Source organism: Salvia splendens, chromosome 6 (assembly GCF_004379255.2).
Source record: "Salvia splendens isolate huo1 chromosome 6, SspV2, whole genome shotgun sequence".
Classification (NCBI taxonomy): domain Eukaryota; kingdom Viridiplantae; phylum Streptophyta; class Magnoliopsida; order Lamiales; family Lamiaceae; genus Salvia; species Salvia splendens.
Window position 1 is genome coordinate 35,049,023 of NC_056037.1, and position 142,677 is coordinate 35,191,699.

At 37.9% G+C, this 142,677-nt stretch overlaps 12 protein-coding genes, 1 long non-coding RNA gene and 1 pseudogene across 19 annotated transcripts; 6 read left to right on the forward strand and 8 right to left on the reverse strand.

The window, feature by feature from the left end:
- Positions 1-3,416: 3,416 nt before the first annotated feature.
- On the reverse strand, positions 3,417-8,009 carry LOC121807777. The gene is made up of 2 exons (XR_006052032.1): positions 7,823-8,009; positions 3,417-3,917 (listed from the first exon to the last, which is right to left on the reverse strand). It is a non-coding gene; the product is annotated as an uncharacterized LOC121807777 (long non-coding RNA).
- A 4,388-nt stretch (positions 8,010-12,397) lies between these two features.
- LOC121806965 (metallothiol transferase FosB-like) lies at positions 12,398-13,409 on the forward strand. Its single transcript, XM_042207145.1, has 3 exons — positions 12,398-12,739; positions 12,821-12,926; positions 13,042-13,409. The coding sequence occupies exons 1-3, from the start codon at positions 12,585-12,587 to the stop codon at positions 13,288-13,290; spliced, it is 510 nt and encodes a 169-aa protein (XP_042063079.1). The 5' UTR covers positions 12,398-12,584; the 3' UTR covers positions 13,291-13,409.
- Positions 13,410-15,167: 1,758 nt separating this feature from the next.
- Positions 15,168-18,031, forward strand: LOC121809424 (annotated as a pseudogene).
- Positions 18,032-27,257: 9,226 nt separating this feature from the next.
- Positions 27,258-29,949, forward strand: LOC121806306 (peptide deformylase 1A, chloroplastic-like). The gene is made up of 4 exons (XM_042206302.1): positions 27,258-27,637; positions 29,245-29,334; positions 29,415-29,482; positions 29,600-29,949. Exons 1-4 carry the CDS (start codon positions 27,290-27,292, stop codon positions 29,838-29,840), a joined length of 747 nt encoding a protein of 248 aa, XP_042062236.1. The 5' UTR covers positions 27,258-27,289; the 3' UTR covers positions 29,841-29,949.
- An 11,595-nt stretch (positions 29,950-41,544) lies between these two features.
- LOC121808439 lies at positions 41,545-50,915 on the forward strand. Of its 4 annotated transcripts, XM_042208934.1 has the most exons (20): positions 41,554-41,695; positions 41,811-41,871; positions 41,988-42,351; positions 42,530-42,772; positions 43,056-43,228; positions 43,333-43,504; positions 43,674-43,811; positions 43,886-44,075; positions 44,425-44,567; positions 44,982-45,158; positions 45,256-45,366; positions 45,728-45,847; positions 45,949-46,105; positions 46,921-47,084; positions 47,202-47,288; positions 48,059-48,387; positions 48,866-48,938; positions 49,192-49,331; positions 49,775-50,045; positions 50,306-50,915. In XM_042208934.1, exons 3-20 carry the CDS (start codon positions 42,037-42,039, stop codon positions 50,618-50,620), a joined length of 3,318 nt encoding a protein of 1,105 aa, XP_042064868.1. In that variant the 5' UTR covers positions 41,554-41,695; positions 41,811-41,871; positions 41,988-42,036; the 3' UTR covers positions 50,621-50,915. The 4 variants fall into 4 exon arrangements, 3 of the variants coding, with proteins under 3 accessions (XP_042064867.1, XP_042064869.1, XP_042064868.1); XR_006052193.1 differs by lacking the exon at positions 41,811-41,871 and having other exon boundaries at positions 41,545-41,695; positions 49,809-50,045; positions 50,306-50,447; XM_042208933.1 differs by lacking the exon at positions 41,811-41,871 and having other exon boundaries at positions 41,545-41,695.
- Positions 50,916-51,635: 720 nt separating this feature from the next.
- On the reverse strand, positions 51,636-54,127 carry LOC121806381 (TSET complex member tstD-like). Its single transcript, XM_042206399.1, has 6 exons — positions 53,990-54,127; positions 53,799-53,859; positions 53,604-53,717; positions 52,843-52,922; positions 52,430-52,554; positions 51,636-52,033 (listed from the first exon to the last, which is right to left on the reverse strand). Exons 2-6 carry the CDS (start codon positions 53,849-53,851, stop codon positions 51,962-51,964), a joined length of 444 nt encoding a protein of 147 aa, XP_042062333.1. The 5' UTR covers positions 53,852-53,859; positions 53,990-54,127; the 3' UTR covers positions 51,636-51,961.
- A 1,905-nt stretch (positions 54,128-56,032) lies between these two features.
- On the forward strand, positions 56,033-65,920 carry LOC121810034 (peptidyl serine alpha-galactosyltransferase-like). Its single transcript, XM_042210923.1, has 8 exons — positions 56,033-56,573; positions 56,933-57,103; positions 63,214-63,457; positions 63,558-63,758; positions 63,839-64,317; positions 64,412-64,576; positions 64,694-64,937; positions 65,023-65,920. The coding sequence occupies exons 1-8, from the start codon at positions 56,269-56,271 to the stop codon at positions 65,743-65,745; spliced, it is 2,532 nt and encodes an 843-aa protein (XP_042066857.1). The 5' UTR covers positions 56,033-56,268; the 3' UTR covers positions 65,746-65,920.
- A 1,540-nt stretch (positions 65,921-67,460) lies between these two features.
- Positions 67,461-80,105, forward strand: LOC121806170. Its single transcript, XM_042206113.1, has 3 exons — positions 67,461-67,556; positions 79,297-79,507; positions 79,605-80,105. The coding sequence occupies exons 1-3, from the start codon at positions 67,462-67,464 to the stop codon at positions 79,884-79,886; spliced, it is 588 nt and encodes a 195-aa protein (XP_042062047.1). The 5' UTR covers position 67,461; the 3' UTR covers positions 79,887-80,105.
- Positions 80,106-80,233: 128 nt separating this feature from the next.
- LOC121806169 (biotin carboxyl carrier protein of acetyl-CoA carboxylase-like) lies at positions 80,234-83,756 on the reverse strand. Of its 3 annotated transcripts, none has more exons than XM_042206112.1 (9): positions 83,628-83,756; positions 83,127-83,315; positions 82,428-82,507; positions 81,701-81,760; positions 81,352-81,579; positions 81,204-81,266; positions 80,780-80,848; positions 80,580-80,625; positions 80,234-80,464 (listed from the first exon to the last, which is right to left on the reverse strand). In XM_042206112.1, exons 1-9 carry the CDS (start codon positions 83,635-83,637, stop codon positions 80,394-80,396), a joined length of 816 nt encoding a protein of 271 aa, XP_042062046.1. In that variant the 5' UTR covers positions 83,638-83,756; the 3' UTR covers positions 80,234-80,393. The 3 variants fall into 3 exon arrangements, with proteins under 3 accessions (XP_042062046.1, XP_042062044.1, XP_042062043.1); XM_042206110.1 differs by having other exon boundaries at positions 82,428-82,510; XM_042206109.1 differs by having other exon boundaries at positions 82,428-82,528.
- Positions 83,757-89,669: 5,913 nt separating this feature from the next.
- LOC121809186 (late embryogenesis abundant protein Dc3-like) lies at positions 89,670-90,220 on the reverse strand. The gene is made up of 2 exons (XM_042209727.1): positions 90,098-90,220; positions 89,670-90,014 (listed from the first exon to the last, which is right to left on the reverse strand). The coding sequence occupies exons 1-2, from the start codon at positions 90,149-90,151 to the stop codon at positions 89,670-89,672; spliced, it is 399 nt and encodes a 132-aa protein (XP_042065661.1). The 5' UTR covers positions 90,152-90,220.
- A 3,675-nt stretch (positions 90,221-93,895) lies between these two features.
- Positions 93,896-97,631, reverse strand: LOC121810045 (putative cytochrome c oxidase subunit 5b-like). The gene is made up of 6 exons (XM_042210938.1): positions 97,254-97,631; positions 97,034-97,113; positions 96,909-96,959; positions 95,135-95,201; positions 94,939-95,018; positions 93,896-94,235 (listed from the first exon to the last, which is right to left on the reverse strand). Exons 1-6 carry the CDS (start codon positions 97,402-97,404, stop codon positions 94,167-94,169), a joined length of 498 nt encoding a protein of 165 aa, XP_042066872.1. The 5' UTR covers positions 97,405-97,631; the 3' UTR covers positions 93,896-94,166.
- A 972-nt stretch (positions 97,632-98,603) lies between these two features.
- Positions 98,604-102,829, reverse strand: LOC121810043 ((6-4)DNA photolyase-like). 2 transcript variants are annotated; one of them, XM_042210937.1, is made up of 15 exons: positions 102,408-102,829; positions 101,830-101,901; positions 101,600-101,680; positions 101,329-101,508; positions 101,184-101,255; positions 100,847-100,933; positions 100,671-100,769; positions 100,511-100,594; positions 100,133-100,219; positions 99,950-100,021; positions 99,757-99,870; positions 99,571-99,658; positions 99,393-99,488; positions 99,062-99,247; positions 98,604-98,979 (listed from the first exon to the last, which is right to left on the reverse strand). In XM_042210937.1, exons 1-14 carry the CDS (start codon positions 102,744-102,746, stop codon positions 99,069-99,071), a joined length of 1,650 nt encoding a protein of 549 aa, XP_042066871.1. In that variant the 5' UTR covers positions 102,747-102,829; the 3' UTR covers positions 98,604-98,979; positions 99,062-99,068. The 2 variants fall into 2 exon arrangements, with proteins under 2 accessions (XP_042066871.1, XP_042066870.1); XM_042210936.1 differs by having other exon boundaries at positions 98,604-99,247.
- Positions 102,830-115,255: 12,426 nt separating this feature from the next.
- On the reverse strand, positions 115,256-118,781 carry LOC121806565 (cytochrome P450 734A1-like). The gene is made up of 5 exons (XM_042206668.1): positions 118,330-118,781; positions 117,834-118,057; positions 117,521-117,765; positions 116,929-117,307; positions 115,256-115,948 (listed from the first exon to the last, which is right to left on the reverse strand). Exons 1-5 carry the CDS (start codon positions 118,610-118,612, stop codon positions 115,523-115,525), a joined length of 1,557 nt encoding a protein of 518 aa, XP_042062602.1. The 5' UTR covers positions 118,613-118,781; the 3' UTR covers positions 115,256-115,522.
- Positions 118,782-138,644: 19,863 nt separating this feature from the next.
- LOC121806982 lies at positions 138,645-140,078 on the reverse strand. The gene has a single exon (XM_042207164.1). The coding sequence runs from the start codon at positions 139,912-139,914 to the stop codon at positions 138,838-138,840; it is 1,077 nt and encodes a 358-aa protein (XP_042063098.1). The 5' UTR covers positions 139,915-140,078; the 3' UTR covers positions 138,645-138,837.
- Between the last annotated feature and the right edge of the window lie 2,599 nt (positions 140,079-142,677).

The following is a 142,677-nucleotide window of genomic DNA, read 5'->3' on the forward strand; positions in this document are numbered from 1 at the left end:
AAAAAGAAGCGGTTTTGCCATTTCGGCCACTTGGTTTTGCAGAATGCCCTAAAAGGCTGTAAGGGGATCAAGTAAAACCAAGATCCCTTCCTTTTAAATTGGAAAAAATTAAGGATTGCCCGCAGAGACAGATCCTTATCTAACCTACGGAGTTCGGCAGCAAAAGCCGACAAGTGCCTCCAAGAATTCGGAGTCACCTGACCTAAAGGGAGTTGAAAAAAATCAAGAAACTCTACAAAAGGTGGGGGAAGAGGGAAACGAAGCCCGCATTCTAAGCAGGCTTCGTAAACGGTGGCATAACCCTCCGGCGGATCGTTAGCCCTATGATCATCGTCGGGAACCACCGCCTTCCCCCCAGGAAAAGAGTATTTTTCGTAAAGGGATATCACAGTATCCTTACTCAAGATACTGTGAAAATACTCTACGGTCTTCTCCCCGGATTCTTTCCGGCTAGAAGACCCCTTACCCCCTTTTCTACCGCTACCAGACTCAGACGAAGAAGAAGCAGACATGGTTCTTACTCTTTGAAAGTTTGAAGAAATCCTGAGGAAATTTTTGAAAGCGGAAGGAAATTTTTCACGCAAAAGATAGAGAGTGCAGAAGAAGCCAATAGCAAAGGTGTTCAAATGATGAAGAAAGGCGGTATTTATCAGATTTGGAAAAGATTTCAAATCATCGCACCGTTTCATATCCCACCTTTTCAGGATTCGACGGCCAGATTTTACTGTCGCATTTAATGCCGCATTTAATGCAGTCACGCGCAGGGCACGTCCCCCGACTTCAGCCTCCCCCCGTATTCCAGAATGCCGAAGTGACTCGCTTCGCCGAAGTGATTCACTTCGCTTTTCGGGGGGGGTAGTGATGGGGTGCGTACTAAACAAGCCCAACAGCAATGACGGCCCATCAGCCCAAAGCCCAAGGAAGAGTATGAGTTCGGCATTACCAAAGAGTTCGGCCTCAGCCTACAGCTCGGTAAAAGCCAACCTATCAAGCTCTGCTCTCAGGTCGGCATCAAGCTCTACTCTCAGATCGGCAACCAAAGCAGGAGTATGAGTTCGGCATTACCAAAGAGTTCGGCCTCAGCCTACAGCTCGGTAAAAGCCAACCAATCAAGCTCTGCTCTCAGGTCGGCATCAAGCTCTACTCTCAGATCGGCAACCAAAGCAGTTCGGTCTCAGTATTCGACCGAACAAGGAGTTAGTGGACCCATACAGGATGTCCAACACACCCACTACCACGTGGTGTCAACTCAGGCCACGATCGTAGGCCATGACCTACGCTACATCCACGATCTTAGGCCATGACCTACACGACATCCACGACTTAGGGTGGTGATGCAAGCCACGATCTTAGTCCAAGATATAAATGGAACTTAGATCTGATATGAGGGGGTTAAGCTCTCTAGAGATAAAACACCATATAGCAAATAGCAAGTTTGTATTTGTAAGCTGTACAAAACAGATCAAGCAATACAATCTTGCCCTCCCTTTTTCCCGTGGACGTAGATTTACTTCAGTAAATCGAACCACGTAAATTCTTTGTGTCTGTATTTTCATTCTCTACCAGCATTTGCTAACATCAAAAATTCGCGGATCCATCAATAATAAAATAAAAAGAAGATATATAGAGATATTAGATATATAGAGACCCAAATATATCCAATGTGTGATAAATCAGTAATAAAAATATTAGAAAACTAAAAATATGGATAGAGTTGTATCAGGATGAGAGCACCTTCTTATATCAAAATCAACATAAATTTGGATAAACGATACAAAATTGTCGCAAGATTGATGTGATGTTTTAAAATACTTATAGTGGCGTAGCTTGCATATTGATACAATTTATAAAAGTATGATTAATTGTTATGTTATTAGTAGTAAAATTTAATACAAATTTGCGCCATCAACAATTCGAATATACTCCAATGAATCATATGTTTACACAACACAAAATCATGAATCAGCACAGATGAAACATGATATATAGTTGTTGTGCCGAACTATGATTTATTACATGTTGAAAAAGCAATTGGATTTTTTTTTGCACATTTGTTCATATGAATATTCAAATAAGATTTGTTTGAATGAATTTCGTTTGAATCTCATAGAACCTCGTAAGATTACATTTAGTGTGATGTGGTGTGTGGAAATTAATCGAAATAGAGAGAGTTAAATTTAATAAAGCCTTGAGATATTTTATGAGTAGGATAGTGGATGCAATAAAATCTCAGTTGTCTTCGAAAATGATTTAGAGTCATCAACAATTTGAAATATACTTTAGTGCAACAATAAATTACTATATTTCAGCATAACAATTATGCATATAGTGCAAGCCCCAAACGGATGGAGAAATCATTTATTTGTTACACAGATAAGGTAAACAAAAGTCATCAAATCATACAAAGGTCAATTTTCCGAGGTTGCAATTTTTCCAAAGCTGTCACAAATCTTTCTCTAAATAAAAAAAAAGTGGTTACAAATCTCTAACTGCCATATACACGATCGAGAATAAATTATGATGCAATTAATAACTATACAAAATACACATAAGACATAATCACAACACAGATATATAAAATATGTGATTGATATTTTAGTGCAAGTACTTTTTTTTTAAAAAAAAAACATGATAAAGTGTGGTGTCGCAATCAGCAAAATTAGCAGAAAGAAAGTGAGATTTTTGAATGTCTTGAATGCTAAGTACATTAAAATGGCAGGAATTAAAAGTAACGTGGTGCCTATCTGTATAATATAAGTCATTCACTAAGCTGAGAAAAATTGGTAATTGGAGCTATCAAAGTACTTGAAGAAAAGTTGCAGAATTAGGATAAGAAAGCCATGTGGTGTAGATGTCTCTGAATCAAATCCAGCCCCTTTCAACTAGCTTTACAATGGGCTAAATGTTATTTCAAGTGGGGAAGACCTAAAAAGTAGGTTAGATATGAATTTTATTGTTTCTATTTGCCAATTTTTTTATCTTTAATTGGTTGAAAAATCTTTATTTTGTGAAAATTGCTAGTTAATTACGAATACCATTTGTGTGTGTTGTGAATCCCATATATATTAATTAAAAATCTAATGGAAAACACTGTTATATTGAGCATCTATTCAATTAAGATGTACTACTACTACTACTTTAAAAATTTCATGAAGTTTTTCAATTCCATATAAGAATCCATTCCATATAATAAATTAATATAGTAGCTTATAAACTTATGCTCAATCAATTTACTTGATGACATTCAATTATTATGACTAATATCACTTTTTCACGACCTCTCAAAATTTACTTTGATTTTTATAATCAAAGCATCTTATTGCAAAACGTATTTAAGATCTCTATACCTATGTATTTCAATGTCATATTTGTAACTCAACAAAATTACAAATGCGCATTTGAAATATGAACATGAATTTTAATGAGAATTCGAATTCAATTCAAATTCATTTTTGGATTTTAAACTACTCCCCTGTTGCATTTACAGAGCAAACAAACATAGAAAAAAAAACAATTTCTTGTGTGCTGCATTTGTTTTCGTAAATTTCCAATGGGTTCATGAACTTTCTCCTCAAACTTGTCCTGCTTACATGACCACTTGCTATAGTTGAGATTGGCACCACATTTCAGACATAAACCTCCGCTGTTAGGTTCACCCACGGCGCTAATGGTGATCTCAATGTGTATGCGTCTCGTATGTTCTTTGAGATATCGATGACTTTCTCTTCCGGAGGAAAATACAACTGATCATCTATGTCAACTGAAGCATCATCATCTTCACCCATTTCAAAAGTTTTAAACTTCTCTTCCCTGAACATCATCATACCATGTTTATGGTCTCTGGTTCGGCTATATGCCCTTTGCACAGCAAAAGTGCGAAGTTTGAGTAGACATTCTGCGCAGCTGGATCGCCACACCTTCATTGTCCGAAAATTAATTACAATCACGCATTAGTAAGATCATGAATGGAAAACAAACGAGCACTCAGGGAATTGATCAGTTAAGATTTATTTAAGCTAATCCACCACTTATTTTGAGGATCGAACATTTTAAGCTTGTTTAATCGTGAATCCTTCATACATATACTCAATCTCCTATGTATTGTCAATCTAAGTAAAGCGCCCCCCCCTTGACGTAAAATCAAATAAATGCTGCTAAAGACAAGTCATGAAACCAGAAATAGTATGAGACATATCCCATCATGCTCACTAAATTTGAACTATCAAGAATGACACAGAAGGACTAAATCATATGAAAGCCAGAGAAAGATAGAGATGGGAGCATTTTGCAGTGGAAAAGACAGAAAATACCATCTTTCAAATTCTTTTCACCAATAAACTAATCTTTTCCAGTTAATCAAATCCTACTTTTTCTTCCAGAACTGATTTTATTTCCAACAATTATTCAGTATCACTATTACATTGATACCATTTGATATAAAACCAACAGTCAACTAGCTTCAATCTTCCTACCAATTGTGAAAAGTACAAAAATGCTTGTAGATGAAAAGTAGGTGGTTGTGAGAGAGGGAGGGGGATTATCAGGGTAAATCAAGTACGGGGGTCACGTCATTCATAAGCATTTATATTGTCAAAGAGCGATCTTTCAAGTAACGTCATGTTCATTGGAGTATACTGATAGGTTAGGAAACATAGCACCTCCATACACTTGACAACTGTACAATGAATATCCCTCACATCTGAACTCTCTATCGAAACCTCCCCATGTGGATTTTTAGTCAATAGTCATTCAACTTCAGTACTAGTAAAATTTATGAAAAGGATTGTAGTTAAGATAAAGCTTTAGTCGCCTAAAAAAAAACCTACAACCTCGAGGCCGACTCTAGATAAATTGTTGATTTGAACATGAATTTGCCAATCCAGTGCAGTTCAGACAATTTATCAGGTAGATATCAATGACGGGGACAATGACATAGGAGACATGGATAATTATAGAAGACTGGAACTTCCTGTCATCTAAAATTTACCGTATAGTATCATACTTCAATATGTTATACTTGAAATTTTACAGAAGGACCAGTGCCTATTGTCCATTTGCACATATACAAGTGATATGTGTGTTTCTCAATTATGATGGTGAATACTAACATTGAGTGCCCATCACCTAATGTATCATCAATAAAACCTTGTAAATCCTTAAAATATATTCTATATCTTGTATGTTATGCAGACTTAACTAACTCAATTTTACCAAAGTGACAAATTAAACAAATTGGTGAAATCATGAGGGACTTAAAAGGGTGTTAGGCACAAGCTCATTTAGAAGAGCTTATGAGCTTATCTCACAAGATATATTTAGAAGTATTCAGATGTTAAATGTCATTTTAAGATTAAGTTGTCAGAATAATTTAAAATAAAAGGGAGCATTTATGCCAAATCTGTAACAAAAATAATCAATTTTATATACTGCTATATTTCAATTGATAAAAGAGGGGTTACAACCTGCTTACTTCAAAACGAATTGGTCCAAATAGCAAATCACCACAAAGTTTTGGAGAATTTGTTTTGCTTTATTTTGCTATGGCCCAGCATATATTATACTAGTACTTCTGTCCAGCCTAGTAACACAAGGCTTGTTCCAGAATATTCAGTAGAGCAAGCTTCCACAGCCTCAAACTTTTTAAATTTTTTAGTGTATATTCACAATAGAAAGGAATGGGGTGGACCAAAACCTAGCCAAAACCAAAAGATCGGTTTGGTTCTGTTGTGCTAGGGAACCAGTTTTACTCAGCATCTAATGAGAAACCAAATTAGAATTCTGTTGATTCAGTTTTTTATAGTAAAAATTAGTGAAAAAAATAGAACTGACTGCATCTCATCAAATATTTTAGGTTGCTTATTAGACATTCTATCCACTGTTCTATGGAGCTTGTTTCTTTTAGGTTGCCTATTAGACTGGTAGTAATTTTTGCCTTCTCCCACCTTCAGAAAATACTGTCAAAACCTAACATAAATTTTAGTATGGTTCAGTTTTCAAAAAATAAAATTTTGATTTTTCAAGTTTTGCGGATTATATTGTGTACTGTATCAAACCACTCATATTCTCACTCCCAAATGGAGCCATGAGTAGGCTATGTTTCCCATCATTTTGGAGAACCAAATGACATGACACTGATATGGAATCGTTCAAATGCTAAATTATGTAGCATATCATTGAACGATTATGGGAATCAGATTTTCAAAATTGCGGAGACCATATTTTATTTGATAGAGGACAAACCTGATAAACATGTCAGGCTTTAGAAACATATAGCACAATGTTTGCATAATTTTATTACTTTTTTTATCCTCCAATCTTAGCAAAAAAAATGAAATGATACATACATCATATTCCCTAAGAACATTTTCTTCCAAAACAACTCTCTATCGACCCAAGGCACAAGATATTGTAGTCATATCTGTGCACAGTTATAAGAAAACCAATCACACAACATTTGTCCGATACACTCAATCAAAAACTCAAACATGGCCTAGGTCTGGCCGTCTGGATAAACCTTGATGTTAAGAGAACCTTGTTCTATAACATATAGTATGATGCAAATTGCAATGTAAGTTAAAATTTCAAATGGGGTGAGTCATGTCAAAGAAACATTGGAATCACAATTCACACTGCATCAATTCTTCCACTCATATCTGAAGATGTGAAGATCAGTACTTGACATTATAGGTTCACAAACTTCAAGAGTAAAATATTTCTAAATGTCTGAAAGCAAATAAAGAAGCATAACCATGAGATTATCAAATTCTACAGCAAGAGAAGCATATCTAGAGATTCTATACTAGTTAAAAAGTTGTCTATCACTACACAGTAGAAACCATTACTGAAAAGGGCCTAACTCAACAAATAGGTCTTTTAACTCTTTTCTTAAGATCACCATTACACAAACAGTGTCAAAATACATACTTGCGGCTTGGGAATACAATTACCTGTGCCAGTAAGCAGAAAAAGATTCAAATTGTAACAAATTCTGATTCAGTCAGAACAAAATTCAGTTCCATCTGGATTCCTCATCTATCAATAAAAAAAATATGCTCAACCTAGTGGTCCAAAACAACAAGACCATCTACTCTACCTCTCCGAACACACTGTATGTTCCTAATTCGAAAATTCACATGATTCGAAGTAGGGGTATGCATTCGGGTTTCGGTTCTGCTTTTTGCCAAAACCGAACCAAAACCGAATTTAGTTAAAAATCCAAACCAAACCGAACCCGAAAAACCGAACTTAAAAAACCGAAAAACCCAAACAAAACCCAAAAAACCGAAAAAAAAACATATAATATTAATATATATATATATACATAATTTATTTTATTTTATATATACTAATAGAATATATATATATAGTATAAAATTAATAATATATATAATATATTAAATTAATAGAATATATATATATATATATATATATATATAATTCGGTTTTTCGGTTTTTTTCTTCGCCCGAACCGAAAAACCGAAATTTTTGTATTTTCAAAACCGAATCGAATTTCAAAATTTCATTGGAATATTCGGTTTTCGATTTTTTTTTCTCAACCCTAATTCGAAGTGGTTTTGAACTATCATATAATCTATTCCTTGTAGAGTGTATATTTTAGGATGATTAGATTGGATGAACATAAGTTAGAAACCAATTCAAGACTTGAAAATCTGCAAACATGCTAGTGTTTCCGATCAATCCACTCATCTTAGCATCCTGTCTTCCCATCTTGTTGCATAGAAAAGACATCACACGAAAAAAACCTCACAAAAATCATGTATACCACAAAAGCAATCTAGAAAAACACCAAATAAAGGGTTACCTAATGCAATTGAGAGCAATGACGGTTCGAACGATTCCATCGAGTCTCAACTTCTCCTTCCCACGGGTTGGTGGTGATGGGGTGAATCGTTTCTTTAGGATAGCGTGATTCGTCATTTGGCGGTGGTGACTTGGAAGAGCATATCGGAACTTATCCTTCCTTGTTTCATTTATAATAGAATTGTTCGGCCAATTTTTATTAACCCACATTGAATTTTTAATGGATGATTTAAAAAGAAGGAAATAACTAGGAGAAGATAGGAACATGGGTGTTTGAGTTATTGGGCCAAAAATTAAAATAGAATTGTTTGGCCCAATTTTTACTAGTACATGTAACCCACATTGAATTTTGAATGGAATTTGGATTTGAAAGTTGCTTTAGTTTAACCTATGAAAGTTTCTTTATACTAAATTTTCTATATTGTAATCGAGTAAATTTTGATTAAATTAAAAATTGCTTTAATTATTTTTCATTACCTGGGATTCTTGCCAATTTTTAGATTAATAGATGAGCTTATTTTGAAAAATTCCAGAGTTTTAGTTTAGTGTCTCATCCCATGAATTCCATTTTCTGGATCCTTCATAGGCAAAACATTAATTTACTTAGGCGATACCCAATTTCATTTCAATAGATTTCTCGAGATATTTCTTATGAAGTTGTACTTGCGCTATGATTGGCCTCAATGGCGGATCCAGAAACTGGAATTCGGGGGGTCGGACATAGTAAACAATATTTTATTATTTCCAATTTTATGGCGTCTTTTCGTTGCTTCCTCCTTCGCCTTCGCCTTCGCCTTCGCCGTCGTCCTCATAAACCCTACTAAAGTAATCAAACAACGTGTTGTAAATATCATTGTCGTCGTAAATACATTTTCATGCTTGAATATGTTGTCTAAATAAGTAGCTTAGAAATCACAATTCGCCTTAAACAATATTCATCCTTTTTTTTTTAACTTCATTTACAAAAATTTAAATTGTCAAATTTCATAATTTAATAATAAGTCTTTTAGACAAAAAATAATAAAATGGATAAATATTTAGTTATTGAAAATAGATATTTGACATTTAATTAAAATTAGATAAAAAAAATACTAGTCCTGATGGTCTAATAATTAATTAAAAAGTTATGAAATTATTTAGCACAACTTTTTATATTTTGAAATTATCTATTTTAATTACTTTTTATTAAAATAAGATAGATATGTATATATAGTTACCAATCCATTATTTTTGAAAAAAATAGTTACAGTATTAAATTTTATAGGTATTAATTTAGTATTAGTAGCCATTACAGTTAATTAATTACTTTAATTAGTAGAAGTTTTCATTTATTAGTGATCTCAAAAGTTAATTAAATGAGTTATCAAAATTGAAAATTAAAATACGCAATCAAAAGATATAAAAGTGATTCAAATAACCAAATGTGTGGGTCCCACAATGAGTCATTTTTTCCTTTTCGGTTTCATCTTCTTCTTTCCCTCTTCTCGCCTGAAACTCTATTTTCATTCTCTGCATTTCAGTTTTTTCAAATTCTTCCGCTCATTTATTCAAACTTCCTACTATATAAGAACAGTGACAACTCTCTTTCCCGCTCCGGCGCACCGTGGGGTCGACGGCGACTTCAAAGGGCGGAACTAAATGGAGTTCGGTTGGCCGGCGGTGGGGTCGGCCGACCCCGCTCGACCCCACCTGGATCCGCCACTGATTGGCCTAGAGATGGAAGTGGGTCCCAAGCGTGCATGACAACATCATCGGTCGAAGAGCTGCGGCTGCGGCTCGAACCTCCGGCTCTCTCCCTCGTGACAGCGGTAGGTGAACGTCATATAGTTGCGAGCCTCCTTTATGCTCTTACTCTAGTCACTCATTCTTAAACGTTTTTTCTGCAAAATATTCGAGTATGTGAAATAAATGTATGTGTCTTTGTGTAGTGGATCAACGGCCCAATTGTTTACTTTTGTCACACACGTTTTTTCTAAACAATAACTACTTTAGTAATACTCCTATTTTGTAACGAATAATATAATGTTCATAAATCATATAGTTCCAACCAATACGCAACTGGATTAGGATAAATAAATAACTAACGGTTATAGACAACCGCAATCAACTTTTAAAAAAATTATGCATGATTTAATTAGTCCCTACCAAAAGATACGATTTGTCTAAGTGATGATGAATTTCGCTTGAAATTTAGTGATATTATATTACTAATGAGTAATGAGCAGGTTACTTAAGCGATTTTTTTCTTCTTTTTTAATATGTTGCCACTTCATAATGTATGTTGCCTCAGGAGAGGGTGAAACATTGTTAAAACTCTTAAATCTTGTCCCACGTCGACTTGGTGATAATCCTAACTCACCTATATAAGTATGGATAACTCTCCTCCTTATAAAGCCTTTTTAGGGGTGAGTGACTCATTTCTAATATGGTATCAGAGCGGACCCCAAGTCGATGATGAATTTATCTATTTATTACTTCTCTTGCCTACACACGTGATGGAAGTCCGATGTGTCGTTCCGGCCCACACGTGAGGGGGCGTGTTAAAACTCTTAAATCTTGTCTCACATTGACTTGGTGATAATCCTAGCTTGTCTATATAAATGTGGATAACCCGGCTTGTTACGTGCACTCTCACATTGCACACATACATCTTTTCCTCCCCCGAAAATCATAAGCTCATCGTGCACGCGCACACAATATATAGACCATTCTTAGGGCGTGTTCGATGCTCCTGTTTCCATTTTGCGTGTAATAAAACATGGTAGTATTAAACACGGTACTAATAAAACACGGTAGTATTAAACACAGTACCCTTCCATCTACTTGGACATAAGCACACAACACACCTTGAATCATTTCCAACGGGAGTCCATACAATCTGTCGGTACCGGCTCAGGTTTAGATAAAAAATTCCCATGTATGCTAAGAACGGCACCCAACACTTTGTTAACGTAATGCGAATTGGAACTTAACAACACGAATTTTTTGATGGTGTGCCAACACGGTGACGAACATCGCAACTTGCTCTTCAACCCCAACACACTTTCCAGTTGGCAACTCACCTTGGCTTGATAGAATGCGGCAGAGCCGACCAAAGGTGTTCCGGTCTGTGCGTAGATTAGCGACGCAATCAACGTCAGTGACATTAACTAACCGATCCATATGCTTCACTTGCATAGCCATTTTTAGCACATTGTACTGTCGTTCGTGTTCGAGAAGAACGCATCGCTTAGGCCTACTGTTAGAATTCAAATGTCGGTGGACTAAGGTCGTGGTTTCCATGCGAGACAGCTGCAGTATGTTCTCTAACATCATGTACACCCGTTGGTAGTTACTATGGGATTTTTTCATCTAAACGACCAACATATTCACCGCGTAACGTAACAACACATGACTCATAATTAATCAACACAATCTGGTAAAAACCCATATAAAACGACGGGAAACGGAATTTCAAAGCCGCATACCTTTTCGAATGGATCTTCACCGATTCGGCGCGTAATGGAGTCAGGAACGTCCGACTGCTACAACAAAACGGATTTGAAATTAAAATACGATTTCAACTAATTAGAACCAAAAAATTAGGCTGCCAGACACGAAAAATTACCGGATCCGACAAAAGAAATCGGATGTTGAGAATACCCGTTCCGTCGGAGAAATTATAGGCTGCCGATCTTCTTGCCGAAGCCGCTGTTTGGTCCGAAAAATAGAGAGAGAAAAAAGAGGCAGGTGGAAGGAGAGATAGAGTGAGAGAGAAGACAGAAGTCGAAAATGTTGAAATGGGAAAGTAGTCGACGAGGGGGGAATTCAAAATTTTCAGGGATAGCATGGTCATTTCATTTCCAAATCTTTTACATTGTAGCGGACCAGATTTCAATTATCAACCTCGAGGCGTGATTTAATTTTGCAGAAAAATGTGAGGAATAGTGTTGGCCGGAGAGTTTTTTGAGGGCCGACATGCAATATCTAGTGTACACCAAACAACCATAAATGCACAGATTTGACCCCTACTATGTCCAAATAATGGGGCGAACACGCCCTTAAAATAAATGGATCCGTTTTTTAAAACATATCAAATCTTTTAATACTTTCATCTTTGTTTATCCATGTGAGCAACTTTGCAGTTGAAATAAAAATGGAAATTGAAAGTAACATGAAACAAACTAGTATAATTAAAGATGAAACTAATTTCCGAACCCTCCCCCAAATCTATCCAAGTAAAATCAGGCAAGAACTAACTTTTGTGGTTCTGGAGCTTTCCATAACCAAAAAATATTTCTATTTTTTTCTTGAAAATGCTATCTCAGGTGAAACCATTTTATCTTTCTGACCCACCCACACGCCGACAAATTTGGAACCTAACCCAACAATTTGATAGGTGATTAGCTGTAATCACTGATAATCATCTCTTTACACTAATAACACTTAGAGAATAGTTTGATTTAATCCCAGTTGTTACCAGAAATACTATCCATTAATTCACAATCTCAGTCAGCAACGTGGGATGTACGTGTCACATTCAAGAAACACCCTACACTTGTCCAAACAGAGCTGCTCTATAAATTGCTTTGCATTCCTCCATTTCTACCGATCCATCGCTTCTCTCTTGTTCTTATCCATCTATTTTTCTCTCTACACACACAATCTCACTCTTCCGACTTTCTCGATTATTTCCCCCAAAATCTTCACGTAGTTCATTTGATTTAATAAAGATTTTGGGTTGAAAAATTAAGAATTTAGATTATTTAATATTTTTGTTGAAGATGAAGGATAACAAGGGAAATCCATTACGTCTCTCTTCTGTGAATCATATCTCACTTGTTTGCAAATCAGTTGAAGAATCAGCTTATTTTTACCAAAATGTTCTTGGCTTTGTACCGGTTAGAAGGCCTGGTTCATTTGATTTTCATGGAGTATGGTAATAAATAATTCAAATTAAAAAATAATTACTATCGTCAATTTTTTCTTGTTGATTAAATTAATCTCTCTTTCTTGGCAGGCTGTTTGGTCACGGGATTGGGATACATCTGCTGCGATCAGATGATCCAGAAAAAATGCCTAAGAAAACTGTGATTAATCCCAAAGATAATCATATTTCTTTTCAGGTAGCTACTCAATTTCTTGAAAATTCTTATAAAAATAATTAATTGAACAGAGCAATATCTATTTAGCAGTTTAAATCAGAATGGTAAGTTGAAAAGTTTGTAAAATTGATGACAGTGCGAGAACATGGCGATGGTGGAGAAGAAGCTAGTGGAAATGGGGATTGATCTGGTGCGGCAGAGAGTAGAGGAAGGAGGGGTGTACGTGGAGCAGCTGTTCTTCCACGATCCGGATGGGTTCATGATCGAGATATGCAACTGCGACAACATCCCGATAGTACCATTGGCTGGGGAAATTGTACGCTCGTGCTCGAGGTCGAGGATGAATCTGCCGCAGCAGATCCATCTCCCCGTGGTACAACCGTAGGAAGTTGTACGTCATAACAACACTACAAATCCGATTTGGCCAACCTTTTTTTTGTTTCTTCTTCACTTTGTTCTTGTCGTAATAACATGTTCGGGAATTCCATTTTAATTTTACGATTATGTCCTTCATAGCTTTTCAATTTGGCACAATTACTTTATCTAGTAACTCAACTTGATTACTGTATTTAATTGTGATTATAAGTTCTTACCTTTTGATCACTTTTTAGTTTATCTTTATTACTCTATGATGGGTTTTTGGAACACATTTTAAAAGAGAGGAAAAATATGTATTGTATATATGGATAGTAATGTATTTTCCCAGTCCCATAAGAGATCGCACACTTTTTTATACTCCATCTGTTCCATGTTACTTGCATTATTTCATTTCGATCAATCTCAAACTATTTACATTATTTCTAATTTTATTAAAATTAATTAATATGTTAGATTGAGTTAAGAGCTTCTTTATTAAGTTAGGTCTCAATTACACTTAAAATTTCAATTTAATTATACTAAAAAGGCAATTTTAAATTTACGGCCTACAAATAACATAGGACTGAGGGGAATACTATTTTACAAAAATATAATAAATAATTAAAAAAAAGCTATATATAAAGAATCCTCACACCAAATATGTTGCTCTAGTCAATCGGTCATGTATTTATGATAAGTTTTACACATACATATTAATTGAGAAAAACATTATATTCTACATGTGAATGGGTGTAACTAATCTGAGTTAAGAAAATAGTACCATCATATCAAGGTGGTGTTCGGTTTAATAGATTAAATAGTAGTGAGATATAATATGGGATAAAATAATATGGGTCTTGTCTAGGACTATATCAGTATTGACTTTATCATGTTGTTTGGTTGCTAGATTATATCTAAGATTATTCTAGTAATGTGTTTGCTTGAGGAGATTAATATTAATTTAGTTTATAAATTATAAAAATAGCAAGTTTAATTATTTTATTAACTAATGATATACATTTATTACAGTGGTATTTAATAAAATTAAATATTAATTAAAATTTAAATTATTGTAAAGAAAAAAAATTGGGCACCCCACTAAAGAAAAACGACATCCATTAGCCCAAAAATACTAATTTTACATATGTTAGTTTGTTTTGTTTGATCTTAGTAATGTTATTGGTGTACAGAATTTGCGATGATATCTTCAGAAACAAGTTTGCTATAATACTAATTTCATATTTTTATTTTACATATGCGCATTTTTGTTGGTTAGTTGGCTGGATTTTATTAAATTTGATATTGACAAAGATACAATACGTGGTGAATTTTAGAATCAATTATCGGAGATTTGGTTATAGTTGTCATTTGTCAATTGTTACGTGTGCTTTTATGCGCACACTATTTAGCTTCCATTTAAAATATTATGGTAGTTAAATCAAATTGATTACACACATTATTACAATATGGTGCGTATCAACTTTATTTCAAAAAAATGATTTTCGGTTCGAAATTAATGCGGCATTGGAAATCAAATCAAGTTCGATATGAATATTTAGGTTAGTCTAATTATTTTTTCCACTTTAACACACAAAAATAATTTAACCAATACTATATAAAATTTTGTATCAGAATAAAAATACTCCATTTAAATGGGACAAATGTAGTACTCCATAATTTATTGAGGTTGAATAATATACATCAATAATTTATGAAACTAAAATTACTATAAAAATCAAATTATAATACTACTGCACTAGACCACTATATTTACGTTTCCTTTTACCATTAAAAAAGTTTATGACCAACAATGTTGAAATTGGGCTACATCTAAAGCCCATATTAAAATATCAAAAATATATACTCCATATCCCATCAATTGGGCCCAATCGACTCATCTCAGCTTATCAAGAGACGCCTCGCTAGCAGAAATCCTAAGGTTAAAGCTCTCGGCTTCATTCAACGCAGAGACGCCTCGCTAGCAGAAATCGACGCATCTCAGCTTATCAAGAGCAGCGGCATTCGGCTATCTGCTTGAACATTTTCGAATTCTTTGTCGCTCAGATTTTTCTTTTAATATTGCATCGTTAAATACGTAGGATAGTCTTCTCCATTCAGTTCGAATTTCGAAATCAAATCGAGGTGAATTAGGTTAATATTTCCTCTTTGTTACAGCAAAATGGCGGATAAGGCAGTTACTATCATGACAAACTGTCTCCTCTCCAGGAAGCAATTTGTATGTATTACCAATTTTGATGAGGAATTGAAAGGCCTCCCTTACGAAGAGTACCGCCAGCTCAAGCGTCAAAAACTGAGAAAGTCGCTGAAAAATTGTATTTAGAATTGCACTCCTAGCCCCCCTAGGGGACCAGATGCAGATCCGGAAGAGGATTTTGGAGGTGAAGATGAGAAACATAGTTAGGTGTTGAAAGCGGAAGTTAAAAAACCGAGAGAGAGTCAATCTGAATCGGATGGTTCTGCATCTGAATCCGATGATTCTAGATCGAGGAAGGGTAGGAAATCTGTCTCGAGGAAGAAAAGCAGGAGATCACCATCGTTATCTGAGAGTGGAAGCCAGTCCGCATCCGAATCCGATGATTCTAGGTCGAGGAAGGGTAGGAAACGTGTATCTAGGAAGAAAAGCAAGAGATCGCCTTCATTATCCGAGAGTGGAAGCGAGTCCGAGGAAGAATCGAGCTCGGATGATTCTGAGGAAGAACGGAGAAGGAGAAGAAGAAAGAGTGGGAGAAGAAAAAGCAGTAAGAGAAGCAGCAGGAAGAAAGCCAAAACAAGTGAAAGTGAGAGCGGAGATGAGGATTCTGATATGAGTGATGATGTGAAGTTGAAGAAGCGCAGTCGGAGATCATCCTCGAAAGGAAGCTAGAAGAAGAAAGACACGGATATTGAGATTTCACATTCAAGTGAGGGTGCTCCTGATTTGGAAACTGATGCAGAGGACTTAACAGAGAAGAAGGCAAGTGAGGTCATAGTTGATGATGATGTTAATGAAGAGATACTTAAGTGTAAAGAAATGATGGAGTCACGAAAGAAACAAAACTTGGAAGATGAGGATGAAGTGGTTGGACCAATGCCTCTGCCGAGGGCGGAAGGGCACATTAGCTATGGTGGTGCGCTTAAGCCTGGTGAAGGTGATGCTATTGCTCAGTATGTTCAGCAAGGGAAACGTATCCCTCGTAGAGGAGAAGTGGGGCTTTCTGCTGATGAAATTTCCAAGTTTGAGACTTTGGGATATGTGATGAGTGGTAGTAGACACCAGAGGATGAATGTCATTCGTATAAGAAAAGAAAACCAGGTGTACAGTGCTGAGGACAAACGAGCCCTTGCAATGTTTAACTATGAGGAGAAGGCCAAACGCGAGCAGAAGGTTATGGCTGATCTGCAGCGGTTGGTGCAGCGTCATATTGGTCAGGACACTGGTCCTTCTCACGATCCCTTTGGTGGAAAGGTTGCCGAGGTTGATGAAGATTGATTCTGTCTACTATTATTACAATGTGAGTATCTGGCTTTTACCTTTTAGATTGGCATTTATATTTGACTTATGCATTGTATTCTTATACTTTGTTGAGTTTGGAATGTTTAATAGCAAATATTATGCAGAAATCTGGTTGATCTTGATTATGCTCGTATTAGAATGTCTTCGGTCTTCAATCTTGTGATTGCCTATCTATATAGATCATGTTATTCCTTTTTGTCATGATTTTAAATTTGAAGTGAACCAAAACTCAGATGCATTTGGGAGTAATGACTAATGCTAGTAGACTTTGTTTACTGATGCTTTGACCTTTTTGGTAGAGAGATGCAGTTCTGTTTAGTCATTAGTTATCATTCATTCCAATTTCCAAACAACATGATTAGATTAGCTTTAGGATGTGTATATGCATCTGCAAAAATTGTGTTCTGCTCTTAGAATAGAAGGATTTATTTCTTCGGTGAAGGTTATATTTTTCATTTCGATTTTTTGTAGTGTTATATCATTTTGTCATAATCCCAGTACATTAGTTGTAATAATGACAAGATAAGGTTTAGTGTCGAACACCTGCCTGTTGCATTGAATGAATAAGCTTTCAAGTCGGCCCTTGGAGAATTATTTGGTCTCAGTAGCTCGAGTAAATATAGATGCTGTCCCTAATACCCTGTTTCATTCATCACTTGGTGGAATCTCTATCTTATGCTTATATTCGATGAGCCCTGATTTACATGCCTAGATTTTTTACTTGCACATTTCCGTAATTTGTTGCATTGTCTGTCACTGGTGGTTGTGTTCTGTGGTGTTTTTAGGCTTTATATTGTGTGCACGGCTGTGGTAGATTTTATGCTTAGAGAATCGACAAACTTGTATAATTGGACTTTCAGAGTTGCTCTAAATATTTATGTTATCCTTTTTTGCCATTCTGATATCTGAGGCGACTTAACCTTATGAAGATTAGTAAGTATTTTGCATCTTTTACAGCAGGGTTGTTGACAATTAATTTTGAATGTTAGAAAGGGTGGAATGCATATATTTCCACTCATTTTCTTCGCCGGGCTCGTTGCTTGATTGGGTATGCTAGTTTGTTTGGGCTTATTGCTTGATTTGGTGATACATATACTGGTTGGATTTCAAGTTTTTAGTGTTGTTGGTTGGAGGCTTCTTTTGATTCGTAGTTGTTGTTTGATGACTGTGTTGTTTTTATTTTAGTCTTACCCGTTTCTGGCTTGAGCGACTATGTTTCTTGCACAAGAATAAAAGATAGTACATCCACCACTTATTTGATAGTAATAATTTTATTAATATTATCAACACAACAAGTAAGACTGGGAAAGAAAAAGCATTAATTAAGAATATTTCTGTGGTCCTATTAAGGATGTTTATTAACGTTTCTAATTATACTACCAACGCTTTATAATATGTTCTTATTGTTGGTTCCCACCTAAAATTAGATGACATAAGTAGAAGTGTTCTAAAAAAATAAAAAAACTAAGATAATTTACCCTCAACTTAGGGATGTTTTTTTGTCTTAAATTGCAATTATTTTTAAAAAATCAAATACTAATAATTGCGTCTCAATTTTTATATCCTTAAAAAATATTTCATGTATTTTGCAGTGAACACACGCTACATAATGATAAATAATTATTATTATTGATCAATTTTTTACATGGCTGAAAGTACTAATGAATAGACATCATATCGATGCTAAAAAAACTTACTGTATCTTTTAAGGACCCAAAAATCAAGACGCAATTACTAGCGTTAGAAAATTTTAAAAAATAAGAACAATTTTACGACGCAAAAGAAAGTTCTTAAATTAAGGACAAGTTAACTTAATCTTTTGTTTTTTAGTACGTTTTCATTTGCGTCTTCTAATTTTAGTTGGTATGCCAACAATAAAGACAACTTTTGAAACGTTAGTAATATATTTAGAAACACAAATTAACATTTTTAATTGCATTAAACAATGTCTGTAGCGGTTTTTTTTGTTGTTGTAGTGCGAATATGCCATACCTATGGCACTTGAAAAATAACACCATCTTATCAAATGGAGTAAGTACTCCCTCTGTTTCGCCTTAATAGAGACGTTTTATTTTCTGCACTTAGTTAGAGTTGGAAAGTGGGTCGGGTCAGTCCAGTCTAGCATAGGCCCATCTGGGGACGATAAGTTTGAGGTTTGGGTTGATCCAGACCCATTTCTGAAGCGGATTAAGTTGGGCTTTGTTTCCGTTGATAAATGTGAAATCAATTCAACCAGGCCCACTTGGTAATTGGGATGTAACAATAGTTATTAACATTGGGTTAAATTGTTGGTAAATAAAGACTTTTAACGATTAGAGAATGATAGATCTTGGAGTAATAATCTGTTTCTCTTGGTTTTGGGGTTTTAAAGCACGATGTCTTATTTTTGAACTTGGGCTGGGCTATTGATCCATAAAAATATATGGTTGAAATTTGGCCTTCCAACAAATTGGACGATAGAGACTGAACAATGAACAAATATAAATACTTTAATCTAGATGATCATAATATCAACAAAATATGCACATAATTTTTTTTGCCAAATTCATTAATCAATATATTTGTGTACATTTTTTATTTGGAGAGTTATTTGATTATATATTTATAATTTTAGAGTTCGTATGATGATATTGTTTATAGTTTGATAAAATTATTACACATTATAAAAGAGTGAAGAAAATAAAATGTTGTGCATTGCACAAGTGTGTCACTAGTATTATCATAACTCTTAAGGTTAAGACACTCGAATCAATTCAATTAATGTCCATTCTAAAGTAGGATAAATCCAGAAATTGGATCAACTCAAAAAAATAACACAATAGTACGACGATATCATTACATTCAACTTTTCCAATCTAATAAGTATATATCATGATAAAATGCAGATCAACAATAGTTGGCTAAGAAACCAACCACAGTCCAAAAATAAGTATTAAAACACATATAATTACATTACATAAGTAGAATAATAAATAAAAATTGAAGTAAATCTTAGGATGAAGCAATAATTAGGGGAAATTTAGAATTTAATTCTAAGCTCCTCTCTTAAGCATTTGCTCAAAATTTTCAAGAGACTCGAGCCTCTGAAGATGCAGCTGCTGCTTGAATTTCCTTATGAACGCTTCCGCGCTTGCGTTGATATCTTCCGTTGGCTTCCTCTCCAGCTTCTTTGGTGGCGGTGGCTGATACGATTCCCAGGCAACCACCGCATCAACACAACGCCGAGCTGCGCGACGCCGAGCTGCACGATGCCGAGCTGCGCGACGCCGAAGAGCACAATGCCGAGCTGCATGGCGACGCCGAAAATCTGCATGGCGACGTCGAGAGATCGGAGGGAAGATCAGCGAGAGCCGAGAACGACATGCAGACGTCGGTCGCGACAACAAGGGGAAGAAGAGTTCGGCGCGCGCCTCTCCGATTCGGCGATTACGTCGCGAAGTAGAATTAGGATTCTCTTTTTCCTTTTAGATTTTATTTCCTTTTTATGTCTTTCTTATTTTTGGTAACTTAGTTATTTTAATGAGTCGAGCATATCTATAAGCTCCGTTTCGGGTTTTCTTTGTTGGTTCTTTCCCGAGATGCATTAGGTTTAGGAGTCGAACCAACCCTAGGGTCCTTAGTCTATAAATAGGGCTTTGTTTATCAAGTTACGAATGAATAAGAATTACAATATTTGCCCACAAAATACGTGAGTTTATCTAAACCTAGTTCGCCGCTGCCCGACGGAGAATCCTCCGCGCACAGCCGCTGCTAGAAGACGCCGCCGATCCTGTGTAGGACGCCGGAGTTATCGTTGGATCGCCGCGCAACCCCGCCGCCGATCACGTTGAGGTAATAAGGCCTTAACATCTGGTGCTTTCATCCAGTACTCATGAAAGGTTTCGACAATAACGGCAAGGCCGTTTGGGGGGGGGACACAACGATTCCTACCCGCCATACAGATTCGGGGGTCGTCCGCCGAGGACGAACCGCCGCGACGGTGGGGGTTTCCACCGACAACATGGGGACGACGGCGAGGGGGAGATTCGCCAACCCGAGGAGTCGCGCAGGGAAGAGACCAACACTACTACCTTGGCTCAGGTTTTGGAGAGGTTGGAACGTTTGGAGAAATTCGATTCAGCGAGGGAAGATCCGGATCGCCGCGGCGGGAATCTTGGAAGTTCTTGGTCACGCGGAGCGGTGAATCCGCCAGAGTATGACGACGAAGACGATTGGGGATTTGATGAGACACGTCGCATGCGCAACGGAGGGACATTTGTTCGGGGTAAAAACCCTAATTGGGGTTTACGCGAGGGGCAACCCGACACGAGGCTGAGACGCGATCAATGGGGTCGCCATGGTCCGGGATGGACGATGCAGGGAACCCCCAACTCGAGGCTGGCGCCCGGAGGGTTCGATCAATCATACGACCGGCCTCCGACATGCTGGGACCCCCCCCAGCGATATCAGGGTACCGTGCCTGGTTTCGACAGACCACCGGGGGTAAAGATGGATCCGCCCAGGTTCGACGGGTCAGACGCGACTAATTGGATCGCAAGAGTCCAATATTATTTCAATCACCTTATGATGCCCGAGGCTCAACGATTACATTACGCGGTGATGCTGTTTGATCAACCTGCAGCTGAATGGGTCTTTAATTACTGCGCGAATAACGAATTCGTCACGTGGAATGAGTTTCTGGGGGACGTTCGCCACCGTTTCGATAGAAAGAGTTTTCAAAATTACTTTGGGTTGTTGGCCAAACTCACGCAAACGGGATCACTTTTGGAGTACCACAATACATTTGAAAAATATTTGAATCGGGTCCATGGAGTCCCGGAATCAGAGTTATTCACTTTGTTCGTAGCTGGCCTCAAACCGGACATTCAGGAGCGCGTGAAGTTGCACAGACCGGAATCATTGGCAGCCGCGATGGCCTTGATTTGGAGTGGACGGAGGAGATACATGACCGTGGGGCACAGGCAGCCTTTTCAACCGTGCCTCGTCGCGCTTGGCAGAATCGTGATGGACGGGGGCAGTCAAGTACCTCGGCAGCACCGACATCCGCATCGGTCACAACCGCCGTGGGCCAGACCACGGGTTCAGTGGGTCGCAGTGGGGAAAGGCCGCGACCCGGCATGATACGGGTATCCCAAGCGGAAAAGGCGGAGCGAGCTCGTCAGGGTTTGTGTTATTATTGCCCCGAGAAGTGGATTGTAGGGCACGTGTGCAAACAGCGATTGCTATGCTATGCGGAGGAGGACGATGAGAACGACGGTGTTGCGGAGGACCAAGCGGTTGATGAGTCTGTGCCAACAGATATTTCGCATATTCACGCGATGGACGGTGGTCGTCGTTCTCGTCCGATGAAGGTCGTGGGATGCATACAGGACCACGAGGTGTGTGTCTTAATTGACACGGGTAGCGACAGGGATTTTCTACACCCTAAGATTGCGGAATCGTTACACTTACCCCTCTCGCCGATAAGGCCGTTCAAGGTAGTTGTAGGCAACGGGGGGGCCTTACTGTGCACTCACGTGTCCAAACAGACGAAGTTGGAGGTACAAGGGTCGGTGTTCTTGGTGGATTTACATATACTGCCTATTCACGGCCCAGATGTAATTCTAGGAATGGATTGGCTGGAGTCGTTGGGCAAGGTGACCGCAGATTTCGCAGGAAAAACTTTGGAATTCACTCACAAGGAGCGACCTATTACTTTGAAGGGGGTGGTACCACCGCCCCGCAAGATAGACAGAACGTCCTTGGCTGCTTTGATGTCTCCATCGATCGGGTTAGAGGTTTTTGAGATCATGCTCTTGGAACCGGAAACCACTATTACCACACAAGATGTCCGGGAGGATTTTCCTGCTGATCTAACACCACCCATCACGACAGTGTTGGAGACCTTCCGACCGGTGTTCAACATGCCATCCGGGATGCCTCCGTCACGCCCCTATGATCACCGGGTACATTTGTTGCCAGGCACGAAGCCAATCAACGTCAGGCCGTATCGCTATCCCTACTTTCAGAAAAACGAGATAGAGCGGCAGGTCAAAGAGATGCTCGAGCAAGGTATCATCCAGAGAAGCAACAGTCCGTTTTCTTCACCGGTACTCCTTATTCGTAAGAAAGACGGCACCTTCCGCTTCTGCATCGACTATCGTGCGCTGAACACCGCCACAGTGCCGGATCATTTCCCTATCCCGACAGCGGACGAGCTTTTTGATGAATTGGGTAAAGCTCGTGTTTTCACCAAGCTTGACTTGCGATCAGGTTACCATCAGATAAGGATGCATGACGAAGATGTATTTAAGACGGCTTTTCGTACCCATGACGGACATTTCGAATTCTTGGTGATGCCTTTTGGGTTGACGAATGCCCCGTCTACATTCCAGGCGGCAATGAACGCGATTTTTCAACCTATGCTACGAAAGTTCGTCATTGTCTTTTTCGACGACATACTGGTTTACAGCCCGACTATGGAAGTTCATGAAGAACACTTGTCCGCAGTATTGATGGTTCTGCAGACCAATAGTTTCGTCGTCAAATTATCAAAGTGCTCTTTCTGCAAATCGACCGTGGAATATTTGGGACACTTGATCAGCAATGGATCCCTTAAAGCAGACCCAAATAAAATTAGTGCAATGACGGCTTGGCCGAAACCAAAGAATGTGAGACAGCTTCGCGGGTTTTTGGGATTAACCGGCTATTACCGCCGCTTCATAGCCGGATACGCCTTGATTGCGTCTCCCTTGACGGATCTGTTGAAAAAGGATGCCTTTGTATGGACCCCGGAAGCAGATTCGAGTTTCTTAGACCTGAAAGGAGCAATGACGACAGCCCCCGTACTTCGTCTGCCGGATTTTGATAAGACTTTCTGCGTCGAGACGGATGCCTCGAACACGGGCATTGGGGCAGTGCTACTCCAAGACAATCACCCAATTGCATTCTTCAGTAAGAAACTGGGTCCGCGACGACGGGTCGCGTCCACTTATCACAAGGAATTATATGCCATCGTCGAATCAGTGCAGAAATGGCGTCAGTATCTGTTAGGGAGGGAGTTTGTCATTCGGAGTGATCAGAGGAGCTTGAAAGAATTGCTCCATGCGATAGTGCAAACGCCGGATCAGCAGCTGTATGCGCGCAAACTCATGGGATATAAGTTCCGTATTGAGTACAAGAAGGGGAGCACAAACCGAGCAGCCGACGCGTTGTCCCGCCGCGAGGAAGCCGAGCAGCCTGACCTGCACGCAGACGCGTCCTCGACAGCCGAGGCGAACCTGGACACAGACACGACCTCGGACGCCGACGAGGGCGACGAAGCAGCGCACGCGTGCGCCCTCCTCACAGCAGCGTCCCATCCTATTCCGCACCTTGTGGACTTGCTTCGTCGGGAAACATCTTCGTCCCCGGAGATGCGGGAGATCACGAGGGACATAAAGGAGGGGCGGGCCCTACCGCATTTATCATTGGTGAACGGGCTGGTATACTACAATCGTCGAATATTTGTGAGCTCACGTTCATCGGCACGGACGCCTATATTGATCGAATACCACAGCTCGAAATCAGCGGGCCACCCTGGGTTCGAGCGTACGCTGCGTCGCGTGACTGCGGATTTTTACTGGCCGAATATGAAGAAGGAGGTAAAGCAGTTCGTCGAAGCTTGCGTGGTGTGCCAGACGACGAAGTACTCTACCCAGAAGCCTGCAGGGTTGTTACAACCGCTACCAATTCCGTCCCAAGTGTGGGAGGATGTCTCCATGGACTTTATTACGGGTTTGCCGCAATCACGGGGCTACACTGTAGTCATGGTGGCCGTGGACCGTTTGTCTAAATATGCACATTTTGCCCCATTGCCGACGAATTTTGATACGATAAAAGTGGCCAATGTGTTTATTGATACAGTTGTTCGCCATCACGGTTTTCCGAAGACGTTGGTCTCGGACAGGGACTCGGTGTTCTTAAACCAATGTTGGAAGGATTTGATGCGGCTTAGTGGCACGAAATTGAACTTCTCAACGGCTTACCACCCGCAATCGGACGGTCAGACGGAGGTACGGAACAGGGGATTGGAGCAGTATCTGCGAGCGTTCACTGCCGATCGCCCATCCAAGTGGTCAAATTTTCTACCTTGGGCGGAGCTGGCTTTGAATTGTTTCCATCATGCGGCCTTGGGAATGTCTCCGTACAAGGCCCTCTATGGCCGGGACCCACCGAGCTTGATTTTTGCGGAACCTTCGAGGTCGACGCCACCGGAGGCGGCGGAATTGATACGCCAACGAGGGGAGTTATTGGTGGAGTTAAGGCGAAATTTGGAACGCGCACAGCAGCGTATGCGCGAATCCGCTAACAAACATCGTCGCCACTTGGAGTTTAAGGTGGGTGACTTGGTCCTATTGAAGCTCCAACCATATAGGCAACACTCGGTGGCTCGTCCACGGTCGGCCAAGCTAGCTCGTCGCTACTATGGCCCGTTTGAGGTATTAGAGCGTATTGGACCAGTTGCATATCGATTGCGCTTGCCGGAAGGGAGTAGGATCCACAACGTATTTCATGTGAGCCTCCTTCGCGCGTTTGTGGCAGGCAACGACTCGGGAATGGGCATGGACCTGCCGTCTGAATTCTTTGGAGATCGGCCGGTTGTCTATCCGGTCCGGGTGTTGGACAGACGCATGTTATGGCACGATGATCGACCCTTGGAGCATGTGTTGGTTCGTTGGTCCGATGGAACTGAGTCGCCGACGTGGGAACCGCTGGAACTAGTGCAGCGCAAGTTTCCAAATGTGCTCCTTGAGGACAAGGAGGTTGCTATGGAGGGGGGAGTTGATACGATTCCCAGGCAACCACCGCATCAACACAACGCCGAGCTGCGCGACGCCGAGCTGCACGATGCCGAGCTGCGCGACGCCGAAGAGCACAATGCCGAGCTGCATGGCGACGCCGAAAATCTGCATGGCGACGTCGAGAGATCGGAGGGAAGATCAGCGAGAGCCGAGAACGACATGCAGACGTCGGTCGCGACAACAAGGGGAAGAAGAGTTCGGCGCGCGCCTCTCCGATTCGGCGATTACGTCGCGAAGTAGAATTAGGATTCTCTTTTTCCTTTTAGATTTTATTTCCTTTTTATGTCTTTCTTATTTTTGGTAACTTAGTTATTTTAATGAGTCGAGCATATCTATAAGCTCCGTTTCGGGTTTTCTTTGTTGGTTCTTTCCCGAGATGCATTAGGTTTAGGAGTCGAACCAACCCTAGGGTCCTTAGTCTATAAATAGGGCTTTGTTTATCAAGTTACGAATGAATAAGAATTACAATATTTGCCCACAAAATACGTGAGTTTATCTAAACCTAGTTCGCCGCTGCCCGACGGAGAATCCTCCGCGCACAGCCGCTGCTAGAAGACGCCGCCGATCCTGTGTAGGACGCCGGAGTTATCGTTGGATCGCCGCGCAACCCCGCCGCCGATCACGTTGAGGTAATAAGGCCTTAACAGTGGCGCCACTTTTTTCTCACCTTTCTCTCTCAACGCCATGGTTCTTGCAACGTTCACTTCTTCTCCATTTTCATTGATTTTTGGGTAGGGAAAGGGTGATTTGATGGAACTGTTCATTTTAGCTATTTTTGGTGCTTTCTTTCTTTGAAGATGATTTGTAATTGTTTTACTTAATTGGGATGGCTGTATTTATAGACGTGAAATTAAAACAAAAATTAAAAAAATGGAGTATTTCATTTTCAATTTATTTATATATGAAATCGTTTATTTTTCAAATCATGCATGCACGCATTTAATGTATCGCGATAGCTTTAAATTTGAAGGGATGGGCTTAAATCTCAAAGAAATGGCGTATTAAATGTAAATTGATGCCAATGCAATCAGTTCCATCAATTATTAGAAATGTAATTTTATTATATATTTATAGATCTTATCCATGCATATTCGTTGTATCGTTCACATTATTTATAGCAATGCCCATCATCCGGATCAGAATATTTTTTTCAAAATATATTAGTTGAATCATATTGATATAGTGATAAGCGAAAGTCAAAGAAGTTGACTTTGAAATATCTGATCATTAATCATGTTTTTTTAATCGTAAACGACTCGTCAATATCGTATGATTGGATCAAATTAAGTATCCATTAATTAAGACTTGAAAATTGTGAGCAGGTGTTAATAACTGTAATTTCACGAAAATAAAATTTTTTTAGATAACAAATTTTAATATTCTAGTAGTACTATATTGTATGGGTTACCAAATAAATGTGAGCATCGATAGTTTAGGTGGATATTGGACTGAATAATGAGAAATGAATTACCATCAATGGTAGTGGGAAAAACAAGATTTTCTAAGATAGAAACTCAAGATCAAAATGTAATTTCAAATTCAAGTGCGTAAACAAAATTTTCTAAAAAAGAAACTAAAGCCCACCAAAAATGGAATACTAATATCAGGATCAGGCCCAGTTGTTTATTTTCAACAATAAAATAAAATGCAAATGCAAATGCAAATGAAAGAGCTGCGAAATTGGCTTGGCAATGGAATTATCCATTCAAAGATTCACTCACCGCATTCTTCCCTCGACTCATCACTACTTCAAACCCATTTCGCGGACCCGACCCGGCGCATTCAGACCTCCTGTAAGAGACCGGAGCTCCGGTTCGGCAGCCCGAGCTGGGTGGTTCCTGGGCATGCGCGAGAAGAAGGATGTGCTGCCGGAGATAGTGAAAGCCGGCGACCCGGTCCTCCACGAACCGGCTCAGGAGGTTCGACCGGAGGAAATCGGGTCGAAGCGGATCCAGAAGATTATAGATGAGATGGTGAAGGTGATGAGAGCGGCGCCTGGGGTTGGCCTCGCTGCTCCGCAAATTGGCATCCCTTTGAAGGTTAGTTAGTATCCTCATTTTTCATCTGAATTAATTCAATCGCCTCTTCTATGAAATTGATAGTAGTACTTAATTTTTAGTAAACTGCGCTTCAGATTGGGGGAGAATTTCTGATTTGATTCGAATTGTTAAGCTAGGTAGTCACTATGGAATCATAGGTTTTGGAAAGGGAAGTAGGATTGGACGACTTCGATTGAATTGGAGCAGAAATTAGTTAGGGTTTACACTTTTGAACTGTTATAGTTCATCAATTACATTCACTTTTATTCTAATCTCTCTCATATTGTAGAAGAAATATGAAAAATCATGATTTTACTAATGGCTCATTTGGTAGCCCTGGTGAGCTAAAACCAAGATTTAAAAATTATGTTACTGGTTTTTAGGCTAAATTCCACGAATGTACGTCATGTGAGATGATATCTGCCATTTGTACCCGGAAAAAAAACATTTCCAGTGATAGGAAAGACGCGTGAGCCTCTCGCGTCTTTGGAGGCTCACTGATAACCAAACACGCGAGAGGCTCTTGCGTGTTTAATGATACACGCATTAGGCAAATGCGTGTTTGTTTTGGACACAAAACCCACTCCCATACCCATCTGTCAATTGCTGCTCCTTTTCCATAAAATAAGGGTTACTTTCTTGATTTGGTGTACTACCCAATGATGAAGATTCAGCCATTTTAATTAAACTTTCCTCACTCCCCATGCAAGTATAGGCAAGGATCTTGGCAGCTGAACACTTCTCGAGGATAGACTCCTCCATCATGATAGAGTCGGTGCATGCAGCACCATGCTGCGTTGGTGAGCAGCCTCCCTTTCCAAGATTGATGTGATGTTGTTCCTTCCCCATGAGGAGAGACATGGAAGCCTGCATGGTAGTGTCGGCGGCTGCGTAGGAATTTTGCTGAGGATGTGATAACCAAACACGCAGTTGCCTAATGTGTGTATCATTAAACACGCAAGAGCCTATCGCGTGTTTGGTATCAAAGACGCGAGAGGCTCACGCGTCTTTCCCATCACTGGAAATGTTTTTTTTCCGGGTACAAATGGCGGATATCATCTCCCATGACGTACATTCGTGGAATTTAGCCTGCTTTTTGATAGATAAAATTGAAAACAAAGATAGAATTAGTAAGGTGTTTTGTAGCCTTGATTGTTTCGTAGATTAAGCTGTATAATTACGTTTTTGTTCTTTCCGGACACTCGACCTATCCACCTGCCACTATTGCGAGTGCCGCCGTGCACACACACACACACACACAACCGCCAGCTGCGTGCGCACGTAGGCCGCCACTTCCCACCCCCCTTCCACTTCGCTTTAGCCTCTTCCCTTGCCAAACACACATCGAACATACAAATAGAAATCGAACCAAATACCAAAATCAAAATCTTACAGAAAGGCCAAGATTAATAAGCATTGGAGGAACAATGAACTAGAGACGGGCGGGAACGCCCGCGTCTTATCAGTCACTTCTACTGAACACTAAGATAACATTGTCTGGTCAAGATTAATAAGCTAATATTGGACTAACCTTTCCTCGTAATTGTGTGTGCATTTGTTGATGAATTGGTAGAGTTGAAAGTTCTTTTCTGTTTGTCTGCATACAGATAATTGTTCTGGAAGATACAATAGAGTACATGAGATATACGACAAAGGAAGAGATCAAGGCACAAAACAGACAACCTTTTGATCTTTTGGTATGTAAATATCAAATCGAGCATCTGATATGATTATGAGACTCAATTTTAGGGTGAAGTCCAAAGCTCTTTTAGTGCAGGTTGTGATCAACCCAAAGTTGAAAAGGAAGGGCAACCAAAGTGCTTTCTTCTTCGAAGGCTGTTTGAGGTAAGACGAAGGGAACATTGAATTAATTTATCTTTGATAGAAAGTCCACACCACATATTACTTGGAACATGCTAAAGTCATAGCTCCGTTTCTCGTTATGGATTCAATTATATGCAGCGTTGATGGGTTCAGAGCGATAGTGGAACGACACTCAGAGGTGGAGGTTACAGGTTTTGACCGATTTGGCCAAGCAATCAAAGTTGATGCTTCGGGGTGGCAAGCTAGGATTTTTCAACACGAATGCGATCATCTTGATGGAACACTCTACGTCGACAAGATGGTACCAAGAACATTCCGAACCGTAGAAAATTTGGATTTGCCACTCGCTGCTGGTTGCCCCAAATTGGGTGCTCGCTAACCATTTGCTTGAAGAAACTCACAATGATGTATGCCGAAGAGTAAAAACTAAGCACAATTTTACTATGACAAACATTTTCATTAGTGATATTTTTGAAATGTTATGTGAATTAGATTCTTGATATTGTTTACTCAAATTTTGAGTAGCATTGGTTGATCATGACATCGTTATTTGTAAACATGAAATGATTCCAACTGATCATGCAAATATGCCAACCATATGCAGCATCTTATCTCCACTACTTTTTATTCATGCTCAGATGTTATAATATAACTGTCGTATAAGCAAATCAAATTTCAAATTTTGAATCTAAACCTAAAAACATCATAAAAGATGCCTAACAATTTTTGGCTAATAATCAACACTTAATGCTAAATATATTTAGTCTGACCAAGCAACATCGATTTTTATTTTATATTTTTATGGAGTACTATGCTTTGGTAACTCAGCTTGGGAAATTGGAGAATAATAACATAGATCTGGTAATTCATCAAAACTTAGAAAATGTATTGATCTCTAAACAATTTCCTGAAAAGACTTTGATTATCGTTTTCTAAAAGTTATCAATATGAAATATACAAATCATATGCAATCGTAAATCATAAATATATAGGCAAAAGCCTCTAAAAAGTCAATGTGAGCAGAAATTGGAATTATCAACCAATCTCAGTCAAGTACTGTGTTTCATAATTTGATGCGTTGAGTATCAATTACATACGTAACAATAGTTTTTTAGCCTCGTTTTAAATTGATGTGTCTTTTTCAAATGTATATGTGATACATATATAAAAATATAAATCAAGTCTAAAGTTTCAAAGTAGTTGATAGGGTCCTCGATTTAGTGAATCTCGCTGATAGTCATCTCCATTATCTTTATCTTATTTGATTTAGTATCTTTTATTTTAGTTAGTTAATTTCCATATCTTTTGTAATCTTTTATTTTAATTATCTTGCTTGATTAGCAAGATAGGTTTAGAGTTTATAATTCTATAAATTATAGAATTCTCTAGTATTTTGATTCATTGAAAAATAAAGTTAAAACTTGTTCTCATTCTGATTCTGGCGGAAATCGCCCCCTAGCACCTCAACTAGAGTTTATCTTGTTCTTCGTAATCGTTCTTGTTCTTCGTTTTACTACAAATCGTTGGTGCTCTAGTCCGATAGATCAAGGGTCTATCAACTGGTGCTTCCATTGATTTACTCTTCTCCCACCACAAACCACTACCTCCAAAGTCCTCTCAAATTTTCGCAAAGGTTTCACGCCACTTTCTCTCAAATCTTAATCACCCACACGTCCGATGGCGCCGGAATTCGACCTCGAATCTTTCGCACGACGACAAGATTCTGTTCACAAAAGAATTGAGGAAAGCCTCGCCAAGCTCATAGCCGTTGTCACCGGGGCGCGAGCGAAGGAGCCACCCGACCCAGTCGCGACGCCCACGCAAGGTTGGTCGTTGCCACCATCGGTCACGAAAGCACCCCTGGGTGTCAGCCCCGAATCCCTACCATGGATCCGTCTCGAACCACCACGTTTCGATGGAGAGAACGCCCGAGATTGGATCTGTAAGATCCAGGAGTACTATACCACTACACACCGCAAGATGATCGTGTTTATCTTACGCAATATTTATTCGATGGGCCGTGATCAAGGGTCTATCAGTAGTCGTCTCGTTTGATTGGAGTTCTAAGAAGGTTTGTTAAAATAAAATAAATTAACAAATCGAGTTAGTGAATAAAATAAGATTCCATGACTTATACATCTATTTCTTTCAGCAAATTCATTTATTTGGAGTCAAAGTCGTCTCAGCAAGACCGGTTATTTAGTTTGATAATTTTTTTCCTGAAATTCTCTTATCAATAAAATCTATAGTAAGTTCGACAAGGGAAAGAAAAGCTCAATTGTTTTTGCGAGATCCATAAGTCATTTCAATTTGAGTTGGTGGATCTTAGGCCCATTTTGTAGAAAAATATATTTGGCCCAGCCCATTAAAGTTTTTACATCTCCCGCCAAAACTAGGCTTTGCGAACGTAAATCATCTCTCTGTTTCGGTCAGCTCTGAATATCACACTACGACATTTGTCAGAAATCTATCGCCTTCCACAATTTCAAAGCCCAGAAAACGGTAATTACTGATTGATGGATGGATGAAAGCCTTTCAATTTTCGATCTTAGCTAGTACTCTGATACTTATAATTTATTCTAGAAGTTTGAATTGCAACACGATTTCAAAAATCGAAAATCGTCTCGTGAACCTCTTCATCATGTTTAATTGTCTGTTTCGGTCTGTTGACTTTGTTTCACTTTCGTTTCCAGTTTCCTTATTTGATCCTGTTGATTGAAGGAGTTTTTGGCTGAGGAATTTCTGTACCTATTGTGTTTGATGAAATGACTGTGTTGCAGTTTGGCTGCAAAAAGTTGGAATCGTTTTTGAAATTTGAGGCAAAATGTACGGAAGGAAAGCTAGTGAGTTAGTGAAGGAATTTGCTAGTGTTGAACATGGCCAGATTTTTACCTTCAATGTAAGCAGCACAGATCTTCAGTTTACGTGGAGCTTGATTTGCATTTTTCATGGTCTTAGAGCATCCACGACGGCGGACGTCCGCGCAGGACATCCGCCATTAGGCGCTGGAGGGACGGATACGGACGTCCGCTGCGGACACAGGAGTTCCGCGGCATTCCGACGACGTCCGTATCCGTCCATCGTCGAACTATAGTACCCCGGGACCACATCGCTGCACACCGTCGGTTGTATGAGGACTACTTCGTTCCGGAGCCGCGGTTTGGGGAGAACATTTGGTGTGTTCCAGGCTCGATGGGCGGCAGTGAATGGTCCATCACGGTTGTGGTATATTGACAACATTGCTGATATCATGTACGCATGTATTATCATGCACAACATGATTGTCGAAGATGAAGGTCTAGCACTGACTGATTGGGCCAATGATGATGTTGATGCTGCCGGTCCAAGCCACGGCGTGGTCACCGCCAATGTAAGTATGGGATACCCCATGAAGAGGGCGATCGAGCACGTGCATTTGCCGACATGCGCCAACAACAAGCCCATATTCGACTACAGAACGATATTATTGAAGAGATATGGACGCGGAGGGGTAGTCGTTGATATTTAGAATGTAATTTGTTTAAACTTTTTTTTTGTTGAAATGTACTTTTTTTTATTTAATGAAATGTACTTTTTTATTTTTTTATTTAATTCCGTAAATTGTTTAATTTTGTGAATTTGTGAATTTTTATTATTGTGGGATGTCCGTCGGGATGTCCTTGAGGATGTCCGTCATTGTGCAGTAGGATGTCCTTATGACGTGGCAGTGCAGTGGGATGTCCTTATGATGTGCCAGGAGATGTTTTTGGGAAGTCCGTCGGGACATCCGTCCCACTGTGGATGCTCTTAGAGCATCCACTATAGGGGCGGCGCGCTGGCCGCCCCGGAACTGTGGCGGCGGCGGCGACTAACTATAGCGGGAGAAGCGTCCGCCCCGGTGCGGACGCTTTTTTTTGGGGCGATCGGCAACTAGGTGCCGAGGACGCGCCGGACGCGGTCAGGCGCGCCGGCCTATAGCGCGACGGTGAGTGGCACGCCGGTAGGGGCGGACAATTTTTTTTCATTTTTTTAAAAATCTATTTAATTTACCTATAAATACATTCATTTCCCTCATTATTTTCACACATCCAACTCTTTATTCATACTTTCTCTCACTAAAATTTGTGGATTCCACTGGTATTAAAAATGGACGATTTGTGGAATGACGCATGAAATTTTCTGATTCAAGAGGTGCAGAGGGAAGCCGACGAAGAGGATGCGGCGCGGGCGGCAGAATTAGTGGAGGCCGCGCTCCCTCGTGCGATTACTCATCGTTGGACCATCCAACGAGACCATAGCGGAGCGCACCAGCGGCTAATGGCAGACTACTTTGTGGATAACCCTCGTTACCCACTCGAGATTTCCCATCGACGTTTCAGATTGTCGCAACGGCTCTTCACCCATATAGCGACTAATTTGGAGGAGCGGTACAGGTGCTTCACCCTCCGGAGTGATAGCACTGGCAGGATCGGGTGTCTACTTTTCAGAAATGCACCGCTGCAATTAGGCAGTTTGCCTATGCCGGACCGGCTGATATGTTCGACGAATACTTACAGATGGGTGAGACGACTAGTCTAACGGTGCTCAGGCAGTTTTGTAAGGGGATCCGGAAATCTTTGGTCCGGAGTTCCTACGAAAGCCAACCTCTAATGAGTGCCAGAGACTACTAGATATGCACGGTTTCCCATGGATGTTAGGAAGCATCAATTGCATGCATTGGGAGTGGAAAAACTGTCCGGTGGCGTGGAAAGGCCAGTTCACTACTGGTTTCAAAAGCAAAGGTCCATCGATGATTCTGGAAGCCGTTGCTGACTACCGTTTGCGGATCTGACATGCGTATTTCGGTGTTGCAGGTTCGAACAACGATATCAACGTTCTGCAGTCATCGCCTCTCTTCAATGATGAGTGCCGGGGGGAGGGTCCAGAAATCAGCTTCGTAGCCAACGGAATGCAGTACCACATGGGATACTATTTGGCAGATGAGATATACCCTTGTTGACCCGTATTCATCAAGACAGTTCGCCAACCGGTTGGACCGAAAAACAATATTTTGCGCGAAAACAAGAGGCTGCTAGGAAGGATGTTGAGCGAGCTTTTGGTATGCTCCAAGCGCGATGGACCATTATACGGTGCCCGACACGAGTTTGGCACGAAAATGATGTCGCGAATATTATGTTAACATGTATCATATTGCACAATATGATAATAGAAGATAAGGATTTGCTGCAGAGCGCTGGGCACCGGAAGATGGTGCAAGTTCAAGTCACAGTGTTGCCTCCGTGCCGATACAGATGGGTGTACCACGTAGTAATGAATATTTGCTCCAACGTTTCACTGATATGCGCAGAAGGACAGCACATGTCACACTCCAGGCCGATTTGATTGAAGAGGTATGGGCACGTAGGCGAGGGGGCGCAGCGTGAAGAACATGTGTGATTTTCTATAGATTAAATTTTCGTTGTATAATTTTTCCATCACTTTAATACGACGAAAATTTAGTGTTCAATTTTAATTTATTTAATTGTAGCCGTTTTTTTCTAATTATGTGCAGTTTGATAATTTTAATTATAATTGAATTAAAATATAAAAATTTAAAATTAAAGTGAAAAGTGGCTAAAAAAAAGTATCCACTATTGCTGCGGACACTTTTTTTTGTGGGCGCGGACAAATACGAAGTGGTTGTGGACAAAAAAAGTGGCGGGGCTATTGGAAGTGTCCACCTTATGGTGGATGCTCTTATGACTTCAGATGTCTATGCTGGTTTCCTATTCAAACTATTGAATTTGATGATGCCAGGAAAATACAAGAGCATGAAAATAACTTGAAAGATAAAAGGAGATCGGAAGAGGAGATTGGAATTTCAGAAGATGATATGAGCAGCACTGAAGCTGAGAAGAAACTCATCCAAAGTGCTTTGATATCTGATCAGTTTGGGGCACTGGTTCGGAATAAGCGCTGTCTCATGACTTATGTGTGAGTAATCAGGCCTCACTCTCAGCCAACTTTTACATGTGAAGGCCATAACCTCATCATGTCCTATGATTATCAATGACGTTCTCTGGTTTTGTAGATATAAACGGGCAGAAGTCATCCGAAGCTTGGGATGGATGGTCGACACTGTTGAAATTTGGCAAAATTTTTGCCATCCCACATCGGTGGGGAGTAGACAGTTTGGGGGTGTGGCTTCCTATAAAAGGAGCTCACCTCCCATTTTGTAATCTATCCCAAATTTGTATTCTCTTCTCCGTCTATATATAAGCGGGCTCTGCAGAGGGTGCTCGGAGACGTAGGCAATTTGGCCGAACTCCGTTATCAAAGTTTCGGGTGTGTTCTTTCTTTATTATTTATTTTGTTCCGCATTTATTTCTGGCTTTATTCTCTGTTGGGATATTGTATTCAATATTATTTGCGGGTTTGGTAGTAGTGTTTTGTACGGTTCTTTTGAGTGTTTTTATATTGTGATAATTACACCGACTGATAAATTCTGTTAGGAATCTGGTATTTAAGAGGGACAGTGTCCTCGCTAGTCCTTCCAAAGAATTTATTTGGAGAAGTAATTTTATCGAGTAGACCCCATTGGGTTAACTCTGAAATTACTGAATCGGTTCATTTCACTATTTGAGAGAAAATTACCCGGTTTTCTCAACAAGTGGTATCAGAGCCAAGGTTCGTCCTTGGTTCTATTTGTTTGTAATATTGAATACTTTATTTTGAGTCTGTAATGGCGGGTAATGATCAAGAAAACAAGGCTAGTTCTTCGTCATCGTGGTCGAGGTTTCAACTGTCAAATATGAAATTGACGGTGGAGATATTTGACGGTACTGGCCATTTTGGTATGTGGCAGGGGGAGGTTCTAGACTCTCTTTTCCAGCAAGGTCTTAACATTGCCATTGAAGAAAAGAAACCAGAAGATATAGATGATAAAGATTGGAGTACCATAAATCGGTTAGCTTGTGGAACAATTCGGTCGTGTCTATCCAGGGAGCAGAAGTATGCTGTCAAGAATGAGACTTCTGCACATAGATTGTGGAAGACACTGGAGGACAAATTTCTGAAGAAGAGTGGTCAGAATAAGCTCCTTATGAAGAAAAGGTTGTTCCGATTTGAATACCGATCAGGTACCACTATGAATGAACACATTACTTTGTTTAACCAATTAGTAGCAGACCTGCTAAATTTAGATGTGAAATTTGAGGATGAGGATCTGGCATTGATGTTGTTGTCGTCTCTACCTGATGAATTTGAACATCTGGAGACCACATTACTCCACGGTAAAGAGAATGTGTCTTTAGATACTGTATGTTCTGCTTTGTATAGTCATGAATTGCGAAAGGCAGATAAAATGAAAGGCAAAGCAGTTACAGATGAAACATTAGTGGCAAGAGGTCGTCAACAAGGCCGATCAAAGGAGAGAAGAGGATGGTCCAAATCGAAAAGGCGAGTTGCCAAAGATGAGTGTGCTTTCTGTTATGAGAAAGGACATTGGAAGAAAGACTGCCCAAAGTTGAAGAAGAAAGAAAAGGCTTCGCAAGATGCAAATGTTGCTGAATGCAAAAATGATGCGGAGTCAGATTGTTCTTTGACGGTTTCACCTTCAACATCGCATCCAGACGAGTGGATATTGGATTCAGGTTGCACCTATCATATGTGTCCCATCAGGGATTGGTTCTTTGATTTCGAAGAACTCAATGGCGGACTTGTTTACATGGGGAATGACAGTCCATGTAAGACAGCCGGGATAGGCTCAATCAAGCTACGGAATCAGGATGGATCTACTAGAATTTTGAAGGATGTGCGGTACGTGCCCCAGTTGAAGAAGAATCTCATCTCATTGGGGGCCTTAGAATCTAAAGGCCTAGTTGTGATGATGCAAGATGGAATTCTTAAAGCAACTTCAGGAGCGTTGGTGATGCTGAAAGGTGTGAGGAAGAACAATTTGTATTACTACCAAGGTAGTACAGTTGTTGGGACAGTAGCAACTGCAACTTCGAGTAATAAGAAGGATGCAGAGGCAACGAAGCTTTGGCATTTGCGATTGGGACATGCTGGTGAGAGATCATTGCAAATTCTCGCCAAGCAAGGATTATTGAAAGGTACGAAGTCTTGCAAATTAGAGTTTTGCGAGCATTATGTTCTGGGAAAACAACGAAGAGTGAAATTTGGCACTGCAATCCATAATACGAAGGGAATTCTGGATTACGTGCACTCAGATGTGTGGGGACCTGCCAAGACTCCGTCACTTGGAGGTAGACACTATTTTGTCACTTTTGTTGATGATTTTTCCAGGAGAGTTTGGGTGTACACTATGAAGAGCAAAAATGAAGTCCTTGGGATTTTTCTGAAATGGAAAGCTCAAGTTGAAAATCAGATGGGGAGGAAGATCAAGGTTCTCCGATCTGACAACGGTGGAGAATACAAGAGTGATCATTTCCAAGATGTATGCCAAGAGTGTGGCATAGTTCGGCACTTCACAGTGAGAAATACACCACAGCAGAATGGAGTGTCAGAGCGTATGAATCGAACACTAGTGGAGAAAGTTCGTTGTATGCTGTCTAAGGCTGGGCTAGACAGAAAATTTTGGGCTGAGGCCATCACATACGCTCAACACATTGTCAATCGTTTGCCATGTTCTGCCATTGATGGCAAGACTCCTTTAGAGGTATAGTCCGGTAAACCTGCAACTGATTATGATTCTTTGCATATTTTTGGTTCTATTGCATATTATCATGTGACTGAATCAAAGTTGGATCCACGTGCAAAGAAGGCTTTGTTTATGGGTTTCAGTGCTGGTGTTAAAGGATATCGGTTATGGTGTTTGGAGTCTAAGAAGACGATTGTAAGTAGGGATGTTACCTTTGATGAATCTTCCATGTTGAATAAGGTAAATCCAAATAGTAGTGATACTTCGCAGCAGGTGGAGTATACACCGAAGCAGGTGGAGTTCGAAGAAGCAGTTGTGATCCCAACTACGAACACCACAAATGACTCTCCTACGTAAGAAGAAGAGTCAGATGATGAAGAGGTTCCACCCCAAGAACCTTCGCAGCAATCAGAGCCAATTGCAGTTAGGCGAACGAGGCGGGAAAATAAGAAACCTGCTCGATTTGCGGATATGGTAGCATATGCGCTTCCAGTTGTTGATGATGTTCCATGTATCTTTTCGAAAGCTATTGAAAGTTCAGAAAGCGATGGTTGGAAAGGTGCTTTGGAAGAAGAGATGCAATCTCTTCAGAAGAACAAGACATGGAAGCTGATGCCATTGCCGAAAGGCAGGAAGGCAATTGGATGTAAATGGGTTTTTGCAAAAAAGGAGGGATTTCCTAACAGAAATGATGTTCGCTACAAAGCAAGATTGGTAGCTAAAGGCTACGCCCAGAAGGAGGGAATTGATTACAATGAGGTATTTTCTCCTGTTGTTAAACATTCCTCCATTAGAATTTTGTTGGCTTTGGTAGCGCAGTTGAATTTGGAGCTAGCTCAACTTGATGTGAAGACCGCGTTTTTACACGGTGATCTGAAGGAGGAAATCTATATGACCCAACCGGAGGGATTCAAGGTTGCTGGTAAAGAAAATTGGGTTTGCAAGTTGAACAAATCGTTGTACGGATTGAAACAGTCTTCAAGACAGTAGTATAAACGGTTTGACAAGTTTATGAAGGATCAGATGTACACAAGAAGCAAATACGACCACTGTGTGTATTTGCACAGACTTCAAGATGGTTCCTACATCTACCTACTCTTATACGTTGATGATATGCTGATAGCATCAAAGAGCCAAGTTGAAATTGACAGATTGAAGGCTCAGTTGAGTAAAGAGTTCGAGATGAAGGATTTGGGGGAAGCCAAGATGATTCTCGGTATGGAGGTTACAAGGGATAGAGAAGGAGGCAAGCTTTGGCTGACACAGAAGCAGTATTTGACCAAAGTACTACAGCGTTTTGGTATAAATGATGATTCCAAACCTGTAAGTACCCCACTTGCTCCTCATTTGAAACTTAGTTCTCAGTTATCTCCAAATACGGAAGATGAGCGAGGATATATGGCAAAAGTTCCCTATGCTAACGCAGTTGGAAGCTTGATGTATGCAATGGTGTGTACAAGACCAGACATTTCACAGGCCGTTGGTACTGTGAGCAGATACATGCATGATCTAGGCAAGGGTCATTGGCAAGCTGTGAAATGGATTCTGCGGTATATTAAAGATACTGTAGATATTGGTTTGTTGTTTGAGCATGATAAATCACTTGGTCATTTTGCAGTTGGATATTGTGATTCCGACTATGCTGGTGATTTGGATAAGCGAAGATCTACTACTGACTATTTATTCACTTTAGCGAGTGCGCCAGTTAGTTGGAAGTCTACCTTGCAGTCAACGGTAGCTTTGTCTACAACAGAGGCAGAGTATATGGCCATTACTGAAGCTGTGAAGGAGGCGATTTGACTTCATGGGTTGCTGAAAGAATTGGGAGTTGGTCAGAAACAACTTGAAGTATATTCTGACAGCCAGAGTGCTATTCATTTAGCAAAGAATCAGGTCTTTCATGCAAGGACGAAGCACATTGATGTTCGCTATCATTTTGTGCGGGAAATTCTCGAAGAAGAGGAAATTGTCATCAGAAAGGTTCCGACTTTGGAGAATCCTGCAGATATGTTGACCAAGGTGGTGACAAGAGCCAAGTTTGAATATTGTTTAGACTTGGTTAATATTCTGCGATTTGGAGCTGGCGCTTGACTGCGCCAATATGGAGGCACCGTGAGTCGTTTGTTTAGATGGAGAAGATTCGTGTTCGGTGGAACTTGAAATTTTGCCAAGGTGGAGATTTGTTGAAACTTGGCAAAATTTTTGCCGAGTAGATAGTTTGGGGGTGTGGCTTCCTATAAAAGGAGATCACCCCCCATTTTGTAATCTACCTCAAATTTGTATTCTCTTCTCCGTCTATATATAAGCGGGCTCTGCAGAGGGTGCTCGGAGACGTAGGCAATTTGGCCGAACTCCGTTATCAAAGTTTCGGGTATGTTCTTTCTTTATTATTTATTTTGTTCCGCATTTATTTCTGGCTTTATTCTCTGTTGGGATATTGTATTCAATATTATTTGCGGGTTTGGTAGTAGTGTTTTGCACGGTTCTTTTGAGTGTTTTTATATTGTGATAATTACACCGACTGATAAATTCTGTTAGGAATCTGGTATTTAAGAGGGACAGTGTCCTCGCCAGTCCTTCCAAAGAATTTATTTGGAGAAGTAATTTTATCGAGTAGCTCCCATTGGGTTAACTCTGAAATTACTGAATCAGTTCATTTCACTATTTGAGAGAAAATTACCCGGTTTTCTCAACGGACACGACAGCGTGCTTCCTGAAGAAATCCAAGAGAAACTCAGTACTAGTGAAAAGGAGTATTTCAAAAATAATACTGCAACTCTGCAATCCTACCTGGCAGAGCTCGATCTTCATCTGACTGTGGTAACTAATTCTATGCACTCTACACAACCTTATGCAAGGGAGTATGCTCTTGTTAGTGGAGTACATGATTTGAACGATCATTTAGTCAAAATGACAACTCAGAATATTAATAGTATATCACTGTCGTTGTGTGATTCGATTTCCGTCAATCCTTCCGATGCGCGAAGAATCGTGGAATTCGTTATCTAATTTCTATTTCAAATGCCAAGCACTGGGATCGGATTGCACACTGCATTTTCCAAATCTATCCTTAACCATTGGCGTAGAGATGTCGCGGCGACTGCCATTCCTTCATTCATTCACATATCAATCCTCTTCGTCCATTTCCCTTCGTAATTTGGATTGGATTGATGATCACAAAATTGATAAAGTGAACTTGGGGTCTGAAACTGGGAAGAATTATACACAGTATTATCCGGTGGGTAGGAATTGCCGGAAGTTGGCGGTGATGTTGCAGTTTCCCGGCGGAGAATCTAAAGATTTAAAAGAACTGGATAAATCACTCTGAATACGCCATCACATCACCCACCAAAAAAGTAGTACGCGTGTCAATCCTCTATTGGACCAACTAATAATCCCTTTTCTTTATTTTTTTTTTGTTTTTTTTTTCAAATTTTCCTCTAGCCTCTTAATTCTTAAACATTTAATCTTTGAAACGCTGTTTTTCGATCTTTGTAACGATTCAAACTTAATTACTTCCATAACTGAGGAAAATCTCTTCATTTGGAAAATCTCCCATCCCCACTCAATTGTACTGTTCTCCAATACTTCTCAGCTGGATCTCACACGTTGAGGTAACTGACTCCCCCTGTTTTCCTTTTTCTTTCTTTAGTCATTTATTTTTGGGGGTAGAAAGTGTGTTCGAGCTGCGGATTTGTCTTCATTACGCTTGATTTGTTTAATTTCTAGGGTGCGAGCTTCAAATATAATGATTTTCAAAGTTTTGCAACTATTGGATTCGGAGTTTCTGGTTAGTTAGATTGTTTAGTAGCGATCTTTTGGATTGCTCGTTGGTAGCGTAATTTGATTGAATCTGCTATTTACTTCTGTCATAATGCTGTGTTTTATATCTGGTTATGGCTTCAGGATGGAAGCTTCTTACTGATGCTGGTGATTGGAGATCGGATTTTGGAGGATGGGGCTTAGAGATAGTGTAGACATGAAAGCGCTCAGGGAGAAGTTTAGAGTAGCAACTGTGGTTATAGTATCCATATGGATTGGGCTTCCGGGAGTGTATCATCTGCTGAAACCAGTAGAAAATGGTTGTGTCATGACGTATATGTATCCGACATACATTCCTCTTCCCACGCCAAAGAATGTGTCGACTAGTAAATATGGCTTATTTTTGTACCATGAAGGCTGGAGAAAGATTGATTATAATGATCACCTTAAGAATATAAATGGTGTGCCAGTTCTTTTTATCCCAGGCAATGGTGGAAGCTACAAACAGGCGAGCCTCTTATTTCAACTGGTGTTTCTTTTTGTACAATTGTACTATGCCATCCCGACATATCAGACATTTTTGTCATTTGGTTAGCTATAATACCATGACTTATGGTTTTCTTCTTATGCAGCATTATATACCTTATTGGCTTCTTACATATGGATGTTTTCCCGTGTCTTTACAGGTCAGATCCCTTGGTGCAGAGTCTGATAGGGCTTATCGAGGAGGTCCACTTGAATGGGACTCTAACCACGCTTATCCCATTTTTGGAGAGGGCATTGATATTGATTTGACTAACATTTTGTTACCTAGTCAATATACTTCCATGCTTGATTGGTATGCAGTGGATCTTGAAGGTGAACATTCTGCAATGGATGGTCGGATTCTTCAAGAACACGCAGTATATGTAGTATATGCCATTCACACGGTACCGCTTTCGTCGCTAATTGCATGAATTACGATTAGGAAGGCATGCTGAGTTCACTTCAACTTTAACTGGACATATTTCATACTGCTATTTTTGTGGTACTTGGTGGTTCTACTTCTCAAAACAGCTGCAGCCTGATGTAGAAAATAATTTACTTCTTGACTTAGGCTCAATAATCTCTTTTATTTTCTTTGCTGGCCATACTCTCTCTATTTATACAATTAACATATAGCATTAAGTTATCCTATACTTCCGTTAATAGCTATTTTGTTTATTATTGCAGATTTTGGATCTATATAAAAAATCGCATGCTGTGCATGCAAAAGGCGGTCTCCCTAAAAGCGTGATATTGGTTGGTCACTCTATGGGTGGTTTTGTTGCTAGGGCTGCAGTAGTGCACCCCCATTTGAGAAAGTTTGCTGTTGAAACTATTCTGACGCTCTCCACGCCCCATCAGTAAATTTATAATCTCTTTAATGTGTTCTCTGAAGTTCTTTTTGTATTTAAAAAAAATCTCAGATAGTTTATACAGTTGTCAGCAATGTATCAATTTTTTCCAGGTCTCCTCCTGTGGCATTACAGCCATCCTTGGGCCACTATTATGCACAAGTTAATCAGGAATGGAGGAAAGGATACGAGGTCCAAACCTCTCGAACTGGGCGCTACTTGTCAGATCCTTTGCTTTCCCATGTTGTCATCATCTCTGTATCTGGTGGTTATAATGATTACCAGGTAAATAAATGTGTCCTTGCACATATTATATTGGCCTACTTGAGGTTTGATTCATTGAAACGTGTGAACTCACAGTCAGACGAGAGCTTTTCTATTGTCGGATCACATAGACTTGTCTTAGTATTCCGTTACCCCACTTTCCCTGCATATTTTTATTCTCCAATTCCAGGTACGCTCGAAATTAGAGTCCCTTGATGGCATTGTTCCTCACACACATGGCTTTTTCATAAGTAGTACTGGCATGAGAAACGTATGGTTATCAATGGAGCACCAGGTTATCTTATGGTGTAATCAGCTAGTTGTGCAAGTAAGTCAAGTTGCTAATGATACTGGAGTACTATCACAGTGTATGGGGCCCTAAATTCCAAAATTGCTTTGTAGATGTCTCACACTCTCCTCAGTCTGATAGACATGAAGACAGGCCAACCTTTAAATCATGTACATCAAAGACTTGGAATATTCAAAAAAATGCTCGATAGTGGCATTCCGAAGAACTTCTTTGCATCGACACAACTGCAACAAGCACATAAATCTGATCATATTCATGATAAAAAGAAGAAAGTGAATCCTGGTACTTCCTTTTTCCCATGGTTTTATGCAGAAGCTGGTTGAATCACCCGGCTTGAATTTTTTTGCTTCATTAGTCAATTATACTTTGTGTCAGAAACAATAGATATTAACTATTTCATTGGCCCCAGACAGTTTTTATTTATCTTAACTACTTGTTTGGCATATAGGCACTCATGAAAAATTATATTATCTCCTAAAATAACCTAAGTTGCGTAAGTTATTTGGTATTAAGTCTATCCATTATCATTTTTTGATTTTTCTATGATACTTGCGCAAGGAATAAGCTCTTGGTAGTGTTATTCTTGGTCTTCTTGTGTAAATAATGCTTCTAAATGCTTTTGATGAATAAGGACTGAGTTCTGGAGTATCTGGTTGCCCAAGTAGTAGCCAATGGAGTGAAGATGGACTTGAAAGAGACCTCTACATCCAAACCAGTACTACCACTGTTTTAGCTATGGATGGGAGAAGACGATGGTTGGACATTCAAAAGCTGGTTAGCTTCAAAGGACTTTAGAAACTACTCCTATTTGGATTTTATGAGGAAGGTTATAGGGGTGAAAGGGTCTGAAATTGAGATAACTTGGATCTCCCCTGTTATATAGGGCTTTACTGTAGCTTCATAAATCTAGAACTCTGCCAGGGTTGTAAACTTCTCATATGTTTGTCATGTTACCCTGTATAAGTATAAGAAATTATATGGCTTGGTTCTTTAATATTCTCTTTAATTAATGGGTTCACCACTTACGAAAATTTGTACATAGTGGAGTGTATATTATTACAAATAGCTAGAGAGAGATACAGATAAGGAAAATTGGTAGCTATAGTAGGGATTGTTGATAAAATTGGTACCTCATTAAATGGTAATATAACTGTCGATCAGGATTGATAGAACTCTTTTGAATTTCAGGGTGAGGATGGTAAAAACCACTTTGTTTTCGTCACAAATCTTTCACCATGTTCTGGTGTGAGACTACATCTTTGGCGAGAGAAGGAAACTTCAGCTTCAGAAGTTTCCATGAACAAACGGGTTGTTGAAGTAACAGCTAAAATGGTGCATGTTCCATCTGGACCAGCTCCAAGGCAGGTATTATGTTGTCTTTATTTTAGCCAGAGCTTTTCTCATGAGCGGTGAACCCATATTTATATATTCCCTTTCTGAACATGTCCATTTGTCCTGTAAGATTGAGCCAGGAAGTCAAACTGAACAAGCTCCTCCATCTGCAATATTTTGGTTGGGTCCTCAAGATATGCATGGCTTTCGGTTTCTGACAGTTTCTGTGGCTCCCCGCCCGGTACGTACTCTATGACAACTTGTAATAAGTAGCAATAAGATCCCCCTTTATAATACTCCCTCTGTCCCCAATAAATAGACAAACTTATAAATGGCTCGGGTCTTAATGTGCAATTGGTAAAGTAAGAGAGAGGTGGGAAAAAGTAAGAGGGGGATCGGGAAAAAGTAGTGGAATGAGTGTTAGTAGATTGTGGGGTCCACATTATAAATTATGTGTAGGATTATTATTTGTTGAAAACTCCCATATTTAGACAGTCTAATTTTGGGGGATGGCCCAAAATGCTAAAACTAGTCTATTTTTTGGGACAGTGGGAGTATTTTTTTCTTTTGTATGTCTATATTGAGAAACTTCCTGTTCTCAGACTGTTTCTGGGAGACCCCCACCAGCTGCATCCATGGGAGTCGGACAATTTTTCAATCCAAAGGATGGAGAGAAAATTTTCTCCTCTTACCTGTTGATCAGTTCATTATACACAGAACAGGTTAAGATTCTGAGATATAGCTTAATAACCGAAGATGATAGGTAATTCAGCAAATCTTGGGTAGCAATTTTCTTGATATCCATAACTTGGTTGTTTAACAGGATATGATTTTGAAGGAAGATCATCCTCTTGCTCTCAGTCTTACATTCTCTGCTAGCTTAGGTCTTCTTCCTGTTTCTTTATCTATCAAAACAACTGGCTGTGGGATTAAAAAATCAGAATTTCCCATTGAAGAGTCTGGAGATGAGGAAACAAGTAGTAAGTGTTCTTTCACACCCCGTATCACGTATCACAATTTTCATAGGTTATTTCTTGAACCTAAGTCTGTTAAACTCTTATTACAGTCGCCCATCTGCCCTAATAACTGAGAGAAAGTGGATCCTCTGACTCAGCAGGGCCTTCACTTGCATCTTGTGTAATCTGTGCATTATTTAAATTGACTTTTTGGTTGCAAGACACATGTTGGATATCAGTTTCATTCTAAAATCCTCCATCTAGATTAATTACTTAGAATCTCTGTACTTGACAGCTTTGCTATATTCTTCAAAAAATATCTACACAACATTAAAACTTATCATGTATAGCATCATTGCGTGTAGCCTCATGAAATTTGTATTCTAGATTAGCCAACTTGAATTAGTTAGTTAGTTGGCAGCCAGCTGCCTAAGAAGTTTGTTAAATAGATCACACATTCTATGAAATGTGAATTTGCATTTTGCCAGCCAGGATTGATTTTTTTTAAGTTTCAATTGTAGCTCAAATACTTGATCACTTATTTACGTAAGGCAGCTTGTATATTCTAGTTTTGCAACCCCTCTTGATTCATTGTTTCACTCAAACTCTGGACTCTCTCTCTCCTCTTGAGTTGCAATCCTAAGAACTAAACCCTGGTTACATTTTTTGGGTTTTTATATATCTGTATAATCTTGTTTTGATTGTACAATAATAGATTGTCTGCTTAACACTTCTTAATTTTGATGCTATTAAAATATCTTACTGCCTTCTCTAGATAGAACTCAATCTTGTTGCTTCATCTGTTTATGTTCTTGTATTGAATTAATTCGTGAATGCAGGACTTTGTAAGAGACGCTGTTTCCCACCTGTGGCACTTGCTTGGGATGCGATATCTGGCCTGCACGTATTCCCTAATCTGTATTCTGAAACAATTGTTGTGGATTCTTCTCCAGCACTCTGGAGTTCTTCTCAAAATTCTGACAAGACAAATGTTTTGTTACTGGTATTGTGACTGAAAAATGATACTTATGGGAACTTGCTGTCTGAATTTTTTTTTGGTACTCTCGAGGTAATTCTTCATTTACTTTTGTTATTTAACGTTTTTTTATATTCTTTTCAGATAGACCCACATTGCTCTTACACAAGCACTATTGGTGTTTCCGTTACTGCTAGTGCTGGTAGATTCTTGCTTTTATACTTCTCTCAGGTACATTTGTTCTTAGCATCTATCTTTTTCGAACTCAAAACTTTTGGATGGTTTTGATGCATTTATGCATAAATTATCTTGAATAAATGCACATATTATGCCTAATGCAATAAATTCATAAAATTATTAGAAATATTAATATGAAATTAAGAAGACATATCACAATCAAATTTTTTATTTGGAAAATTATATACTTGTCTAATTTAATTTGGATAGTGTTAAAATGCAAACTCTAAATATTGTACAAATTTCAAACTATGATCTGGACAGTTAGAAAATGTCAACAAATGACAAAATAATAGCAACAAAAAATTTCAACATAGTGTCAACACAACATCAGCCGTTGACATTGTGTTGACATTTTTATTGCTGGTATTTTGTCATCTGTTGACATTTTCTAACGGTCCCGATCATAGTTTGGAGTTTGTACAATATTTAGAGTGTGCATTTGATCACATCCCTAATTTAATACTCCCCCGTCCCATTAAATATGCAACATTTGCTTTTCGGCACAGGATTTTATGTAGTGTTGTTTTGTGAGTTAATGAAGAGAGAGTAAAGTAAAAGAGAAGAAAAAGTAGAGAGAGTATTGTTTCCATTTTTAGAAACGTTTCATTTTTAATGGGACAGACCAAAAAGGAAAACGTTTCATTTCTAATGGGACAGAGGGAGTATTTATATTTATTAATATATATAGATATAATAATATCTTTATAATATATATAGACATAATAATATCTTTATTAATATTCCGGAACCTATTCATGCAGATCAGTGGTCTATGCTTTGCTGTTGCATTTTTTGCTCTGATGCGGCAAGCATATGCATGGGAACTTGACCAGCCTATACCATCACTGTTATCTGCTGTTGAATCAAACCTGCGAATCCCTAGGGCGTTTTTCTTCCTCGCCATATTACCTATTTGTTTTGCTGTACTCTTGTCTTGCCTAAGCTCTAAAGCCCTTCCTCCAATTATAAGTTTCACTGTTGTCGCAATCCTTTGTTATGTTTTTGCAAATGGCGCAATAGTTCTCTTGATATTACTTTCCCAAATGCTTTTTTATGTGGCCGGCATTCTACATGTAGCTGTCAAGAAATGGTTAGTAATTCTTTTCATATACATTCTCTCACTTGCATGCAGATGATGTGCTTACCCATAAACACTTTATTTAAAGTTTTAGTTTTATAGATAGTCATATTTAATTTTGTTATGGAGTCCCTATATAATCGTTAGCAATTTCATCTCAAACCTTCTGTTCTAGAAGCAACTAATATGGGGACAATGTTATACTCCCTCCGTCCCATAAAAATATGTGCACTTTCCATTTTTCGTCCGTCCCCCAAAAATATGTGCGTTCCATTTTTGGAAAGTTAAATCAATTTAATAATGTAGGCCCCACTATCCACTAACTCTACTTTAACTACAATTCTCCTCCTCTCTCTTACATTACCATACCATTCTCCTCCTCTCTCTTACTTTACCAATTTTATCTTAATTCCCGTGCCATCTCATCTGCCTATATTTTTATGTGACGGAGGGAGTATTTACCATAAGCTAAACCAAAATAATATTTCAGGTGGCAAGTTTGTGAAAGGAACTTCTCCTTTCATTTTCTCCAACGGATCTCCTCCAGCTTTGCATCTACCAGGGTAAAATTTGATATTTCACTTCTTATATTCTGTAATTTGTGATTTGAATTTGAGTTGCCTCCTCCCCACCCCTGAAATTTCTTAAACTGTTAAAATAGTTAAACAATTGGCCAAATAACCTGTAACCACATCGTTTATTAGTCTTGACAATTGGTACTGTTTTCTTTTTAAAACCCAAACATCTTTAGTTTGATCCGAGATAGAACTATTAAGCGTTACTTTTGTATTCCTTGTTCAATCTTCCACGGGGCAGGTGGTAAGGATTTTGATGACGAATCCTCTGCTTATCACGTCATTGCTTGCTATTACGTTGGTATGTCTTGTGCATCCAGCACTAGGCCTGTTTGTATTGCTCTTATCACACGTTCCGGGTTGCCACAGCGCTCTATCCAGGTTTCTAAACTGTCCTTATTTTCATATAACAGTAATACTTTATTTTGAAATTTTCTTGTAGTAGTGCATACATGATGAGGACATGTAATACTAGTACAAGAAAGTTGCTTGCTACGTGGAATGATTGTCCTGCAAGCTCTTTACTTCCATGTTAATACTTAATAGCCTAAGAGAAATCTCACATATCGAGAATGTTAACACAAGTTTTCGAGTGTTTAATGGGTAAAGTTTTTAGTGCTAGAGAAATCATGAACATACAACACACGTTATTTTTCGGTGTTTAGTGGCTAAAATAGTGCCCCAAATATTTTAGCCATTGATTATTATGTTTGGATATATCCTTATTTTCTTCTAGTGGCGTAATGGCAGCCGAGATCATGTGTATTATTACATTTATCCATTACTAATACAATATAAGTTTTGTTTTGCGTCTTTGTAAACAGTTTTTTGATGACTTCATTTCGCAGCCATGTCCAGACCAAGGAATTTTACGAATCTGGGAGTGAAGGTGAAGGTACTGAAATGCTACATAACTCCAGTTACGATAACAATAGCAAGCTGTTCCCGACAAATGAGACACGTAGAGGTAGCCCCAAATACACAAAAAGCTATGGTGATGCACAATTAGAGATTTTCCACCACCGGCATGGGTTGCTTGTTTTACATTTGCTTGCAGTATTGATGTTTGTCCCTTCACTTGTGGCCTGGCTTCAGGTATGATAATCAACACAAGATCTTCAGCTGAGAAATATATACATCGCTTGCTCATATTTAAATCCTAGTTCCTGGTGTCTGTGATTTGGACTTCAAGCTTAAGTTTTAGACTTTTAGCTGTCTGAAGACAGACACCTCTTATTTTACGATAATGGAGGAAATTATTAAGATAAAGCCTTTAGAACAATCTTTCTATATACGAGCTTTCAAAAATCACATTCTAGTCTATACTGCTGACCCATCGCTTTTTACATATGCAGCGGGTTGGTATTGGTCAAAATCTTCCGTGGTTCTGGGACTCTGTACTCAGCATTGGGGTCGTACTGCATGGTTTATGCAATTCCAAGCCCGAATTCAGTTTCTATCTCTTTCCCATTGGATCCTGGGAAATCCGTCTGAGCTTTGCTTATCTTGTTGCTGGATATTTTTCCTATCTTTCAGCCTTGGCATTAGCTCCCTACAGAGTGTTTTACGCAATGGCTGGAATTGGAATCGTCTCCTTTGCTTTCAGAGTCATACAGAGGAAGAACGGCGAGGCATATCACCGCAACAGAAAACATTCCCACAGACATTGATTCATTTCTTCTGCGGTTGAGGGATTCTTTCTTGCCTGTTGTACGCAACTGAGAACTTGAGTTTGTGATGTTGTAGAAATGTGTATTTGTTGGTACATGATTAAATTTTGATAGAAATTAACTCCTTAGCCATTCTTGTCTCTAGTCTCTTATTGGCACAAAAGTTTTGAACTAATTTAGAAACTTTTTAGATGGTCACTAATTCTATAGTTTGATTTGTTTTCATTTGTCACTTATTTTCACATCGCCTGCTATGGCTATTTGTACGTCTATAAAAATTAGTTAATTTTCATTACCTATACTATTCAACGTACATCATTCTGCTCTCAATATATCACATAGGTAACGGTGGATCTAGAATTTTTTATTTGGGGTACTAATTGTATAGCAAATAATTATACATAAAACTATAAAATTAACTGAAAATTAAAACAATTAGAAATAGCAATATTTTTTTTATATACATAAATTCTACCGTCGCCAATAGAGGCCGAGCCTTGGATATTACCGTTCTGATGTTGAAAATTTGAATCACAAAATGCAATGTTGGGTTTGTTTGATTTTTCACATAAAATTAAATCATCCAAATCCAAGTCTGAAACGGTTAATGTGATTTTGGAGTAATTTTGTTTGTGGAAATTAAATAAGCGAAATCCAAATTTATTGTAATGGTTCAAAATTTTAAGTTTGTGAGAAATGTTAGAAATGACAAAATCAGTATATTCACATATAAATAACCCTTATAAATTTGATTAGTTAGACTGGGATAAAAACGGTGCTAATCCAAATTGTACGATACACTATACAAATCGATGTATAGCTATAGCTCGTCAGTTATCAAAGCATAAAAGTATCACGTAGTAATATTTTAGTAAAACTGTGATGCATATCTAAATTATCGAAAGGAACTAACTTAGAAGGAACAAATATATTACACCCTTCCTTTTACTTGGAATAGATTACCTGAATTTCTAAACAACGTATTTTCAAAAAAATTAAAATTGAAATACTGATATAACTGTTCAAGTGATATATCATTCAGGTCTTAAATCATAGATATATGTAACTGCGAAAAGATAAATGTAACAATGACAACACAATCAAAATCAAGGCCTAACACTTGAAATGACATGAGATTCTTCGAAGAAACTTGCAAGCTTCCACAAAATCTAAAGGTATGACACAAAATCTAATATGCAACAACAGCTACAACCACACGAATACAGACCGATAGCCAAATAAACAATCTGTAGAGAGCATTACGAGACAAACCCATGAGTGTGCATCCACGCAGCAACTGTAGCAAGAAGGCAGGCCCTTTTCCTTTGTACACACGGGGGATTAGAAGTCAGTTGGTGGTTTCAACCGTATAAGTCTCTTGATTCTGTCTTTATCCGTGTTCTCCAGCAGACCCTTTGAGAATGGAAAATATGTTAATTGCACCATTCATGACTGTCGCTCTTAATTTGCAAACTACGTGAATATTTGCAACACAGATCAAAGAATATATGAAGATTCAGTTACTGATAATCTTTGGATCATACCTTGGTAAAGTAAAAATATTTATGGTACACATATAGTTATCTACCATAGCTATCTTAAAAAGATAGAACCTCAAAAAAGATCTAAACAATGATCAAAGTTAGATATCAAGATTCAAGACCGCTTCAATAAAGTTTGTTTTCTCTGGAAAAAAGATAAAAAGTACCAGGTAACTGACAATAGTTCAGCATATAAATTTCCAAGTATTTCCACTAGAAAGTACTAACAAATGGTTGTAAACTAGAAAAAAAGGTCAAAGAGCCTCACCTTCCAGACAATCTCATCCAGGCACAAGCATATTTTACCATATTTGTCAAGGAAAAGGCGCTCAGTTGGAGGTTTTCCACATACATCCTTCAGGGCTGAGGTTATAACAAAGATAGCTTCTGACACTAGAAGAAGAAAAATACAATGTCAAGATAGAATTACAAGGAAATGGATATGCCTGACACTCTGAAAACTCTGTGGTGGGATGTATCGGACTGAGTGGCATATGAAAAATACACACAACATCCAGAAAAGTAGATGCATACACATATGGAGTATTGAATTGTTTAGTAAGGGTATATTTATCATAGAATAAAAAGGGAAATAGTGCATCTATAGTGTTCCCTAAAGAATGCCATGCCACCTTAATAGAACATTGTATGGAACCCTGCTTAGCAGAATGAATTACTTACAGGCAAGTTCGTCATATTCATCCTTCCCAACAACGAATATACTGACATCACCAAGCACTGTGTATACAATATACACCGACCTGTATAACAGAGCACTCAGAAATGACACAAATAGCAAAATAGTTGGAATATCCAAGTAATATAGATTCTAAATTGCACATTGTCTCAAATTAAATTACAAAAGCAACAGGATTTCCACTAAACAGATACTTGTTTAGCTGAGTAAAGTAGGCCCACTAGAATAATTTCATTATCCAACTTCTCATCTTCAATTAGATAGTAAATATCTAACCAAAGATAAGTCCAAACAGGGAACTTTTTTCTATAACCATAGCTACAAAAAGTAACTTGAGTTGAAATTTGGATGGGGAAATGAAGCACAATATAATTATGGGAGCAATAAAACTAAATAAAGCATACTTATTATAATATGGACATCATTTTCCTTCTCTACAAAAACAATAGTACAATACCATAACTTCAGGTCTTTTAGATGTTAATGACATACTAAAACAATAAACTGTACACTGTGCCAGGCATGAATGTTCAAATACAGGTTCTTTCAGGAACACGAGATACAAATTCAGGTTAATCTCAATGCCAATTAAAATCCATGCATAAGAAGTGCAGGCCAAAAATCAACAACAAAATTTTTAGCATGTAACGGTTAAGTTTGATAATAACTCCTAGCAGATTACGCTGTGCACAATGGGTAAAGTTAACAAGAAAAATGATGAGAAGATACATCACGTTTCACATACTTGTGATTAGCAACAAGGAGCTCCTCATTCTTGACTCCTCTAAGATTATCCACTCCCAGTTTCACTAAGAAAGATCTCCAATGCAAACGCTCCTCTGCTGGAACACCATTAAAACTAGGACATCCAACAATCCAAATAAACCAATCAAAAATCAAAGAGCAACAACAAACTGATCTAGTTTGTAGGTTTTCGTACCGCTCGACAAGAATATTGCCTTCCGAATTAGCGATCAGGACTGCGAGCAACATTTTCTTCTCTGCAGGTAGTCGATCAAATGATTAATTTCAAATTTCAAACTGTATAGTGCTGAATTCTGCTTGTGAATCAAGTTACGATTTGATTGCATCAAATAAAAATTGAAAAAAGCAGTGCGAGTACTGAATTACCGTATTGTGTGCGTGAGAAGATGAATCTAGTAGCAGAGGGGGACAAGATGAAAGGGGATCCCGCCGAAGCAAAGTGGATTGCTTGTATGTAACCAGGCTACGGATTCAAGCAAGTAAGCTGAGGAATGGTTTTTATTTTATTTTATATTTATACTGTATATCTATATTGGTCCCAAAAATCATAAGCTTTGGCCAAATTTTGGTATTTCCAATTAACTATAAAAAAATTTGGTCTTAAAATATATCATTCTATTGTTATTTTTCAACCTAACTCAAATAAGATATCTTCCGCGAAAAACTTATTCTACTCGCACAAATATGAAATATTTATGATATTTTAGACTATTAATTAAGTTCGTGACAAATAGGATAAAAAATCACATAGAAAACCACGTTGATTTAATAGTGCAAAGTAGAGTAAAAAAATGCACATAAATTAGTCGGTAATTAACCTCCTATGGGAAATGACAAACAAAATATAAACTCTGTGATATATTTGGCGAATTTTAAAGTTCGTGGGAAATACGAAAATTTGGCTAAAGTTTACGATTTTAGAGACCAATATCCTATTTTTTCATGTTTTCTTTTAGTAATATAGTTATTCTTTTTTTAGTCTTTTTTTAGTTATGTAATTATTTGATTGTTTTGATTTTTTAATATTATACTCTACGTAATGTCCTCAAATAAAAATATCCTTGGTATTTTAAATTGTTTTCATTTTTATTATCTTATCCTCATTGTTGTTTTACTATTTTAAAATTGTTTTAATTTTTTATATCATACTCTATCCTTTTATTGTTGTATGCAATATCCTCAAATAAAAAAAAATATTGCTATTTAGATTTTGTGTCATACCTTTAGATTTTGTGGAAGCTTGCAAGTTTCTTGCCATACCTTTAGATTTTGTGGAAGCTTGCAAGTGTCTTCGAAGAATCTCATGTCATTTCAAGTGTTAGGCCTTGCTTTTGATTGTGTTGTCATTGTTACATTTATCTTTTCGCAGTTACATATATCTATGATTTAAGACCCGAATGATACTTCCTCCGTCCCTGACTACTTGCACTTATTTCCTTTCTGGGCGTCCCAAGTTATTTGCACTCTTTCCATTTTTAGTATAAATTATCACCTACAGCCGCAATTGTTGACTTTGCTATACACTCATTCCTTAATCTTCGTGCCGAAAAGGAAATGTGCGAGTAGTCCGGGACGGAGGGAGTATATCACTTGAACAGTTATATCAGTATTTCAATTTAAATTTTTTTGAAAATACGTTGTTTAGAAATTCAGGTAATCTATTCTAAGTAAAAGGAAGGGTGTAATATATTTGTTCCTTCTAAGTTAGTTCCTTTCGATAATTTAGATATGCATCACAGTTTTACTAAAATATTACTACGTGATACTTTTATGCTTTGATAACTGACGAGCTATAGCTATTCATCGATTTGTATAGTGTATCGTACAATTTGGATTAGCACCGTTTTTATCCCAGTCTAACTAATCAAATTTATAAGGGTTATTTATATGTGAATATACTGATTTTGTCATTTCTAACATTTCTCACAAACTTAAAATTTTGAACCATTACAATAAATTTGGATTTCGCTTATTTAATTTCCACAAACAAAATTACTCCAAAATCACATTAACCGTTTCAGACTTGGATTTGGATGATTTAATTTTATGTGAAAAATCAAACAAACCCAACATTGCATTTTGTGATTCAAATTTTCAACATCGGAACGGAAATATCCAAGGCTCGGCCTCTATTGGCGATGGTAGAATTTAAAGGAAAAAATAATTGTTTGAACCATAAATATAAAAGAAAAAAAAGATGTCCCAATTTCGTTTCAGTTTCTTGTTAATAATATCATAGCATATGATCATCATATCATAATCACTCTGTAAGTCTGTAAGCTTATAGTTTGGATTAGTTTAGTATTTTCTGAATAAAATATGAGAAAATCATGTTTAGACCAGATATTTATTAGAAACAAATAGCAGGTAATAATAAGACAAAACGGCGTCGGTTCAATTAGTCAACGAAAATAATGCTCCCCTCTGCTTCATTTCACACTCTGTCAGCAAAAAACTAGATCACCTTAGCCACCAAAATTTGCATTTTCTTCAAACTATTGATCACTGCAAATTTCGTCCGAATTTAATCTCCCACATTAATTATACACAGAAAGAAATGATGAGAGAGATAGCTGACTTTTTCAAAAATTAAAAATTCAGATCCTTTTAAGAGAAAGCCCATTTCGATTCTCGGCAATGCGACAATGTCAGTCGTTAGATTTCTGTATTATGCGTTGGTCGCGGCGGCGATCGGAGGCGGAGCGGCGGAGGCGGTGGTGGCTGGGAGCGCGCCGTACAGAATCCACACTCTGTTCTCGGTGGAGTGCCAGAATTACTTCGATTGGCAGACGGTGGGGCTCATGCACAGCTTCCGCAAGGCCGGGCAGCCCGGCCCGATTACCCGGCTCCTGAGCTGCACTGAGCAAGAGAGGATGAATTACAAAGGCATGGACTTGGCTCCCACCTTTGAGGTCCCTTCCATGAGTTTGCACCCCAAGACTGGTGATTGGTCAGTTCCATTTTTTCCAATGTGTCTTTGCTTGCACACATATGTGTGTGACTTTGAGTCCATCAAAATGTCATCTTGTCTCTCATCATGATCATGAGTTTAATTTCTCCATCAGCTTGCATGATATGTTATCTGTTGTTGTTAAATTTTTTTAATGAGCATTCAATGCTATGGTTAGGGTTGAATTCTTGATATTGAGAAGTGGGATTTTGTTTCTTTTATTGCTCATGTTTGTAGATTTTATGTGGATTTCATTTTTATGTTGATAGATTCAAGAAATCAGAATTTTTAAGTGGAGGAATAGCTACACATACCGAGTAGAGAAAAGAACATAATGTAGCCATTGTCAATTATGGCAGGTATCCGGCGATCAATAAACCAGCCGGTGTAGCCCACTGGCTTAAACATAGCAAAGAAGCGGAAAACGTTGATTGGGTGGTTATATTAGATGCTGATATGATTGTTCGAGGTCCAATCTTGCCGTGGGAGCTTGGTGCTGAGAAAGGCAGACCAGTTGCTGCATATTATGGGTAATTGTAGTAACTCTGTGTTTCATGATCATTTAATGGAAAACATAGCATGATTGGATAGGAAGTTGTGAGTTTTGAGAGATTGGAGTGTTAATCCTCGGTTATTTTGTTTTCAATATAATTAAATAGGTGAAATGGTTAAACTTGCTAGGATGGAATTTTTTACCCTTCCTTTTCCATAACTCCTCCGTTAACTATGTTATATGTCTCCCGGCCCCGGGGCTGCTATTTGCTGTCGTACACAACTTGTATATTCCTAAATCATAGATTTCATCTGGTAGAAATATTGATGATGCAAGATCCCACGAATCAAAATTTCCATGACTGATTAGTTTCACTTTCTTGCCATCAAGTTACGATCTAAGCTTCTTTATCGTTGAAAAACCTTTCAGACTAACTCAAAATCTGCAATCAATTTAAATCTTGTTGGGATTCAATACGCACAAGACTTTCACACACTCAGGTGAATCACACACACACTCACAGTTGTATGATAACTCACAATGCAGAAGAACACACACTCACACTTAGAGTATCGAAGATGGTAATCTTGGAGAGAAAACTTGAAAACTCTTTATTGATTTTCACTACTAACTACGTACATGGTTTTGAGCTATTTAAAGCTCTACAATCAAGTAGCAACTGCTACTAACTAACTATAAGAAGAATCAAGAAAGCAAGAAGAATAACTGCTACATCTCGGCTAACTAACTGCTGCACCAACGGCTAGTTTCTCTAGGCCGAACTTCCTTCTCGGTTCGGGACCGAACTGTTGCTTCTTCTTTTTCGGTTCAAGACGAACTCTATTCTTGACTCAAGACCGAACTTTCTTTTCGGCTCACAACCGAGCACTCTCTTCGGCTCACAACCGAGCTCCCTTCTCGGTTCACAAACCGAACTCCTTTCTCGGTACACAAACCGAACTCCTTTGCTTCTCGGCTCAAGACCAACTGTCTTCTCGGCTCAAAGCCGAACTCAAAGCCGAGCTTCCTTCTTCTTCTGCTAGTTCCAAGCTAGTTCCAGCTCGGTAAGCCGAGCTTACCGAACTCCTTTCTGGCCGAGCTTCTTCCAACTGAAATGAGCACTCCATTATTACAATTCTCCACCTGAGGGCTCATCTCAGTTCTTGCACAAACATTGATCAACTTCTTGCAATGATCAAACTTGTCTCTACTTAGAGATTTAGTTAGCATATCTGCCGGATTGTGCAAGGTGTTAATCTTAACCACCTTCACCCTTCCCCTTTCAATCTCATCTCTAATAAAGTGCAACTTTATGTCTATATGCTTGCTCCTTTCATGAAAACCCGGATGTTTAGCCAAGCATATAGCTGAGCTGCTGTCACAATGAATCACCATTGTTTCTTGGTCAAAACCAAAATCAGAAATTACTCCCTGGATCCAAAAGCTCTCCTGTACAGCTGCAGTGAGAGCTATATACTCTGATTCTGTAGTTGAGAGAGCAACTACACTCTGCAGACCTGATTTCCAACTGATCACAGTTCCAAACATGGTGAACAAATAACCTGTTTGAGACTTTCTGGTGTCCAGATTTGCAGCATAGTCTGCATCACAATACCCCTGCACAACCTCCTCAGATCCACCTTCCCAGCCATTGAACACAATCCCCCAGTCCTTAGTTGACTTCATGTACCTCAATATCCATTTAAGAGCATTCCAATGCTCCTTCCCCGGGTCTGCCATGTATCTGCTAGTCACTGAGATAGCATGAGCAAGATCTGGTCTTGTACAAATCATAGTGTACATGATACTCCCAACAACACTAGCATAAGGGATAGCCTCCATCTCATCAGCCTCTTGCTTAGTTTTAGGCGCTTGTTCCTTTGATAATCTGAAACTCTGGGACAAGGGTGTTGAGGCAGGTTTAGCATTCTCCATTCTGAATCTCTGCATAACTTTGTCAATATAATCAGTTTGCAGCATCCACAGCTTCTTGCAGCCTCTATCTCTCTGAATATGTATGCCTAGGATCTTCCTTGACTCTCCTAGATCCTTCATTTCAAAGCTCGACTTCAGATCTTGTTTAACTTTCTGAATTTCTGTCATAGAAGGGCCTGCAAGTAGCATATCATCCACATAGAGTAATAGGTAGGCAATGGGAGTCCTGCCTGCCTTCTTGATGTAAATACAATCATCATATTCTGACTTGGAGAAGCCAATCTTCTTCATCTGTGCATCAAACTTCTTATTCCACTGTCTAGGACTTTGCTTAAGTCCATAAAGACTTTTCTGTAGCAGGCACACCTTGCCTTCTTCTCCAGTCTTCACATAGCCCTCTGGCTGTTCCATAAAGATAGTCTCCTCTAGATCCCCATTGAGGAAGGCTGTCTTCACATCAAGCTGTTGTAGCTCCCAGTCTAGCTGGTTCACAACTGCCAACAAGATCCTAATCGAAGTGTGCTTAACAACTGGAGCAAATACTTCATTGAAATCAATTCCTTCTTGCTGTGTGAAGCCCCTAGCCACCAGCCTTGCCTTGAATCTGATTCTATCTTTATCAGTGGTCTCAATCTTTTTCTTAAACAACCACTTACAACTGATCAGCCTCCTTTCCTTTCCATCTGTAGTCAGTCTGGATTTATCCACCAAAATCCATGTTTTGTTCTTGAGTAAAGATTCCATTTCCTCATTCATGGCTTCAATCCACCTTTCTCTGTCTTTACTCTTCATGGCTTCTTTATATGTGAGAGGATCTGCAATATCAATGCCCTCAGCAGCACAAAGTGCATAGTAGACCACATCAGAAAACCTTTCAGGTGGTCTTGTATTTCTTCTGCCTCTATCTCTTGCTATCTGGTACTCTCTGGCAGAATCTGCTGTAGGCTCATCAATTTTTCTACCTCGAGCTAGAGCACCATCATCCTCTGGTTCAGACTCACTTTCTGAGTCTGAGGCTCCACCTGCTCCTTGGCAAAGTCCCACTGGCTCCACCTTGAGGAAATCACTCTCAACTTCATTGGAGTCCAGCTTCCTCTTTAAGTATGGCATCTGATCCTCCAAGAACACAACATCCCTACTCACCACCACCTTCTGCCTACCAGGCTCAATGCACCAGAGCCTATACCCCTTAACACCCCTCTGATACCCCAGCAATATGCATTTCAGAGCCCTAGCCTCAAGCTTACTTTGCCTAGCATGAGCATAGGCTGCACACCCAAACACCTTGTATTTTGAGTAGTCACTATGGGCTCCATACCACATGTAATCAGGAGTCTCAGACTTAAGGGCAGTAGATGGATACTTATTTATGAGATAGGCTGCTGTATGCACAGCCTCTCCCCAAAATCTGTTGCTCAGACCAGAACTGAGTAACAAGCACCTTACTCTCTCTAGGATAGTCCTATTCATCCTCTCCACAACACCATTTTGCTGGGGGTTACCAGGAACAGTGCGGTGCCTCTTCATACCCTTCTCTTTGCAAAACAGATCAAACTCAGTAGACAGGAATTCCAAGCCATTGTCAGTTCTTAGGCATTTAACACTCCTTCCCTTCTCTAGCTCCACCTCTTTACACCATATCTTGAATTTTGTGAATGTCTCTGATTTTTCTTTCAATATATACACCCACAGTTTCCTAGTGTAGTCATCAATAATAGCAAGGTAGTATTTCCCACCACCAATTGAGCTTACAGGTGAAGGGCCCCAGAGATCACTATGTATGTAGTCTAATGGGGCTGTAGAAGAGTGAATACCTGTAGGATAGGGTGCCTTCTTTGCTTTTCCAAGTATACACTGCTCACAGGGGTCCATCTTGTTGAAATCTCCAGAGATCAGGCCCTTCTTGATGAGTTCTTTCAAGCTTCCTTCTGCTGGATGGCCCAATCTCTTGTGCCATAGCATTATGGAATCATCTGACACTGCATTGCTTTCTCCATCAACAGCCTTAGCCTTCAGATAATAGAGAATGTGCTCTCTGTCAGCCTCCATCATCACTGCATTCCCAGATTTCACAAGCATCTTTCCCTGACTCATCAATATGGTGAATCCTTTCTCCTCCAGCATTCCCAATGAGATGAGATTTCTTTTCACTTCCGGAATATACCTCACCCCAGTTAGGATCTTTATAGAGCCATCTTGCAAACTTAGCTTCACTTTCCCTATCCCTTTGATCTGACACACATGGTTATTTCCAAGAACTACAGTCCCTGATGCTTCCTGAAGTTCATGAAACCAAGATTTGTTGGGGCACATATGGAAGCTGCACCCTGAGTCCATTATCCACCTGTGACTGATCCCATTATCACTTACATTCATGAGTTGAGCGGGGGGATCAGTACTCTCTACACAATCAGAAGTGTTGTGGCCCTCAGAGGCTAGTTTTCTCTTCCAGGCATGGCAGTCCTTCTTCAAGTGCCCTGGTTTCTTGCACCAAAAACATGCTCTGGTTTCCTTCTGAGCATCAGAACTTGAGGGTTTAGAGCCCTCAAACTTTTTCTTGAAGTTCTGTTTTTTGAACTTCTTCACATTCAAGGCCTCTGCTGCTTGAACATTGGAGCTTGCAGAGCTTCTGCTGGTAGTCTTCTGGAGTTCCTTAGCCATCAAGGCCGAGTAGACTTCTGCATAGGTGATAGGCTTATCTCTGCCATAGATAATTGCATCACTCAACTGGTCATACGAGCTAGGCAAGGCATTCAATGTAAGAATGGCCTTGTCTTCATCTGAAATTTTAACATCCACAGAGCCCAGATCATCAATGATCTTATTGAACTCCTCCAACTGCTCTATGATAGATTTTTCACCAGAAAAACTATAGGCATAGAGCCTCTTCTTGAGATACAGCCGGTTAGCCAAAGATTTTGCCAGGTAAACTTCATCTAACCTGTTCAAGATCTCCACCGCAGTCTTGGCTTCTTGAACTTCCCTCAAGACCTTATCTCCAAGGCACAGAATCACTGCAGAATGTGCCTTGAGCTGCATCTCCTCCATCTTTGCCTGAGCTTTATCATCAAGCATTGGAGCCTTTCCTTTCTCTTCTGTATTTGCAAGAACTGCGGCCAAGCCTTGTTGAATCAAGACCGCCTTCATCTTCATCTTCCACAGGCTATAATCATTCTTGCCTGTGAACTTTTCTGCATCAAGCCTTGCTGCCATCTCTGAAACCGTTTGATCCTCTGCAAATCAGCTTCAATATCCCCTTCCCACAGACGGCGCCACTTGTTGGGATTCAATACGCACAAGACTTTCACACACTCAGGTGAATCACACACACACTCACAGTTGTATGATAACTCACAATGCAGAAGAACACACACTCACACTTAGAGTATCGAAGATGGTAATCTTGGAGAGAAAACTTGAAAACTCTTTATTGATTTTCACTACTAACTACGTACATGGTTTTGAGCTATTTAAAGCTCTACAATCAAGTAGCAACTGCTACTAACTAACTATAAGAAGAATCAAGAAAGCAAGAAGAATAACTGCTACATCTCGGCTAACTAACTGCTGCACCAACGGCTAGTTTCTCTAGGCCGAACTTCCTTCTCGGTTCGGGACCGAACTGTTGCTTCTTCTTTTTCGGTTCAAGACGAACTCTATTCTTGACTCAAGACCGAACTTTCTTTTCGGCTCACAACCGAGCACTCTCTTCGGCTCACAACCGAGCTCCCTTCTCGGTTCACAAACCGAACTCCTTTCTCGGTACACAAACCGAACTCCTTTGCTTCTCGGCTCAAGACCAACTGTCTTCTCGGCTCAAAGCCGAACTCAAAGCCGAGCTTCCTTCTTCTTCTGCTAGTTCCAAGCTAGTTCCAGCTCGGTAAGCCGAGCTTACCGAACTCCTTTCTGGCCGAGCTTCTTCCAACTGAAATGAGCACTCCATTATTACAAATCTGTTGTTACCTTTTAGATATTCATATGGTAATGGTTTATTCATTTCAACTTAATTACCGAAGGCCGTGCTTCCCTAAGTACAACCTCTCCATGGCAGTTTACATAGCTCATGGTGCGGCTAGTAATTGCAGTAATTTTTTAGTTTACATAGTTTGACGAACCATAAACAGATGACATTTTCTTTTGTTGTTCATTTCCCCACAAAAATTTCTTCAGAATAAACTTCTCCAGTTTTGACATGTGACATACCTTGAGCAGGTACTTAATTGGATGTGACAATATTCTTGCTAAGTTACACACAAAGCATCCTGAACTCTGTGACAAGGTTGGTGGGCTTCTAGCCTTTCACATTGATGATCTTCGAGTTTTTGCCCCCATGTGGTTATCGAAAACTGAAGATGTACGGGCAGATAAAGCTCATTGGTCTACCAATATCACCGGTGATATATATGGAACAGGGTGGATCAGTGAAATGTATGGATATTCATTTGGTGCTGCGGAGGTAACTTTTAATCCTATAGTTATCAATTATTGAAAGGCGTTTCCTTTATTTCGTCCTCACAGTTGCTAATATTAATCATCTTTGTGAATTGCTTCATCAGGTGGGACTTCGTCACAAGATAAATGATAACTTGATGATTTATCCAGGCTATGTTCCTAGAGAGGGTGTTGAGCCCATCCTCATGCACTATGGCTTACCTTTTAGCGTCGGGAATTGGTCGTTCAGTAAATTAGAACATCACGAAGACAGTATTGTGTACGACTGTGGGCGCCTCTTTCCTGAACCTCCTTATCCTAGAGAGGTATGCTCGCATTTCATAAACCAAGCTTCTTAACTTGATTTCTGCTCTGCGATGTCTAATTCATAATGTTTCTCTTGCAGGTGAAAGAAATGGAAAGGGATGCAAACAAACGACGGGCTCTATTTCTTAATTTAGAATGCATAAATACCATAAACGAGGGTCTATTGTTGAATCATGAAAAACATGGCTGTAAGAAGCCAAAGTGGTCGAAATATTTGAGTTTCTTGAAGAGCAAAACGTTCGCAGAACTAACACAACCAAAACAACTGACTCGGAAAAGCCTTCAGATGATGGAGGATGTTCACGAACAGAAGCAAGACATTAGTGAGCCGGAAAAGCCTCACCCAAAAATACATACTATTTTCTCAACTGAATGCACTCCTTACTTCGATTGGCAAACTTTGGGTCTTGTCCATAGTTTCAACCAGAGCGGCCAGCCAGGGGAAATTACGAGGCTTCTAGGTTGTACAGACGAGGACTTGAAGCAATACAAAGGACGCGATCTAGCTCCCACTCATTATGTCCCGTCTATGAGCCGGCATCCATTAACTGGCGACTGGTAATGCCTTCTTAAATATAACATTGGTTCGAAAATATGTTGAGAGCTACTGATGAATGAAGCCAAATATTTGATGTGTAAAATGCTCATGCAGGTATCCAGCAATCAATAAACCAGCTGCGGTCGTGCATTGGATTAACCATGTAAAGACCGATGCAGAATACATTGTGATCCTGGATGCCGACATGATAATGAGAGGACCAATCACGCCGTGGGAGTTCAAAGCAGCCAAGGGCAGACCAGTTTCAACTCCCTATGAGTAAGACTTCGTTTTTTGCATATTAGCCATGAATTGCTCGATCAACCTTTAAAAAAATTTCTATTGGAACGAAGGGTTACTCGATGTTTACTTGAATTTTGTTGGATGCAATAACAGCTACCTTATTGGCTGTGACAATGAGCTTGCCAAGGTCCACACTCGCAATCCTCAACTTTGTGACAAGGTCGGAGGTGTGATCATAATGCACATAGCGGATCTCAGAAAATTTGCGCTGCGTTGGTTGCACAAAACGGAGGAAGTCAGAGCTGATATGGCCCATTGGCCTAAAAAGTTCACCGGCGATATTTATGAAGCTGGTTGGATCAGTGAGATGTATGGTTACTCCTTTGCTGCAGCAGAGGTAATTCAAGCACTTCTTAAATTGTTAAAAGCAGATTTATTTTCCGATAATGTTTTAAACGTGTGTGGTTAATTTCTCGACACAGTGCAATCTACGGCATGTCATAAGCAACGACATCCTGATATACCCGGGATACGTTCCAGAACGTGGTGTGAGCTACAGAGTATTTCACTACGGCCTGGAGTTTAGGGTTGGTAACTGGAGCTTCGACAAAGGTAAATGGCGACATATGGATGTTGCTAACAAATGTTGGGCTACGTTTCCAGACCCTCCGGATGCATCAACCCTCGACCAGTCTAACGAGGATTCGTTTCAGCGCGACTTGCTTAGCATAGAGTGTGCAAATTCCTTAAACCAGGCTCTACGTGCTTATTATAGAAAGAAATGCCCCGATCCCAATTCCTTGCCCCCTCCAACACGAGAAGCACGCCGTCCTCCTTCCTTAACGATTACGACTCAGAAGGCCCCGGATCCTCCCACCCTGCGCACTCCGGATCATGAGACGGCCGGAGAAATAACAACCAGGGAGAAGATTGGGAATGTCGAGAAAATTGATGCCTCGAGGAAGGATTCGGAGGTGAATAACGAAACAAATGTGTTGTCTCCGCCAGCAGAGACGGACCAGGCCTTCACTTCGATGAGAGTCTGGATGATGTGCCTCTGGGCATTCTCCATCGCTGGTTTTGTAGTAGTGATGTATGTGATGGTATGGAGTCGAAGAGGGCAGAGGAAGCGTGGAAAACCGTACAAGATCAAGAGACGAAGCTCGTATATGGGACTGTGGGATCGGAATACTGACATGGCATAGCGTCTCTTGGTATATTGTGATCGACGACTCATTGCTTGCTAACGCGCACTTCCTGCTTGCAGAGAAGCTGAGTGGAGCAACGCGCTTGTATCTGTAGCGTGTTGGTTATTTTAGTGTAATTGGATTAACTTGATTGATCAATGTTATCATAATGAGACATCATATAAGTTTGGAAGTGCGGAGTGCACGCTTGTTTGAATTCACTATGATTAGACAGGGGTTCGGGGGCAGCGCCCCCGAGTAGCGGGGTCCAAAGGACAGAGCCACTGGCTGGGGTCGAGCTGTACAGAAAATTCATCCGGAAATATAATTTCCGATAATTGAAGAACTAATTTACAATTTGCGAAACCCGCCAAAAAACTGTTAAAAACAGTTATGAAAACGAAAACGAAGAGACGGGACGTTTCATTTTCAGCCTCTTCTTATTGATCATTTTCTGGTTCAAAGGATGATCGAAAAAATTAACATACGAATCTTCTACAAACATGAATTGTATCCGATCAAATATTGGTAGAACCACCAAATTGATTTGATCTGAAAGTGTATCACACCTTTCAGGATATCCAATTGTTCACATTTAGTAAATCTCCCTAATATAGCGTGGCAAAGGACGGGCGTCCATGGCTGGCTCGTCTCTCCGGTGGCTCGAAGGGTATGACTTGTGCTCCATTGTTATAATCGAAGTTTTAATGATCTTGAAACTACAGTATACCTGTAATTTAATTCTTTGCGGGAAAGATATTTATACAGAATGAATAAAATGTGAATGTGAGAAACTTTCTTGCTTTCTTTCCATTTGTCATTTATATCGAACTTTTTTTGTTGAGGATTTTGGAAATAAAATGTGAAAAAAATTGTGTGTCCAAACATATTTTTTGAAAAAAAGCTAAAAATTGGAGAGACAAACTATGATTTTTTTTTCATTAAAACCAGCAACAACTATCTTCAGTGAGCATTAGATAAATCCAGAGTCATATTCAATAGAATGGTATATTTAGTTTGATTGGTCTCATATTGTGAGCCTACTGAAAATTATTGTTATTATAATTTATATATTGAATGTTTTTCATTTAAGAGTTTGATTATAAGTGATATTTTCATAAGGTTAAAAAAGGGGTAAACATCTTACTATTGAGTGAAAATGAAAGATTAGTACTCCACCCAATTTAATAAATTAACCCTTGAAACTCCAAAACTAATGAAGTTTTTATTTATCTTTTACCAATGTTTTACATTTGGCCCATTTAATATAAATATTATAGATTGAAATTATGTCCAAACAGGGATACAAGAATTGGGATTTGGTACAACGTTTTTTTTTTCAAATATTTCACGTTATACTTCACTTTCTTTATTTAAATTATCATAAAAATCTTAGTTAGTTTACTAAATAATCTTGTTTAATATTTTGTGAAGTAAATATATACACAACAGATAAGAACAATGGCATATAATTATATTTTCCAAATTACATTAGGTATTTTTTTTATATATACACATAAGAATTGATCATGAACAATATGGAGTATTATATATTCACTTATGTATCTTGAAAATCCTCTAGAATAATTTTTTGTGCAATGGTGTGAAAGTAATGAGGATCGCATAATAGAATTATTTCCTTTTATAACGTATCAAACTATATAATCAATATTACTAGAACTGTCAAAAAAGGAAAAAAGTATTAGGTTTTATAAATTCCAATTCTTCTGCAACATGGGGTTCTCATCAAAAAAATGGGCACATATCATATCTAATTTCGCCTCCATTTTGTACTTTTTCATAATTATTGTTCAAGTCCCACTTTTCAGGTACGTTATTAATCTGTGTATTATTCAATGAAAGTTGATGGGGTACGAACTAAACCCTAATGGCAAGCCCAATAACAGTGACGGCCCATCAGCCCAGAGCCCAAGAAAGAGTATCTGTTCGGCACCAAAGAGTTCGGCACGACCAAAGAGTTCGGACTCAGCCTACAGCTCGGTAAAAGCCGACCAGTCAAGCTCTCCTCTCAGATCGGCAAGAGCTGATCGGTAAAGTCCAGCAGTTCGGTCTCAGCATTCGACCGAACTAGGAGTTAGTGGACTCATGAAAGGCCTCCACGACCTTCACTATACCCACGATCTATTTAGTGGTACGAAGCAGTTATTGAGCAGTTATTGCTCACCCACGATCTTGTTAGTGGGGCTGCAAACCACGATCCTAGTTCAATGTATAAATAGGACTTAGATCAGATAGACAGGGTTAAGCTCTCTAGAGATACAATATCATATAGCAAGTCTGTGTTGTAAGCTGTAATCCCAGATCAAGCAATACAATCTTGCCCTCCCTTCTTCCCGTGGACGTAGATTTACTTCAGTAAATCGAACCACGTAAATTCTTTGTGTCGTAGTCTTTATTCTCTACCAGCGTTTACTAACATCAGAAATTCGCGGATCCATCACTGGCGCCGTCTGTGGGAAACAGAGAACAAAATTTGTGATAAAGCGAATTTTTGATCCATTTTTTCCACCCAAAAAATGCATACCAGATCGCAGAGTACCCGTATTCCTGCCCGTGAGAACCAGGAGGAAGCCAATCCATCCCATAGATCTGGAAAACAGCCTAGGGATAAATCCACCACCAGTTCTCATGGCGAAGGAACAAGCCGCTCCAAAAATCGTCCCACTGAGTCTTCCCAGCAGCCCGATTTGAATGAGGCTGTCAAGCAGTTTTTGGCGGCGAAGCAGGAGGAATTCTTAACCTTCCTGCGAAAAAGCCAAAAGCAGCCGGAGACGAAAACGACGGATTCTCCTTCTCCCTCCGCACAAGAAAGTCACTACCGCAGTAGTGTCGCATCTCCCAGGAGAAAGAATCCCCGTCCCCAACATGTTCCAGTTCCTCCTCGGTACCGGAATCACAGGAGAACTCAATCTCCTCCATACCGACGAGATATCGGATTCGCCGTGTACGGAGCACTGAAGACTCCGTTCTCGGACGACATCACCCGAACTCCCCTACCACAGAACTACCGAACTCCGTCGATGACTTACGACGGGCTCGTGGACCCTCACGATTTCTTGGGGCGCTATCAATATAACATGGCGAACCAGGGTCTCAACGAGGTCCACATGTGCAAGCTGTTTCCCGAGCTGCTCATCGGGAACGCGAGAAGGTGGTTCGATAGCCTCCCCCAGGGCAGCATCAGATCTTACCGAGATCTAATGGATGCCTTCCACAGGAGGTTCTTTCAGAAAGCGGAAGCCCGAATCACTTCGGCTCAGCTGCTTTCCATCCGTCAGGGTCGCGACGAAAAAATCAGCGACTTTATGACAAGATTCCACAAGGAATGCCTGCAAGTAGACGATCTCAACGATCTGCTTGTCATCTCGGCATTCCAAAATGGAATCCTGCCCGGAGCTCTCTACAGGAAGCTCGTTGAGTGCGGTCCGCAGACAGCTCAGGAAATGTGGGACATTGCGGACCAGTACTCCCGGGCCGATGAGGCAGACCGTCGCAAACGGTCGTTAGACAGCTCATCGACCCGAGGAGACAGAAGGAAGCCTGGTCATAGCGATCAGGGGCATCCTCGCCGGACTCCATTTGAAAGAATTCAAAGGGCTCCGGTGCAAGACAGATTGGGACCCCGTCTCAATCCCGAGAAGCCGCCCGCTCAGTTCGTACCGCTGAACAAGCCGAGAGCGGAAATTTTCGAACTGCACTCTGACCTATTCGAAAAGCCAAAGCGGATGACGAAATCAGCCGCGCGCCGACCACAGGATAGCTACTGCTCCTACCATCAAGACCACGGTCACGATACTGAGGAGTGCAGAAACTTGGCTGCAGGTATCGATGTTCTTGTGAAGGCAGGGACATTGAAAAAATACCGAAGCAAGCAGCCAAAGAAGAATAAAAAGCAGAGTGGTGCGAACTGCGCTCCTCAGGATCCGAAAAGGCAGCCGGATCCCGAAGACGATGACGAGCCGCAATATGATGGAGTAATCCAGACTATTGACGCGCTCCATGCCGGGAAGACCAAGTCGTCCCTAAAGTCAGAACGCAGAGGCTCCAATCGAGAGGAGCCAACGCATAAAAGGCTGAAGCAGGACGAAGTGATTACGTTCTCGGCTGCTGATCCCGTCCCGGCCATCTCTCCTCACCAAGACGCCATTGTCATCCAAGCTGGAGTGGCAAACAAACTGATCCACAGGGTGTTTGTGGATACAGGAGCGTCGGTTAGCATTCTTTTTAAAGAGTGCTTCGACAAACTAGAAGTGGACCCAGCTCGGCTCAGTCCGGCTCCGCTTCCCCTGAAGAGCTTCACCCAGGAGGACACCCGCCCTGAAGGTATTATCAGCCTTCCGATCACGGTGGGGAAAGCGCCTACTAGCTCCAGTACGATGATTGAGTTTTTCGTGGTGAAAGCTCGGTCCCCGTACAACGTCATCCTGGGAAGAGACTGGCTCAACACAGTTCGGGCCGTTTGCTCCACCTATCACCTCACCATCAAGATCCCTACTAAAGGAGGGATAGCGGTCATCCGAGGTGACCAAAAGAGAGCAAAGGAATGTCTGCAAATTGCGCTTAGAAGTGCCGAGCAGTCAGATCGGCACCACCAAGCATAGCAATCACAGCAGCCGGAGTCAGAGGCGATGACCGAAGTCATACCGGAGCCGAACTCGATGACAGTTCAGCTGTACGAAGACGATCCATCTAGAACGGTTAAGATCGGCTTCGCGGGAACGCCCCTACTTCGGGAAAAAACCATCCAGCTCCTCAAGGAGTATAAAGACGTCTTTGCATGGTCTCCGTTGGACATGACCGGAGTGCCCCCCGAGGTAATCACTCATCGGTTAAATATTGATCCTTCAGTCCGGCCGATAAAACAGAAGCAAAGACTCTTTGCGGCAGAACGAAGTCAAGTCATCCATGACGAAGTCCGTCAATTATTGAAGGCGGATGTGTTATTCGAAGTGAAGTATCCTTCGTGGGTGGCCAATCCTGTCATGATCAAGAAAAAGGAAGGAGGATGGCGGATGTGCATAGATTTCACCGATCTAAATAAGCACTGTCCCAAAGATTGCTATCCCCTTCCGAACATAGATAAAAAAGTAGAAGCTTTGATAGGCTTTGAAATTTTTTGTTTTCTTGATCTGTACAAAGGATACCATCAAGTTTTAATGGATGAGATTGACGCTTCAAAAACGGCCTTCATTACTGATTTCGGCATTTTCGCTTATAAAAAGATGCCATTCGGTTTAAAGAATGCCGGAGCCACTTATCAAAGGATGGTAGACAAGCTTTTTCGGCACCTGATTGGAAAGGAGGTCGAAGTGTATGTTGACGATATAGTCGTCAAAAGCAAAAGCACTTCGGAGTACGAGCACAACCTCAAGTCCACTCTCAACGTGCTCAAGAAAGCCAACCTCAAACTTAATCCCCAAAAGTGTACCTTTTTGGTAGATTCGGGAAAGTTTCTGGGTTGTTGGGTTTCAAAGGACGGACTCAAAGCAAACCCCTCAAAAGTTCAAATCGTTCAGAACATGGCAATGCCGAAGTCCATACATGACGTGCAAAGGCTAACCGGATGTCTAGCCGCACTGAATCGATTCCTTTCCCAAGCAGCCGAAAAGCAACTGCCGTTCTTCAAGGTGTTGAAAAAGGCACCAAAGTTCGAGTGGGGAGCCGAGCAGAAAAAGGCCTTTGACGAGCTCAAAAGTTATCTAGCCGAGCTTCCTATTCTCTCTGCTCCAACCGAAGCCGAAGTAATATTCTTATACTTAGCGGCATCGGATCAAACCATCAGCGCGGTGCTTGTACGAGAAGAAGGCCTAAAGCAGCTTCCCATCTATTTTACAAGCCGAGCATTAAGAGGTCCAGAAACCAGGTATCAACCACTGGAAAAGATTGCTCTGGCATTAGTAAATGCAGCAAGGAGACTGCGGCCATACTTCTATGCTCACAAGGTATGCGTCTTAACTGATCTGCCACTTCGGCAAGTGTTGACCAAACCAGAAGCATCAGGCAGAATCGCCAAGTGGGCTATAGAGTTGGGAGAGCACACAATTGAATATCTACCTCGGAAAGCCATCAAGGGACAAGCCTTGGCAGATTTTCTTGCGGAAGCAAAGTTCGATCAAGCAATTCCTGTTATTGCCGAACAGAAGAATTCTGCCAATGCCGAACTAGCACAGCCCTTGGAATCCGAAGTAGAGCCGCCGGACTGCTGGAGCGGATTCGTAGATGGAGCTTCAAACAAGATGGGAAGTGGAGCTGGTATTCTACTTGTCGCTCCCGACGGACACGAGGTAACCTACTCACTTCGGTTCCTATTCCCCACTACTAATAATGAAGCCGAGTACGAAGCCCTCCTGGCCGGACTCCAGTTAGCGCAAAGTCTGCTCGTCAAATCTCTCAAAGTCCATTGTGATTCACAAGTCATAGTAAATCACATGTTGGGTACAAGTGAAGCTCGTGACGAGAGAATGAAGAAGTATTTGGACAAAGCGCGAAGCATCAGCCGAAGTTTCTCCTATTTTCGGATAATCCGCATTCCTAGAGCGGAAAATAGCCGAGCAGATACCTTAAGTAAGTTGGCCTCAGATCCGAGCTCAAAGGCGGAAGAATTAATGCATCGAAGCATTGATGAAGCCGAGGTACATTCAGTATCCAGCTCGCCGAACTGGATGACGCCGATCTTGCAGTATCTGGATCAAGGACAATTGCCCGAGGATAAGAGAGAGGCTCGGAAGATCACGTGCCGAGCACTTCGGTACGAACTTCATGAAGGAGTCCTCTTTAGAAAGTCTTACCTCCAGCCGTTATTGCGGTGCGTAGGACCAGAAGAGACGGACTACATCCTCAGAGAAGTTCATGAAGGGTCGTGCGGTAGCCACATCGGAGCCAGAGCTTTAGCTAAAAAAGTTCTGAGATGGGGATATTATTGGCCAACCATGGTACAAGAGGCAGTGCAGCTCGTCAAGAAGTGTACGAAGTGCCAAATTCATGCAAATGTCCCAAGGATGCCGCAGACCGATCTATACACTATGCAAAGCCCTTGGCCTTTCATGCAATGGGGCATAGACATAGTGGGACCACTTCCTCAAGCTCCTCGGCAAATGAAATTCCTTATCGTTGCCGTGGACTACTTCACGAAGTGGGTGGAGGCGGAACCATTAGCTACGATAACGAGCTCAAAGGCATTGGACTTCGTCTGGAAGAACATAGTGTGCCGATTTGGCATACCCCACATCCTCATCTCGGATAATGGGACTCAGTTCACCGACAAGACGTTCAAGAATTGGTGCCAAGAGCTGAACATTCAACAGCGGTTCACTTCGGTCTCCCATCCCCAAGCAAACGGACAAACGGAAGTAACGAACCGGATTCTGGTGAAAGGGTTAAAAGCTCGGTTAGAACAAGCCAAAGGACAATGGGTAGAAAATCTCCCTCAAGTCCTATGGTCCTACCGAACTACACCCAAAACCTCCAACGGTGAAACTCCGTATAGTCTGGTGTATGGCACTGAAGCCGTAATTCCGGTGGAGATCGGCGTACCCAGTCCCCGAACTCTAAATTTCTCCTCAGAAATGAATGACGACGGACTGAGAGCAGAACTAGATCTCGCCGAAGAAAGAAGAGAATTGGCGTGCATAAAAGCAGCCAAGTATAAGGAGCAAGTAGCCCGGTATTATAACCAAAGGGTGAAAAAGCTTCAATTTCAAGTGGGAGATCTCGTCTTGAGAAACAACGAAGTAAGCCGAGCAGAAAAGCTGGGCAAACTCGAACCCACATGGGAGGGTCCATATCGGGTGTCAGAAGTCCTCGGCAAAGGGTCTTATAAATTGACTCACATGTCAGGAGAACAAGTACCCCGAACATGGCACGTCTCCAACCTCAAGAAGTTCCACTTGTAAGAGACAAAGGTCCGGTCAGTCCGTCTCGTGTCTAGTTCGGTCATAGGGGTATATGTTTTTATTTGTTTGTTTTTTACTTGTACCTTTTACTTGTCGTTTTATAAAAAGTTTAAAGTTTTTTTTCTTTCATCTTTTTCATTTTTTCTCTATGTGTTTTGTCTCTATGTGCTTGTCGTCTCTTACAAATGGTACCAAGGTATATCGTTCTTTAAAGACTGATCCCCTTTTTAGATCGATTATTAAAGACTATTGTGAATCCAAGCTTCTAAGGAGGATATAAGACCACAATTCAGCTTAACAAGCAGTCCGTCTGAAACGAACTGCAATAAGCCAACGATTGTGAGTCCAAGCTTCCAAGGAGGATACAAGACCACAATTCAGCTTAACAAGCAGTCCGTCTGAAACGAACTGCAATAAGCCAACGATTGTGAGTCCAAGCTTCCAAGGAGGATACAAGACCGCAATTCAGCTTAACAAGCACTTCGTCTGAAACGAACTGCAATAAGCCAACGATTGTGAGTCCAAGCTTCTCAGGAAGATACAAGACCACAATTCGGCTTAAGAAATAAGCACTTCGTCTGAAACGAACTGCAATAAGCCAACGATTGTGAGTCCAAGCTTCCAAGGAGGATACAAGACCGCAATTCAGCTTAACAAGCACTTCGTCTGAAACGAACTGCAATAAGCCAACGATTGTGAGTCCAAGCTTCTCAGGAAGATACAAGACCACAATTCGGCTTAAGAAATAAGCACTTCGTCTGAAACGAACTGCAATAAGGGAAAGTCCGATCCACGCGATAAACCTCGCCGAATTAGGACGACCAAGTTCGGTCAAAGAAGTTTACCTCATAAGACCGGGGACGACCATGTCTAGTCAAAGAGGTTTACTGCATAAGACCACTTCGGTTAACTGGGAAAGTCCGATCCACGCGATAAAACTCGCCGAATTAGGACAAGGGAAAGTTCGATCCCGGCGACAAAAATCGCCAAATTAGAACACAAACCAAGTCCGGTCAAAGATGTTTATTTCATCAGACCAAAGACGAGTCCGGTCAAAGATGTTTATTTCATCAGGCCAAAGACGAGTCCGGTCAAAGATGTTTATTTCATCAGGCCAAAGACGAGTCCGGTAAAAGATGTTTATTTCATCAGACCAAGGACCAAGTCCGGTCAAAGAAGTTTACTTCATAAGACCGAGGACAAGTACGATGAAATTTTTTCGCTAAGCTGTAAATACAGTGTTAGAAGCGAAAACAAAATTTCATTTTTCAAATCTTGTTCGGCATACAACTCCGCTACCCTACAAAATGGCGTTACGCTATTACAAAGGACTATTCTACTGTCCAGGGTTGCTGAAGTTAAGCCACCTATCTGCAAAATCCTCTGGAAGCCGAGTTCGGTTGTTCCGAGCAGATGAAGAATAAGCAGGTCGACGAGATGCTATCCTCGACCCAACGCCTCTTCCCCGAGCCCGAGAAGTCCTAACACCTCGGCGATGAAGAGTCTCTGCAATAAGCATCTGCTGATCTTGCTCGCTCATAGTCACAACTCCTCGGCGAATTTCAGTCCGTCCCTGTCTTGACGATTCCGGTTGCTCCTGAGCCCGTTCTCGTCTTGACGTTTCCGGCTGTTCCGGAGTTCGTTGTTGACTGGTAGTAGGATTTTGAACAAGGGAACCAGAGGCTTGATCTGGAGTGCGAGCATCTGTTGGCGGGAAATGCCTAAGGAATCTCCCGATTGAGGGACGCCGGGAAAGAATGATGTCGTACCGAGAAGCCCAGCGCCGCAATGATTTCACAACTTGTTGGCAAGCCGAGCTCTCCAGCGCATTGTTCCTCCGGAGTACATGATATTCCTCCCACAGTTCGTCAACTCGACTCTGAACATCTGATATGGTCATTCCCCCGCGCACACGGATGTAATCCTCGTACGCAGTCCTCTCAGCAATGGTCGTATTCAGCTCGGCCTCCAGATCCTTCTTATCGGACTCTAAGTCCTTATTATCGGCCTCCAGCTTCACTAAACGAGCCAGAAGCTCGTCATTCTTCGTCTGATCGGCTATAGCTCTTTTCTCAGCTTCGTCTAAAGCCGAAGAGTACAGCCGTTTCCAGTGAAGTATCTCCATCTCCTTGAGTACAAAGCAGCTATATTAGTTCGGCAGCTGTACCGAGCAGATAGTAAAATACAACAGGAATAAAGGCGAGTACGAAAAGCTATACGAAGACAAGTGTAGAGAATTTTTCATTCACAAGGAAAATTTTTTACACTAGGAGGGCTTCAAGGCCATTTTACAAGGAAGAAACTAGACTAAGAGAAGGGAGACGAAATCATACTCCACCAGCTTCGTCTCCGGCTCCTTGGTCTGGTTCAGCTTCTTTCTCCTGAGCTACCTCAGCCTCGGCCTCGCATCCTGCCGGCCTCGCCTCCGCCTCCTGATCGGCTTCCTTCTCCGGATGCCCGGCCCGCTCGACTTCGGCCTCCAGCTCCAGCGGCTCGGCCTCACCCTCTCCGTTGTAAGTCGAGGCGGGTGAAACGGGTCCCACGGAGGCAAAGATAGCCTCCAGGTTCTCGTCCCGATCAGCTCGACAACTCCGGACTCGGTCTGCAGAAAGCAGGACCGAGGATGAAGCGAGCTCCTCAAGGAGCGGCAGATTCTGAAGCCGAGCTGCTATCTCTCGGCTGTACAGAGGCAGCACGACGTCGGCCCCCTGCTCGCCCTTATCGGTAATTAGCCTTACCAGACTACCGACAAAGGCCGAGAACTGGCTGCTCAAAAAGAGTTTCTCCGTGTAAACACGGAGAGCCTCCCCCTGGCCAGCCACGGCGGCAGCCTCCTTCTGGGCCTCCCGGTGCTTCGTCTGCTCTTGCAGGATGATGAGCTGGTTTTTGGCTGACCGGGCTTCATCCTGAGCCGAGATCCTAGCAGCTCGGGCCCTCTCAAATTTGGCCTCAGCCTGTTCGGCCAGACTACGAGCAAGATGCATCTTCTTCTGCATCTCCTCGTAGTCGTGGGATGCTTTGGAGAGCTCCACGGAGACGAGCTTGGCTCTCTGAAGATGAACAAGGAAAAAACTCAACAGGATGGCCATCAAAAAATGTAGAAAAGAAGCCAAGTCAGAAAGCTTACCTCCACAAAATTCGTCGGCCATTGAAAAGGCTCAGGGACGTGTTCCGGGATGTCGGCAACCACCTCGGAGATGACCAGGTCTTTCCCCGGCACTCTTGGGGACTCATGAAATTTCCCCTTCCCTTTAGCCGAACACGACTCCGGCTCTTTCGGATCCGAAGAAGAGGTTTTTTGCCTCTTCGGATTCTTTTCGGCTTCAGACGCCGAGCTAGGGGCCCACTGCCTCTCCGGCTCCACAAGCTCGGGGGACTTTCGGATAGCCTTATTCAGCATGTACACTGCCAAAAAGCAAGAAAGCAAAGTCAGATTTTCTTCGTTAAAGCAGTAGAGCATAAAGATAAAGAGAAATCCTCACCCTCGGCCTCTTCGTCCGAAGACGAGATGTCGAACACGACGTCGCCCTTGACGAGCTCAGACTCCGTGTATTGTTTCCTAACTATGGGAATCTTGTTGAGCTCGCCATCGAGCTCGTCCAACGGTTCAGGCCGAGGATGACGGATAACGGACTTCGGCCCTCTCCAAGGAAAACTAGGAGCCGCGGTCCTATCATAATAGAAGAAGCGGTTTTGCCACTTCGGCCACTTCGTTTTACAAAAGGCCCTAAAGGGCTGTACAGGGATCAAGTAAAACCAAGACCCCTTCCTCTTAAATTGAAAGAATTTAAGGATCGCCTTCAAAGACAAATCCCTTCCTAACCTACGGAGTTCGGCAGCGAAGGCCGACAAGTGCCTCCAAGAGTTCGGAGTCACCTGGCCCAAAGGAAGCTGAAAAAAATCTAGTAAATCTATAAAGGCAGAAGGGAGGGGGAAACGAAGCCCGCATTCTAAGCAGGCCTCGTACACGGTGGCGTAACCCTCCGGCGGGGAGTCAGCCCTATGATCACCGTCAGGTACCACCGCCCTCCCCCCAGGAAAAAAGTATTTTTCGGGTAGGGATACCACAGTATCCTTACTCAAAATACTATGGAAATACTCTACGGTCTTCTCCCCGGACTCTTTCCGGCCAGAAGACCCCTTACCGCCTCTCCTACCGCTACCCGACTCCGAAGAAGAAGAAGAAGACATTTTTCTTACTTTTTGAAGGTGAAGAAAGTCTGAAGAAGCTCTTGAAAGCGGAAGAAAATTTCTCGAGAAAGAGAGAGTATAGAAGACGCAACAGCAAAGGTGTTCAAATGAGGAAGAAAGAGCATATTTATCAGATTCGGGAAAGATTTCGAGATCGTTGCGCTGTTTCGAATCCCACCTTTTCAGGATTCAACGGCCGGATTTTACTGTCGCATTTAATGCAGGCACGCGCAAGGCACGTCCCCTGACGTCAGCCTCCCCCTTACCGTTATCCAGAATGCCGAAGTGACTCACCTCGCCGAAGTGATTCACTTCGCTTTTCGGGGGGGGGGGGGGGGTAGTGATGGGGTACGAACTAAACCCTAATGGCAAGCCCAATAACAGTGACGGCCCATCAGCCCAGAGCCCAAGAAAGAGTATCTGTTCGGCACCAAAGAGTTCGGCACGACCAAAGAGTTCGGACTCAGCCTACAGCTCGGTAAAAGCCGACCAGTCAAGCTCTCCTCTCAGATCGGCAAGAGCTGATCGGTAAAGTCCAGCAGTTCGGTCTCAGCATTCGACCGAACTAGGAGTTAGTGGACTCATGAAAGGCCTCCACGACCTTCACTATACCCACGATCTATTTAGTGGTACGAAGCAGTTATTGAGCAGTTATTGCTCACCCACGATCTTGTTAGTGGGGCTGCAAACCACGATCCTAGTTCAATGTATAAATAGGACTTAGATCAGATAGACAGGGTTAAGCTCTCTAGAGATACAATATCATATAGCAAGTCTGTGTTGTAAGCTGTAATCCCAGATCAAGCAATACAATCTTGCCCTCCCTTCTTCCCGTGGACGTAGATTTACTTCAGTAAATCGAACCACGTAAATTCTTTGTGTCGTAGTCTTTATTCTCTACCAGCGTTTACTAACATCAGAAATTCGCGGATCCATCAAAAGTGCTCATGAATGTTATGATATGAAATCTAAAGAGGATTAAAAGATCTTCCAAGATAAAAAAAAATTCAGTATCTATAGATTAGGGTTCTGAATTTGGCAATGTGGCTCATTGATTATGATTCTAACGTTGAAATTTCTTAATTAATCCCTTGAAGCATATGTTTTCTATCATTATTATGATTCATTTTTTATTACTAGTATAATTTTTTAATAATCTTCACCTTGGAAATAGCTGGGAATTGGTAGAATCTTCATTTTCAATTTTGTGGCATTTATCACTCTTGATGATAATGTACTCCAATGTTTAAGATGGATTGACAAATTTATATGATGTTAAACTGTTTAATTGACTAAGGCTGGGAAGAAAATGATGCATTTTGAGTTACTATTGTGAAGATTTTATACATGATGTCAGAAATTCAAATGTACATCTACATTCTTGATGAATTTGTGATGAAAATTTTCAGCTTATTGAGTAGTATGATTGAAGCATGGTTGATAGTTATGTTTTATGGATTCTCAGAGTTCCATGTAGAATAGGCACTTGCCAAACACCGGTGGAGGTGATGGCCTGTGCGGGTGGATTCCTCCCTGAATTTGTGGTGAAGGCCCTTCTCTACCCCGGAGCAATTAAACGGTCTGTGATGAAGGGCGCAGCCGTTCCAAGCCCTGAACAACTGCTGCATCCTTACATGTTTAAGAAGGGTAAACCAACTGATCTCAAACAGTTGGAGGTTTGTGTACATTATATCATATTTTGTTCAATCCTGGAAATTTGAGATTATGATTAAATGTTTTGTGATGTGTGGATTCATTTCACTTTCACCACAGGTTATTGCAGGTAGCTACCTCTCAGTCACGGGGGCCTTTCTAGGGCTGCTGAGGCACGGGAGAATGAGTTACTCCGGCCTAATCCTCGTCGTATGGGGCATTGCGAAGGAAATGTTTGGCGGTAAACATGCATCGGGTGCTTGCCTATTTCCGGAGATGGTTATGACTATGGTTATCGCGTTCTTGTCTATGAGACGGGACGTGAGGAAGCTTCTCAAATGTTGCAAGCCCGGCCGCATTGCTAGACGTCTCAAGAATCGGTCCAAAGCCAAATATAGTTGAGTCTTGTGTTTTGGTTAAAACTCCTCACTTTTTGTAGTGATGCACTTCTCTGCTTTGAGCAAAATATGCATATTTTTTGTTGTTGCAGTTTCTGTATTTCAGCCTGAGTTAGAGGTAGTTGAGAGTTAGTACTATATGATATCAGAAAATTATTGAAATTGTGAAATACAATGATCTTATTTGCCATCACTAGGCAAAGAGCATGCCAAAATTTTGGGATCCCTAAATGTGTTGTCAGTTTTATTTTTGGATTCTTGAATTTTAATCATAAGTGGGACAGTTGAAACTTGAATAAAGCCCATGCTTCAACAAGCTAACAAAAATGAAGGCAACAGGCAGCATGAGAAAGCAAGACAGAAAATAAATATTCTATTTCATTTCCAAGTTCAAATAATCTGAGATTCTACCAAAATGATTTCTCAGCAATATCCACATCACGCATAGAACAAAGAGAGAGAATGGAACGGAACAAGTGAAGTACTGCTGCAAGGACCGTATGTCAACAACCTATTGAAGCTTTTTTATTCCGGGGAAGGAAGGAAGGACAGCGATAAGGGCATCACCGTACCCAACTGGTTCTGCAAATGTCAAGGGTTACACTCAGATTATTATCATATGTCATCTGTGAAGTAGTAATAAAAACGCCCAACTCTTTCATCAACTAAAGCAAAAAGGAAGGAAGAAGATGCATACCGCCATCCCTTTTAAGTATCTTGACCACCTCTCCAGATATGTCCGACTGATAAAAAATAAGAGAGAAAGAATCGAAACAGCTCAGCTCTTAACATCTTAGCATAGTGCATTAACCATAACTAATGGTGTTGAAAAAACAAAATGGACATAATGGTGCTTGAACTCAACCGTGTGAGTAAAGATGAAAGGCGGACACAAACCTCAATGGGGATCTCTCCGCCTAGCTGCTCAATATAGCAGAGCACCTGTCCCTCCTTTACCTCGTCTTTCTGTTATGCAACAACAGTGACAACCGATCAACTCAATACTCAATAGGGAATGCAAGTATCTCCGACTACAGATTAGATCTTCTTTGTGAAACCGATTCCATATCATTGAGTTCAAACACAACAGTAAGACTATTTTACGTAAATAGTCTCAAGAGAAAGTTTTAAAAAACGACATATGTAAGCTACAAATGATTAAAATAGTGAAATTATTTTGAGAAAAGGAAATAAATTGCACACTTTCTAGAAGCAAGAGTCACAAAATCATTATAAAACCCACCATTCCATAAACACATGAGACGAATACTACCAACTCCAACATAAAGGAAAACACACACACACACACACACACAGCTACCTCTTTGCAAGAAGGAGGAGCCTTCTTCCCTTTAATAGTCCTGGATCTTTTAAAATTCCCAACCTGCATCCAATATAAAGTTAGTGATGCAAACACCGAGGAAATTCCCTCATTCTTCACAGAGAATAAATAACCATTGGATATTTACCCTAGGAGATTGAAGTATCACCAAGCCCTCATCTGCTGCCTTATCAAGCAGAGATTGGCCTCCACCTTGGGCAGAAGCTGGTACGGAGAGTGCCAACGATGGTGATGAGGCTGAGCCATTTGCAGCAGAGGTCTCAACGACTGCATGAGCAGTAACAGAAGCAGGAATCTGTGTAGGTGCACTTTGTTCGGCCAAGTCTCTTGAGACGTATAACCGAAATCCTCCAAGCTGAACATTAAAGTACAGGATAAATCAAATCAGTAAGGGTAAACTACAAGGCTAAAGGATTTGCCGAGCTAACCATAGACAACAACAAATTAGCATGTGAGAAATAGGACAAATAGCTTACTTTAAGCTCAAATTCCACAATTGATGTTGTGTCACATAGTATCGTCAAAAGAGATTCCACCTGAAAAATGAGATTTCAATAAGATGGCTGCAACCAACCAGTGATGAGGACTAATGGCCAGCCATTACAAATTTTCATGAGCAGCATACAAAAAACTGTCATTTATGTATGCATAACAGTCATTTCATCCAGTATGTACTTTGGAAAGAACTAAAGGTTAGTTGACTTCAATGAGCCTTAACAATAGCATATGAAATTTAGACGATATAAATCCACCATTAGCTCTGTTAAAATAGAAAAGTAAAATAAAAGATGCAGAAAAGGTTGATAAAATTGACCTTATTCACCTAGCAGATGAGTTAGCTGGTTTACCTAGCTGATTCAATGTTATTAGCTTACTACCAATTAGATATGCAATGAATCGTGAATCAGTTAGAAGCTGGTTTTCCTATTTCACTTAACTTACTCCTCCTATGGGGCTGCTTCCATATTAAAAATGTTTGAGAAAATACATAGTAACTGACTTCTTAGATATTTCTTCAGAAGGCTACAAAATGCGGATGGCTGATTGTATTCACAGCAGATGGTACAGACAAATTATTAAAATCTCTCTTTCAATGATATCAGATCTTAGTAATCAATAAAGCCACAGCATGGAAAATACCCCAATATTAGTAAAAGGCTAAATAAAGCAGATGTATATAATTATAAATATTGAGCAACTTACCTCAAATGCATTCGGAATAAGAGGGCTGACTGCATCAGTTGCTACAGTTTCTTTAGAATCATCTTCCACACTGGATTTTGCTGCTGTCAATGAAAGAGAAGCTGCATTAGAAAGAGAAGCTGCATTAGAAAGAGAAGCTGCAGGGTGCAACATATGTAGTGCTGTGCAACAAAATGTTTATTTGGACCAGCAGATGTCAAATGAATACAGAAGGATTTTACTTTATTTCTTCCAAACATATGCATTACTACTTCTAGTTATGCTTTCAATCAACTGAACTTAAATCTGAGTTCTCTTACTTTAAATATGTCACTCCATTTGATTATAGTGTACTTGATAGGCTAAAATATCAAGTTGGTAATTGTGTTGGTGTAATATATAACTAGTAAATTCACAAGAAGAAAAGAACATAATTCCATAAATCCTTATGATAAAAGCATGTCCAAGAAACAATCAACAGATATGAGATGATTGCCTGAGTTTATGGAGTAATCATTCATCAATGACAAGCCCTTTCCAATTCACAAAAAAACAACCTATTATTTAAACTGATTACGTTACAATTAGTAAATTCTCCTACTATTGTAAACATGAGGCCATACATAACAAAGATGCATCAACAATGGACCTTAATTTCAAATCAGAGAGGCTAATGCCACCACAAATAGAGCTTGAGAGACCCAAAGAAAATGTACTCACAACCATCCTTAGTAGCTGAAGTTCGAAATGCAACGATCGACTTCTTTGGTCTATTCAACAACACTAAACCATCAAATTGAAGAACTCTGGGCGTTCTTAAACCATGCAAAGGTTGCAGAGTTGTCAATTTCGGCCTTCCACGGCCAAAATCCAAGTTCTTTATTTTAATGCCTGAAGGCCCAATACCACCTGCAACAATTAACCACCACAAAATTCAGCAAAAAATTAAATCTTTTTTCTCCCCAATGCACCATGATAATCAAATTCAACAATTAACACGAAAAACACACACTAACTGCCGGAAAAAAATCAAAATTCATGGAAGTTATTAAATGCACGACAATAGAGAAAACCTAATCGCACAAATTCCACAATAACACGATCCATAAACGAAGGAATGACATAGCTGGAAAGGAATCAGCACGGATCGCATTTTCATGAGATGTAAACAGCATTAAGATAGAGAAGTGGTGGGAGTTGAGAGAGGGAGAGAGAGCTTACACGCGGCCATTGGAAAATTGAGAAAAGAGAGAGAATCGTGGTGGCGGAGAAACAGTATGTGAGCAGTGGACGACGTTAACGAAGAAGAGAGTCATAGCTTAGCTGCAATATATAGTGGCCCAATTTCTTGATTTGGTTATCTGTTTTCTAATGAATTCTTTCCCTTCCCGGCTTTTAATTATTAAAACCCTTTTTGCTTTTATTCAGTTTAACAACAAAGTAGAGTGATATTTTTCTAATTAAAAAAAAATATTAATATGACTTGCTATCTATTTCCATGATTAGATGTCCGATGTTTTATGTTTTAAGAAATTGTTTAATTTTAAAAAAAAATAGTAAAAGTTAGTGGATCATGAGTCTTATTTTTAAATACTCTTCCCATCCCACTTAATATGATACGGTTTCTTTTTAGTTTATCTCAAATAAAATGACACATTTCTATTTTTGAAAACTTTCTCTGTTCAATTAATATGCTTAGCTATTTTTTCTTTTTACAATTCAATTATCTTTCTCTCTTCATTTAATACATACACCTACATTTTCTTCCTCCAATTAAATATATTAACCAACAACTTATTTAATAATGGACAGATGGAAAAGAGAAATGCTCGTTATTTTCTTGGTTGAAAAAATTGGTAGCAAATGGGCGGTTTTTTTTTAGGGAAAAACAACTTCTTGGGCATATTATTCAGCAAGTTGTTTTTGTGATTGTATTATAATCTATTTTAAATGAGGTTAAAGATGAATTAAACAGTGAATACGACAACATAAGAGTAATAAATACAGATGGGAATACTCAAAAAGTTGGTTCGAGTTTTCCTTGAACAAAGGAAAATAATAGACATATAGTCATTTATACTAGAACAAACCAAATATTAAAAAATAATTTTCAATCGTATTAGAATTTAGACATATGATAAATCAAAATTAAAATCAAAATCAAGAATAAATAGTCTTATAAACTAATTAGATATATTTACTTGGTTAAGATGTCGAATTTGTTAGACAGGCGAGTTTAGTACGTTAAATATCGACAAATAATTAAATCTAGAAAGATAAAAAAAAATGATGTCTGACTCATTGGAGATGAGATTCGACAAATAATTAAATCTAGAAAGATAAAAAAAATGATGTCTGACTCATTGGAGATGAGATTCGACAGATAATTAAATTTAGAAAGATAAAAAAAAATGTCCGTTTCATTGGAGATGAGATTCTAGAAGTTAGGCCATCCAGAATAGCTCAACAATAGCCCAGCCATAGCCTAGCCACAAACTCCTCCTGCCATATCATCAACACTACAAATCCTCCTGCCACATCATAAATAGCTCAGCCATAGCCTAGCCACATCATAAATAGCCCAGCCACATCAATAGTCACATCAATAGCCACATCACTCAAAATTATATAAAACAAATAATTAACAATCACACAAAATACGCAATTTAATTTACGAGACATATACGAGAAAATTCAATAATATTATTAAAATTTTAAAAGTACATTAATTAAAAAAAATTACATAATTAATAAAAAAACTACTGTCGTGCAGTCCTCCGCGCCCATAACTCTTCAATTAAATCCTTTTGGAGTCGAATATGAGCCTCCGTTTGGCGCATGTCGGCATGTGCTTGGAGGCAGCCGTCTTCATCGTGAGGTACCCCACTCCGTACGTTGGGGGCGGCCACGCCGTGGCTTGGACCGGCTTCATTATCATCGTTGGCCCAAGTGGTGCGAATGAAAATGACGGGCAAGTCGCGTATATATAGTGTTTCGGAAATAAAAAAAAATTTAAAAATTCGCGCTAGGCGATCCGGACGCTGCAATAGCGCCTAGCGCACCGCCTAGCGCTACGGAACCGCCGAGCGCTAGGCGGTTTTTTTTCGCGAAAATCGCTGGGCGGCTGCAATAGACCGCCTAGCGCCGGCGCTCGGCTAGGCGGTGCACTAGGCGCTATTGTGGATGCTCTTACTGTTAAATCTAGGAAGGAAAATGATTACCCACTTATTGAGTGAGATGTGAGATGAGATGAGATGAGATGAGATGAGATTCTAAAAGTATATATTTAAATACACAGTAATAATAAAATTTTTAGTGATGGCTCTTTTAACAAAAATGAAGTGTGACATAGCGACACATCTTTATTGGATGTACTCGGCGGCGGATCTAGGTAAGGTCGGGCGGGGTCGGCTGACCCCACCACCTGCCCTGCAGTGCCACCGGAAAGCTACTTTCTTCGGCTTCCAACCCTACGGCGTTCACGTCTCCACCCCCACCTCACGTCCTCACGCGCCGTGTGAGTGGGAGATGATGAGGAGACTGAGCAGAGAGAAAGTAGGAAGTTCGGCATCACGGCAGCCGGCAGGGGAGACTGTTGTCGAGAACGAAGGAGTTGGAGGGGAAGAGTCCTTCCGCGGTGTTTGTTTTCAAAGAGAAAGAGGAATAGCATTGGAGATGTCATTATTGATTTCTCATCCCTATATTCACGTCAACTAGAATAAACTGACATCAATAAATATATATGCCCACACAATTTGACAAAATTTAAAAGATTAAATATCTTAAATATGTTATCTAATTGTAAAATAGGCTTTGAAATTTCTTTCTTTATTTGCATTCATTCTTAGAAGTCCATTAAAAATGTATTCTCATCTTAAAATATCAATTAATGTTAAATAGTAGTAGCACAGTATATCAAAATCAACTTATCTTAATTAAACACGTACTTATATAAAGTAAATATTTCTTAATTTCTTCTAATTTTAGTTTTATAATTTGAATTTTCAACCTTATTATTCATATTCAATTTTTTAAATCTTTAAAAATTTGGTATGTTACAAAAAAATCATGCTATGTCCCACCATAAGCGACTCGTATTATTTTTAGTATGTCCCAACTCAGGGATGCCATTTTTTTGTCAAAATACATACTCCATAACATAATTGTTCGTTCTTACTTTATTAGTTATTTGCACCTTTGTTTTATCTAACATTCTATTTTATTCTTTCTTCACTTAACTCCGTAAACGTCTTTTTTTTAAATTATGTAGCGTCTCACTTATGACGGAACGAAGAAAGTGGAGTATGTTGTTTTAAGAATATCGATACTCGCATGAATTATTTATATTAAAATAGTATATATTTATAAAAAATCATTATTTTAAATAATTATTTTTACATAAATATTTACTATCTTGTTCGACCCGACATTTTGTTCCTGGATCCGCCATTGGATGTACTAAAAGTGATAACGAGACATGTGGGAGGACTCAAGAGTCGGGGTGAGAAAAAAATTCGGAAACCTAATATTTGAACCGAACTAAACCAAAGTTTGAAATTCGGTTCGATTTTTTGGTTTGGTTCGGTTGGTTTTTGAAAATATAAAAATTTCAGTTTTTCAATTCGGTTCGGGCGAAGAAAAAAAATCGAAAAACCGAATTATATATATATATTCTATTAATTTAATATATATATATATATTAGTATTATACATGTTTTTTTTTCGGTTTTCAGAGTTTTTCGGTTTTTTCAGTTTTGTTCAGTTTTAATTTTTCGATTTTTTCGGTTTTGTTCAGTTTTAATTTTTCGGGTTTGGTTCGATTTGGATTTTGAACTAAATTCAGTTTTTTAATTTTTCGATTTTGGCAAAAAAATTAAACCAAAACCCAAATGCTCACCCCTACTCGGAGAAGTATTATATGTGTGCTCGAACTCATTGTAGTAGCATAATTTTGGATAGATTAAACGATTTTGTCATCTTCTTTATTGGGTAGAGATGATCCGCGACTTTTGACGGTCGTCAAATCAAGAAAGGAACTTCATATTGAAGAAACAAATTTCACGAACCAAGTTAATATATATATATATATATATATATATATAGGGTAGTGATCAAGATATAACTAATCTTAAGTGTATAACTAGAGAACAAATCTCAGCCACACATCTTAATACTTCAAATTAATCTTATGGCTTAAATAATCTTGTAGATTTTTATAAAAAATAATAGCCAAAGGGCATTTTTGGAATTCAATATCTCAAATGTATCAACGTGAATTGTGTTCTGTGCATTTGTAGAATCTGAATCTGAATTGTCTCCGGCCACCGCCATGGCCGGCCTCTCCGCCGCCGCCGCCGCCGCACATGCGCCGGTTCTTCCCCTGAAGGCGTCCTCCGCCGGGTAGTTCGCGGCGATGACGGCTGCGGTGAACACCATTTTAGATGACGGCAATAACTTGATAATTACTTAGTTATTGCATTTGGATTGGGTGACTTCATTATTCCAGATAAAGAAATGAAAATAAAAGTTGAGATTAAGATTCTAAGTGATGACATGCCATCGCAATTTTTGAAATTCTCTTGACCCGAAAGTCGGGAATTCCATTTTGCATTATATATTTTCTAAGTGGAGATAACATTTTTACTTCACTCTTACTCAGATTTTACTTCACTCTTGTTCACAAAACACATCACTCTTACTCAGGTTTTACTTCACTCTTGTTTACAAACACACATCACTCTTACTCAGATTTTACTTCACTCTTGTTCACAAAACACATCACTCTTAGCATGATTTTACTTCACTCTTGTTCATAAAACACATCACTCTTACTCAGGTTTTACTTCACTCTTGTTTACAAACACACATCACTCTTACTCAGATTTTCTTACTCAGATTTTACTATTTTACTTCACTCTTGTTCACAAAACACATCACTCTTATTACGATTTTACTTCACTCTTGTTTACAAAATACATCACTCTTAGCATGATTTTACTTCACTCTTGTTACTCTTGTTTACAAAACACATCACTCCTAATAAAAATTACACTTTAAGAATTGTTTTATATTTATAATTACTCACTAACTACTCCATATTAATTCACCATCGCCATTTTTTTGTTAATAACAAATTCAGCGACGCTATTTAGATTATTCCAATAGCTCCAAGCCTTCTACGTCTCCATCTCCGGCAAATTCGCCGCCGCATTTCTCGCCGCACAATGCTACATCTCCGATCACCCCAGTCCAACAGCTCCAAGCCTTCCTCCAGCTCAAATACCAGTGGATTCACGATCCCAGCCAGTCCCCATTCGCCACGCATCCAATCGCAAATCGCGTTGCCGTCGGCACCTCCGCCCTGCTCTACCTCGGATGCGCCGCTGCGCTCAGTTTCCCCCCTCTCCACCGCCTCGCGCACCATCTGATCGTCTCCTCCGGCTACGATGCGGTCGCAGCTCTGTTGTCGGTTATCCTCCCGGATTCCGCCGCCCAATGCGTCTACGTTGTTTTCGGATTGCTCTAGGCCGCTGAATTTGCAGAAGAGATCGAGAGATAAGAATTTAGGGAACCTATTTTTTTCTATGCAATGACCATAATACCCCCGCCTTGTTATTATGGACTAAATTTGTGATTGAGGGAACTAATTTCTCCTTAAATTCAAAAATTAATACCAGCCCTTGATTTTTTTGATCTTGTGGCTATTATTTGTTCTCTAGTTATTTGGTTAAGAGGTGTTTGCCATAGATCACTACCCTATATATATATATATATATGGATTTCTTTATTCCACTTTCGCTGTCTCCTTCAATATTTCAATTTCATATATTTTTAAAATTTCCTCAGTCAAATATCTTATACTCAGGTATTATAGAAATAGTTAATAAATATTTAATCATTCAAATTTATTTTTCAATTAACCACTTACTATGAATTTAATTATTAAGAAAAATATTATGCATCAATAACATAATAAAATTAATGATAACACGCATTGCAACATGCCAACATCAACTTCCATTTTAACATGACTACGTACCAATTGATTCAACTGTTACGTGACATGCCGTTCACTTAAAAGTTAAATATACTACAACTTAAACCAGAACAAAAACAAAAGAGAAGTACATATCAAGTTTTATTTCAAAATAAACCTCCCATTAAACACCCCCTAAGACTAAGAGTAGTGAGAGGGAGAGAGATTTCCAAAGTCGGTTTCTAACTAAAAAAAGCAAGAAAACCCCATAAAAACAAACAAAACACTTAATAATTAGTGGTATCTCTCTTCTTAAACACATCTTCTTTATCCTCCTCCTCCGCCATCCCGAAAGTGTGCTTCGCCGCCTCGGCGGCGCCCTGCGCCATCCCCTTCACCTGATCCCCGGTCTTCTGCAAAAACCCTCCCGTCTTCTCCTTCCCCGCCGCCGCAGTCTCCCTGCCCGATTCCGCCATCTGCGACGCCTTGTCCTTGGCCGCCTGCGCGTAGCTCCCCGTCTGCTCCTTGGTCTCGCTGCCCCGCTCCCTCGTTGCGTCTGCGGCCTCCGAGGCCTTGTCCCTCGCCGCCTGGGCCTTGTCCTTCACCGTGTCCATCGCACGCCCGGTTTTCTCCTGCAATTATTTATAAACATTTAATTTAATTAAAATAATGAAAAATGGTGATATGAGGAATCGTGAGAGAGAGAGAGAGTTGCCTGAGCATGGCCCTTGGCTTCACCAGCTCTGTAGCTTTGCTCGTGAGAAGACATTTTTTGGGATGATTTGAGTGAAAATATGTGTGACTTTGATTTGAAGGTGTGGTGTTGTTGGAATGCAAAGAGTTGAATATATTGAGTTGAGGTAAGAAGGAATGGAACTGCATTGGATATATATAGATTTTCCTGGGAAACAAGGAGCTGCCACGTGTTTAACTGTGTGACGCGTGTACGTGTGATTCAGCACTCAGCTTTTACTTAGTTTCTACTTCATCATTAAAAATTGAAAGTAAAGAAATTATGGAGACTAGCTATAGAGGAATTAATTATTAAAATTTGAAATAATTACAAATTCAAATTGAGAAAGTGAATGTACTAGTAGTATTCGAGTTAGTTGTATGTATTGTATCCATCTAAATTATATTTCCAACATTACAAACTTATATTCTCGAGCATAATATGGAGATGTATTAACATCAGATGCAAGAAAAAGATAAATTTGATAGACCCTATAACATGATAACCTACAGTAATTACTTTCCCACTAAATTTAGCCTTTTAAATTTATGTCAAAGGTCAAAACCATATGAACCCACCTCAGTTTTGATGAAATTATATTATATACTCTATTAGTGATCAAGAGACTATCAAAAGGGCTAAATCAAATATAACTCAGCTTCGGCAATAAATTAATTTCAAAATTTTCATTAGTCTCGTATTACAAGTACAAAAGAAACGGCCAATTTGGGGAAAAAATTGCCTCAGAAAAAAATACACCAATCCATAAGTTGACTACGTTGAATTCCTTGGAACAAATATACATTCGTCTACATTAATAGCCAAGCAATCAGCTTCCTGCTTCAAGATCTATGAGCTTGCAGATCAAAATTCTCAAGTTCCAACGAAACAGATAGGCATCATCACATAAAATAAAATATTTATAGTATAACAACATCATTTGCATAAACAACAGACATAAATTCAAATTTTCATCCACATTAATATGTAGGATAGAAAGATTCATCTTGTGCATTTAAATTCCTTAACTTGATTTTCCTTACTTTAACTTTAACTTGCTCATAGAGATAACCCTTTTGAAAATAATAACGTATACTTAATCAGACTCAAGGAAAACATCTACTTAGACTACATACATCGTGCATATGTTTTCGTTTTGTTCTTTGCTTTTTCTTAAGGACGTTCTAAAATTCCTTTTCTTTTATAGTAATTAAATCAGAGCTGCGTTAAGTACTTCCTTTCTCTTTCAATTTACGCGCCGCCCGACGTCGAGTGTCCCCAAAATCCTACACCGTCGGCCCCATTACACTCATGGCTAGTCACAATTAATTACATAATGAGATTTAATTAAGCGCACTATCCATTTGAAAACCACAGAAATCACACATCTGCTTCTCTTCCTCTTTCTCTCAACCACCGCCGCCGATGAGTGCTCCAGCCGACGACATCAGGCCGTTGGCGACTCCTCATTGGCGCCCCTCTATTTCTCATCTCTCTCAGTTGTGAAATTCAGCAAGTAGAAGTAGAAGTAGGAGGTGGAAGGAGGAGGTTGACGTAACATTTTATAGGAGGAGAAAAATAACAAGTGGCGGTATAAAAGAAGGATGAGATTGGGCTCCAAGTGGGCTCAACTAAAAGATTGTAATTATAATTTGCAATTTCTTAGATCCAACATGTCTTTTATATGTTTAGGTCCAAAGCTTTGTAACTTAAGATAAAGAATTTCTTATTATTTCAAATACTAAACGAAATCTTAAACTCCTCTTGATCATCTGTACTACGTTCAATACTCATTTAAGTGTTGAAAAGAAATAAAGATTTAATTCGGCTTCAAAACTGACGTAATTTCAAGAACAACTAAAAAGGGATAAGAAAAATTGAGTGTTATAATCTACGCACCTTAACAAAAATTTCGTCTCAAAATTTGTACAACTTTAAGCGAGTTATTTCAAAGGTCTTGGCTATACACTTTGAGCTTGAGAAAAAAGCTCTCTACTAAAAGATTAGATTCTTACTTTGAGTCCTTACGAGAATTTCGCCAAATAAATGTGTGCAGTATGTATGTTAATCATCAAATACTACTCCATTGTGAATATATGTGAATTTAATTCAAAATTATAAATATGAAATTAGAACTTTCGTGTAAAATAAAAACTTATATTCATAAAGTAAATCGTTATAATCTAAGTCAGACTCAGTGGCTTAATCGTGTGCAGCACAAGCGGTGTTGATTGGTCTATGATGGAGCATTTATATAAAAAGTGTGTGGCATATTTAGTTCTTTCTCAATATTGAAAATATAAGGGAAAAAATATTCAGTTGAAAACTGAACCAGTTCCATATTGATAGAGTATGTGAGAATTTAAATGCATAATCACAAGTACATCAAGCATTGCATAAATGGCAATGTCAAAGCAAAACACTATTGGTGAAAAACATAATTACCGTTACTCACAATTTAATTGCTAAATTATTTAATTTTAATTAATGGATTATGCATATAAAATATTTCACATTTTACTACGAGATATGGTAAAACATTTCTTTTTTATTATTGTATTATTGCATAATGTGTTTTGCGCCTCCCTTAGATATGCTTGATCCAACTTCCAAACAATCAAATAATTGTCACTTTAATCGAAAAGCAAAATTCAAAACCTAGTTCTCCTCTCTCATATCCAAAGACCCGCATCTAGCTGGCGCTGGCGTTGGCGTTGATGCTGATCATTCGCATGGCTTTCCGGTTGGTGCTGGAAATTGTGGCGATTGCTGGGCGAGGTAATCAGAAACCTTTTTCTTTAGTTCTTGGCGTTTTTCCTTTTCCAATTTCTCTTTCAATAGCAATTTGATTTCACAATACAGTCTATCCTATCATGAACATGTTTTAAACCTTGGTTTCTAAATTATTATAATCTAAGTATAATGTTGGGTGTCCCAATTCAACGTTAATTCTCTTGGACCCAACATTAATCAAACAATCAAAGAACTTTTCACGTCCAGTTTCCGCCTATCCAACTCAATACTCTATTCCCACAATCCCAAATATGCTTTTGAAAGTTCCCGATTACATTAGCCATCATTCGATATTCTCGATTTGAAATTAGACCCTACACAATATTAATCAAATAGTTTTTCACTTCCAATTCATGGACGACACCCAAATGTTGGGGACGGTACCTAACATTAATCTTCTTGGGTCATGCCTAGTCACGCAGCAATAACAAACCCAAACTACTTTAATCTTATACTAAAATTTATTAAATTAAAAAAATAAGTAGTACTAAGATGAAACTACTTTTACTCTTATACTACAATTTATTAAATTCAAAAAATAAGTAGTACTAAGATGAATTCATCTGATATCATTTTATAGGCTTGCATGTGTTAAGTCAATGGCAAAGATTTTATCATCCCAATTGATCTACCGATCATTACTAATTGGTTAAACTTTTGACTAAATTATTTCTAGATTTTTTATGTAAGATTTTCACTAAGCTAGAAATAATTTCTAGAACTTTTTCCCTTTTGATATATGTTCTACAACTCGAATTATCTTCAAAATATATTTTATCCAATGAGATAACGTAATATTGATAATGAGATGTAAATAAACATAACTGTAAAATAAATTCATGAAAAAGGTTTTTGAATTAATCGAACAAATTGAAAACAGATTGGCAATATCATTCCACATGTAAAGTTGAAAAAATAAGACAAGTTATTTAATTCTAAACAAAAAATATAGAGAAAATGCACAAGCATGGTAGCTTTAAATGCATATGTTCACGTTTGAAGACGATATATTGGCATAAATTATTTTGAGCTCCAGAAGTGTATTTGGGGTGGCAGAATGAGCCATCATGCTTTAAAGCCCCAAAACCAAGAGAAACAGCGTCAATTGTTGCCAAAGCAACACTAAGACTAACATATCCTTTAGAAAACCAAGCAAAATCAATAATATTTTTAGTCCTGAAGAATATTACAAGATCCATCATTCTTTCGCCTGAATAAGTCTTTCTTTTACCAGTAAAATCTCTGACTGTATTCAGTTTCAGTGGTGATGATCATCTTCGTCATCCCCGTGTCCATCGGGAGGTCCACCGGGGCCCACCACTTCAAGCTGTCAACAAATAAAGGGTCATGACATTTTTGGGGCAATAACTGTGTGGAGTTCCCAAAGCAAAATAGCTTGTCTTTTAACATAACGAACGGTTTCCTTATAGAACTTTGAATGTCTAACAAGACAACCTTTTTCACATGGCATAAAAAGACAAGCTATTTACAATAAAATAATACCCCCTCCGTCCCATAAAAATATGTGCATTTTTCATTTTCGTCCGTCCCACAAAAATATGTGCATTCCATTTTTCGGAGAGTTATGTATCAATTTAATAATGTAGGTCCCACTATCCACTAACTTTACTTTAACTACCATTCTTCTCCTCTCTCCTACTTTACCATACTATTCTACTCTCTAACTTTACCAATTTTGTCTTAGTTCCCGTGCCATACCTATTGCTCATATTTTTATGAGACGGATGGAGTATCATTTAGACAAAAGCAGGCTATTAAATCTTTCATGCTTCCCAGTATTTAAACACCAGAAATCAAAGGTGGTTAAGCATTGAGGATTAATCAGGTCGGAAAACGAACAACAAAGGTAAACTGCACCTAATTGTTGCTATGAAATCATAGTTACGCTCATTAGATAAAAAAATATAGCAATACTGTAGATATGTCATGCAACGATAAGGATGAATGAATTGTTAACAAGTCCATGAGGTTGGCAAATTCCCCACATATGCTAGTAAATATGGACTTACCACAAAGTACTGTGAGCATACTGGGCATTCATGTGGCTTACCCTTCTCCAGCCAAAACCAAACAACGTCATGCTCATCCTCTGCAAAATTACAGGTGCAGAATTGCAGATCATATGGTCAGAGACTCAAGGTGCATGCAGAAATACAACATTTGTATAGTACAAAAAGTTACAAAAAGATAGACATATTGGCTTACCGCCTTCACCGCCAGGACATCCCACAATTCTTTTGTCATAATAAGACTTGATCACAGCAGGTTCTCCCTGCCAGCAACCACAGGTTGAGATGAGCATAAAATTTAATGCACACACAGACTTCATCCATAAGTTAATGTCTAGGTTATTCTTTGTTCCAATATTTTTTAATGCATCGGGATGGACTACTCAACACAAACTACCAGATTAGAAGCTAAATACAAAACTCTGGCTTTCTACCCAGAGATCACCCGTCACCAATGCACTCGACTAGTTGCTAGTTCCACATGAGCAAACCACCAACAGTAAGGAATAAGCAGAACTAAAATAAATTTTGATGTACTTAGACACTTAGTTAATCACCTACTCAAAGATGCATTATTTTTATGAATATAAAAGATGCATTTAGTGAAACATATCACCATAATCTTCCAAATAAGAGACAATAGAGTTACTGACAAGGACCATTACTTCATTGAAAATGCTATAATTACAATGAATAACAGATAGAAATTTACAAAGTCGTGTAAATCTTTTAACAACTGAAAATTTAAAAATGCGTATTTCTCTTATACACTAAACATATGCATATAATCTTTGTTAAAAATATTATTTCATGCAAAATATTTGTGAGCTTATGAAGTACATATTTTTATGACCATAGATATACACCATACGAACACATAATGAAGCACACAATTTTATGAGTTTAGATATTCATCATACAAATACATACATAACAATATTTGAATGGTATTGGCAGGATTTCAACAAAGTCAGTACTCAATAACTATCCCCAAAACGGTTACTCTCTCAACCATAATAAGGCAGCTCAGTGTTTTGACGCGATTGTTTCGGATTTCGCACTTCGCTGAGATAGACTTAGCCAACTAAAAGACAAGGGTAGGTGTAGGAAGTATGATAATTGATTATTGCCTCTTTAATCAAAACAACCAAGAAAACCTGGGTAAATGCAGCCAGGCCAAAAGTAGGACTAGGGGTCAACATTGCATTTCACTTGGTCTACTGAACCAGCGCACTGGTGGTAAAGTGAGGAAAGAAACACATTTTTTTTACCATCCGGATATGGAACTTTCAAATTTCAATTCAATATTTAAGTATCATAATTCATTGCTACTCTTTTTGGTATGAGGGGTAACTGAAAGAGGAAACATATAGGAGTATCTACTAACTACCATGAGACAAGGCCTAGAAACATTTGTTTTGCATCAGCTAAACATATCAACATTCACATGCATGTAACACTAGTTTAATAAGAAGGTGCAAATATGCAAAAGTCAATACTTTGAAAATACAAAGGCCCCTATTAAATGAACTTAAGTGATTATTCATCTCTCTCTCTCTCTCCACACACACAAGAGAGTTTTTGTGATCATTTACTTAAGCACCTATCCATTACAGATTAAAGAGCATCTTTTCCATACATAACACTCGCAGATAAACAACTACTAACTTTTAAAGAACCACAAAATCTATAAGCACAGCAATTATATAGTGGCTCATGTGGCATGTCTCTATATTCATTATTTCAAATATAATCTTACAGCACTGGTGTCCAATACAAGTCCACATCAAGTCCGAGCTAAGATAGGACACCTTCCCATTAAACCCAATATTGATCAGCCATGTCACACTTTAAATATCCTTCTCAACAAATTAATACACAACAGAACTTCTCAAGAGCCTAAGACAATCTCGTAGCAGATAAAACATCGACCGAAATTGTAGCTATAACAATATACTTTATGGACTAACCTTTGTTCCAAATGGACCAGATGGATGGTTAATTTCCAGAATGTCCCTTCCCTGAACCATTCAAAACTCGGGTAAGATAATCAACAGCAGTCAACAATCAATCAAAAACAGCAAAAATGACGCACTTCAATCTCGGCCTGAAGCTCTTCACGCTCATGACCAGTAGCAATCGGCACTATATCCTCTACTTTTTTAGGCTCATTCCCTATCAATAAACAGCATTGCCTTCTAATCAACAACCGACCAAAAGGAAAAACGCGCAAACACTTGAAATAACATTCACGCGAACGAAAATCGAATAGAAAAGATCCTGAAAAGGGCAGAAATTATGGTTTAGAAGCACACCGGATTCAGAAGAGAAGCGGCGAGAAAAAACGGGGGCCGAACGGACGACATTCTCCGATGGTCTGGAAGATCCGACGGAGAATTGGGCGGTGTTGGAAGCGGATCGGGGCGGGGCGAGAGTGCGGAGGCGGACAGCGAGCCTTCGGAACATGATTGGGATCCGAGTGTGGTCACGGATCTGATCTAAGGTCACCCCCCTTTGATTGATGACAACTTGTTTCTCTCTCTGGAAAAGCAAATGTTGGTGGTAGAAAGGTAAAAGTTGGAAGACGAGTGAGAGGAGGGAGCAGCGGCAGCGGCGGCGTCGGCAGAGGGGTAGGGTGGCTCAATTTTAGCGGTTGACTCACACGCGTGGAGATTGTCGCACGTGTTTTGCCCCTACATTAACCTCGGATCAAATATTTTGACTAAATTTGTTTCACAAAACGTTTAAAATTAAATTAATGTTCACCTTCTTAGAAATAGCAAGTTAAGACCTCAATTCTTGGCATTATGTGGCGTTCAAGTTTTAATTCCATGAGGCCCATGTTATAACATCGGCTCGCACTGTTCCATGCTGAGATGTTCGGTTTTTATTTCTTTCAAAATGGCTGAGAATTGTAACTGTATTGAAGAATTGAGTCAAGAATTGGTGTCAAAATACCATCTATACCCCTTTGATTTTCAATTTCCACCCAATTCAACTCATCTCTACCCTCTCTCTCATCTGCATTCTCGTCAACTCAATTTCCACCCAATTGTAACTGCATTGAAGACGATGGGTGCGCAACACATGTGGGTGACGCGTAGATGGCATCGTACATCTCAGCGGCGGTGGTGGGAGCGGATGTAAACGTTGGTGCTGCCGCACGCCGCTGCGCCGTTTTTTTATGATTGCGGTCGCTATTGATGGTAAATTTAAAGAAAATGAAGAAAGTGTTTGAGCTTTCTATGAAACGTTGCTTAGATTCCTCTGTGATTTTCTTTTAGGAGTTTTACCATTGTTGAATGAATTTGTTGAATCTGGATTGTTTTCTTTACAAGTGAAATAATCTCTCGCCCAAAAAATTCACGGATTATGCAAAAGCTACGAGGGCTTTTTAGTCTACTCATAAAGGAAAGAATAAAAATTAATTAATTCAGAACTTAAAAATTGTCAAAACATGACAATTTCTTATACACTGAACATTATATTTGAGTTCTAATTCTGTGGGCCCCTCATCACTAAATTCTCTCATGTTTTAATTCTCATCATCCCATATCAAGGAACTGAACATGCCCGTAAACGCTTGTAGTAGCATTTTTTTTTGTGAAATTAATTTTTTTTGACGATCCTCATATTGTTAAATCTTGTACCTTATCATCATGTGATTTTTTGACAACTAACTTTTGTTCATTTACTTTATGGGAATGCTTTTAGGAGTCTAGTACATGATATCTATTTTTTGTTCGTTTAAGGATCACAACACTTAACGATAAAAAGGGAGTCAAATTGAAAATTAAACAAACCCTTCAACCGTATTGATTCAAGTTGTTGCTCTATGGTGTTTGAGACACTACAATTGTGTTTAGTTGATGATGATGTGATGAACATGCAGCAGCAGCAGCAGCGCGCCATAATCATCTAGCATTCTCGCACCGTCCTTTTGATGATGTGCATTAATTGACAGTTCCGTCATACGGGAGTTCCACAAAAGTTATATAGATATACTATCACTATATGGAACTACAAATATCTCTCTCTCCTCTGCTTCAAGATTACAGACATACTTACAAGATATTCAAAAGTTTCTTGCAAAAATAAATAATTGAAGGACAGATTGAACAACCTCTTAATTAGTCGATGGTGGTCTGTTTTAGCCTTTTGGATTTGGGCGGCCTCTTGTCTTCCTCGTGTTTATTCCTTAGATACTCAAGATCTTCTCCACTCAACTTCCCCTTAAGCCTTTTGTTTAACTCATATGCTTCATATAATATCTGTTTGCATTCTTTACTAGCAAGATTATGGTCTACCACTGCACACAACACAAATAAAGCAAGAAATTTTTATAAAAAAAATACCAAAAAACCAGTATGTATAAATGATGTACCAAAAGGTCTGGTATGACATCAATATGAGAAGATTTCATTATAGTAGGAGTATATCGTATGGCAACAAACCTGGCTTTGGATAATCCTTTCCAATTATGCATTTTGCTTTAACTTGTATGCTCATAGGCGCTGTCCATGGCTCATAGATATACTCCTTAGGCATGTCTGCAATAACAACGTGGGCTTTAAACTTCAAAACCATCGTGCATAAAAAGTTGAAGAATCGTAGAGCAATGTATGGGCATACCTTTTAGTATCGGGAGAAAATGCCTGATATAATTGCCATTAGGGTCATACTTTTTCCCGAAAGTAATTGGAGAATATATACGGTTATACTGGGAAAGCAAGTCAAGAAAGATGATCAGAATTCAGTTTATCACCTATGTAGTTCATGTCAGAGTATGAAGAAAATAGGCAAGAGTTATTCCCAGACCTGATAAAAGAAAGATGAGCATGATAACCACATCCAGTTGGCGTTATTGATTGCCCAGTCCGAATCAATAAGAAGCCTTTCAAAAACATCACGTCCTTTTTCCCAATGCACAAACTGTGAAGACAACCACAACACTGTCAACCAAACACTATATATGTATCTGGATGTTACCGATGCTTCTGAAGTTACTTACCAGATCTCCACGGGTAAGGAAGCAAGCAACACAGTGTCGGGCGAGATGATGCATCCAGCCCCACTTCCGAAGCTGCTAGACCAAAAAACTAAACGTAGATGTAAAGGTTGTCCAACGCAATCCATGACAGAACTAGCAGACAAGTTGAAAGACTGAGAAAATTGGCCAAATTTCAAATCTGACCTGCATCATTATGGCATCAATCCAAGGAAATCCGGTCCTGGCATCTCTCCAAGCAGCCAGCAGTTCGTCGTCATTTTTCCATGGTATCTGTATAAAATAATTTCAATCAAAATACCAGGATATATAACACATTGTCTACTCTTGAGGTTTCTCTATATGCGGTAGATTTCTTTCAAAAACATGTTTATATCCATTACCACTCAGAAGTTGTAGCAATGGAGACAAAGCATGCAATCTTGTTTCAAGTATGACAGCAGGAAACAAATAAATGAGTCTCTAATTTCAAAGAAAGAACAAAACATACAACAGAGAGACACACTCTTCCTGGATAAATCATGTTTTGTAATTCAAGACATAAACTGAAGTCACAATTAGTACCTGTCTACAAATTTGATTGTCCTTCATTTGATCAAAATTAGGAGTACCAAAGGCGACTGTGTAGAAGAAATCTCGCCATAACAGCTACAGGAACTCAGAATGTCAGTTCGATGAATTCATGACATTGTATGTTATAGTACAGTATAATAAACTAATTAACCTGTCCAAGAAGGGAAACGGGGGGAGATGTGTGCTTTTTGCAATTTCTCTGAACCTCTTGTATACATTGGTAAAAGTACCTGGAAGAAACACAGCCAAACTGCCAACAATTTGTAAACAGAAAAGGTTAGGGGGCTTCAAGTAAATAAAAAAATGAGAAAACTATGCTTAACCTACTTTCAAGTAGGGTGATAAAACAGTTGTTGCTGGTTTTATAAATGAAGATGGATCACCCTTGGGTTTCTCAAAATTAGCCACCCACTCCTGCAACACAAGAATTAGGAATATCATGTACAATACGTGTAGACTAAAGGGAAGCCAGCAGAATCTCATAACTATGGAGTACTAAAACTTATCAAATTCCGAGGTAAACCCTTTATATACAGGCATAGTAGCCCAGAGTCATAGCTCAAGAGTATTTCAGAATATATTATCACAGATTGACAGATATATGCCCCATAAACCGAGCAACTTTTTGCAGTTCTGGGAGAATGGAGATTGTACTCATGAATACCTTGTTTTCCATAGAAGCTTTCAACCTTCTCAATCCTTCTGATTCTCCACCCTTAAAGGGGGTATTTTCATCCTGTTAATCAGTGCTTATTTGTTACAAAGCGTTTGAATTAGGCAAACTTTTTAATGAAGAAGTCATTGCATACCTCTGGTGTGTCCTCATAGCCAAGCTCCTTGATTGATGGGACTTTAATGATCGGGAAATTCCCCAAATTTCCAACTGATGGGAGCCGGTTTTGCTCACTAAAAAGTGTAGATGATGTCCAAGAGGGCTCCCCAGCTAGCTTGACAAAAGACTGATAAGTCGAAGGCGGCTTTCCACCGTTCTAGGATCAAATAATGAAATGGAGTCAATGAAAATAATACGTTGATGATGAGCAGTAGGGAACCACTAAATTTTAAACAAAGCATACTAACCTTTTCTATGATATCTGCAGGATTGAAGAGTGTATGACTCACAGGAGAGTAAATCTCTATACCAGCAGCAGTAGCATATTTCTGTACGAGCCAATGTTAAACCTCTTCTTATAGAATATTGATGAAAAGTCAAAAACTGCTAAATCCTCGTGCATTCAAAGAACATATTATGGCTTCCTAAGTAACATTATGACTAGCAAAGAATGCATTATGATTCCGGAAACACTTACTCTGACTTTGTCATCCAAACTCTGGTAATACGGCTCAGTGTCAAACTCAAAACACAGCTTCTTTATGCTCCACTGGTGTTTCATCATGAAATAAATGACATTAGGATATACACTTACAACATACAAAGTTAGAAATACACAGCAGACCAATCATGTCGACTAGAGCTCGGTAACTTAAGATGTACAAACATGAATTTGTATGTTCAGTTTGTGCCAAATCCCAATTTGAATATCACATATAACTGCCCAGTGCAGAATTTGTTGTGTAAAAAAGTTTAAAAAATTGTAGTGCTTCATCAAACAGAACTGGATGCATCACCAACCAACAGCGTTTATAATCATAATCGACAAGACTTCAAGTATAACAGGCAGTAGTTACATATTTATCCACTGACTCCAAATGAACAAGTTCAAGTGCAGAATTCCCACCTTAGGGATTAGAAAGCAGATTTAAAATCGATAATTTCACTGAAACACAGACCTCAATTATGAGAGCTCAAACAAGCTGTTACAAGCCAAAACTCAGACCCAATTTCTCACCAAAAAAAAATCAGAAAATTGCTGAATTGATTAATTACCTCACTCAAGCAGCGAAACAACACGTCAGTGGGCTCACCCTTGAGCACCAGCAAACGCGATCCTAGTTTCTTAAGGTTAAGGTCAAGATCCGCCAGACTCTCGAGCAGGAACCTGATCCGGTTCAACCCGGCCCGATTCGACCCGGGGGAGAACGCGCTCGGATCGGGCTCCATGTAGCGCGGATCGATCACGAAAACCGGGTATAAAGCGGTCGACCCCTTGGCCGCGTACTCCAGCGCCGGGTTGTCGTGAATGCGGAGCCCCTTCCTGAACCAAATCAGAGAGTTCGACCCGGATGATGCCATCGTCGTCGGGTGCGGGATAGCGGGGAAGCGCATTTAGTGACAGTTGGAATTCGGAAAGGGAGCGGTTGTGTTTCCCGCCATAAAGTGATACTATTATGCGCCTGGGTGAGGTGGTTCGATAGTAGCCGTTTAACGAGGTGTTTTTCGTGTACGGTGCGCACATGGCGCAGGATAGTGGAGCTGGAGAGGTAAATTGTTGGATTGGCTGAGAAAATGCCACGTAGCGTCTGCACATAAAGCCTACCGCTTTATTAATGGCTATTAAACCATTTATTTATGACTAGATTTTTGAATGTTAGTTTTATAGAAGACATTTTCTCTTTAAAATGAATAGAAAAACATAGTGAAAGCGATAGCGTTTATTTCATACGTAAAAGGGTATAGTTATAAGAAAATTGTTATTTTTATTAGATGACATTCTCATTCGTTATCATATTGAGAATTTGAAAATAGCCTCATTCATTATCATATTTAAAAATTTTGGTTCTATGACACCATCTAATACGCTGATTAAGATTCACAAATATAAAAAAAAATGAACTTAGTTACAAGTGATATTTTGTTAGTGTTATCTTAAAAACGGTTAGAAGACAAGAGAAAGAAAAAATAAACCTAGCTTTATATAAAATCCAACTTCATAGTAATACATAGAGAAAGCTCATATATATACACATTGACTAACTAAACCGACCAAGCTTAAAAACTAAATCAAGATATAAATGAAAGCCCTAACAACTAAAGCAATAAGTAATCACAATATCTCAACTATAGTCACCATCATATTATGATTCTAATATATAAAATGTTAGGGAGTTTAAACAAAACGTGAACAAAACAGATGTCCTGAAAGGAGTGAAATACTTTCAGATCAAATCAATTTGGCGGTTCTACCAATATTTGATCGGATACAATTCAGGTTTCGAAGATATTCGTATGTCGATTCTGTAAAGAACTTTGAACCCAGAAATTGATCATAAGAAGAGGCTGAAAACGAAGAGTCGCGTCTCTTCATTTCATAACTGTTTTTAACAGTTTTTGGCGGGAATAATAAATTGCAAAAACAGTCCTTCAACTTTCGGAAATTACGATTCCGGATGAATTTTCTGTACAGCTCGACCCCAGCCAGGGGCTCTGCCCCTTGGACCCCGCTACTCGGGGGCACTGCCCCCGAACCCCCGTCTAATCATAAGAAATTCAAATAAGTGTACACTCCGCACTTCCAACTTATTTGATGTCTCATTATGGTCACGTTGATCAATCAAGTTAATCTAATTACACTAAAATATCCAACAATCCTCCCCTATTTTAGTGCAATCCTTGATTAACTAAAACAAGTCATCTCAAAATTCAAACTTTTGCATAAATGAAATATCGTAATGATTGAATTTCACCTTAGCACAATATACATTCCATACATTCGAATACCCATGGTGTCTCTAACGATTGAACCATGGGAACTCACTTTGAATACACGAAGATAATGTACACAAAAGTTTACATACAAATATGTTCTATCTTGACACTATATTTACTAGCCTATGTCCTTATCCTTCATAAACATATCGAAGCCAAGTCCTAGCTTCTTGAAGCGGCTAATCTTCATGCTTATGTAGGTAGTTCCTTTATTCTTGCACCTACATATGCAATTTTTCAAAAGAACTATTAAGGATATATACATTCAGCCTCCTTAACTTGTAGGTTTGAACACATACCTTGAGATGATTCTTCAATGTGTTCCAATCTCCAATTATTAAGCCTTCCACATTGAATTCAGCATCTAGTGTCATAATAAATGAGAATTGGGTATCTTAATATCAAAGATTTGTAGTGGACTTTAATCCCATCCCTATAGCCGACTTGAGCACAAGATCTCTACTTAACCCTTTGGTCAAATGATCGGCTAAGTTGTTATGAGTTCTCACAAACTCCACAGATATCACATCATCCTTAATAAGTTCACGAATCATGCTATGTCTAACACCTAAGTGTCTTGACTTTGCATTATACACTTGACTATATGCCTTAGCCAAGGTAGCTGCACTATCGCATCTGATAGATATAGGTGATATCGGTTTAGGCCACAATGGAATTTCATAGATTAAATTTCTTAGCCATTCAGCCTCTTTACCAGCTGCTGCTAATGCCACAAACTCTGATTCCATTGTGGAATTTGTGATAAAAGTTTGTTTCTTTGATGCCCAACATATAGCACCACCTCCAAGATGGAATACCCAACCACTTGTGGGAGAATGATCTTCCATATTGGTAATCCAACTTGCATCCGAATAACCTTCAAGAATAGAAGGAAATCCAGAATAAGACAAACTATAATACATGGTCCCTTTTAAGTATTTAAATACTTGATTCATTGCTTGCCAATGGATTAAACTTGGATTGTGAGTATATCGACTCAATTTTCCAACTGCAAAGGCTATATCGGGTCTAGTACTAATCATGGCATACATGAGTGATTCAATAGCCTTTAAATATTCAAGCTGATTCACAGCAACTCCTTTATTAGGCACGAGTTTTGCACTAGGATCAAAAGGAGTCTTAACTGGAGAACAATCTTTGAAATTAAATTTTTCCAACACATTCTCAATATACTGTGATCGAGAAATGAAAATTCCTTGTTCTCCATGTGTAATCTTAATTCCAAGAATCATATCAGCCTTTCCCATGTCTTTCATCTCAAACTTAGATGACAAAAATTCCTTTGTTTTATCCACTTGATCTTTGTCTGTACCAAAGATCAACATGGCATCTACGTATAAGCAAATGATGACCCATTTACCAGTAGTGTCAAATTTGCTATATACACACTTGTCTGCTTGGTTTAATACAAAACCATTAGACAACACCACGTCATCAAACTTTTGATGCCATTGCTTGGGGGCTTGCTTTAGTCCATAAAGAGATTTTACCAATTTACATACCTTATGTTCATTACCAGGCATGACAAAGCCTTCTGATTGTTTCATGTAAATCTCTTCATCTAATTCACCATTCAAAAAGGCAGTCTTAACATCCATTTGGTGAATTATTAGATTATGTATAGCCGCAAGTGCTAACAATAATCTAATGGTGGAAATCCTTGCAACAGGTGCATAGGTGTCAAAGAAATCAATTCCTTCATTTTGTCTAAAGCCTTGGATAACCAATCTGGCTTTATATTTGTCTATGCTTCTATCCACCTTCATCCTCGTTTTGAAGATCCATTTACTATTCAAAGGTTCACACCCATGTGGTAAATCAGTCAGTTTCCAAGTATTATTTTGGATTATATAATCCATCTCATCTTGGATTGCCTCTTTCCAAAATGCAGCATCCCTCGACCCCAGCCAGGGGCTCTGCCCCTTGGACCCCGCTACTCGGGGGCGCTGCCCCCAAACCCCCATCTAATCATAAGAAATTCAAGTGTACATTCCGCACTTCCAACTTGTTTGATGTCTCATTGTGATCACGTTGACCAATCGAGTTAATCCAATTACACTAAAATATCCAACATAAAAAAGTTAGCTACCGATTCAATTAGTATATATGCTTAAGAGTCAAAACTCATTTTGTTAATTTTATATTAAATTTGGGTAGATAGATAAACTTATTTCATTCACATTTTATTATAGATTTTGTATTATATAAAGGTATAACCTATGTTCATTAGCTTATTTAACCACTTCTTCTATGTCGAGTCAAACTAAAATATTTAAACACTAATTATTGGCCCATATGTATGATTTACAAGTTACTAATACACTAGGCCCACGGTCGAATTATTGGCCCATAATACAGTTATTGTGTCTTAATGAAAAGAAAATAACCACTTATTAGGCTCATCAAATAAAATTATTAGAAGTTTTTTTTACTTGGGATGAAATTAAGAGTGAAGGCTTATAAAACCTCTTAGAGCATCCACAATGGATGCCCGATCGCCTGAGATCAGGCTCAGGGGTCGTCGCGCGCGACCGAAAGATCGGTCGTCCCGTGCTCGAGGTGATCGGGCACCCATTGCAACACATCACCCAAGTCCGAGCCCGACGATTTTGTAATTTTAACTAAAAAATTAATTTTTAATTATAAAAATCAATCTTTAATTAAAAATTATTTTTAAAATTGAAATAAAGCTATAATTTCACAATGATCCATACTAAAAGACAGATCCATGAATTAATGAAAGATTATATTTCGTAGAATATAATACTTCACACTAGGTGAGTAAGTTTTGAATTGCTTGAGTAAACCTTTCATAGATAGGTTTTCAACTCCAACTTTCATTGTGACATCGATGTGGGACAATTAGTTTTACACTTAAAAGAGAGTTTTTGTTGCTTCATGTACAACTTTTGCTTTGTTTCAATACAAAATCTATGATTAGCCTAGTGGTAAATGTATTTTGAAAAATCATAAACTCTAACATTTTGTTTTAAATTTTGACTTTTATTATACTTTTCTCATTTTATTCGATTCTTTTTTTGTTTATACTTTTTTTTATAAAGCATGTTTATATTTTTATGATAATATAAATTTAGTGTTTGATGTGATATATCTTGGATTATGCATTATGTATGGTGAATTTGAGCAAGAATTAGATTTAGATGACTAGTTTGGTTTTTTAAAATTTAGTAATGTAGTTTTTTTAGTTAAGTATGATGTACTTTTTTTAATTAAGTAATGTAGTAGTTTTTTCAAAATTTTTGGTGTTTAATATATTTTGGTATTTTAGTAGGTAAAAACAAAAATAAAAAACAATAATATTAAAAATAAAATGCAAATTAAGTTTAATTGATATGGCTTCCCATTAGGGCATCACCATTGCAGAAGAAGGGGCGGGCTAAGAAATTCCCACTATGGCGCCCACTAGGGCATCCATTGTGGATGCTCGCCATACAAAACATTGTTGAGATAATTAAATAAGGAGAACCTAGTACTCGACTTTCGAAGAAATTTTTTACTTGTAACTTTATAAGTACAAACGTACAATGACATATTGTTGCCACATCAAATGTACCCCCCTGTCTAACTCTATGTGGTATATTTCTAAATATAGAAACATCGTTTTTCTAGTCTTTTTCTATCTTTTTTACTCTATTATTTATATTTATTTACAAAACAACACCATATAAATTCTCCGTGCCGAACTGAAAATGTTCACTTAGGACTGGACGGAGCTAGTAGTCAGGGGCGGAGCTACCATTTGAATTTATCCTATAATATATATATATATATATATATATATATATATATATAGGGTTTTGATCTATGCAAAACTAGATTTAAATGCAGAAACGCAGAACAATATCATAATTAGGTCACTTTTAGGTCATAATTAGGTAATTTTTAGGTCATGCTAACAAAGCATGACCTAAAACGATCTTAGCATGACATTAAACCCAAATATTATAATATGACCTAAAATTGCTTAATTATGACCTTCCGTGTTTTTGGTTAATTATTGACCATTAGATCATTTAATCCTAGGGCCAAGATTTGGTCTGCATTTCTGGATTTAAACACATACTTATTTTGATCATCTCCCTATATATATATATATACATACATATATATATAGGGTTGCGTTAAAGATAGAACCATTCTTAAGTGTAGAACCTAGAACTCTACATATTTTATTCATTGGATGAGGTAAAAATGACGGTCAAGATTAAAAATCATACATATTAGACTATGTTTTCACGACATTCCGGACTTAACATGTGAAAAAACTCACATGTTGATGGAAGAATGAATGAAACGAAGAAGAGTCCATGCATGCTTTATTTTTTTACTTCTCGGCATTCACCCATTAATAATAGTTTTGGTTGTAATGGGAAGTTGCTGTGCAAATCAACACCATTGGATTAAAAGATCTAACGACCTCCGTTTGGCATTTGTTCTACGTTTAAGAATGGTTCTATCTTGATCACAATCCTATATATATATATATATATATATATATATATATATATATATATATAGGTGTGATCAAATACAAACTCTCATTTATCATGCAAACTACAAACTCTAATCACACACCATCATTGTAACTAATCTACGGCTGTTAGGAGGTTACAAATTCGATGTCACCGGGCAGTACAATTTATGTCAGCGGGGGGTGTATATGGAAATATTTTTTGCCGGCAGTTACATACATCCTCATTTCACTCCAATTCTGCTTTGATTTTGTTGTTGATCCTCCTGTTATTTTTGTTGTTGACATTGCTGAAGGTGTGTTGCTGACATTATTAATTTGATGTTGACATTTGGTGTTAACATTATTGGAAATGTACATTTTTAGAGTTGGTGTTGTCATTGTTGCCAAACGAATGATTTTAGAGTTGTTGTTTACATTGTTGTTGACATCGTTGATGGTGTGTTGATCACATTCTGCTTTGATTTTATTGTTGCTCCCCCTGTTGTTTTTGTTGTTGACAATGCTGAAGGTGTGTTGCTGACATTATTAGTTTGTTGTTGACATTTGGTGTTAACATTATTGGAAATGTATGATTTTCCATTGTTGTTGACATTGTTGACATTGTTGATGAAAATTGGGGTTTTCAACGGAAACCTCACCTCCGGCTGACGCTCCAGCTGCTTGACCCGCTCGCCTCGCAGAACTCATGTCAACGCGATCCTTGAAGAACGGCGATTGCGTGGGGTACAAATTCGAAACGGTGGAATGGAGGAAATTGGAGAGGTGAGACGTGTTTAATGGGTGGAGCGTTGAACATGCTTAATTGATGGAATGGAAGAGAGAGGGGAAGACGTGATAAATGAGAGGTGCGATGAATAGCCGATATTATTGGGATTGCTTAATCTAAACGGATTTTGTGATTTCAGCTTATAATTTTTGTCCCAAAAGTAATCCTTGGTGACCGATTTTATAAGTTGTATTGACATGTGTAGAGACCATAAATTACAACCGTTGATTAAATATACTTAATGGATGAGATTATAGTTTGCATAGTTTATATCTTAGGGAGTTTGTATATTATCATGACCCTATATATATATATATATATATATATATATAGAGGTGTGAACAAATACAAACTCTCTAAAATACAAACTATACAAACTATGTCACCAGAGTGTACAAATTCTGTCACCGGAGTGTACAAATTATGTCAACGGACTGTACAAATTCTGTCACCGGGGGTCGATGTCAACAGAATGTACAAATTATGTCACCGGGGGATGTACGGAGTGTACAAATTCTGTCGACGGGGGTGTCCAAATTCTGATTTTTCGATGTCAAAATGTTGACATTAGAAAAATCTCTTATATTAACCGTTGATTAATTGTATTAAGTGAGTATGATTAAAGTTTGTATAGTTTGTATTTTAGAGAGTTTGTATTTTATCACACCCCTATATATATATATATATATATATATATATATATTATAGGAAAATGATCAATACAAAACTTGATCTCAATACAAAATCCAGACCAAATCTTGACCATGAGATTTGACAATCCAATGGTCAATAATTAAACAAAAACACGGAGGGTCATTGTAAAGCAGTTTTAGGTCATATTATAAACTTTGGGTTTGAGGTAATGTTAAGATCATTTCATGTCATCCTTACTATAATGACGTAAAAATAAGCTTACAATGACCTAAAAATGACTTTTGTATGTTTGGTTCTGCATTTTTGTATTAAGAATGGTTTTGCATGGATCAAAACCCTATATATATATATATATATATATGGTTGCGTTAAAGATAGAACCATTCTTAAGTGTAGAACCTAGAACTCTACATATTTTATTCATTGGATGAGGAAAAAATGACGGTCAAGATTAAAAATCATACATATTAGACTATGTTTTCACGACATTCCGGACTCAACATGTGAAAAAACTCACATGTTGATGGAAGAATGAATGAAACGAAGAAGAGTCCATGCATGCTTTATTTTTTCACTTATCTGCATTCACCCATTAATAATAGTTTTGGTTGTAATGGGAAGTTGTTGTGCAAATCAACACCATTGGATTAAAAGATCTAACGACCTCCGTTTGGCATTTGTTCTACGTTTAAGAATGGTTCTACGTTTAAGAATGATGATTATGAAATAATTAGAATGATGATTTTTTCCCTCTTTATTTAGAAATTGATTGACTTCGATCGGATTGTGCTACATTTGGCCGACCTCGATCGCACTTTAACTGAGATTTGTCTCTTGATATTTTTATGCACAAAAAATAAGTCTTCACTTATTAAATAATCTTTGTGTGTAAATGATTGCATATTAAATTATGCTTTGTGTGAATTATAATCTTGGGAGAACACAGAACAAAGAAATAAATGCCTGGATGATTCTGAAAGGAAAAATTCAAGAAAGTAAATTTCAAATTAAATAAACAAAGAATTTTGTAAAAAAATCGAGGAATGTAAAATCACTTATATTTCGTTTCGTTGGCAGTAAATGTGGGTTGGTAAAGTATTCAAGATTCCTATTTTCAGATTATATATGTGGTTCAATTTCTTTAAAAGCAAAAAGATTCCACAAAGAAATTTATTCAATTCCAAATTAAATCCTCTAATAATACAAAATGAATATTCCGAATTTGGGCTATAAAAGACCGACTTTGTACCCAAACGACGGAAATATTAATGTTTCTTCCAAAACAACAGAGTTATTGTTCTTTTCTATCATTGACAATCTTATCTTGGAGATGGCTTTTCTTTCATCTACAATCTTATCTTGGAGGTCGATCGCCCATCAGCATTCTGACTTAGTTGAAGCACCAATACAACATAGTTATTGTTCGACGACTTCTTCTTCTTCTTCGTGTGTTGTGTATGCGCCTCTCACCCTTGAAGTGTTGTGTGCTAGTTTGGAGTTTGTGAGAAAATTGTCTATCAAAGTGTTAATGAGGTTTGAAAATGAGTCCCTATTAGAAATGAGCCACTCACCCCATAAAAGGGATCATAAGGGGGAGAGTTATCCACACTTATATAGATTAGATGGGATCTTCACCAAGTCGATGTGGGACAGAATTAACACGCCCCCTCACGTGTGGGCCGGAAAGGACATCGGTCTTCCATCACGTGGGTAGGCAATGCAAGAGAAACCATCATCGATGTGGGCCGGAAAGGACATCGGTCTTCCACTCGTGAGGTAGATAAGAGATAAAGAGAAAACCATCATCGACTTGGGCCCGCTCTGATACCATATTAGAAATGGGCCACTCACCCCTTAAAATGCCTCATAAGGGGGAGGGTTATCCACTTATATAGATTAGATGGAATCTTCACCAAGTCGATGTGGGACAGAATTAACAGTCCCAACTTAGTTGTTAAGATGTTTTCCTTCTACCCTATAAATTACCTTAAATATAAATAGTGAATAAAATTAGTATAATCTGAATAATGTCAGACAGACTAAATCAAATCATCATCCTTTTAAAATACTAAATAATAATAATAATAATAATAATAATAATAATAATAATAATGTAATTAAGAAAAACTGAAAAAGTATGATAGGAGTATATGTAGCGTTGGAGGAGAATAATTAAGGTATTCATAAAACAAGCATAATTTCTTCAGCAAGACAAGATCAAAACTGATCAAGCGAAGTAATTTAATTGTTCCTATGTGGGAAACCGAATTTAATTTTTGTAATTTCAGAACCTCATTTAATACTAGTATTTATTCCATGATATAACAATTAATAACTCAGCATACAGTTGAAATAAATTTATTAGAGTCAACTACCCATGTTTTTTCACTCTAATGCATTACTGGCGATAAATTCATTGCACCAAATTATTGATCAATTATTACTTAATTAATGCCACGATATATATGTAAATACCAATTATAAATTGTACTAATATATATATATATATATATATATATATATATATATATATATTCTTTAGACAGGCTGTCTGTGTATCTATTTTTGCGGTAAATAAGATAATCATTGCATATCATAATTTGCAAAATTAGGCACATACTATATTGATATATTTGTATGTGTATATTTTTTAATCATTTGTGGAAATGATAAAATCTTTATAAAAATACTTACATTGTGTGCCAGGATTCTTCTGAACAAAATAAAGTAAGATCGAATAAAACAAAAAACTGAACTCTGAAGTAAATTTTTTTAATTATTGAACCATTGGTTTGTATTATTGCATGTTGGTAGTATGCCACAGGATATGACAACAATACATCTAATCCGATCATGATAAGTCAATGCCTGCTGTATAGACACAATATTGCAAAATACCTAATTTAGTTGGATTTTCAACTTTGATATTATTGTGTTTCGTTACTATAAGATGCATGTGTATAACACATGATCACTCGTTTTAATCATATTAATTAGTGCCATTTAATATTCTACTAATATTATAACGAATATCATTATCTAATCATGCTGACCTTATGGTGATTCTTCATTCTATGCGAAATTAGATGAGAATTTAAATCATAAATATCTAAAATTCTCTATCGAACCTCTTGATGTTTTTTATGATGAAGTAAAAATCATCTAATGGTGAATAGAAAGCTCGAAACAAAGAACTGAACAAACAGTCACAAAAATAATACTTTTAAAATAAAAGAAATTATGCCGAATACAAAGACAAAAGTATTAAAACCAGAACATGGTCTCCTAGAAGAAGGTAAACATGAAGGAAAAACTATCACAACATAGCACTATCGGATTCGCCAAGTAATATCACATCATGCATATCAAATTATCCACAAATCGAACGAACTAAAGATGGAAAATATTAACATAACATACAAAACACCAATAAAATTAGATAACTACATATAGCTAGGAAGAAGAAGAAAACTCATGAAGGCTAACAACAACTACGCCATAGCTCTAAATTGCATCATATATATATATATATATATATATATATATATATATATATATATATATATATATATATATATATATATATGTCGCGTTGGCCGCTTCTCTAGAAAGTTTAAAGCAAAGAGGATTTAGCCAATTTGTTCCGTCCCATAATAGATGTCACACTTTTCTTTTTAGTTTGTCCCACAAAAAGATGTCACATTTCTTCTTTTAGAAAAAATTCATTCTCACATCAATTATAAAACTATATTTTCTCTCACCACTTAACACACAAAATAACATCTCCTAAAATTCTGTGTCATCTCCCAAGTGTGACCTCTGCTATTATAGATTGTGACATCATCATACTTGAGGGTGTGACAGAGATAAAAGTATTGGAACCAAGACAAGACTCCAAAGAAGAAGTTGATTTTCTATTCCAAAATTGCGATCTCATATTAGATCATAAATTCCTTATTTAATTATTTATACATCAGCTGACTTTTACACTAGCAAAATTATTTGAAAGACCTTGTGACTGCTCCGACAAGCAAGCCTAATGTAATTTAAATTGCATAATTTTAAGCAATCTATGGAAGAAAAAATGAAACGTAATTAAAATAAACTGCAATGGAAGCAAAGATTAGTACAAAAGGAACACTTCAACAGCTATTCATAAATGGAGTACAAAACTGTGATTCTAAGTTATATTTATAGTCATTATAGCTGTATTCGTATTCTTTATTCATGCTATCTACTGTACAATATAGGCAGATCCAAGAATATGATTTCTAGACCTCAAGAAATCGTGTTGACAGCAAGGACACTTCATAGAGCAAAAGAAACAGAGACACCAGTCATTATTTTGAACTATTTATTTTATTTTATTTCACTTCATTTCCTTTTTTTGCTTTGTGTATTTTTTTTGTTTGAATTGTCAATAACCTCAAGGGTATGAAGTGTAATACACTACATAGAACTATTTTTAATCACAACTAGTTTAGTCCATGTTAGCATTTTATGTATTTCATTTTTTTTTATTAAAACCTCATAAATTGCGACTTTACCTTCATAAGGAGGAATAGAAATCATAAATTAGGTAGGCTCACTTTTTTTCTTATAAGTTTTAAGTTTCACGATTCTTTTAATAGTTTATGATAAGTGCTCATATATGGTGGGCAATATTTACAAATGATGTACGTAGAAGGATGGTAGTATGGCCACTGGGCCCACACTTAAAAAAAATCAAGAATATGAAGTACTATTAGTCTTTTTTAATTAAAGAGATTAAATTCTAGTAACATCGTAACTATATGGACTATATGTTACTCTTTCAAAGGTATGATTACGGGAATAAAAATTTAGTGATTTGAACATATTATCATGATAAAGTTTGATCAATCACAAATTATAATAGCAAAAATATGTTTCTCTTTTTATGAGTATGATTAATTACACATATTTTGTGTTACTAATTATATATTATATATTATATATTCGTATCATTAAACTTTTACTCGTGATTATTGGATTTAATTTTTGAAATCCTCTCATATTAAACACTCCCATTGAAACGACATGAACTACAGTGTCCAAACATCTCTACCAAAAAGAAATCAAAATGCAGACATCTCAAATGCCAATATAATAACCAAAAGTCAAGATGTGTACAACCAAGAATTTACATATTCGAAATACAAAAGACAGGGAAGATACATATATATATATATATAGATTTTCTTGATCACTCCATCAATCCTTGACAAAATGACCTAACACCAACTTAATTAGCCATCGCCCTAGAAAATTAGAGGGCTGAGCTAATTAACACGTGAAAAAGGGTTAGATGAAATCCTACCAAACACTCACCATCCCAAGTTAGAAGAAATTAACACCCCCCTAATTAGTGGAAAATTCTTTTTTTTTCTTCATGATAATAACAATACTTTTTACTACTAATTAATAAAAAAATTGCTAGTATTATAATTTAGTGAAGACGATGGGCGCGCCGTGCTGCGGGTGCAAAAGCATGAGCACGGAGGGCGCGTGCTGGTAGGTGGGCGCGAGGTGGAAGGAGAAGCGCTGGAGGATCATCGCGACGGCGAGTTTGGCTTGGAAAATGGCGAGGTTCTGGCCGACGCAGCGGCGGGCGCCGAGGCCGAAGGGCATGTAGGCCATGGGGTGGGTGGTGGCGTGTGCGACGCCCTTGGAGAAGCGGGCCGGGTTGAAGTCGTGCGGGTCGTGGCGCCACAGGGTCGGGTCGTGATGGACGGCTAGGATTGGGATCAGGAGCTCCGTGGAGCGGGGGATGTGGAGCCCACCCAGCTGCATATCCCGCTTCGCGCGTCTGATTATGGCCACTGCTGGCGGGTACAAACGCAGTGATTCGTTCAGGATCATTCCCAGCTGCATCATCAACCACCAAATTAGCTTTTTCTAATTAAAATAAAAAAAAAGATCCATTTATATTACATTTAATCAAAATACACGATCCGACCTCCTTTACTTAGATATGAATCTAATAAAATAGTTTCAATTATAAACATTATTAGGAACCATGACTTCAATTAAGTACTATGTTACTCCCTTCATCCACTAAAAGTATGACACATTTTTTGCAATACGAATTTAAATAAAAAGTGATTCAGATATGTGAGTGGAGAATGTCTTATCTTGACCTCAAAGGGGCTAATTGGTTAAGCACCTAAAAATCATATTCTTAGATTTTTTTTTCCTTTTATAAAGACTCTAAATTTAACTAAATTTTATGTAAATAATCATACAAAACTCCCTATCCTTTATCTAATTATTAAAATACTAAACAAATTAAAGAAATATAATTCCTACTTTTTTTCCTGTGTCCGCTCTTGGTGCCAATTGATGTGGGTTAAGCTCCTATTCCATTCTTAGTGTGTCCATTAACGGCAATGCCAGCAATTACTACTATAAGTTAATATATCATTATAAATTGTATAGAATTTATTTTTGGTGGATAGAACTAAAATGGTAATTTTGTGGAGATATGAGGTGTAAGTAGAGTAATGTGCAATAATGAAGGGCGAATCAAGTAATGTATTGGTTAATGATTTGAGTTATGCATAAAGGATAGTAGTGTAGTAGGTGCGCTTTATAGGTAGGCGTGAAGAGGCGTGGTTGGAGGTGGGAATTTTTGTGAAATGTCTCTGTTGTTTAGGACAGTGGAAAGTTTAAATTAAACCCAAGATTTGGTGTTGGACATTCTAATTAATTAACTAATACCACCTATCATATCTTTTCTTAATTCAAAAAATATATTGTCCGGACACAATAATCAAGGCAGATATTTCACACATAATCATAGTAATTTGATTCACGAGGAAGAGGGGACCAAGAAAAGGAAGTAATACCGTTTTGAGCTTGGGGAGATCATCCTTGGTAGGGCAATCACGTGCTCCGCACACCCTCAGGACCTCCTCACGTGCCTGTTCCTGCCACTGGGGATGCATGGCCAGCAGCACCGTCGTCCACGTCAGCAGATTCGCCGTGGTGTGCTTTCCGGCGAAGAATATCGTCTTGCACTCCTCCACCACGTCGCTCGCCGTCATCGCCACCGCCGATTCCTCGCCCTCTCTCTCGCTCGCCTTTATCATCACCTCCAATAAATCGTTCCGACATTCGTCTGACACACCCTGACACCTCCTCCTTCCTTCGATCAGCTTCACCAGCGATTTCCGAATTTCCTTTTCCAGTCTCCAAGATATTCTGTTCTTTTTCGTCGGCAAGAATCTGATCAATTCAATTACACCCCTTAATCACTGTTTCCAAGCCTAATCGTATTAAATTAATGGAAAATTTTCAAAAAAAATCAAATTAAATTACAAGAGATGAAAATTTCGCAACGATCGATCTCATCGGTCACTTTTTTAGTGAAAGATGTTTGCAAACCAGAATTCGATATTCTATTTGGCAATTAATTTGTCCTAAATTAAATGAATTTACCTGTAGCCAGGGATGAAGACCTTCTGATAGGCCTCAGTGGCATGTTCCATCTGCTGAGATTGCAGCTCAAAAATGGCTTTTCCTTCCTCATAGCTTCTCCCAAAAGTAGCTCTTGTGATCACATCCTCAACCACTTTCTCAAACCAATCTGATACATCTACTTCCACTTTCCCACCATTGCTCATTTCCTCATTCAATTCCATCATTGCTGCTTCCATGCTCTTCCCCATCATTGGCATCATCAACTACCAAAATATCAATTTTCCAAATTAATTAATTATTTAAATGAAAATTAAGCATTAAATTGTTATACCTTGAGATTTTCTGTGTGGAAAGCTGGCTGGATGATCTTCCTGTGGTGAGACCATTTCTCCCCCTTGAGGCTGAGCAAGCCATCACCTTCAATTTTCCTAACCAGTGGTGGTGACTCATTCTTCTCAAACAGCTCTGATTTCAAGATGAAGATCTCTCTAATTAGGGCTGGATCAGACACTGTCAGCCTTGCTGTTGGCCCAAACCACACTAGGAACATGGAGCCTGCATTTTCATTAATTAAATTAAATTTTTAATATGGGGCGATTGAAATGCATGGAGGAGGGGGGAAAAAGGTGAGAATTTAAATCACATTACTCCGAGGCTATGGATAGTGTAGACCCTACACAAGCACACACACACACAATGTTCCTCACAGCTCACACCAACTTATTTGGCTCAGCAAATATGTGTGTATGCATTTTGAAAAAAAGGTGTATGTATATGTATATGTAACATGTGAAGGGGAAAACAAGAAGTGAAGGGGAGAAGCATACCATATATCTTCTTCCAATGATGGTAGAAAGAGAGGACTCTAGGGAGAATATTGTGCGAGAGAGGGGGCATGGATTGAGCAGAAGCCATCATATTCAAGCTGGCTAATTCCTTCAAATTCCCCAAGAGGAGCTGGTATTTGGGGCCTCTGATTCCTTGTTTCATGAAGAAATTCTCAACTCTCCTTGGTGCCCACCACAGATGAACCACAGCTTTGAGCACCAGCACAAACAGAATGTATGAGATGAGAAGAAGCCATAGCAAATGGAAGTGGCTATCTTCCATTTTTCTTTATGGTATGTGAGAATATTGTTTTGGTGGCTGGATGGAATGTGTTTGTTTTTATACAGTGAAGAGAAAGTAGAGGTTTCTTGTCTGTTGTGTAGGACAACAGGATGAAGATGGGCTTAAACAGGCAGAGGGGAGAAGCAACCTAAAAGAATTTAAGGTCAACTAGTTGAGAGAGCAAATGACATTAATGAAAGTGAGGTGTCCTCATTCTATATTAATTCTTTCCAATGACAACACTGCCCCTGCCTTGCCTTCGCCGGGGAAAACTTTTTAGTAGGGATGTCAATCGAGTCAATCTTACTCAATGGAATGGAATGACGAGATTGGCCTCGCAGACTTTTCTTGATTTCTAATTTACTTATTTAATGAGAGGAACAAAAAATAATAGTTTTGGGAATTGTGGAAAAGAGAGGGTTGAGAAAACAGTGATCATAAATGAGAATTTCATTTATGAGACACACATTAATATTAGGCTCTGATCATGTCATGTGTCCAGAAACAACACTTTGGCCAACCTGAAAAGCCTTTAATTTTCCCACCAAATAGATACCATGCCTTGCTATGAATGTATATGTTACACTCAAATTATTTGGAAAATGAAATTTCATGCTTAATTTTGGCCTCTCTTTTTTTTTTTCTGGTGTGTTCTTCTTTCATATTTTAAAATGAAAAAGATGATGCAACCTTTTTATTTGGAAATAATGGAAGAGGCACATGCATGTTTGACTCTAGTTTATATTAGGGGGTCTCCACGACGTCTTAGGTAATGACAGGAAATTTGGATTATAACTACAAATTATCCATTTCACAAGTGAGAAAACTCCCTTTCAATTGATTTGATACATTCCCATTTATTTATGTGTTTCACAAAATTGTGATTTCAAACCTAATCAATCCTCTCCCCACTTTTCTATTATATATGTCACGCAAATCTGCCCCCATTTCTTCAATAATGTTTACGCGTGAAGCCTAAAAAATGAATATTTTTTTAGAAGAAAAAACGCGATGCCGATGTGTATGTATGGTGTTTGAATTGAAAAAAATTTGAACGGGCGTGATTGAATAGTTGGATGGGAAAGACGAGGAGGAGGAGGAAGAGGAGGAGGTCGGGGTGTTTGGAGGAGAGTGGTTAGTTTGATGAAATAAGGAGGCAAGGGAGGAGTTGTGTTTTGGAAGGATGCTCTTAAATTGATGCACATGGGAACAAGGGTGTCTATTTTATTGCTCCCTTTTTGCTGTGTTAGCGGGGGGATGTGCCTTGCTTGTCCCAAACCATCACTACCCCACTTCTCTTAATCTTGTCTTAATACTCCCAAAACATCATGGGGCCACTCTCCTCCCTCTCTCTCCTATTCACTACTCTATTTTCCAGCTCAAAACCCATGCCCACCAACAATGTATCGGATTTATATTTCACTTTTCAATCATTTGATAATACTACGAAAGTCTGAAAAAAGTTAATGAAACATGAATCAATTATTATATGAATAATATAAACATCTGATTGAAATGAATTAGTGAAATGTAATTGTGCTTATCAAAATGACACTCTAATAGCAAATAAATTGAAATGATGAAAAAGAATGTCTACTGCCAGATGTGATTACTATTTGGGGAATCGCATATTACAGAATTCGAGAATGCGATAATGTCATGTTTTCCATTTTATGTTTATTTAGTGCTTTCAAATTTTAGTACATATATTTTTATTATGATAATTAATAAGTTAAACTTTTTAATTTTCTTAATATTATTGAGGATTAGGATAACTAATCAAAAAACTGAGGGTATACGTTGGTTTGGGGCGTTGGATGGGCCTGGAGGAAACAGCCCGGGGCCCACAACTTTTTAGAACATTGGGCACCTATTTTTTGCTACTTTTTGTATTTTTTATATTCGGATACGTTTTCTATAAGTTCTATTTTGATATTTCATTTATAATTACTTTTACCAAAATATAAAAGATTGGCACTACGCTAGATGCCACCCTTATATACTTTTTTTTTGTTCTAAAGCTATAATTTACTAATATAGATGTTCATGTATAATTGTTAATAGAATAAGATATGAGATCAAATTATATAAACACCATTATTCTCCAAAACAGTTGCAGAGTTGGTGTCTCCTTTTCCAAGAAATAGAGAGTAGTGTTAGAAAACTGGTTAGGAGATGTTTTTCCCTTTTCCTATAAAAATGAGAATAGTGATATAATATTAATCTGTCTGTCTCTTGTCTCTACTACATGTACTGGCATTTAAACAAATTAATTATATGTAGGTAAAATCCTTGTGCTACCTTTTTCGCTAACCTTGCAATCTAATTTCCTTATTATTTTATGTAGTATTAATTAATTTCACCACCATCGCAATAATTTTTCAAATCTCATAATAAATGTTACTATGACGTACGTAAATGAGTATAAGGTAGAGTGGAGTACATATTTTCAGAATAAGTAATTTTAAAAATAATTTATAGTACTATTGAATATTGAAATTTTGTTTTGCTATATAGACTACAATTCCATACTAAGATTCTCAAAGTTCTCTTCAACTTTAGAGTTCTCAACATCAAACCCCCCTTCCCTTACGCACTGTTATATTCTGGAGTGATAAACGTTTATAATAAGCTCATCACCCTTGCAATATGTGATAAATAAAGTTCAAATTCGATTTGATAATGAATGAGTTAAGCGTGAATTTTAGGGGTGCTAAGACCCAATTACACCACCATCCCTTATAAATCAATAAATATTTCGAACATGAGCTTTAATGGATATGTTCTATTGTTTCAGTTCCATTACTCTTCATCAAAAGGTGCCTTTGCTATAATATCATGAGCCACATTGGCCACTATTCTAAGTTAGCTGTCAAACGTACTCACCGGCCATTGTCGGCTCATTTCCTAAGTCGTTGGATCTCTCAATAAAAGCATCAATGTTATAAGTCAAACAAGCTAACTCATTCAAAAATTTAGATGTAGTGACCCGACTTCCAGACTGACAGTTGTCCTTACAGACCAATACAAATCTTTTCATCGTGCTTTGGCTTCTTTCATAGGCCACCACTCAAGTCATTGGGCATATTAATGAAAACATCAACTGGCCAACCACAAGAACTCATCCAATAGACAGCCATTGACAACCCGACTTCCTTCGTTGTTTTTAAGTACGAGTCACTCAAAGTCCGTGCCGTGTATCAACTTGTCCCACGTTGATTGTGTAAACAACAAATTTTGAAGTCTATAGACCAAATGATTTATCTCACTTGATAGGGCAGTGTAAATTACACTGCCCTATCAAGTGAGATAAATCATTTGGTCTATAGACTTCAAAATTTGTTGTTTACACAATCAACGTGGGACAAGTCCGTAACCGGTGCATCTTACATTGAATTCGTAGTAGAATGATAAATTAAAAAGAAAGTACCTAACCAAAAACACAGTGGACCAAGCTATTTAAACAGGGGGCAGGTTGCCTAGTAGGTAGTGAATATATAGTTACTCCAATGAATAAGTGAAGACAAAGCAAACAGACATAGATAGATAGAATGTAAATCCAATTAGTAACAAGAATTAAGCATGGGATGGGTGGAGGGCCTCCCCTCCCATGAGGTAGTAGTGTAGGTGACTGATCCCTATCCTCCAGTGGCGGATCCAGGCGGGGGCAGGTGGGGGCGGTCGCCCCTACCCGACCATCCGGAGAGACTAAATTTTTCATTGAATCAAGCCGAAAATAGCATATCCGCCCCCTCCGTAGAGTGTAGAAATATTTTTGTTTTCAATAAATGTCATATAAAATTTAGTAGTCTAATGGTTTGGTTGTTGGATTTTTAACTAAGATGTCTAGGGTTCAATCCTCAACAAAAACATATTTTTTTCATTTTTCATTTTTTATTTTATCCATTCATATTTCTTCTTATTATCAAAATAATACCTTCAAATACTTTATGTAATCTAAACTTTTACTAAGTTGCATATATTATGTTGTTATATTTATTCTTTAGTTAAAATCATTTTTAATCTTGTGTTAAAGTGTTTTTTATCCTAAAGTACTTGTAATTTGATCCATGCATCTTAATTATTCTCTATGTAACAAAATAAACATTTTAAATATTTTTGAAATATAAATATTTAGTGCTCTACTTATATCACTTTTGTATATAGTATTTACAGTGATTTAAAATGTACATATATATACAATAATTTTATATTTTAAAATGAATAATTCATATTTGCAAGCTAAAGCATGTTTATATTTATATATTTTTTTATTTTAAAATAAATAATACATATTTGCAAGCTGAAGCATGTTTATATTTTATTAATGAAGCTAGTGCTACTTAAATATTAATATAATATTTATTTATTTTATTATTAAAAATAATATTAAATTAAATATTTAATATTTAAATATAAGTTCCGCCCCCGCCATTTTCGGGTCCTGGATCCGCCACTGCTATCCTCAGCTCATATTTTTTTTGTACTGCATCACACCACTTCTATATTTATTAAAATTATTTTGGAAAAATAAAGAGAAATTGAACAATAAGTACAGCCCTGTGAAGAGTTTGTCTGGTAGATGTGTGAATGGCATGTGCTTTTTATAAAGGAAGAGAGCACAGAATTGCTTGATTGTACTCTTTGCCAGTCCACTACCCGTTGGTTGTGCAATTAAACTGACCAATCCGTTACATTTGTCCATCTGTTTCATTTATTTTTTGATTGAGTTTGGTACCAAAAATACTCAATTTAAAATTACACTTTATACTCCGTCCGCCGTTAGGAGTCTCATTTCTTGGTGGCATGAATTTTAAGAAATGTTAAAAAAAGTTAGTGTAATAAGGGTCCTACTTGTATATATTAGTTTTAAATGAAATGTGAGTAGAGTGGGTTAGCGGAAGGTCCCTATTACCATTTATGGTAAAAGTGAACCAGGACTCCTATTCGCGGACGGACTAAAATAGAAAAACGAGACCCTTATTCGCGGATGGAGGGAGTATCTATTTTCTTTTCCTTTTTTTAATATTTTGTACTCCACTAAAATTGACGTGTGTTATTGTTATAAATAACACACGTTTTGGGGACCAATTTTTATAGGTTTAATTACATTTCTTACTTTGATTTGTACTTAGTTTAATCGTAGTATTTGTTGTTTGATTCGGAAGAATGTTTCCACCTAAATTGAAGTTTTTGCTTAAAATTGCAACATTCTGTCCACACACTTTAACAATAAATCACCACTAATTTGGCGGTGGTGAAATTAATGTGAGTTGGTGGGTGTGGTGTTGGGAAATTTATGTCAAATTGGTAGGCCAGATAATCTTATATTTTGTCAATTAATCCTTCTGAAATAGTACTAACATATTTTAATAGTAATAGTATCTTTGAAAGATGGATAATATTGATAGAACTTTGACACAATTTTTTAAACTTATATAATTCCACAAAGAAGTAACTAAACGCAACATCGACAAAATTTTGAACGCCAAAAAGGGGAACGAAAAGTTGATTGTGTATGGGAGATCCTTATTATTACAAATATTATAATACTCCTTTCGTCCTAATCAGGTGGCCCCCTTTTCCGAAAGATGTGAGATTTTATGTTGTTTTGTATATTAAGTGGAGAAAAAATAAAGTTAGAGTTAGTAATGGTTCTGTGTAGGGCTGGGGAAAAATATCGAAAAAATGATATATCGCTCGTATCGTATTGAAAAATATCAAAAAATTATCGGATTTTCGATATATCAAAATTTTCGATACGAAATGATACCGTATCGTAAGTTTTCAATACGATAACGATATGAATTTCCTTATATCGCGATATATCGTTTTATATCAAATATACGATATATATCGATATTTTCGATATATCGTTTTATATCGAATATACGATATATATCGATATTTTCGATATATCATTTTATATCGAATATTCGAATATATCGTATATATCGAAACATATTTGAAATTATAATTTTCGATATACAGGTATTCGATACGATATCGATATTGATATTATCCATATCGAAAGTTCGATATATCGAAACTGTCGATACGATAACGATATGAAATTCTTTCATATCGATATTTTCGATACGATACAACGTTTTCGATATGATATCTTGTATCGACCCACACCTAGTTCTGTGTTAGAAACAAGTCATCTTCGCTAAAATAAATTCAAAACAAAATTGTGTAATCTTCATCGGGATAAATCCAAAAAAGTGGGTCGCATCCAATATGACATGGAAAATACTTAATCGTCAATGACCATATTATTTTTTGTTTCGTTGTTATTTTGTACACAAATTATTTATTTATTTTTCAATTGATTCATTAAGAAATTGTGTTGATTGCATACAGTAGCCAGGGTGAGGAATCAGAATCCCCATTTTTTCACTAACTTCCCCTGAATTTAGGAATCAGATTACTTTCCTTGTTCTCTTATTATCATAACAAACGCTGGATTTTAAAATTCCAGGAATCAGATTACCTTCCTGATTAGAATTCTGACAAACGAACGGGGCCTAAGTTTAATTAAAGAGTGATAACTATTCATTATTTCCGTTGAAAATTTTGAAAATTTGAGAATACAAATTGTCCACAACACTCTTAATCTTTTGCATTTTTAGATCCTTTAATTTTAGTTGGAACATCTTTTAATAAACGTAAATTATAAATCATCATTGAAATGACACTATTAAATATGGAAATACTCATTCAATAACCTACGGTAATACTACTATTATTCGATGATATTAACGAATAGTTCGGCAGGTAAATTTCCTTATGATTCGTCTATAGTATTATCTTAATTATTTTAATTATCTTTTAATTATTAATATGAGAAGATAGTAATTATAGACTTATAGACCCTTTTATTTTACATTAAAAAGTGAATCTCTATTTTTTGGTTAGCTAGCTAGGCCGTGTCTCTATTATGCATACGGCCAAACTAGGTAATTTAAAAAATTTTAAAGACGTTCATTAAAATTATAGTACTACTATAAGAGCACCCGCAACGCGGGCCGCCCGCTTTCCGCGTTTCGTGCCGGCAGAACGGAACCGGCCCGCGACGCATTGCGGAGGTGCGTTCCGTCTCCGTGTCGTTCCCAAGCCGTGCCGGGTGCCGACGGCACGACCCGCGGCACGGTCCATGCCGCCACGCGCTTCGGCGACGTGGCTCGCCATGCATCATGCGTGACGCCCACTCGCCGACCCGCGAGTGGGCGTCGTCACGCTGACGCAATAAATTCATTTTTTTTAAAAAAATGAATTTTTAAAAAAATATTTTTTATTAATAAAAATTGTTTTTTATATTTAAAAACAATTTTTACAAATAAATGAATACTAGAAATTCGTATTAGCCCATATATATTTGATGGGCTTGCGAATTTATGATACTCATTCTTAGTTGTCTCTCTTTTATAGAGACATCCTTGAATGTTTCATGTTCCACTTTCGATGTGGGACAAACTCATTCTTGGTTGTCTCTATTTTATAGAGACATCCTTGAATGTTTTATGTTCCACTTTCGATGTGGGACAAACTCATTCTTGGTTATCTCTATTTTATATAGACATCCTTGAATGTTTCATATTCCACTTTCGATGTGGGACAAACTCATTCTTGGTTGTCTCTATTTTATAGAGACATCCTTGAATGTTTTATGTTCCACTTTCGATGTGGGACAAACTCATTCTTGGTTGTCTCTATTTTATAGAGACATCCTTGAATGTTTTATGTTCCACTTTCGATGTGGGACAAACTCATTCTTGGTTGTCTCTATTTTATAGAGACATCCTTGAATGTTTTATGTTCCACTTTCGATGTGGGACAAACTCATTCTTGGTTGTCTCAATAAAATTGTATTTTAAATTATGTCATTTTTTATTTTTTTAGGATTTTAATTATGTCTTTTTCTATTTTTTGAATTTTAAGTTGTAATGTTATTTTAATTTTAATGAAGTGTGTTTGTTTTAATTGAATTGGGTTGAAAATAAAAATAAAAAATGAAATTGAATGAATAGTAATTTAAGGAACGGTTAAAGAACGGATAAGAAACGGAGGGTTGCAGGTTTCGTTCCTTAGTTAAGGAATGGATTAAAAAGGTACAGTGGGGCCCGCAAATAGTAGTTTAAGGAACGGTTTAGGAACGGTGGGGAAACAGCGTTGTGGATGGCCTTATGCATGTTTGTCGCATCATCATGGAATCATTATGCTGGGAACTGATATTACAATATTATTATACTAGTACTTTTTTTTATAAATATAACACGTACTTTTTTAGATTATCGACTCATTGAACACCAAACATGATTTTCAAAAACAGCAATATTCCTTCAATAATTCCCCATTCGAGTATATTTGAACATTAAATTAGATATTAATAGTAGTCAAGTTTTTAATTTCTTATGCATATCTAAATTTTTACTCATTATTAATCATCGTAATCGTTTATTCAATTACTTATGTTTTAATTAATTAAATTAAAGGGAAATGTGAGAAGGCCTCTAATTCAAGTGGCAAAAGTGATCCATTGTTTTTATTTTATTAGAATATGATATGGTTATTATTTGTAATACTACATATTGTAGTATTAATTTCAAAATGGATAAATAAGGGGGGGATGAAAAATGATGAATGGCTCTATTATACTATTCCCTCCGTCCCATAAAGATTGTCTCACTTTGACCGAGCACGAGTTTTAAGAAATGTAATGAAAAGTGAGTTGAAAAAGTTAGTGGAATATGAGTCATACTTTTATATATTAGTTTTATAATAAAATGTTAGTAGAAATGAGTTAGTGGAATATGAGGTCAACTACCAAAAATGACAAAAAGTGAAATGTGACAAATTTTGTAGGACGGACGGAAATGGAAAAATGAGACAATCTTTATGGGGCGGAAGGAGTATTATTTTATGGTTTCCAAAAACAAACAAGGATCAATCATGCATCATTATCTTTTGGAGTGCAATCATCTACATATTGCGAAGCTGCAACTGAAAAATCAGTTCCTTTTCCAACATTAAAGAATCTAACAACATTTTCCAAAAAATTAAATATGAAGGATATAATTAAACTTCCCAAAAGCTGACCACTGTGGGCTGTTAGTTGTCTTTGTATTCTTATCATCATCTTATGCTAGCTGCATCCTACAATCATGTAGATTTGGCCTCTTTTGTCACTCTCTTTCTCTCTCTCTACAGCTCTTGTTATATCAATTTTCTGCACCATGAAAACCAGTTTGGTGATGGAGTATTATTCATTTTTAAATTGATTATTCAATAGGCATCTTCACCATCAAGTTAGCAACTTTTTTGATATAACAATTGCTAGTTTTTTTCTAACTACTGAGATTCTGGACTTGTCTCATGACAGGCATCCATCAAAGTATGTTTGTAGACTATTTTACCCTTGACGAGATTACTCTATGTGAATTAGTTATAGGATTAATTAGCTTGTAATTAAGTAAATATACTACACATCTTGAGAAAATAATTTCAATTACTAAACAAGCTGATTTATGAATAAATAAGGGACGAAAAGAAGTTTTTATTAAATTAGAATACTCTGAAAAACAGATTTAATTACAAGTACAATATATATATATATATATATATAGGATAGTGATCAATGTATAACTAATCTTAAGTGTATAACTAGAGAACAAATCTCAGTCACTCATTATCTTAATCCAATGACCAAAATAAGTAAGCATTTTTAGTTAATAAAAATTGCATAGGGGTATTTTAGGAAATCAACTTTATTCTCATATTTTCACATAGACACACTATTCACACTCACACACAAACACACACTCTCTCCTTCTGTCACTATTTGAGAGGGAAATGGCTCACGTCTAGCCAGAAACTCACAAGCCAGTTCTTGAAGATCGCCGCCTCGAGGGGCCAGAAACTGAGATGTTAAGGTGTCGGTTTGATGAGGGAGATTCCATGCCGTTGGATCAAATAGAGACGGCAAATCATACGTTGCTGAAACTGCTGAAAATGCGGGGAGGTCGGCTATGGATAAGGGTGGTGGTGGTGGTGGTGGTGCCACCAGTAGCGACGGTTGCTAGAACTCGCTTTGCTCATCTTCTTATGAAAGGAAAACATAGAGACGTGTCACCTTTGTTGAGACGTGTTGATATTCTCTATGCTTTCTATCTCTGCGACTAATCCCACTGGATCTACTTCCGTTTTTCTCAATTGTTAATGCTTCCATAGATTACCCCAATTCCAACACTAAGTACGCTACGCACATTTTATTTATTTGTTTTCGCATTCTCGTCTTATTCTCGGTATTGCATTTTGTAAATTAGTGAGATTTGGAGGAAATTTTGAAATAGAGGGTTCTACAAGGGGCTTTTACCAATCCCTAGCTATAATTACAATTCGAGAATGATATGATGATAATTACACCATTTTCCTTCTCTAATTTCGAATTCCTTTTTTGTTTTCTTTCCATTGTAAGTTGGAGAATTGAGTTCGTGATTTTCTGCTGCTTGATTTTGTCATTTTCACTCATACTCTCTACTCATTTGTCTATCATTTGGGACTTGGGAGGCAACCTGAAGTAAAATCATGCTAATAGTGATGTGTTTTGTTAGCAAGAGTGAAGTAAAATCATGCTAATAATGATGTGTTTTGTTAACAAGAGTGAAGTAAAATCAAGCTAAGAGTGATGTGTTTTGTAAACAAGAGTGAAGTAAAATTATGCTAATAGTGATGTGTTTTGTAAACAATAGTGAAGTAAAATCATGCTAAGAGTGATGTGTTTTGTAAACAAGAGTGAAGTAAAATCATAATAAGAGTGATGTGTTTCGTAAACAAGAGTGAAGTAAAATCATGCTAAGAGTGATGTGTTTTGTAAACAAGAGTGAAGTAAAATCATGCTAAGAGTGATGTGTTTTGTAAACAAGAGTGAAGTAAAATCATAATAAGAGTGATTTGTTTTGTAAACAAGAGTGAAGTAAAATCAAGCTAAGAGTGATGTGTTCTGTAAACAAGAGTGAAGTAAAATCATGCTAAGAGTGATGTGTTTTGTAAACAAGAGTGAAGTAAAATCATAATAAGAGTGATGTGTTTCGTAAACAAGAGTGAAGTAAAATCATGCTAAAAGTGATGTGTTTTGTAAACAAGAGTGAAGTAAAATCATGCTAATAGTGATGTGTTTTGTTAACAAATGTGAAGTAAAATCATGCCCTAAATTTAAAATTCTATATACATATCATGACCTACATATTCTTTAAACTAAATTTCTAACTGTGTATACGTTTCAATCCGACATGGTTCTAATTCTTCATACTAAAATTCATTCCTCGCGGCAGTTTTCTCTCTCTATGCGCATAATATATATGTCTTTCGTTAAATTGAAAACTCGTTTAGTTTATGTTGAAAACTAGAATTATAGTCCGTCCAAAATAATGATACTCCATGATAATGGGCTACTTTTTTCTTCAGCACACTGCGGCGAGCAGAAAATACATGTCATTCAGAGGAAAAGGCTAACCCTACAGAGTACGTTTCCCCCTTTTATTTTCAGATCCGAAAAAAGGAAAGACAGTTCATTCAATAAAGTGACGAAGCCATTTCAAAATTCTATATACATATCATGTTAATGGCGGCACTCATGTTGAGCTCGGCGGCGGAGGCTGGGGAGAGGAGGAAGAGAGGGGAGAGGAAAAGAAGTGTGAATTGGAGTTGGAAAATTGAAGGAGGCGGTTGGAGTTGAATATGGTTTCCAAAAATACCCTTGTAAATTACTTTTTATTTAAAACATGTAAAAATAGCTAAGCCATAAGACTAATTTGGAGTATTAAGATGTGTGGCTGAGATTTGTTCTCTAGTTATATGGTAAAGAGGTGTTTGCCATAGATCATGACCCTATATATATATATATATATATATATATATATATATATATATTTCTGAATATGTGTTAGGATTCAATGTATATTCCCATCCCTCCATTAAAAAGAAAGTGCAAAAGTTTACGGAAAGCAATTTTGTAATTTTGTTGAATTGTTTGATTTTAATGTTTTCTTCTGAGAATCGTTTGCAACTCTTCAATGTGCTTTAGAAAATCTCGAGAAAAAAAAAGAACTTGTAAACAAATATTATGCTCACTCGTGAGTCGTGACATGATCATATCACATGAAACATTAGAAAAAGTAATCTATATATTTTGAATGAAAGTGAAATCGTAGTCACTAGGCATACGATGATATGATAAAATATACTACTAGTTCACTTAGTATATATCAATATGATAATTATAAACAAAAAAACTCTTGTAATTTACTAGGATTATGGGGGACCCTTGGCTCACTAAAAGGCAAAATAGCACTATTGATGTTGTGTGTGAATAATGATTATCACTCTAATTTACCTAGGTTTCCTCGATTTCATAAATTTAAACATGTGTTGCTTGCACCTTCTGCCACTCACATAAATTTATAAAGCTTTGCCATCATAATATGACAAGCCACAATTTTTTAGATTTTTTTTCAATTAAATATTTTTATTGAACCACTTATACGTGAATCAATATTTATTTGAGCTTAGTTGTATATCAAATCTGAGGAAATTCATAACGAATACTACTACTACTATAGTATTTCCACTATATGCAAAAAAAATTCTTTAAGAAAAATAGTAATTCACCTACAAAACAAAATAATGTATAGCAATTGGATGATTCGTAGTTCTTGTTTCACTCTTTCAATAGTGTATTATTGAAAGTGAGGTTCACTTCAAATGGATATTCAAGTAGTACTAGTTTTATGATACCCTGCAATTAGATAGCCTGTAAATTAAAAGTTCATGAGATGATGATAGAAAAGCACTAATCCTCCTTATGCAAGATACTCAGTTTCAAGTTATATCCTTCAGATTTTTGTACCATCTTCAAAGTTAAAACGACTTTCTCCTCTTATGTACAAGCACTTTAAATTAAAGGCATCAGATATTTCAAGCTTGAAGAAGTTTCAAATTGTATTTGTGATTGACAATATTTTCTTCATGTACCATTTTAACTCAAACTTCACATAACACACAAAATAAGAAAGTTTACATTTAATCAACAGCCCAAAGATCTTTGACACAGCTAGGAGACCTCTCATTTTCAATACATACTAGTATTCATTATCATTTTCATTCATTTATCAAGAAGGTGGTATTTATATTGTAGAACATAATTCCTGTTTTTGACCTTGTTTATATTTAATATTTTTTCTAAAAAAAATTTCACTTAATTTTACTTTCCAGCTTATGCGCCCCACCTCCGCCCACACTTTTCATGGAGATTGTGAGTGTACATCATATGTATATATGTAGATATAAATTGGAATATGTGCAAGTAAAAGTCCAAGAAACTATATGATGGATATATGCATTAATTGGCCAAAAAAGCTCTGCCAATTCTATGTCACAATAATAAAAATAAAGAAATTGAAACTTACATTCCATCTCCAACTCACTGCTATACTTCAAAATTAATGTCCCCACTGACTATAAATTTTAACTCAAAATAAAAATAAATAAATCATTGCTCACAGCAGCATAAAATCACAGTAGATGCCCCACAATTTGTCATAGCTATATAGCTGCAAAAACTCTGACAATCAGTTATTCCATTGAGGCACCTTTTATTTTTTATTAATTGTCTTTTCAGCCCAAAAAATGATAAAAAAAATTGTAAAAAGAAATTTTTACAAGGGCCTGTGTTCGTTTTTTTCATGTCAACGGCGAACAGAGATATTTTTATTTTTTTTGTTTTTTTAATATTTTGTGAATTGTGATTTATATGAGTAGCCATGTGCTATTAATTAAGTGAAATGACAAGGGTTGGATTCAAGCAAAAGTTGTTAGAATTGCATATCACGATTTTGTTTGTTTACCCTTAATGACTCCACGAAGAAATATAATTAATCACTGATCCGACATATATCAATAAATATATATTCATAATTATTAGTATCTTATAATAATGGGAAAGTGGTGGCTATGCATTTTCCTCCTTTATTTCCACAAAAGGTTTGGTCCGGTTTTGTTACATATCCTTAATTTGATGTGAAAGTGGTGGCTATGCATTTCATGAAATTAATTGGTTACAAAGCTCATCTACAATAATCATGTTAGTTGGATACCATAAAATTAATTAATAATCATGTTAGTTGGAGGCCATAAAATTAATTACAAATTATATCATGTTTGGCTATATTAATATATTTCGAGCCATGTCTTAGCACAATATTTTTATAAACGAACTTTACTAGTATTTTGAAGTATAACATACATCATACATGCAAACATACGAGAGTCCACTTATAACTTACTCATAAGAGATTACCTCAATTAAATATTTTTTTGGATAGACATGTAATTATTTACAAATAGTTGGAACTGAAATCAGATAATGGCAAATTAAAGACAAGTATTAGTTAAAGAGAAAATGAGCTAGTAATCTAGTATAGACAATTAACAATAAAAATATTAATGTAAGCGATCTATCTCAGGTTAAATATAAGAAAATTTTATCAGGATATTATCTATCAATTCTCATCCACGAAAGAGTAGTGATCTCATCACAATTTGGTTACTACATATTAAGAAGTTCCAATATAGAACACCAAATAATTATTGGGTCATTTACCAAGAGTAAAATGCAAACTACACATGTATTAGATGCTACTTATCCAAACATAAACTTATACTCTAATATAAAGCGATTTCTAATGATCATATTCATAGTTAAACTTAAGAATTAAAAGAAAAAGAAAAAAGAAAAAAAATCATGAAAACCAAAATAAAACTAATCACAACTTTGACATCTCATTCAATCTCTGAATTAATGTAACTCAATTATAAAATTCACAATCAAAACTCTCAATCCAAATGCACACCAACCAGTTTTGAGAATCTTAACTTTACTACTTAACCTATTTAAATATGTGACTATATATAGCCATCTACGCTATTAATTTGATGCGATAGGTAGTTAGGAATTTATTAATAAGTTTATAACTTAGCATAGCTCAATCATTGTATTGAACTAATTAATTAATTAATTCAATTATTATATGTCATGCAGCTCATCAAATGTGAATTTATCTTGAGCCCTAAAAATAATATTCCTTTTATGAGTAATAGTAATATATAAATATAAAGCATAAAGCAGCCTACAAATGTTTCGTAGTAGCCAACGAGAAGATAACAGCAAAAAGCAAAACAGTGGCCATTATATATTTGGACAAAAATTATAAAATGCAATCTTAAAAAGATTTTTAAAAAATATTTTCAAATGAAAAAGGCAGGGAACAGCAGCCTTGGATTTGTCTGTTATGAAAACAACTTTTGCGGCATGTTGTCACATGTAAATATTAAGTACTTTATATAAAAACTATAAAATAAAATGTTGGTAGTATTAATCATGATTATTTATTATTTTATGAGCAGAAAAGATGTGAAAGGGAAATTAAATAAATAGGGGTAACCCCCTGAACTAAACCAATGTTTTGTCTCTTTAAAACCATGCTTTGTTTTGCTTTTTCACATCTCTGCTTTTCAGGCTGTCTTTTTCTCCTTGCATCATATTTTATGTCCTCATTTTCGTTTTATTCAATATTATCTATAATGTCATGTGTCTTGTGATGGAAACATTATACTTATTGAACTTCAAATATATGTAATTACCAATGTATTGGTTTAAGACAACTTGAGTGCAATTTGAAATAGTTTAATTGGTCGAATGAATTTTAATAAGAAGAAAATTAAATAAACTTGCATTCATAATTTAAATAGGATGTGTTTTCTTTAGCATCAATCCATTGCTGGCCGAGTCATGGCATTATTTAACTTTATTGAAATCAAACTATTCTTAGATATTAACGATCTGAAGTTGACACGCAATCAATATGAAAATTGACATAATGAATCTCCATAGTGTTGATAGTGCCAAGTCTTTCTTATCCTAGAAATTGGTTCAACATAACATTTGTGTAGGTTGGGGCCAAGAGTTAGGGAGGATTATTTCTATTCAATATCACATGTCTCCTTTTTCCCACAATGTCACTTCATTATTTCATTTGGATGCATTTAATTCAATAAAAGGAAGAGAATGAGACCTTATTCTTCGTCTATGTTCCATGTATTTTAATTTCGGATTAATTAATATTATCCATCACTTTAATAGCTTCAACTCATATTGCACCCACGACAGAGCTTGTCAATAATCTTAAATAGTATATCAGTTTTCATTCTATAAATCGATTTTTTAGTTTATATATGCCTCATAAATATATAGTCCATTTATACAACCCCACGACACTTGCATATTGGCTATCCACGTGGCATGAATTGGTTTAGTTTTGCCCACTTAATAATGGTATTATAATCAACATTTTTTTTGGCAAATTTAGTAGAAAAATGCCTTTACACTTGGGTGAAATAAAAAAAAGTTGTCCTGAACAATGAAATGAAGTTTGTTCTTAAAAACGTGTTTGCTTCTCAATTTTAATTATGCCATTGTTATCTTTACATGGCCATATTTTAATACGTATTTTAATCAGTTTTTTCATTGTATATTTTGATGGAATACGCCCAAAGTAATGTACAATAATGGGAAAACATTAATCATTATAATTAAAAGAATAAAACGATATTTTCTACAGTATAAGTAGCAGTTGTAGAAGTCATCAATTCCTTTCTCTTATTCTCAATTTCATTTTTTAAGATAGCGATGGTTTACAACTCTATCCTATTTCTACCATTAGTTTATTAATTCTCAAAATTTTAAAGTTGAGGGTTCATTTCAAGAGTTGTCCATAAAGCAAATAAGATGATACTAATATACATGGTACACTTTTACAATTTTAGTTCGACCAAGCTTTTATACGTGTTTTTATCATGTTTTATTTATTTATCTTCCTACCAAATTGCTCATGTCATATGGCGAGTGAATGCCGTTGACACAAGAAAATGATAATAAATAATTAAAAAAAGAAAAAAATATATACGTCCAGCTACATAAAATAAAGTGAAGTTGAAATGTGCTAGAAGTGTAATATAGTGATAGAAATAGAAGAAGAAAATGAATTTGAGAGAGGGATCGACCTAGAATGAATGGAAATAGTGTGTTTTATTTTCGTTTATTTTGTGGAGCAAATAAAGTGTTTTAAAAATATGTACAATATGATAATATCTTTTCTTTTTAAAATTCTCTAATAGTAATATCTTTTCTTTTTAAAATTCTCTAATAGTAATATCTTTTCATCGCCCAGACAATATATAATTGTATGGAACTTTTACTGTACAATTTCTTCAAAACAATTTCATGTGATTCTGTGAAAATAATCATAAGTAAATGCTCTATTATATGTATAAAAATAAAATTGAGATGGTTCTGGACTTCCGGTATAACTTTTGGGCCTATGCAATCTAACTAATGCAGTGACCAAGTCAATGGGTTGGGCCTTTTGGGCCCAAACTATATTAGTATGTTCTGGGGAGATTATCTCGTTGTTAGATGGTTTAAAATTGGCATCAAAATCCATATTGAATGAATATTGAATAGCATACCATAAAAGTGAATTCGACTATAAAATTGATAATTATATTGGAAAAAATTGTAAGTAGGAGTACTAGATAAGGCTTTATTCAAGGCAGGGCCGGATCCATGTGCGAACATAGGGGTACGAGTGTACCCAAAATAAGTTGGTGTAGTTGGTCTAGTGGTATGGTTCTCGGTCTTTCACACGGAAGGCCTGGGTTTGATTCTTTTCACCAACGCCTTAACCAATTTATTTCCTGTTCTTCAAATTTTTCATTTTATTTATATCTTTGCTTTTATATCTTTTAAAATATTAAAAAAATGCATTTGATAAGGCAAAATATCTAACGTATATATATTTATTTTTCTGTATTCCAATAATATGTAATTTTTATAGTTTATTTATCTTTTTAATATTTTAATAATATTCTATTGGATTAAAAACCAACACAATTCACACACATTCTCGTGTAATGCATGTTTCATTATAATATATAATTAGTTTTTATCTTTTCAATTTTCTTTTAATGCACATCTACATAATGTTTGTTTTATTAAAATTAAAATTATAGATTTTGTGCGAAAAAAATAAAATAAAATATTAAATTTGCCAGATTTTGAAGCTTCGAATCGTTAAAATCATTTATCGTACCCTCAGACGAAAAATCCTGAATCCGCCACTGATTCGAGGAAAGATAACCAAATTACCAAAAGACCGATTTAATTAAGAATTCGAGAAACTATAGTCAAGTATATACTCTGGTGAAAGAAGTTTCTAATTTGTTTGTTTTATTAACTGGTTCATATATCATGACATAAATATTGATTGATAATTAATATTTCATAAGATTTTATTTAAAATTTTATTTTAATTTAATTGCTCAACCGTCTACAATGTGTGATAATTAATTCTTATGGAGTATGTATATTACGAAAACGACTTAAAAAATTTTCGTTAGACAGAGTAGTACATATTTTCATACTCCCATCTAGTTTCAACTAGTTTATCTTCATCTTGTTTTATGGTTTTTGACTTGACAAGATTTCACATATTTCAGCGGATATTGTTGATATAGGTAAAAGTAGGATCAGTTTTATTAATCGATAAGTTAATGGAGTATAAAATTTTCAACCTTTTTCTTTTGAAAGAATTCTAAGGGCACCCGCAACGCGTCTCGCGGGTGTCCCTTATCTCGTCCCTCTGAGACGAGACGGGTGCGGGACGCTTTGCAGCGTCCCGTCTCGTTCCCAGCCCGCCGAGACGCTCGTCCCTCCGAGACGGCGCGTGAGTTGTCTCGCACGCGCTTGCGCGACGTGGCGCGCTCCGGCGCCATGCGTGACGCTCACTCGCCGACCCGCGAGTGAGTTTCGTCATGCTGACGCAATAAATCATTTTTAAAAAAAATCGAATTTAATAAAAAAATTAAAAATTATAAACGGTCATAAGACCGTTCAATGGTCATTGTCCTTTATTTTATTTTTTATTTTTTACTCTATAAATACTCCTATTTCATCCTCATTACACACAAACACACCTCTATTCTTCTCAAATCACCTCCATGAAATGTGTTTTTATTAATTGAATTTGTTGGAAAAAAAATAAAATATCAAATTGAATGAATAGTAAGTTAAGAGATGGTTAAGAGACAGATAAGAGATGGAGGGTTGCAAGCTCTGTCTCTTAGTTAAGAGATTGAGTGAAAAGTATAGTGGGACTCATGAATAGTTAAGGGATGAGACGGTTAAGAGACAGTTAAGAGACAAATAAGAGACAGTGTTGAGATGGCCTAAAGTTTTGAGAGAAACATGTATCCCTTCACACCACTCACAAAAATTTGAAATTATGTGAGTTACTTTTTGTGTAAATTCTTTCAAGCAAACATGTGAAATAGGATTGCGATTGAATCCTCATAAAAGGACTTTTATAATACGTCTTAAATTGAGAGATTATATAAAATTTAATGTTTTGTGGAGAGAGTCAATGCCTTTTAGAATAGGCGCAATTGCATAACTACCCCAGCCACGATATCCAATGTCTGCAATCCCGGTTTAAAAGTATCACCTGATATTCGGGGAGCGTTAGGGTGCCATTATAATTAGAGTGACAACGTACCATCAACCTTGTACTGCCACGTGACACGCTATCCAGTAAATTAGGGGAGTATTCAGCAATATCATAGTAAGCGTTTTAGATGAATTTCTACAGATTGCATGATAGTATTGCGTGGATTGTAGTGTACAGTGTTGAGTATTGCATTATTGTCTATTATGCAAAATAACGGTATAAAGCAATCTATCTATATATATACTGCAACTGAAACATTCTATGCCTATACAGCAATACTTAACAATCTACACTGCAATCCACCTATTACTATCATACAATCAGTAAACGCATACTAAATTAATATTGTTGGATAACGTGTCATGTGGCAGCACGAGATTGGTGGTACGTTGTCACTTTAAGAAGGTTTGTCATCTTAACATAATCCATGATATTCAGTCTCAATTATGATAAACGCATTGGTTCGTAAATAAATACAAGTATACATGTAACGAAAAAAAACCATAAATAGAAGAACATAAGCCCCACAAGCCAAAATATATTTACCACTTAAAAACTTATGGAAAACAAAATTAAAACGTTGATCATGCAAGAAGTAGCTAGCTAATATCTATGATCACCATTGTTATGAACCTTCTTGCTGTTTTTGGTTAAACTATGCAACCATCCAATCCCCTTGATCGCCTTAGAAATCTTGACAAGCTTCGGCCTCCCCACTCCCAAACTCATCTTCCCCGCCGACATCTTCAGCGCCTGCAAGCAGCACACCTCCCCTCCTCCTATCTCATCATCTTCCTCCTCCTCCTTCTCTCTCCTCCCCCTCCTCGTACTAGCCTTGTCGGCCTCCATCTCGTACGCTTCCCACAGCGAGTCCATCCCTTCCCCTCCTCCTCCGCCGCCATTGCTGCTGTGCCTCTCCTCAAACAGCTTTCCCGCCAGCGTCCTCTTCCACTCCCTCTCCCTCCTCATCGACCCATAACTAGAGAATGAGTCTCCTCCTCCTCCGCCGCCGCTGCTGATTATGCGCTGAGAGTTTGATTGATTAGTATTTTTATTACATATGGCCGCTGCTGCTGCTGTCTCTGATCCATTGTTGAGTGATGAATTCTGTTTTGGTTTGATCTTCTTCTCTTCGACATTGGAGGCCAGCCGCTCGAAATTATCTAGAATTTTCAAGAAATTCTCCAGCCTCTTCTCCTGATCCATCACGGGAGTTTTGGAGACCTTCAAGAATTCGCCGGAGTTTTCGATTTTTCCGGCCACGGTGATCGGAGCTTCCTCGGCGGGGCCCGGCAACGGATTCGGCTCCAAAATTGGATCTTTTTGAGGGGCCTGGTCCAAGATTTGGGGTGGGGCTTCTTCTCTCATTGGTGGAGGACCGAAGACGATTTCGTAGATGCCAAGTTCGTCTGAATTTTGGGGCTCTTGATCATTGGGGTGGTGATCTTTGCTGAATTGTAAGCTCTGTAGGATGGAAGTGAAGTGGGATTGGGTGTGGAAGAGGAAGGCGAGGGAGAGGAGGGAAGTGGTGATGAAGAGTGGGGAGAGAAAGGAGAGGAGCTTGAGGAGGTAGGGGGAGAAGAAGATTAAGTAGGAGAAGTAGAGAGGATGAGAGATAATGAAGGAGCAGAGGATAATAAGACTAGAAAATTTACACTTGGAGCTGCACAGATCAGACATTTCTGGAAATCTAGAGAGAGAAGGGAATAGAAAAATGGGAGATGGTGAAGAAATGGGGATGAAGATGAAGAATATGGAATCTTGTTGATTGGGAGAATGCGGCGTGAATAAAGGGAGGTGAAATTGCTCATGCAAATGATTCAATAGAGAGAGATGATAAAAAAAAAAGCTTTTGCCTTTATTTATGGATTATGTAATCCAACAACCGAAATTATAGCCTTTTCTTTTAGTTTTAGTCTATGTGAAAAGGATTGGTGTTATCGAAAACGAAATTTGATTAATTGTGTTTAAGCTCTATTTGAGAAATGTACTTATAAACTTATGTCGGGTTAAATTAAATATATGATAAACATATCTGCAATAGAGAATTACAATGAATGATCTACTAATTATATAGATAATTATTGATATAGTTACTAATAGGAGAAACTGGTTATGATTATCTGAATCTTACGTTAATTAGGGAGTAAATAGTAGCGGTAAATTATATATGTACTTATAGTACACCATTTAATGACATGCTAAGTGCTTCTTTCATCCCATAACTAACGAAATTAATACTACATACATAGTACACCATTTAATGGCGTGTTAAGTATTTCTTTCATCACATAACTAACAAAATTAATACAACCATTTTGGAGGCCTAGTTCTACCCAAGTCAAATTTAATTGATATCTTCACCATATTAGATCTATAGAAGAGATAATAGACACATGTCAATAATTATTTTTTGGGATGGTCGAATTATTAAGGTGTATTATATCTCACCCTTTTTATTATTTTTGTTTTGCACTCGAGTCCACGAACAATTATTTCAGCAAAATTATGCACTGGCTATCATTTTGCAGTATTGTAAGTTAGGCTTTAAAGCAAATCGATTATTCAATATAATTAGGTATTCTATATATGACATCCTCACTTGAACTGTTGAACATTTTATATAGAGGAAGAAAGTTATACTAATTGATGCTTATAGATCATGCACCCAAATGGGAAATAAAATAATAATTCGGTTAATTTTATCTAATTAATGCAGTTAATTACTAGTCGGCAAAAAGCCTAACGTTGACATACATCACATGGGACATGGCCAACAAAGAAGAATTAAATTTAGAGTTTAGGCAAAGTCAAGGCCTATAAAATTTAATTCAGTATTAACTCACTTTAGCATTAAACATTCTTCACGTACACAAAGGAAAAAATTGTAATATAGACAAATTTGACCATTCCGAGTTCTACATGGCAAAGAATATGTAGAAAAGGATCTTACAAACAATGTGTATAAGGCATCAATCTATCATTTAAGTGCACAAATGTAAAGTAACCTAGGTGTTGGTTGTAATAGATCATGACAGTCCTCAAAAGTTAGTCGGTTAGACTACCACCCACACTTTCTTAGTCCAACCTAGCAAGAATAAATGTTCATATCTTACAGATCAGGATCAACCATAACCGTTGATGTTAAATTATCAATGTTGGTAGTGATTGAAGTCAAGCATCAATAATGGGGGAAGTACACGAGATAGGGAGGTTAATTGAAGGTGAATAATTCTAAAGGGTTTTGGGGTTTGGAAAAAGGAAGTTCCAAGTCTTTTGATGGTGAATAATTCTAAAGGGTTTTGGGGTTTGGAAAAAGGAAGTTCCAAGTCTTCAATTTCACATGGGAAGCTACTCAATTACTACTCCATTGCACACACCACCTTTATTCACAACCACCACCTATCCTTTTCTGATTGGGGGTCCCCTAATTGTATGCTGTGACCATTTCCATAATTTTCTAGTATCAATCTTGTGAGAACATTCACTGTGTCTAGATCCCACACAACAAACTTTATCAGGTAAGTCAAAGCTCTCACAAGGGGAAAATCATAAAGTAGTAATTCTTCTAACATCTAAAGACAGCAACAATGCAAGATATTCATGATTATAAAGGAGACAAAGTAAAGAGGGAAATGATGCAGAATCCTTCTGGTTGACATGCATTTTTTTTACTTACTCAGTGCATCTGATCAAGAATCTGAGTCATGTGAATCTAAGTTCTGTATTCAGATTATGTATCACATTAACCCCTAAATTTGAACCAGCCAAACTGGCACCTAACTAAATACACATAACATAAGAGCAGCGAAGAACTTGAAACAAGTAGATTTTTTTTATCAGACAAAAGCTTTACTATTAAAGAGCAATATCTTGTTACATGTAGACATATAGTCTAGAGAAATAAACTTGATGTTCAAGTTAAAGGAGTTACAATATTAAGTGGCATTTAGACATTTGGAAACTCCATCCAAGGTAGTGATTGTATCATGCAACTGTTACTCTGACATAACAGGTTTGTTCTCATTTGCCTTTGGCCTATGTTCCTTCGGCTTCTGCTCTTCGGTTTTCCTTAAGAAAAGAATTGGCACCAATTTCAGTGAAACTCAAGTAGGGAATCCTAATCTTATTCTTATTATACTAATATACTGCATATGGAAAGCCTGACGCAGAAGGCAAAGCACATAGCACATGATAAACATGTGTGGATGGGAAATGCATACATCTGTTGCTAGATTCCTTACAACAGGCACTGGACACATATTATCTCCAAATGAGAATATCAAATAATCAAGTATCCAGAGAAGACTCCATTGAACATAAAGTGATGGCTTACAATGATAACTATGGAAAATAAAAAATGTAGAACAAATAATTACAGTTTGCACTCTTGTTACCCAATATGTTTTGGCAGAAGGGAATTTTAAGATTTGTACATGGATT

What these genes read in the sequence shown, in the direction of transcription:
- LOC121806965 (XM_042207145.1), top strand. Translation starts at nt 12,585, where the DNA reads ATGAAGGATAACAAGGGAAATCCATTACGTCTCTCTTCTGTGAATCAT. An exon ending in TTTGATTTTCATGGAGTATG is followed by an intron (nt 12,740 to 12,820) that starts GTAATAAATAAT and finishes CTTTCTTGGCAG; the next exon opens with GCTGTTTGGTCACGGGATTG. An exon ending in ATAATCATATTTCTTTTCAG is followed by an intron (nt 12,927 to 13,041) that starts GTAGCTACTCAA and finishes AATTGATGACAG; the next exon opens with TGCGAGAACATGGCGATGGT.
- LOC121806306 (XM_042206302.1), top strand. Translation starts at nt 27,290, where the DNA reads ATGGAATTATCCATTCAAAGATTCACTCACCGCATTCTTCCCTCGACT. An exon ending in AAATTGGCATCCCTTTGAAG is followed by an intron (nt 27,638 to 29,244) that starts GTTAGTTAGTAT and finishes GTCTGCATACAG; the next exon opens with ATAATTGTTCTGGAAGATAC. An exon ending in TTCTTCGAAGGCTGTTTGAG is followed by an intron (nt 29,483 to 29,599) that starts GTAAGACGAAGG and finishes AATTATATGCAG; the next exon opens with CGTTGATGGGTTCAGAGCGA.
- LOC121808439 (XM_042208933.1), top strand. Translation starts at nt 42,037, where the DNA reads ATGGGGCTTAGAGATAGTGTAGACATGAAAGCGCTCAGGGAGAAGTTT. An exon ending in ATGGTGGAAGCTACAAACAG is followed by an intron (nt 42,352 to 42,529) that starts GCGAGCCTCTTA and finishes GTGTCTTTACAG; the next exon opens with GTCAGATCCCTTGGTGCAGA. An exon ending in GGTTGGACATTCAAAAGCTG is followed by an intron (nt 44,568 to 44,981) that starts GTTAGCTTCAAA and finishes TTTGAATTTCAG; the next exon opens with GGTGAGGATGGTAAAAACCA.
- LOC121806381 (XM_042206399.1), bottom strand. Translation starts at nt 53,851, where the DNA reads ATGTTGCTCGCAGTCCTGATCGCTAATTCGGAAGGCAATATTCTTGTC. An exon ending in GGCAATATTCTTGTCGAGCG is followed by an intron (nt 53,718 to 53,798) that starts GTACGAAAACCT and finishes TGGATGTCCTAG; the next exon opens with TTTTAATGGTGTTCCAGCAG. An exon ending in TGAATATGACGAACTTGCCT is followed by an intron (nt 52,555 to 52,842) that starts GTAAGTAATTCA and finishes TTCTTCTTCTAG; the next exon opens with TGTCAGAAGCTATCTTTGTT.
- LOC121810034 (XM_042210923.1), top strand. Translation starts at nt 56,269, where the DNA reads ATGTCAGTCGTTAGATTTCTGTATTATGCGTTGGTCGCGGCGGCGATC. An exon ending in CACCCCAAGACTGGTGATTG is followed by an intron (nt 56,574 to 56,932) that starts GTCAGTTCCATT and finishes CAATTATGGCAG; the next exon opens with GTATCCGGCGATCAATAAAC. An exon ending in CCAGTTTCAACTCCCTATGA is followed by an intron (nt 64,577 to 64,693) that starts GTAAGACTTCGT and finishes ATGCAATAACAG; the next exon opens with CTACCTTATTGGCTGTGACA.
- LOC121806170 (XM_042206113.1), top strand. Translation starts at nt 67,462, where the DNA reads ATGGGGTTCTCATCAAAAAAATGGGCACATATCATATCTAATTTCGCC. An exon ending in GTTCAAGTCCCACTTTTCAG is followed by an intron (nt 67,557 to 79,296) that starts GTACGTTATTAA and finishes ATGGATTCTCAG; the next exon opens with AGTTCCATGTAGAATAGGCA. An exon ending in CTGATCTCAAACAGTTGGAG is followed by an intron (nt 79,508 to 79,604) that starts GTTTGTGTACAT and finishes CTTTCACCACAG; the next exon opens with GTTATTGCAGGTAGCTACCT.
- LOC121806169 (XM_042206109.1), bottom strand. An exon ending in TTCAGCTACTAAGGATGGTT is followed by an intron (nt 82,529 to 83,126) that starts GTGAGTACATTT and finishes TTTCTAATGCAG; the next exon opens with CTTCTCTTTCATTGACAGCA. An exon ending in CTCCTCCTTCTTGCAAAGAG is followed by an intron (nt 80,849 to 81,203) that starts GTAGCTGTGTGT and finishes GTTGCATAACAG; the next exon opens with AAAGACGAGGTAAAGGAGGG.
- LOC121809186 (XM_042209727.1), bottom strand. Translation starts at nt 90,151, where the DNA reads ATGTCTTCTCACGAGCAAAGCTACAGAGCTGGTGAAGCCAAGGGCCAT. An exon ending in AAGCCAAGGGCCATGCTCAG is followed by an intron (nt 90,015 to 90,097) that starts GCAACTCTCTCT and finishes AAATAATTGCAG; the next exon opens with GAGAAAACCGGGCGTGCGAT.
- LOC121810045 (XM_042210938.1), bottom strand. Translation starts at nt 97,404, where the DNA reads ATGTTCCGAAGGCTCGCTGTCCGCCTCCGCACTCTCGCCCCGCCCCGA. An exon ending in AGCTTCAGGCCGAGATTGAA is followed by an intron (nt 96,960 to 97,033) that starts GTGCGTCATTTT and finishes TGAATGGTTCAG; the next exon opens with GGAAGGGACATTCTGGAAAT. An exon ending in ATGTCCTGGCGGTGAAGGCG is followed by an intron (nt 95,019 to 95,134) that starts GTAAGCCAATAT and finishes GTAATTTTGCAG; the next exon opens with AGGATGAGCATGACGTTGTT.
- LOC121810043 (XM_042210937.1), bottom strand. Translation starts at nt 102,746, where the DNA reads ATGCGCTTCCCCGCTATCCCGCACCCGACGACGATGGCATCATCCGGG. An exon ending in TGTTTCGCTGCTTGAGTGAG is followed by an intron (nt 101,902 to 102,407) that starts GTAATTAATCAA and finishes ATGAAACACCAG; the next exon opens with TGGAGCATAAAGAAGCTGTG. An exon ending in CTGCAGATATCATAGAAAAG is followed by an intron (nt 101,509 to 101,599) that starts GTTAGTATGCTT and finishes ATTTGATCCTAG; the next exon opens with AACGGTGGAAAGCCGCCTTC.
- LOC121806565 (XM_042206668.1), bottom strand. Translation starts at nt 118,612, where the DNA reads ATGGAAGATAGCCACTTCCATTTGCTATGGCTTCTTCTCATCTCATAC. An exon ending in TCATTGGAAGAAGATATATG is followed by an intron (nt 118,058 to 118,329) that starts GTATGCTTCTCC and finishes ATGAAAATGCAG; the next exon opens with GCTCCATGTTCCTAGTGTGG. An exon ending in GTCTTCATCCCTGGCTACAG is followed by an intron (nt 117,308 to 117,520) that starts GTAAATTCATTT and finishes TGAATTGATCAG; the next exon opens with ATTCTTGCCGACGAAAAAGA.
- LOC121806982 (XM_042207164.1), bottom strand. Translation starts at nt 139,914, where the DNA reads ATGTCTGATCTGTGCAGCTCCAAGTGTAAATTTTCTAGTCTTATTATC.